The sequence below is a fragment of the Aplidium turbinatum genome, chromosome 13, assembly GCF_918807975.1.
Source record: "Aplidium turbinatum chromosome 13, kaAplTurb1.1, whole genome shotgun sequence".
Taxonomy (NCBI): domain Eukaryota; kingdom Metazoa; phylum Chordata; class Ascidiacea; order Aplousobranchia; family Polyclinidae; genus Aplidium; species Aplidium turbinatum.
Window position 1 is genome coordinate 7824650 of NC_137484.1, and position 144179 is coordinate 7968828.

The 144179-nt window shown below is 37.0% G+C and overlaps 7 protein-coding genes across 10 annotated transcripts in view; 4 read left to right on the forward strand and 3 right to left on the reverse strand.

Annotated features, from left to right (window-relative positions):
• The first annotated feature begins 12797 nt into the window (after positions 1-12797).
• On the forward strand, positions 12798-21672 carry LOC145781874 (cytochrome P450 2U1-like). Its single transcript, XM_082593554.1, has 9 exons — positions 12798-12975; positions 13161-13303; positions 13917-14019; positions 17040-17149; positions 17229-17353; positions 17887-18002; positions 18069-18213; positions 19036-19199; positions 20026-21672. Exons 1-9 carry the CDS (start codon positions 12913-12915, stop codon positions 20341-20343), a joined length of 1287 nt encoding a protein of 428 aa, XP_082449680.1. The 5' UTR covers positions 12798-12912; the 3' UTR covers positions 20344-21672.
• A 2156-nt stretch (positions 21673-23828) lies between these two features.
• LOC145782415 (cytochrome P450 2C15-like) lies at positions 23829-49350 on the reverse strand. Its single transcript, XM_082594200.1, has 9 exons — positions 49345-49350; positions 48797-48939; positions 48298-48400; positions 45291-45400; positions 45083-45207; positions 29872-29987; positions 29585-29729; positions 25662-25825; positions 23829-24146 (listed from the first exon to the last, which is right to left on the reverse strand). The coding sequence occupies exons 1-9, from the start codon at positions 49348-49350 to the stop codon at positions 23829-23831; spliced, it is 1230 nt and encodes a 409-aa protein (XP_082450326.1).
• A 4931-nt stretch (positions 49351-54281) lies between these two features.
• On the forward strand, positions 54282-63049 carry LOC145782419 (cytochrome P450 2U1-like). The gene is made up of 9 exons (XM_082594202.1): positions 54282-54524; positions 55213-55355; positions 57369-57471; positions 57944-58053; positions 58638-58762; positions 59246-59361; positions 60846-60990; positions 62156-62319; positions 62732-63049. The coding sequence occupies exons 1-9, from the start codon at positions 54282-54284 to the stop codon at positions 63047-63049; spliced, it is 1467 nt and encodes a 488-aa protein (XP_082450328.1).
• Positions 63050-84038: 20989 nt separating this feature from the next.
• On the forward strand, positions 84039-114862 carry LOC145781611 (plasma membrane calcium-transporting ATPase 1-like). 4 transcript variants are annotated; one of them, XM_082593285.1, is made up of 22 exons: positions 84039-84324; positions 84651-84845; positions 85286-85552; positions 86227-86352; positions 87458-87574; positions 92745-92975; positions 94266-94480; positions 95279-95366; positions 96249-96406; positions 96982-97116; positions 97460-97566; positions 98062-98296; positions 99515-99694; positions 102230-102424; positions 103014-103205; positions 105133-105346; positions 106005-106216; positions 106744-106896; positions 107364-107495; positions 109418-109489; positions 110024-110177; positions 111016-111168. In XM_082593285.1, the coding sequence occupies exons 1-22, from the start codon at positions 84123-84125 to the stop codon at positions 111027-111029; spliced, it is 3594 nt and encodes a 1197-aa protein (XP_082449411.1). In that variant the 5' UTR covers positions 84039-84122; the 3' UTR covers positions 111030-111168. The 4 variants fall into 4 exon arrangements, with proteins under 4 accessions (XP_082449411.1, XP_082449409.1, XP_082449412.1 ...); XM_082593283.1 differs by lacking the exon at positions 110024-110177 and having other exon boundaries at positions 111016-114862; XM_082593286.1 differs by lacking the exons at positions 109418-109489; positions 110024-110177 and adding an exon at positions 108100-108304 and having other exon boundaries at positions 111016-111131.
• Positions 114863-123490: 8628 nt separating this feature from the next.
• LOC145781805 (stAR-related lipid transfer protein 7, mitochondrial-like) lies at positions 123491-137804 on the forward strand. Its single transcript, XM_082593476.1, has 8 exons — positions 123491-123954; positions 125363-125433; positions 126744-126845; positions 127370-127530; positions 128035-128079; positions 135423-135460; positions 136440-136624; positions 136901-137804. Exons 1-8 carry the CDS (start codon positions 123569-123571, stop codon positions 137065-137067), a joined length of 1155 nt encoding a protein of 384 aa, XP_082449602.1. The 5' UTR covers positions 123491-123568; the 3' UTR covers positions 137068-137804.
• Positions 128910-133200, reverse strand: LOC145781804 (uncharacterized). The gene is made up of 5 exons (XM_082593475.1): positions 131638-133200; positions 130999-131118; positions 130396-130476; positions 129653-129911; positions 128910-129157 (listed from the first exon to the last, which is right to left on the reverse strand). The coding sequence occupies exons 1-5, from the start codon at positions 133191-133193 to the stop codon at positions 128981-128983; spliced, it is 2193 nt and encodes a 730-aa protein (XP_082449601.1). The 5' UTR covers positions 133194-133200; the 3' UTR covers positions 128910-128980.
• Positions 137805-140120: 2316 nt separating the features above from the next.
• The window catches only part of LOC145782479 (uncharacterized), a 9340-nt gene continuing 5281 nt past the window's right edge, over positions 140121-144179 (reverse strand). Inside the window, exons 6-9 of the mRNA XM_082594276.1 lie at positions 143502-143716; positions 142604-142829; positions 142334-142458; positions 140121-140419 (exon numbers count right to left, since the gene is read on the reverse strand). Coding sequence (XP_082450402.1) covers positions 140264-140419; positions 142334-142458; positions 142604-142829; positions 143502-143716 — 722 coding nt within the window. The 3' untranslated portion in view covers positions 140121-140263. The remainder of the gene's footprint in view (positions 140420-142333; positions 142459-142603; positions 142830-143501; positions 143717-144179) is intronic.

Genomic DNA, 144179 nt, shown 5'->3' on the forward strand with positions numbered 1-144179 from the left:
ATTGTACATGTTGAAGCAGTGTAACATAGCCTGACTTACTAAGAGAATCGCGAGAATGGTTTGTTCTTGATGAGAAACATCTAAAATAGCATCTTCTACAATGATCGAAAAATATTTGTAACTATATACCGCCTACGCATTTTATTCAAAAATTTGATTATTTTTAAGTTAATAAACTTTTATTTTAGTACCGTAGTAAAAATAGGCCCCCTCAAAAGTGATAAAACGAAAAACGACTTGTTTTTCCTTTACAATGTTATGCTAGGGAGGAAAGTTGCCCGACTTCCCCCCCCCTCTCGGAGCCCCTGACGGGAGCATCTGAACTTTAGGGAGTAAAAGAAAAGTGCCATCAAAGACCATATCATGGAGTGTTCTTTTTGCTCTGATCAAAAATTCTCTGCTGACTCATATAAAATTTTACACAAAGACAAATCCCAATTTGACACCAAAATTTAAGAAGCACTGTTAATCAAACGCCGCAATCCCAATTTAAACAAACAACTATTTTCTGGAGGCACGGATCTATTCTCTTCAACATTTACTTGATGTATTACGTTCCCTGTTGTGCAATTTTTTTTTGCAGTTAGGCCTATTTATGTAGTTGCCTTTTTCTGATGTAATTTTACCTTCAAGTAGTTGACCTTTATTATTATTATAAATTTCATTATATTACTATATAGTATATACTTATTATATTAAATCAAATATAGTTATTACTATCTGAATCCTTCAGGGTGTTTCACCTACACGTATCATCAGAAGGTTCTTATTCAAATAGAATCTAGACATAGATTCTATTTTAGCAAGAACCTTCTGATGATACGTGTAGGTGAAACAGGCTGTTAAGGATTCAGATACTAATAACTATATTTGATTTAATTCGCTCTGCTTTGCTTTTTTGCTTAGCATTGAGCACATTTTTAGTAAGTTATTAATAGTTTTTATTGTTTTATTTATTATATTATATTAGGCTATTTATTATTATAAATATTTTCAGATTCCTGATGAGGGCTTAAGTTAAACTGAAAATGTTCGACTGTTAAAACTGTTTTTAAATATGCAAAATGTATTGTTATAATGCTCAGCCCTATTGTATTGTTGTGTCTTATTCATACCTAACCTGCAAGCAAAATGTATAAATAGGGAACATACAAAAATTTCATTTTTGGTGGCCGTTTGGGAGAGGCTTGAGCACCTTAGCCCCATGTTGGGTGCGCTACAGCTTGTTACACTTGCAAGTGTTGATTGTAGACCAATTTTTACAAATTACAACCGACGAAATAAAACTTTTATTTTTTCTCTTTCTTTTTTAGGTTTGCTGGCTGTGCATTTTAAGATAGTGTTTTCCAAACACAGGGATATCTAGAGAAGGAGCTACGAAGGCTTTTATTACGTCTGACAATAGAAGGGCTTCCATTTATCTTAAATAATTTCTGTTTATCGTAAAATGACAATTGGCACTGTAATATCTGTGCATATAACATTTTTATTAGCACGAAGCCGTTCGCACAGTCATTCACTTACATGAGACAAACTGCTGGTCAGGTGACCTCAAGTTCAATGAATACACGTAAAAGGCATTCAACCGTAATAAAATAATAAAGCAGTGTTGCAGGGGTTGGCTACATATAGAACAGGCACATATAGTAATTTACAGTAATAAACTTTGTTATGACAACCTGCATTGCACTATTACAACCAGGTATGGATATTCAATGAATGCTTGTAATCACCTGTTAATTCAACTACCCGTATACTTGCTTTACACCTAGCCAACTGCAAAGGTTTTGTAAAAAAAAAACAGCTAACTGGTAACCTTGCAACTGTCGTTTCAAACAATTATTCTTTAAATATGTTCTACACAGGGATATCTATAACTACGGGATTGGAAACTATGTGGAACTCAAAACCATTTTATACACCAGTAGGGTCACTTTTCTTTGGGCGCTGCTTTGATAAATAATCACATAAATTGAATTCAAAGGGCAGCAAGTAGTAGGCTAAACGAACAACCAAAAGTGTAACAATCAATTCACCTGCTGTAAATTGTAAGGACCACGCTTGCCTGGTTTGTTTATTTGTTTGTATTCCATTAGTGCAGTCATGTTGTATTTTGTTTGGTGCTTAAAAAATTTCCAGAATGACTATTGGTTTAAGTTCTGATGACATCGTAAACGGATTGGTTTCGTACTGGATTGGTCTGTGAACAAGTTGACGATACAACAGCATGTTTCACTGATTGCTGAACACTCTTCATTTACTTCTGATCCGATTTGCAGAAACCAAAATGCTGAAGAACAACAGTAGGCGGTTTTTGGACTCGTTGCATTCATTCATTTTTTGGATTCATCGTTTTTTTTCTAGCAGCATAAATGTACTTTTATAATCAATTAAGTTTTAATGTGAGTGTACATTTTGTATTATTATTGTAAAATCAAATTTTGTATATCTTTTAGTCGGTATTTTATTTTGTTAATCTTTCTGTAGTCGTAGTAATGTGATGACCCTACTGATGTATAGTACTGGATACAGTTTCCAATCCCGTAGTTATAGATATCCCTGGTTCTACATAACACTTGCTAACTTTCTGGTGTAGCTGAGTGCACCAGCTGCACTACAAAACTTGCTGCAATTTTAAAAAGAACCGCATGTTTAACGCGGTAGCCTACCAACTACCGCCCTTCTAGTGTCATGAGAATCAGCAATCCCTCTAAGCCAGGGATGTCCAACCTGCGGCCCGCCTGAGATTTTTGTGCGGCCCGCTAATCATTTTCACTCCAAGTAGTGTTTTGAACTTGGAATCTTAGCCTAATTAAAATGTTCCAGTTAGTTTTTAGGGGCGTAGTAATAGTAGTAGTCTATGGGAGCAACAAGATTATATATAGCTTAAGTCCGGTTATATCTAAAGTCCGATGGCTCAGTAGAGCAGCCACTTTAAAAAGATTTCCAATATTGTTACCCGAAATAAAACAGTTCATGGAGAAAAAGAAACAAAATGTGAACTTGATAGAAAATGAAGAATGGTTGAATGATTTGTCTTCTTGGTTGACATCACAGAAATGCTAGCTGAGGTCAATTTGCATTTACAAGGGAAAGGTCAGTTGTGTACGCAGTTCAATGTTCGAGCGAATAAGTAGCTTTACTAGGAAATTATAACTTTTCATAACACAACTGAAAGCTGGCGCAATTGTATATTTTCGTAGTCTATCTGAAAGAGCTCAAGACTGTTCTGAAAACTATGAAAAGTATGCTAAGTTATATGAATTATTGGTTTGCTTGTAGAATTGAAGATTTGCTTGAAGAATTTTCAGTCAGATTTTCTGACTTTAAAAAAAATTGAAATTAAATTAAAATTATTCAGTGACCCAGTTTCATTTCAGTCTGATAAAGCGCCACCCGAATTCCAACTTGAACTGATTCAACTGCAAAGTCGAAAAAGTTTAAAAACTTTCCACAGAAAACACACTTTTTCTTAATTTTATAAAAAATTACATTCATGTACTGAATTTAATAAATTAGTTAGTTTGTCCAGAAAATTATTGTGCATGTGGAGCAGCAGTAGCGCACCCAGAAAAAAATTGAGGGGGGGTCTAATTCAGAAATGTCGGGCGAGTGATTTGCGACAATAGTGACAGTAGGCCAATGCCCATCCCTTTGATTAATATTTGAAGGCACTCACGGCCCACAACCCACCGGTACATCAGGATTCGTTCTCTCAATCAGATTAGAAGTTGGCCTAGTGAACCCCAAGCTATTAGAACCATCAACACTCTCATCCCTATGTCCACTCTCGCAATCTTCTATAGATCTCGACTTTTCGTCATGTAGGCCTATGACAAGATAAAATTAGCTTTCGTTGCCAACACAGATAAGTGCGAAACCAACAACTAGCACGAAAACAGTTTGAAACAAAACACTCATTTTGTAAACAGTAGGCTAAATTTGATGTGGACGTTTTTCCTATTTACAAAACATTCAAAATTAGTTCGTATTTTCAATTAAAGTCCCAGACGCCTTCGTATCTCTGCTCAAATGTCGTAGGCCTATACAGTTTTACATGTCCGTGTGATTCGGCATTGACGTATGACGGTATGGTACATCGGTATGTCCAGTTGTCCACCAGACATTTGACCACGAGAGTACGGGAACATCTGAACTTTAGGGAGTTAAACAAAGGAGTCATCAAAGACCATATCATGGAGTGTTCTTTTTGCACAGACAAAAATTCTCTGCTGACTCATTTTTAATTTTACGCAAAGGCAAATCCAAATTTGACACCAAAATTCAGGAAGCACTGTTATCGCTATACGCTACAACCCAAGTTTAAACAAATAATTATTTGCTGGAGGCGCGTCCATTTTCCTCAACATTTACTTGATGTATCACGTTCCCCGTGGTGCAAATTTTTTTGTAGTTATTTATGTAGTTGCCTTTTCCTAATGTAAATTTACCTTCAAGAAGTTAAAATTTATTGCATTTTTTAATTATTTTCAGATTCTTGATTAGGGCTTAAAATTAAGCCCAAAACGTTAGACTGTTAAAACTACAAAACGTTAGACTGTTAAATTTGTCGGCAGCCGTGGCCGAGTGGTTAGCGCGTTGGGCTCGCAGTCGAGAGCCTGCATGTTCGACTCCAGCCACCCGCACTTGCTGTTGTTTCTCTGGGCAAGAAACTTTACGATAATTGCCTCTACCCAGCGATCGATTTCGAGTAATGGGTAGTACCAAATTTAAGTCATAAGTAGAGTAGACAACCGGAAACAGACATTGCAGTCGGCTGCAGCGTGGGTCAGGTGTACGTCGGAAGGCGTACACCGATGCATAGCGCTCAAGTCTGCTTTTCCGCAATGCAGGATAAAGATAAACAAACAAACTACTGTAGCCTATTTGTAAATATGTAAAACATATGTTATAATGCTCGGCCCTGTTGTATTGTTGTGTCTTATTCATATCTAACCTGTAAGCAAAATAGGGAACATACAAAAACTTAATTTTTTGTGGCAAGTTTGGGGGGGCTTGATCCCCCTTAGCCCCATGCTGGGTGCGCTACTGTAGGAGCAGCACATATTGTTGCGAGCAGTTATTTTTATCTATGAAAAACATAAAAACTGCAGAAAGAAACAGACTGACCGACAAACACTTAGCAAACATCCTAAGAATCAAGACAACGTCCTTTAATGCAAATGTTGATAACATCTTAGCTGGAAAACAATTGTAGAAATAAATTTTTGTTTCTTTTAATGTGTGTGTTATTTTTTCCTATTTTCAAAGATGAAATTAATGGTTTTTAATTGTTACTTTATGTAACCTAGGCTACCCGTTTTTCTTGAAATTTAATAGGTTCTGCGGCCCATTGAATTATTTCAAGTGACAATGCGGCCTACCATAATAAAAGGTTGGACATCCCTGCTCTAAGCCTTCGTATCCCCTTCTTTAGATAGGCCTATCCCTGTCCAAACAGTATGTTTTATCGATGCATAGTTTCAACCTTTCGGTTTTGTCATCTTTTTCTTTTGTTGGTGCAAAATTTGTCTATTTACCTTATCGTTTTCTACATGTTCGCGCCAGCAATGAAAAATAAATTGAATTGAAAAAGAAATAGGTCTAGCCTACTTCAAAATAACATAAATTTAATCTGATTTCTACAGGTTGCTACAGGTCAAGATTCAAAGAAAATGAAGGGGTATACCAGCAAACATTTGTAGAATTGGCCCTTGATATAAGCAGGGCCTCCGAGAGAAATCATGACTGGTCGGAAAACAATACAAAAAGTGGGCCCTAAAAAAACATTTTTCAGCAAAAATACAAGTGACGAATTTGTATCATGCCTCGCATCATGTGTCTTAAACCGAACTTGGCTACTTTCCTCATCGCCTCATCGTGAAATTGAATTCCTTTAAAGTTTCGATTTTAAACAGCGTATATATTTATATGAAAAAACTGCTTTCAATCTAGCAAAATTGCCATTGTTGCTCAATATTTCTCTTGAAAGAATTGCAGTGAAGTTATATGATGTTCACATACACACTTCATACATGGTGCCTTTGGCCATGGCCGTTGGGAGGATAATTTAGGTCCCGTACCAAAACGATTCTGGCCCCAAATAAAGACACTTTCAAGAAAAATGCACCATATTCAAAGAATGCAGTAGTTTGTGCAAACTCTCTGGTGTTTGGGCAGTGTGGGCGTATTTGCTGATGAATTCTTGTCTGTTTGTTGTGTGGAATCCTGGAAGAATTGCTTTTGGGTCGGTGATAACGTCTCCTCCTTTAACAAGTTTGCGTCACTGCATCTGCGTTGGCTTCAGTCAGGTTGTGAATTGAAATTGTTATAGGTGGTAATTTTAGTATAACTTACCGTAGATAGAGGAAGAATTGGAAACACACAGACACAGTGCGGGCAATGAAAATAGCTCAAAAAGCATTCAATCCATTTTGAACCTTTTGCAATGCAAAGTTACGGATCACAGCATCAAATAATAAAGATTTTGAAAGGTCTAATTTGATGCACAACATGCATAAACTGTTCACTCGGTTTTGAGTCGTGGTGGAGCGTAAACAAATTTTACAAATTTCTGTGTGCTAAAACCGCGTTTTCAACCTGCAACCGTTGGAGGTAGGCCTACTGGTTTACGTAACAAATTTTCAGAGCAACAAAAATATTTGGAAAAGTGTTTCGAAAGTTGCAATCAATGATTTCCTTGAGCAGATATCATGAGCCTGAGGTGATGCGTTGCGGTTTGCAGTTCAAGTTTGCTGGGTAGCTTTCTTTCAAAAGTAGCCTACAAACTTATCCAAAATGTCATTGTTGTACAATTTGTTTAAATTTGTTCCACATGCTTGCAACTACACATCAGATATACAATGATATTTCCATAGGACTTCAAACTTATCGATATTTTTGAGTTTGTTGATACATTTGTGAATAAACTACCAACAGCTAGCGAATCATTTGCAACATAGCGTGCAGTAGAATAAATTTCGTTTGTAAGATTGACCTGGTGAAGCGGAGTTGTTGTAGCGTTCCGTCCCCAGAAAAATAAAATCTTTTTTTTAAATTCATAGTTCCCATAACAACTTAAGCTTGCGAGTAGTCAACTCTTTCCAGCTTTCTGTAACTTCAATTACATCTTCCTTTAACTTCATTAAATCCATCAGCTTATTGTCCATTCGTCGTCGTCGTGTAGGCCTCCTCTGGGGCCGAAAATATATTGCACAGTTCTTTATCGCTGCATAAATAGGTTAGTAGAGTGAATCTCGCTTAGACCTGTGATCTACATAATGCAGAGAAGCACAGGTTTGAAACTGCTCAGGTAGGCTGCTTGGAAATGGGATAACTTTCTTTAAAATTTCCCATCTGGCTTAGCTGCAATTGAAAATGACATAAGCTTATAGTCGATCAATTAGACTACTCAAAACTGATATAATATTTGGACAACACTGCACACCATGAAGTCCAACTCTAGTGCATTTAAGCAATGACATCCTTAAGCAGAAAATAGACAAGAAGGGTTTACTTCCTTCAATCTTGCTTGGACACTTTTCCAAATATGTTGGATTCATTATCATATGCCTGGCAAACGCAGTTTTTCATGTCAAGGTACAGTTGGTCAAGCAAACATAATACACGCTTAGCCAAAGCAGCACTAGTTTTCAAGTTAGAACAAGATAAAACGTTCAGTGATAGGCCTACAGAGATCAGCAGGCTTAACAGCAACAGATTTCACGCGCTGAAGCAGTTTAACATAGCCGGACTCAAAAGGAGAATGGTTTGTTCTTGATAAGAAACATCTAAAGTAGCATCTACAATGATCGAAAAATATTTGTAACTACGCATTTCATTCAAAAATTTGTGTATTTTTAAGTTGATAAATTTTTATTTTAGTGGTAAAAATGGGCCCCCCTCAAAAGTGACAAAACGAAAAACTACTCGTTTTTCCTTTACAATGTTATGCTAGGAGGGAAAGTAGCCCGACTTTCCCCCCCTCTCGGAGCCACTGGATATAAGAGAAGGGTCCACAGAGGATCCAAACTGATATGCATAAATCAACAAGTGAATAAAAAAATAACAGTAGGCTAACCTCTCAAGTAGGCTACCTGTAGCTTCACACAAAGTGAAATTTGCATGCCCTTTATTGACTCTTTTTTATTTCTTTAAAAATAATGTCTCAAAAGACATTATTGTCTAAAACATTAAAGAATGTCTAAAGACAAATGTCTAAAAAGACCTTATTAAAATGTAACTACAGACAGTGGCCAGTGTTTCGATCTTTCGATTTTGTATTATTATGATCTCGTATCGGATATATCTTGCATATTTTCCTTTCCTATTTTATTTTTTTGTTGATTGACATCTCCTAATGCGGCTATTCATCAGTAGTAAATGTAGGTTTCTTTTTGAGTTTATTTCTGTTTGAGTTTGGTTTATTCTGGTCTGTTTTTAGGTTCATCGAATTTATTTTAGGAAAATTAAGCTGGCAACACTGATACACGGAATGCAGCCTGCAGTTGCAGGTTGCAGAGATTTACATCAATTGGGCATTGCCCATTTGCCGGAAATTTTGCCCATGTTGTGTTCGGCATTACTAAAATATCAGTGCTCTCGACATATGATTTGATGTTGTAAACGTAAATTGTATTCGTCTTTTTTTTTCAATGTATTACAAACGACGTCTAACAACTTCTATTAGATTGTGTATTTATAAAAAGGCAAGTTCAGCTGTTCAGTTCAGTTGGTGTTATTTCTGACCATCACAGCAAAAACAATAGCAAAGGTCGAGAAAATGGTATAGATTGGCTGAACAATGTCATTTTGCGTTTTTCAGTACTGGAAGGGAAAATGTTTAAAAGTTACTTTTTGATCACTGAATAAGCTTAGTTATTTACCATGAGAGACTATGCCGTATGCACACTCAGGGCTCTGTTAAAAACAAACTAACATGGAATAGGAAAACTATTTAGGCTAGCTATTACAGCAGTTTTGGTTAGACGACTGTATTTTGTTTTGAACAATCAGCTGATTACTACTGTATGACAACCGATTAACATCGGCAGGAAATAATGTTTTATCACAGTACATGGTACTGAAATCTTGCTGAACTGTGTGGCATAAAACATTCATTGTACAGTAGATTTCGCCTATAGTGACATCTGAAGGGACCACGGAAAAAGTGTCACTATAAGCGAGGTCTCACTATAGACGAAGTCAAGGTAAAATGGCCGCAGATGACTACAGTAAAACTCGCATATAACGGACCGGGTACAACCTAGTTTGTACCCTGAACAGTTTGTACCCTCAGTTCGTACCCTGAAAAGATCGAGAGAAAAAATTAAAAAAAGCCAAAGTTGCTGATCGCAGTTTAATAGCACAAAGCCGAAGTTGCTGATCGGAGTTTCCGCAAACAACTCGAGGGTTAGCGGAAACTGCGGAAAAATATTTGCGGAAACTGCGATCAGCGAGGCTTAGGGTTAGAGCATAGATTGCTCTATGGTTAGAGTTAGGGTAAAGGTTAGCGGAAACTGCGAAAAAATGTTTGCGAAAACTGCGATCAGCGAGGGTTAGAGCGTAGATTACTCTAAGGTTAGGGTAAGGGTTAACGGAAACTGCGGAATGGCCCGTTTCGGTGAGTCCGATTCGGTGAGTCCGATTAGGTGAGTCCGATTCGGTGAGTCCGATTCGGTTAGTCCGATTCGGTGAGTCCGATCCCTTAACGGGGGATTTTTTCAATTTTTTTTTTAAATTATCGGGTACCATAGCCTAATTATCATTGCCGTTTTAGGGTTAGGGGTTTGGGTTAGGGGTTAGAAGTTAGTAACTCACCGAATCAGACTCACCGAATCAGACTCACCTAATCGGACTCACCGAATCGGACTCACCGAATAGTAGCAGACCCGCGGAAACTGCGGTTAGCAAAAACTACGGAAAAATGTTTGCAAAAACTGCGATCAGCGAGGGTTAGGGTTAGAGCTTAGATTACTCTAAGGTTAGGGTAAGGGTTAGCGGAAACTGCGGTTAGCGGAAACTACAGAAAAATGTTTGCAAAAACTGCGATCAGCGAGGGTTAGGGCATAGATTAGTCTATGGTTAGAGTTAGGGTTAGCAAAAAGTGCAGAAAAATGTTTGCGGAAACTGCGATCAGCAAGGGTTAGGGTGAGGGTTAGCGGAAACTGCGACCAGCGACTTCGGTTTTGTGCTATCTTTCTCTTGATCTTTTCAGGGGGGAAATTTTAAAATTGTTGCGAAAACTGCGATCAGCGACTTCTGCTTTTTTTAATTTCTTCTCTCGATCTTTTCAGGGTGCAAACTGTTCAGGGTACAAACTAGGTTGCATCCTAACGGACCAGTCGGGACCAGCAAAATTTGTCCGTTATATGCGATATCCGTTATGTACGAGGCAGGCCTCGAAATTCGTTTTTGTTGACGGCGGACAAATGTGTCCTGTCTGAGCAGCTATCTCGGCGGACAAATTAAGTCTCACCGCGTACACACCAGTTTTAGCGTCGATCGTCATGCTTAATCACTTTATCTTGATAATTCTTTGCCATTTGAGAACCATAGCTACGGTTTACAAGGCTTTTTAAAATTTCAGCGAAGTCACTCTGAAAGGCTTTCATCAGTCCAACGACATGCGCAAGAAGAGTCAAAGTGCCGTGTAGATGCTTAATACGCCGCATAACTGATTAACTTCTACCGAACGAGGCCGTGTGGCTTGTTGCGTCACAACGCTCTTTTCTTTAGGTGTATTTTTGCGTGTCATGTGAGTGAGCGAGCGAAAGTGAATTTTTTCTGGGCCTTTTCTTTCTAACTGTAATACCAAAACTTAACACATTTTTGCTGCATCTTGCTGTAATAACCTACTCGCATAATCTATTTGTGTATACCAACCTTGCCTTATCAATATCACTCGGAAATCAAAGCCAGACATTGTGAAGTAAGACTTGAACTAAGTTGCGTGTGATTAGTGTAGAAGTACCAGTGCTCCCATCGATTCTTAGCGAAGAATTCACGTTTGTTACGCTGATTCAATGTCACCAATCGTTGATGCAATGCAAAAATTGGAAGTTTTCCTGCTTCAATGGAAGCTAAGAGATACAGTATTCACATTTTCTAGATGCGCGATAGAATGCGCGAGAAATTATATTCTCGCAACAATTGTTCGTGCTATGCAATGACGATTTGTATCATTAGTTCCTTTGTTATTTCTCAGCGGACAAATATGACCGATCTAGATGGTACTTCCCGCGGACATCGCATGCTGTGACGGCGGACATGTCCGCGGTGTCCGCCGTGAATTTCGAGGCCGGGTACGAGGTATTTTACATTGTTTTTCTCAAAGGGACTGGAGAATTAGTCCATTGTATACGGTTATCCGTTATATACGTGTCCATTATATGCAAGTTCTACTGCACTTAAAATGTGGCATTATACAGTACATAAAAAGAAAGAAATAAGTGCGTCACCTCCACCTTGCAAGAACATGGGATGTATGACGCTCAATTGTAGCAACAACTCAGCAATGCTTCTATCGATCATGACTATTTAAAATTGCCTTAACACCTGCATACTAACACTGATTGGTTGCACCATTCCAGCAAACAAACAGCACCTTGTACTGTCATACTATTCATTATGTGACCAACAAACTTTTATTTTACAATATTTCAACATTGCCTAGCCTAGCAGCCACAGTCGGAATGGCCCGTTTCGGTGAGTCCGATTCGGTGAGTTCCCTATTCGGTAAGAGCCTTTTTCGGTGAGAGCCCTATTCGGTGATTTTTTTTAAAAATTATTGGGTACCGTAGCCTAATTATCATTGCCGTAATATGGTTAGGGGTTAGGAGTTAAGGGGTTGGGGGGTAAGGGGTAGGGTTTGGGGGTTAGGGTTGGGGGTTTAGAGTTGTGGGTTTAGGGTTGGGGGTTTAGAATTGGGGATTTAGGGTGGGGGTTTTAGGGGTTAAGGGTCATTTCAACGTTTAGCGACGTTAAAACGATGTAAAAGCGGCAATGATAATTAGGCTACGGTACCCGATAATTTTCAAAAAAAATTTAAGAAAAATCACCGAATAGGGCTCTCACCGAAAAGGCTCTCACCGATGGACTCACCGAATAGTAGCTGACCCAGCCATAGTAGCCACTTTGCCTACACTTTTATTACATCACAACTATGAAACCTGCTCATAAACCTTTTTTTATCATCTTGCTTGCGCATGGATAAAGTATTATTGCATCACAAACTAACGAGTGTCCTTATACGGAAATTTTTGAGCCCAAGGGACAGAAATGTGGTGTCACTGTAAGCAAAGTGTTCTTATACACGAAGTCACTATAGGGGAAGTCATTTTTATGCAAAACATATGGTTTGTAACCGGGACTTTGCAACAGTTGTCACTATAGGCGAAGTGTCACTATAGCCAAAGTCACTATAGGCGAATTCTACTGTAGTTAAGCTGTGTTTATTTAGTGCACGACACTAGAAGAACATCTGAAGCTCATCTTCTTTGAGGCGACCGATGAGGCCTGAAAAGGTTGAAACAGGCTGTATGGCTTGTTGTTTTAAGCTTGTTACGTGAGTTGCTAGTTTGTTGGTCAATGAAGTTCACATGAGACTTGGATTTTGGTTAAGCACTTTTTTGTGGTAGACCTTTATGCCTTGGACCTATTTTTTTTACTGCATTTGTGTTTTACATAAATATTTTTTGTGGGAATATAGGTGACTGCAGTAATTAAGCAAATATGGAAATTACAGCCATTGTTATTCTCAGTATTATTTTGTTGTTGTGGTATTATTGGTATCGAAGACCATCAGGACTACCCCCTGGACCTCGCGGCATTCCAGTTTTAGGATATGCTCTTTTTGTAGGAAAGAAACAAGAAAGAACTATATATCAACTAAGCAAGACGTATGGATCAGTCATGTCAATCCGCTTTGGAAGAAAGGATTGGATATTTTTAAATGATTTGGAATGTATTAATGAGGTAAATTTGTCACTGGGCGTTCTGCCGTCTAAACCATCATCTTGGTAATCATTCGACAACTTTTCTTTTGTTAAACCAAGTTTATGCAAATTAATGAATAGTGTTTCAATAGATAAAACCAATTAGCTTAGTCATATCTCGATTAGCTGAGTCTTTACCCAATACATGTTTTAATTGCTTTGCAGGCTTTAGTGAAGCAATCAAAAGCATTTTCTGGACGACATCCATCAGTGTTTGAGAAAGTATCACCTGGAAAGGGAATTGCTTTTCATGATTACGGCGAAGAATTTAAATTGCAAAGAAGATTTGGCAATGTCTCTCTTCGTGGGTGGGTTGGATACAGCAAGCGCTGAGTTTAAACATAGTAATTTTGTTTTGTAATGCATTAGGTTACTTTATTTGTTTTAGTCTGTCTCAGCATTGTAATTGCCACATGGCTCAACTTCTGCTCGGAAATGAATCAGTGACCTGCAGTAGGTTTCATAATGGTGTTGATTGTTTCAGGCACACAGTATGCCAGGCTTACTACAGACTCAAACTGGTAAGTCACACAAACCTTAGTGAAGCAGCGTCACAAAGGTTAACTTATCATATTCCGTGATATGTATTGTATACAACAAACAAAAAACTTAAACCTGCATATTGCTTTGTTGTATGAAAATGACATTGAATAATGATATATTGCTATATATATATGCATCTTTCTTTACACAAGACAAGATTACCGGAGGTTGTTAGCCCGAGAACACTTCCACATTATCAAACCTGTTCTGTCTGGGAAAAAAGTTGGGACCGCCTTGGTTTACAATACATGTAGCTGAATGTTTCGTCTTCATTATTGAGTTATCTTATAGTACATTTAACAAGCTTTATCTAGTGGGATAATTTTAAGCCTAATAAACATACATGACCATTGATTCTTTTCACAACTTTCTGTTAAGTCATGGATTTGGAAAGAAAAGCATGGAAGACTTCTGTGTACAAGAATTAGCATATCTTATTGAAGCAATTCGTTCTGAAAAGGAAAAACCTTTTGATATATCAGTAAGTAATGCTCTTCACTCATCATAGTCATGAACTTAAACACAGCAATTCTCCGGTTGTTTGTTTTATGCTGATGATTGATGAAAGAGTAAAAGTGTTCGAGACACATGTAATTATTGTTCACAGTGAAACTGTTGAAATTCCAATATTTGAAAAAAAGCATACCAATAATATTTTTTCTACTATATTCCATTATTATTTGAATAGTATTGCAGTACTAATTAATAATAATACAACATGATTAATTAATTATGCATAGAATTTTCCAAAATGGCCCGTTTCAGAGAATCCGATTCGGAGAGTTCGATTCGGAGAAATTTCGATTCGGAGACAGCTCTTTTCGGCAATTTTTTGAAAATCCAACGACGCCTTCTGTTTATTTAGAGAATTTTGTATTTTATTTCACAATATCGTTTCTTTTGCATTCCAACAAAAAAAAACAAATTGAGTTGAAATTTAGCGAAAAATAAAAAGCAAATTAAATTTATTTTTGAACTATTCAATTAAAATGTTTGCTCACGTAAAATTGACATGTATCCTGCGTCACCATCTGTATGCAAACTTAGAATATATTAGAATCTTCAACTATTAGAAAATTCCAGTCCCTAGTTTAACAAGTCACTACAAAAACGCCGGAGATGATTCAATCAATGTCAAATAACAGTTCATGGCATGTGTCCATTTGGAAATTATGGCTGATACCACATAGGAAGTCCCACATGAACTAAGGTGGAACATTACCATGCCCGTAGAAGCGAACAACAAGTTTCTTGATGCGGTCGTCAGCATCTCTATATATTTTCAACTTTCGTGGAGGACTGTGGCCGGCTATCATGCGAGCGTGCTCCATGTCTTTTGATTTTTGGATTGTTTTGAACGTCCGAAACCCAAAAGTGGCGTCGTAACGTTGCATTGCCCCAGGGACGCATTGTAAATATTTCTTCATATTTTGCATCAGGTTGAATAAGCGGGTCTGCTACTATTCGGTGAGTCCGATTCGGTGAGTTCCTAACCTCTTAACCCTAACCCTAAAACGGCAATGATGATTAGGCTACGGTACCCAATAATTAAAAAAAAAATTGAAAATATCCCCCGTTAAGGGATCGGACTCACCGAATCGGACTCAGTCGGAATGGCCCGTTTCGGTGAGTCCGATTCGGTGAGTTCCCTATTCGGTAAGAGCCTTTTTCGGTGAGAGCCCTATTCGGTGATTTTTTTTAAAAAATTAAACGAAACGGGCCATTCCGGGAATAAGCACCCAAAGATTTGTGCAGCCGGAAATTCTGTTCGAGCAGCTTGGTTCGCTGCCAATTCGAAATCAATAGAGATTGCTCCTGGCTGCAAAGCATATCGCACATTGTTTTACTAAATGCACGATGTTTGGTTTATTTAATTGGTTATTCATGTTATTGTCAATAACATAAATTTAGAGAAGGCATGAGTTGCTTCATCACGCTGAACAATGTCGTGTGTGTCCTTTGTGTTTCGTTATATATAGCCATCATGTAGAAAAATCTCACATAATGCGTTGCGTACTAATCGATTCCTCTGCCATGATAAAGTAACATCAACTGAAAGTCTAACGAAGGAATTCCAGGTCATGTAACGCCGAAACCCAGGTTTATTCTAAACTGCCACTTAGGTTTTAACTTACAGTAGTTGATTATGTCAAACCCTATTTGGCAACTGTCTTTTTGTTGACACTTTTTCGTTGAGGCTTTATCTCATTAACCTCTATTGTTTATCATGAAACGCTGTTGGAGCAAATCGGTATTGCAATTGATCGGCGAAATGACCATTGCATTTACAAGCGCGCCAGTTAGCAAAACAGTTTTTTTACATTGAATCAACCTGTTCAGACGTGAAATTAATGTAAGGATAAGCGATGGGCCAACTGAGTGATTCAACGTATTCAAACATTATTGAATCAATGTAAATATGAACTGTTAGGCTAATTGGGTTCTTTGAACAAATCGAATGGCTTAATTGTAAATGTTTTTCTCAGTTGTAACCTGTACCGAGTCAACAAAAGTTTCCTTTTGTACACGATTTCAACGTCTGGCGACGTTGAAACGATGTAAAAATGACAATTTTTGCTGGCCGGGAGTTAGGCTACCATACCGGAGTTGAGTTTGACCAATTAGGCAGTTGCAAACATACTGCTTTCGATGAAACCTATAGGCTACCACGTTTGGTTTGCCTTTCCATTACATTCAAAAGTTTTGTTGACATCAAAAATTCTTTGACTGTTTTGAGTTACAGCATCTTTTTGTGAAAAAGGTTGTTTTATAATGTAAAACAAATATTTTGAACAGTCTGTTCAAAATACTAACTTACAGGCTGAAGGCACTGAAAAGTAAACACTGGATGAGATATATTTGAAATATCATATAAAATCAACAAATAGCTTATTTAAAAAATGAATGACATGATGAATGACTTAAACATGACACGAAGAAGGTGGATGAAACAATATCGATTCAATAGCCCAGAATGTGTATGCTGCGAAACGGCTGCACGGCTAAAAATGTTTGGAGACTACTGCCATAGCTTATGCATACAGATGGCCTTGACAACAATCCAATTCCAATCCATCAATGCATTACAAACATCAACAACCCAATCATTCATTTCATTCATTTTTCTATTGTAAGCTAATTCCTTTCAATATACATATGCCGCTGTGATTTTACAATTCTCCGAAAAAGGCTGTCTCCGAATAGGGAATACTCCGAATCGGACTCTCCGAATAGTAGCAGACCCGAATTTTCAGCTTGCTTTAACGTAGCACTTGTAGACGCCCGACAAGCTGTATCGTATGTCAATCTTTTCAACCCTGAGTTAAAAAAGCAATTGCAGGATAGTTTTAATTTATTGTTTTGTGAAGCATTAATTTTGTACGACTACACATCGTTATTTTATACATGACTTGACTATAGTCCATGATTTACTAATACAAATTGGAGCACGGGTCGATTGTAGTCTTTTGTTATAACTTTATGTTGACATTTTGGTTTCAGAATGTCTTGCACAGCGCGATTTCCAACAACATATGCAGTATATTGCTTGGAAAAAGATTTGACTATGATGACGAAGAATTTATTCGGATACTATTTTCTTTGCTTCATGTGTAAGTTCAGTAACGTATGGCATGCTTATTGTTTATCAAGAAATCTTACGCGGAATGATAAATTTCTTCGTTTGCAAAGGTTTGATGATCCAAAAATCACCGCAGCTTATCGAATCACCACCTTGATACCTGAACTTCAATACATTCCACCTATTTCCACCTTCATCGATTACAGCATCGACCACAGCTTCCACGTTATCCAAAGTAAGCACCGATGTACAGTAGTATCGTAGTACAGTAAGTAGCAATTTGAAAAAGGAAATCATTTCCAGCATCATTTGCTCCCTTGCAATAAAAGAATAGATTTTTCTTCAATTTTTAAATTTTTTTCTACTTTATTGGTTAAATGTAGAAACTAAAGTATTACTAATCTCGTGTTCAACAAACTTTTTGAAGACTAAACTGCTTTCATCTTCAGTGAAATTAAATGAAAACTTGAAGGCATTTGAGTTCCATACTGTACATGTTCATTTTCATGTTGCTGTGATGTTTTTGCTCGCGGGTTGGGAATCCTGTGTGTTTCTGTTCGGCAAGTATAGCGCATCGGTCGGGCGAGAAGAAGTTTTTGAAAAGTTGTACTTTTTTTCACAAGGTTTGACTCCTCATTGGTAGGCCTATGGGCCGAATACGAATGAGATGTTCTGAAAAAAGATACTTATGCTAATGTGCATGGTGAACTAGCTGCTTAGTTTGAACGCATTCATTATTCTTAATTTTATTTCATGTAACAATTTCAGAATGGCTCAGAAAAATCATCAACGACCATGAAGAAACTTTCGACCAGGACAATCTGAGAGACTTCATTGACACTTATCTTGTAGAAATAAAAAATGGCCAAGATCCCTCATTTACGGTAATGTTCGTCTGTAAATAATATTGAGTCCAAGGTTTTCTTTTGCTTTGACTTTCTTTTTTTCAGAAAGGCCAGTTAATACAATACATCCACGACGTGTTTGTAGCTGGCACAGAAACATCAGCTAGCACTTTATCTTGGAGTTTATTATGTCTCCTGCATTATCCCCAAACCCAAGAAAAGCTTCGAAAGGAAATTTTTGATGTGATTGGTAAGTCAAGGATTTGATTTGATCGCTTGATGGTCATTTACAGCAGGTTGGGAGATACAGATTCTGTTGATTTGTTTAGTAGCACAACTACAATAATAACGAGTTTCACCAAGTAGGAACACCTTCAGGCCCACTCTTGCAAAACCTATCCTTCAGACGCTGAAAACTTTCATCAAAGCATACAATATCAACTGCACTTCCTTTGAAAACAATTGTACTTCGTTTGTGTAAAATTGTTGCGACTACGCTAGCACTTAGCACATAGCTGCGAACACATCTTAATGTGGTGTGTTCTGTCAAGAAGTCACAAAAAACACTTTACTCCTACACTCAGCCTATGTAAGCATGCATTGGATGAACTAAACTCTTTCGCTGATTATCACGAATCACGATATGCAGTCGCTTTTTCGCTACTTTTTATTACACGGCTATACCATGTCCAAGGGTAACTTGCAAATGCAACCAAGTCTTTAACTACGGATGTCGCTAGATAACTAAGAGTTTATAGAAAGTTGGTGAGACAATTTTGCACTACAGGCGTTTCGGTATTTTTGGAAGATGAAATAACCTAAGCTAAATCACCTACACATAGCGTGTGACTTATTTGCTTGCTGTGTGTAAATTATTTCATTCACTTGATGTCGATAAAAGGAAAGCTGTCGTCAAAGTGCGTTGTTGAAGCGCACACCCCGAGAACTGAACCGCAGGTATTTGATGTTACCACTTCTTTGTTCACTAAGGCATTTACAGAGTGATTAGAGGCGTTTGTATCCCATCCAACATAAAATCGATTGAGCAATCTGTTTTGTTCCATTCCCACAGGATCTTCAGGTAAAATTACCACTGCCAAGAAATCAGAAATGCCTTACACAAACGCATTCATGCAAGAAGTATTCAGATACAGAACGCTATCGCCACTGACAGTGCCTCACAAGACGAACGAAGAAGCTGAACTGAATGGTTTTATCATTCCCAAGGAATCACTGGTAAAGGTTGCCAAAAAAATTACATTTGGTAAATTTTGTTAGTGGAGAACTTATTAACATCCTTTTGCTTGAATACTATGATTCTATTTAAATCATGCATAAGTTATTGTATTTTTCAGTAAACTTTGTTACATTTTACAGGTGGTAGAAGTTTTGTACAAACTAGGAATTTTCGATATAGGCTACCGAACGTGATATTATCTGTTGGAAATATAACCAGGGTGCATTGAACAATAATCACTGAAAATTTCTTTTAAAATTTTAGCCCAAATGTTATTTTAATTGCACAGATCACAAAGAAACTAATGCTTCTGTAAATCTTAGTTCAAAGTTTACAAAACCGCACTTGTTAATGTTTGTTAGGTACTATTTATTATATATTATATTATACTTGACCCTTCAACCTAGCACAAGCCTGGATGACAAAACAGTCAGTTATAGAAATGGCTGTTTCAAAAAAACTATAACTTTCTCAAATATTGCTCTTAGCACAGAACACGTATTTTCCTGAAACGTATTTATGGTTTTGCAAAATGTTCTCGCGTGTTAAATGCCTAATACTCAACGGAATAAACCTGTTTCCATTTAGGCTGTAAGTTCTTTGAGAAGGTCTTTATTCAAATGGAATCTATAACGATAAAATAAAATATATCCATAATAAAAGATAACGAAAGGCTTGAACATACCGGGCTCAAAGTTGGGTGTACGATAAATCCCGGAAATTTATTTACTGTAAATGTGCTTGCATGTGCATTATAGCGTAAGAAAAATAACTGAAAGTTATGAACTTTATCGAGTTCAATTAGGAATACTTTCTTTTCTTTAGGTTATTCCCAACATCTGGGCTGTTCACAACGACACAGACTATTGGAAGGAACCGGATAAGTTTATACCGGAACGATTTTTGGATGAAGCTGGAAATTTTGTTCCATCTAGTCACGTGATTCCGTTTTCGTTGGGTCCACGTCATTGTCTGGGAGAGCAACTTGCTCGAATGGAATTGTTTGTATTTTTGGTGGGAATGGTTCAGAATTTTGAATTTGTCGCTGATCCGAAAGCGGAAGAGCTTCCGGATATTGAGAAAGGTGTAAGTGGATTTGCATTTGTTCCTGTGCGGTACGAGATTGTCGCAAAAGAACTATGATTGGCTAAGATGGAACGATCACAACATTATCCAGAAGATTGTATGGAAATGTTTTTCATCAGTTAATGGTGAAGTGTTTCTTGTAAACAACAAATAAGTGGTAAAGAAATATCGAAACTGAGTTGAAATTAAGCACCTCAAGCTATGAAGCTTGTAGGCTACGTACAGCCAATTTTGTGTGGCTTGTGTTCTGATGAGTCTCGTAAAACCCGTGATTGATTTGTGAACATCCTAACATGTCCACTTGTAAACAAGTAATGAAATTGAAAATGTTTTTCCGTCCCGGGATTTACTTTCTTTTCATCTAAAAAAATTCTTCCACTTTTTTATCTGCTAATTTTTTGACTTATGCATTTTATACAACAATCTTTCTAGCTTACGATTTATTCTGAAAATAACGAAATGGGAACAGCACTTTCTTGCTACATCAAGTTTTTTGGCCGTGTTTGGCTTTGAACGTTCAATCACATTTATTTATCACAAAAGTTTGTCTTATTCGAAGCACACCAGACCACCACAATTTGCGCTTTGGTTTGCAAAGCGCGTGCTACCTCATTCTTTGCATGCTACCTCATTATGTTATTGATCATTTGATTGGTTGTTTCAGCTTTCCGATGTAGTGCATTTAAATGACTAAACCGAATTGCTACTCACGAGGTTTAAATATTACCGACTTGTTCTCGAACAACTGTCCGGGCAACAGTCACATCAATTGATTACGGCACAAAATTCAAATTATTTCAATTAGAAACGTAATCAAACAGAAAATTCTACTCAACCTATTTTAAAAATTTGTATGTTTTGATGCGGTTCAAAAAAATTAATGATGGAATGATAAAGTGTCTTCCATCCCATCATCGAAATTTTTCATGTTTCATTCCGAAATCTGTCTTTCATTCCATCCCATTTTCTCACTACACGCTAATATTTCCCTTTATGCCTGAATCTGACGTCATCAATTAAGCGATTGCAGCCGATTTTTGTGGCAGTTATTTTTCAAGATGTAGCCTACAGTAAGCTTTTAGAAAAGTGTTACCTGCCTTTAAATTTGGGATGCTCACTGCCTTTGCGAGATTTCTTGTCAAAATTGAAGTCATTATAGTTGAAAATTCGGTCTCGATTTACACCTGATTTATACAGTGATGAACTTAGTAGAGTCAACAAATCATGTCATTGAAAATTATATTGTTTGTGTCTTATCGTCATAAAAAATACACTACGAAAATTGTAAACAATTTGTACATCTTCATTCTTCATGCACAAGCGAAGGAATCGTGGAGCAGATTATACAGAAATTAAATTCTTTTCGTTGCTCCACGTGTTAAATTCAGGTTGATAACTTAACCATTTCACTTTAGGTTTGCATTTTCTGACGACAACTTCAATCCAGTAGGCTTCTTCATTATCATTATGATTTTTTGAAGTTTTTGAGCATAAAAACGTTCTTCCAGTTTTTCGTTCTTGTAGCCTTCTAGTTTGTAAAGAGTAACATTTCAACCAAGAATTTTAAACCGGTGAAAACTTTTTGCATGTGAAATTCGGCATGCAGTCTTTTTCAAATATTTACTTCACTTTGCTGATGCGTACCTTCTCACCAGCTTGAAGTACCTGATCTCTTAGTGGTAGCCTAGTTGTTGTCTATAGCGACTCTTCCATCTCTCTATTGGCGTTCTTTGGCTTATGAATTTCTTAAGTGAAAGTCCGTATTTCTCACGTTTTTGTACAATATTGATTGCAATCGAAACTCACTTGGAGTTTGATCTTATAGGAAGTTTAAATACATAGGTCTTTGACAATTCTGGTGATGCAATAATTTGTTTTTTTTACAAAGTTTTGGTTAACCTTGATTGAGGGAATTTTTAGGCTATTCTCGGACATGGAAAGCTTCGAGAGTTTAATCCTTGCAGTTTTGCTTAGCCAACTTGTAGAAGCTTTTTAACCACTAACGCATTCCTGGTCACCGAGTTTGGCAGAGTAAAGTTTCCGATTGTTAAAGTGTTGGCGGGGAATTATTCCATCCACTAGGTTACGCTGAATGGAAAACAGTCCTTAGAATGGGTTGCTCAAGCACGCACCCCGACAATCAAACCCAACAGTCAAAAGTGATCTGGATCTTCAAGCTGAATAAATTATTATGGTTGCTTGGTTTTGAATCTTTATCTTCGGACTGACAAAGCCTTGGTAGGTTATTCCTGGTTGTTTTGTATACTTGTAGAGGCTTTGGGCGCAGGGCTGGTTACCGAGACTGCCAGAGTGAAGTTTTCGATTGCTGAAGTGTTGTTGCGGACGTAGCCTAGGATTGTCTGAACATCTGCCCAATATCTAGCTGTAAATGCTACAGCAACATCCCGAGTACCAGCTTGGTAGTGGGGATGATCTGAGAAATGATACCTTGTCCTTCTGCGATTATGAGTTTGTTGCAACGAAAGTAACGAACTTCCAGATTGAAAGTGTTGCAGCCAATCAATGCCTTGATTACAATTAGAACGAATTGAACTGATTCAGAACATGAAAACTAGGCCTAACCATAACTAAATTTACACCGTGACTCCCAAGAAAAGAATTCGTAGCGAACTGACTAAAATAACACACCACCCAATTGACTGACCAAAACCTATACCGATACAGACTTTTTGTTTAAAAATTTTTAACAGATTTTTAAGGGAAGCGCAGTGCTCCAAGCAATGCTGAAACGACGTAAAACTTCGTTGGATCGAACTCCAGTAAGTGGTACAAATTCTAAGACAACGCCCAAATTCTAGCGTTTCGAATTCCTAACAAACACAGATTTCACAACTGCAATTAAACACAAGGAAACGTAAGAAAAGCCGCAGGCGCTACACCGGGAAATTATTCCATCCACTAGTTGCCGCTGAATGGAGAGCAGTCTTGAATTGCGTGGCTCAAGCGCACACCCCGAGAGACGAATCAATGTCGCGTGATCTTGAGTCGGGCGCGTAACCACTGAGGTAACGGGGCGGACTATAAATTAGTTTAGGCCCTGCTGCAGTTTTGACAAAATTCTGTAGGCTAAGTCAGAAGTGTGTCCGTATGCTCAGCAAGTCGCATCAATTAACCTCCACATTAAATTGGAAAATTCAAGATTTGTCAATTCACATTAAACTTGATTTTGCCAATTTAGTGTGATATGTTTGACGTTTTTTGATGATTTTATGACACTACGCGTTCTTTTGGATCATTGGTAAAGTCACAAAGATTTTTTATGACTTGCTTTTATTTTGGTAGCTCATAGGCTAGAAGTCTTGATTTTTTCAAAACATATTTCAAAGAAGCAAAAGTGCAAATTTTGTTCTAGCGTTTTTGTTCTTACAATTATTGTTTTATTTTTTTAAAAACAAGCACAAAAAAAAGTCTCACATCCATACCGATATTAATCCAAAATTTGCCAAAAAAATAACCTAAAGTGTGTTCATTAACACAAGCGCTCACACCTGTTTGGAAATGATCTAATCGTGTTTTAGATATCATAGTTCTTTTGCAACAAGTTTGTACCGCTGAGGCACCAACACTACTCCGGTTATTCCTTTCTCAATATCCGGAAGCTCTTCCGCTTTAGGATCAGGAACAAACTCAAACTTTTGAACCATTCCAACCAAAAATACAAAGAATTCCATTCGAGCAAGTTGCTCTCCCAGACAATGACGTGGACCCAACGAAAACGGAATCACGTGACTAGATGGAACAAAATTTCCAGCTTCATCCAAAAATCGTACCGGTATGAACTTATCCGGTTCCTTCCAATAGTCTGTGTCGTTGTGAACAGCCCAAAGGTTTGTAATAACCTGAAAAAGATATGACAGCACAAACTTTTATAGATTTGATAATTAAGTAAAATCGCCAGCCAAGAGAAAAACATTCTGCTACAGTTAATTTCTGAGCACTGAGTTCTAGGTTACTTTCTTCTTTGTTTGAGCCTTTGACACCGTAGTTCGGTCTTTTTTCCATTTTAAATTGGTAATGTTTTTCCCCACTTCGCCTAGAAACAGTCCGTAGGGCGTAGGCTATCGAACTATTTATCCAAGACACGCAGGTTTCCAGATATTTAATTCTATACAGCTAAAACTGTAGCTAAAGAAATGAAGAACTTTAACGACAGCTTGTTTTAATTTTGCAACCTATTGCATCTATTAGGTGATAAATTTGTTGCCTGTGTGCTATACGATTAACGATATAAGTTACCGTAATTATTCAATTAAATTTTGTAAGGACTTAAGTAGGCTATTATGAGGCTGCACTTAATAATTTCTCGGTTAGAAATACGATTAGGTTTGGCTACTCAAAATTTTCAAAACACTTCATTGTGATAGTAGGCCAGGGGGCCGGAGGAGTAGGCCTAGGCCTAGTATAAACCATCCAAAGCTCCTCGCAAGTTCAAGTCATTTGTTTTTGCTTTGTGTTTGTCAATCAGTGAAAAATTAAACTCCTTGAAAAATTTAAAAAAAATTCAAGAAAAAAAAAAAAAAAACACAAAATGGCGTAGGCTACATTGGTCTAAAAAAACAAAACAAAAAAAACATAAAAATATAACTTATTGATGATCATTGCTATGTTGGTCGGCCGTGGTACGTTATCAAGCGAACAACAACAAATAGTGTTGATGGTCAACGTGGGGGATACAGCTCTTTATGAGTTAGGTTTACCTCCTTAACAAAGGCAAGGTAGTTATGATAAGTTTTTCATGTTTAGTGTTATGATAGGCTAAGTGTTAGTTAGTGTTATTTATGATATAGACCTAGTCGGCTGCATAGTCGAGTGAGTGGTGAGAGCCCTGGTGTGTCAATCGAAAGTGCACCAGTTTGACATCGCTCAAGAGCATGATTGTGGCTGTCTTTGGTAGGACACTCAAAGACATGCCTGAAGGTGGATACGAAAATTTGCTTCATTGCCTTTCTTTCCACTATGGTATCTAAATCTTTAACCTCCCTGCGCAAGCCTGGACACAACTTATAATGATAGGCTATGCGAAGTGCGAACACTAAGAGCATCCACTTTAAATCTTCAAACACCGAGATTTCACCTGAAAAAGTTTATCTTTAGTCGGAAACATCAGCCTCAAAAGCATGAGGAAATTTGGAAAATTTTCAAGGCATAAGCACTCCAGTTAACAAATCAATCATTTTCATTTCATTTTTTTTTCATTTTTATTCATTTTTTCTATGAATCAACGTCTGCAGACGATGAATCATAAAGATGTAAAATAGGTCTAGTTTGCTGTCTAAGAAAACCTATACAAATAAAATCGCACATCAAAATATCTGTAGCCTATGATTTTTCAAAGAGCTCTAACTTGTTTTTACCAATGTTCCTTTTGGAATGACATATTCCTTCAACTTAGCTTCTTCACTTGTTTTATGGACCACACCTAGAGGCACTAGCGTTCTGTATCTGAAGATTTCTTGCATGAATGCGTTTGTGTAAGGCATTTCTGATTTCTTGGCAGTTGTAACTTTACCAGACGGTCCTGTAGAAATATCAGAAAATGAGCTACCGTATTTGTATTTTACCTTTTTTATCAAAAAAATGAGTGAAAACATAAGCCTATGGGTAGGTCCGCTGAGAGAATAATTTGGGCCCAGTACCAATAAAATTTTCGGGTCCCGACTTAAGACACTTCCAAGATTAAAACACTAACTTATATCGAAAAAATATGAAGTGGTTTCTTTAAGTTCTCCAGCCCCCTGGAAAGACTCTGGGCCCTTAAAATTATCCCGGACCCGAGTTCAAAAGTTCCCTCTGGACCCTCTTGTTAACGCTACTGTCTACGGGTCTGTACAAGTTTTTCGAATGTATATCAATAATAACTATAAACAGATATTACTAATCAACGACACAACATTTAACGTTATAAAACAAAAGCAAAACAGCGAACGTTTTTGGCTATGCATAGAGCTTTTATCCAGGTTAAGAAAAAAGAAAGGAAAAACAACTGTACATGGTTAAAAAAAGTAACCTCTCCACCCAAAATGTATTTCAATAAATAAAATAGTGAGAATTGTTTTGTGGCCAAACAGATTTCCCTGAATTGTGACTGAAAAAAAGACATGGCTTTATAGATATCGTGTAGCCTACAAGCCTTCAGAACTGAAGGGTGACTTGCGAGTTTGCGGTGAAGTGAAGCACCACAATAAATTCTTTGCTATTTTTGAGTCACACTTGAAAGGAAGCTGAAATTTCCTTTCTGGTAAATACGCTTCACCTTCTCAAAACGTTAAGTTTTTGCAAGCCGTTGAATTGGAAAAAAAATTGTTATTTGGGAAATGCTCGCATAGCCTACTAAGCAAAAGTAATAGGCCCAGAGGCCCTGAATAGGCCTAAATACAAATTAAAACAATGCTGCTAACGTAGAGACTAACCTTACAGTGTAATACATGACAGTGTGCATAACAGTAATACATGACTAACCTGACAGTGTAAATAATGGTATTTACTGTAAATAGTTAACTATGTCAGTGCCGAAATTAGAGAAAATTCAGTTGATAATGGTCAATAATAATTCTCTATCACATGTTATAGCCTACTTTTTCTTTTGTGACTATGTGCCTTTGTAACAATTTTTAATACCTTGTCCTGTATTGCATTCTTACAATCTGCGCGTTTTTATCAGCTCAATTTATCAGTTAATTTACAAGTCATTCTTGAAGAACGATCAAATTTTTTCATCTTGCAAGCAGTGGCGGATTTAGAGCAAAATTTTAGAGGACACCAAAGAAGTAGGCTATAGAACAACCAAATGGCCGAAAATGGAAACCAAAAAAGTTTTCCCAAGCCGCAAATGGCTTGGGAAAACTTTTTGCGTTTTTATCAATAAAAGTGCCTATCTAAGTCAGTCATCAACACTAAGTCATCTAAGTCATCAACACCACAAGTGACAATCAGTTGTAAAGTGGAGGCAATGCCATAATGCCGCTTGTGGCAATTAAAAGCAATAACAAACGTGAAATGATAATTTAGGTATTTTCCACTAAAACTTTAGGCTATACAACAGTAATTGCTCCAAGTGAATGAAAAGGGGTAACTACCAAAATCCATTTCAATAAATCACCAACCTAGAGTGCCTGAAGCTCACTGGTGCATAGCCCAAAAAAATGCATTATAAAAAACATTCAAACGGTGAGGCCTAGGTGTACTTAGTACAAGTGAGTGGTACTCAGTAAGATATTGCGAATGAAAAAATAATTCAAATATGAACCAAGCGCTTGCAGCAATAAGAGTCTACTATTTCCATTTTGTAGAATAAGCGAAATCGGGCCTATGCCCTAACAGCAAACCAAATATTGTGAACTGACAATGATGCAATTGAGCAAAAGAACAATACGATTAAACTACTCATGCTGATAATGTTGCAAAAACGTCTCAAAACGTAATTGTAATTTGTAACAACGTATAAAAATGACATTAGATTTCCTCAAACAAGTAATTCGATCACAAACATGTTTTGAATCAAATACGTAATAAATTTAGCAGAGATGTGTTCAAGACCAGATCTAGCTTTACTGTCCAAAAGGTTGATGTATGGCATTCCATCCTATCTCTTTGCCTAAACTGCCATAAAATCTGGATTGCTACCATGCATTATGTTATTTAAACTTTAGTTAAAAAAAGTTTCTTTATTAGTTATTAGTATTTTATATAATGTCCAGTGTCTCTTGTACTATTATCAGCGGTTATTAGCGGTTAGTAGGTCTACTTGCCGAGACTAAACATCACGCATTGTTTTACGTTAGTAAAATGGAAATTTACAAGTTAAAGTATAGCATAAAAAGGAAATTTGCATACAGACATAAAAAAATAAATTGGAATTTTAGGGGGCGCCGCGGCGCCCCTGCGCCATAGGAAAATCCGCCCCTGCTTGCAAGACAAAAAAGATTGTCATAAAAAAACCACTCAATTGCACGAAGAAACATTGCAGTCAAACATAGAACTAAAGTAGGCTAGGCCTACACTTTTTAACTGCTATACTGACTTCGGCCTTCAGTTCTAAAAGCTTGTGTGCAGTGTTTAGGCCATATACTTTTTTAAGTAACGTCTTAAACCAGGCTTAAACCTATCATAATATCAAATTAAAGTTATGGAGGTAATTATTTTGTAAAGAATTGCGATTTCGTTTACAGTAGTTTATCTTTTGTTTCAAAAAAGAAAGAAAATCCGTTGATTTTTGTGGTTAACGCACGAGAGAAAATTAAACAGTTTTACTCCGAAGTCATAAAAAGATTTGATGAAAAGTTTAACAAATTTTTGTTTTGGAGTTTTTACTCTGACTCGAAATTACGCAAGGTGCAAAAAAACTAGTTAATCACCTAAGTCAGATTATGATGTAGGCCTAACAATTATTATGCAAAAAGTTAACAACTGTTTTTCTATTAGGAGGCCAAAAATAATTTGGGAGGTTTTCGCGGCTAATGTAGTTTAAAGACGCATTTACAACAACTCAAAAGAAATAATCTGTTTTAAATAACAGTGAGCCCTCCAGACAGGGATATCTATAACTACGGGATTGGAAACTGTATCCAGTACTATACATCAGTAGGGTCATCACATTACTACGACTACAGAAAGATTAACAAAATAAAATACCGACTAAAAGATATACAAAATTTGATTTTACAATAATAATACAAAATGTACACTCACATTAAAACTTAATTGATTATAAAAGTACATTTATGCTGCTAGAAAAAAAACGATGAATCCAAAAAATGAATGAATGCAACGAGTCCAAAAACCGCCTACTGTTGTTCTTCAGCATTTTGGTTTCTGCAAATCGGATCAGAAGTAAATGAAGAGTGTTCAGCAATCAGTGAAACATGCTGTTGTATCGTCAACTTGTTCACAGACCAATCCAGTACGAAACCAATCCGTTTACGATGTCATCAGAACTTAAACCAATAGTCATTCTGGAAATTTTTTAAGCACCAAACAAAATACAACATGACTGCACTAATGGAATACAAACAAATAAACAAACCAGGCAAGCGTGGTCCTTACAATTTACAGCAGGTGAATTGATTGTTACACTTTTGGTTGTTCGTTTAGCCTACTACTTGCTGCCCTTTGAATTCAATTTATGTGATTATTTATCAAAGCAGCGCCCAAAGAAAAGTGACCCTACTGGTGTATAAAATGGTTTTGAGTTCCACATAGTTTCCAATCCCGTAGTTATAGATATCCCTGCCTCCAGAAAAGAAATTGCGCTGAAGATGAAACGAATCATTTAACTCACCAATAACATCATAGATTTCTTTTCGTATTTTTGCTTGAGATTCAGGATAATGCAACAAACACAATAAACTCCAATACAAAGTAGTGGAGGTCGTTTCCGTGCCAGCAACAAACAGATCGTGGATGTATTGAATTAATTGACCTTTCTATAAAAAAGCATAGAAAGTTAAGTTGGCTAAACGAAAAGAGAGGGATCGTGTTGTTTGATTCTAAATAAATAAAATTGAATTGAATATGTTAGTGTTCTTTAATAATAATACTAGCTAATTACTAATAGGCTACTCTAACCGTAAAACTGCAGTCTTGTCCTTTGTTCTTTTCGGCGATGAACGAGTCAATGAAATCTCTCAAGTGTGTTTTGTCAAACGATTCTTCATGACTGTCCACAAAGCTCATAACCCATCCTGAAAAAGGTTTATGAAAGTACATAGCACCAGAGAGAAGAAACAAATTTGTTAGAAATTGTTAGAAACAAATTTGTTAAAAATTATCAAAAATTTTCTCTTGCCTCCACGCTACACTTGAAGCAAGCAGTTTTGTACATTGTTACTACAGTAGTGGGAGAGGATTGTTAGGAGCCCCAAACAGTTTCCGGTGGCGCTATTTTCCGCTGGCGCTAGAGAGCAGGATATTACGTATTTCCGGTCGGTTTCCGGTTTGATCAAAATTTTATAGGGGATTTTTTAAGGGGAATTTTGTTATGAATAATTATACAGTTTAAACTTGACATTTGAATTAACATATAAATTTAATTTCAAGATAATAATAACTCAAATTTATAATATTATGATGAATAGTTTTGTTAAAAATTATGATAATGTTTAGTTTAAAGTACCTTATCAATACTTAATTAATTCTGCTTGTGCTTTAATGTGACTTATTCTTAGCTTAGTTGTTGGTTTGTAGTTCAAACACACGTTTTAATTTTTTCACATTAAAACAATCTTTTTTTTTCATATAAACATAAGTCTTAAATGTTCCTAAAGTATATTGGAAAATCATAAAGGTTTAATATGCTATATCAACCTATACTGTACATATTAACATTTTCTTGCTGTGGATGTACGAACTCAACCTGCTTCCTGTTTAATGATATGTTCAGAATAGTCTAGCAAGCAGCTGGTGCAATGCACTCTTAGCCAGTTAACATTATCCAGTTTTTCTTGTGTTGTTAGATTGTCAGAGTATGTTAGTAAAGTTTAGATGTAATAATTTGTACTGAAATATGTTAGCAAAGTTTAATATTGAGTTGGATATGGAATAATTAAAGCTGAAACATAGCCCCAAGTTGATTTCAATTAGATGTTAAATCTGCTTGTAACCTTTTACAGAGCTTAATTACATTTTTTTTAAAAGCAAGGAAACAACCTATGTTTGCGCTTATTTAACGTTACAGGATACCTTTGTGTCATCGCTTCTGTTTCATGATGCTGCACATTGAATGCTTTAATCGCGTAATCGTTCTAATCTTTTAGGTGTTCATAATTGTCTACAATACAAGTCCTAAATATACCAAAATGTACTTGAAGGTCATAAAGGTTTATTAACGTTATTTATGCTTCTTGCTCAACCAACATAAAAATATCAATCTCACAAAATATTAACTAATGTAGTGTTGTTGATTTAAACTGCAGATCTTTTGGTTTTAGGCATATAGAGCATGACGATTTAAATAACATATGTCAACGTATGTTTGTTTTTCTTCTCGTACAATATGTCGTGCGGGCTGATCGCGTGTAAGTTAGCAAACTGTCTGTATGTATATGCTTTGTATGTGTTCTGTATGTGTCTGTATGTTTTGTTAATATGTAAGATTTAATTAAGTTTATTTTATTAAAGTTTTGTTAATTTTTGTCGGTTTGGGTGTAGCCATGTTTTTTCGTAAAGCTGTTTGCTTGCAGGAATAGAGTTTTCACTATTGATTCTGGTGGATAGGTCTATTGGCTCGATTCCAGATCTTCCAAATGCTGGGTTTTGTTCTTGGCTGGGTTTTGTTCTTGGTGAATCTGTTATTTCGGTAAATCAATGAGGTTGCACTGTTTTTTGGCTTGTATGGATTAGTTAATTTCGTTATACTTTGATTCCTTTAATCAGTGGCTTGCTTTTAGTTTATTGTAAAGTAAATGGTCAAAGGGGTGCTTAGTCGCTTATTAGTTAGTTATATATATTATAATCTATGTCTTGTTCAAAAGCTTGATAATAATGCATTTTGGCATCTCCATTTTGGTTAATCTTCGTTTCGGTTTATGTTGGTTTTGGTAAACCTTTATTTCTTTAGGTCTACGTTTCGCTAAAACAGTGGTTTTAGGTTATCATTGATAGTAATTTTGATAAATGTAACTAATCTGGAAATTATTTTTGTTGATATATAGTATCGCTTAAAGATTGTAAGAATAATGGCTTGGTTAAAACAATGTAACTTTAGGTTTATCATGCAGGAATAAATTTTACATTTTTATTTTAGATGATGCTAATACCAGCTAAACAATCAACATTTCTTTTATACAATGAGAACACCCAAATGAACAGCTATAGAACAAATTGTTGCAACATATACTTCTACAATCGGAGGACTGAAAAAAAAATTAACAAACCTAGCACAATCTACATCACAAATTTATAAGACAAGCATGAAAAAATACAAACCTGCAGAATGAGAGTTCAAATTTTGCAACACGTAATGACACCTGTTGATAAAAACACACAAACAAACCTCCAAACACAGATGTCAACGTTACAAATTATGCAACAGAAACTTGTGATATTTTGTTGTAGTTTCTTAAGGTTGTAAAAATAAAATTGCAATTTGTTGAAAATGTTTTTTAAGTTTGTAAAAGAAAACTTAAGTTTGTGACTTAACATAATTTTTCATGTGTATGTTTTCAGAGGTAAACTTTCAGATTACAATTTGTTAAAACTATTTTTTTATGTTCAGTTTGTAAGTTATGGAACTTATAAGTTTGTAGTTTGTTAAAACTATTCTTTAAGTTGTAAATTATGGAACTTAAACGTTTGTTAAAACTAATTTTCAGTTGTAAATTATGGAACATAAAGTTTGCACCTCGTTAGTTAATGTTTTTTTTTTTGATTTATCAATCATACAAACTGAAAGTTTGTAGTTTGTTAAAAATATTTTTGGTTGTTGGTTTGTGCAATTAAAAGTTCGTAGTTTGTTAAAAGTATTTTTCAGTTTAATAAAAGTTATGTTTGTGATAAATCTTTCGTGTGTATGTTGTTAGAATAAAACTTTTTAGTTTACAGTTTGTCAAAACTATTTTTTAGTTTGTAAAACAAAACTTAACTATTTTATTTTTATTTAAAATAATTTTTCGTGTGTATGTTGTTAGAATAAAACTTTTTAGTTTTCGATTTGTCAAAACTACTTTTTAGTTTGTAAAACAAAACTTAACTATTTTTTTTTATTTAAAATAATTTTTCGTATGTATGTTATTAGAATAAAACTTTCTGATTTATTAAAATTATTTTTTCAGTTTTGTAAGTTGCAGAACTAACATTTTTAATTTCTTAAAAAATTTTTTTCGTGCTGATGTTTTAAAAAGTTTTAGTTTACAGTTTGTTGAAATAATTTTGTTTTTAGTTTTAAATTATGGAACTTAAAAGTTTGTAGTTTGTTAAAAGTATTTTTTTTTTAGTTTTTTGGTTTTTGCAATGAACACTTTATGATTTATTAAAATTATTTTTTTCAGTTTTGTAAGTTACAGAACTAACATTTTCAATTTCTTATAATTTTTATCGTGTCAATGTTTTTAGAGCAAAAACTTTTAGTTTACAGTTTGTTGAAATAATTTTTTATTTTTCTCAAGTATAATAAATCTGCTTATTTATTCTTTTTTTTTTTAAAGATGAGGTATTTCCAGCAACTATAAGCTTACTTCCAGCAACCTTAAGCGTATTTTCAGCAACTTAAAGCCCACTTATGATTTGCAAACTCTTATATTATTTTTATAATCTTTATCTAATAATCATAAAACACTTTGGATGTGTCACATGAGACGTTTAAATGACAACACTGTTTACTTAGGGTTTCACCTCCATTCGGTTCTGAAGGTTTTATTTGGATCCATGATCGATCCCACGCTTACATTTGTAAAAAGGTTTAGTATCTTGTTTATACTATGGTCACAAGTATTTTTTTTTCACATTTTCAACCCCTGTTATTTTTGTTAAACACACGCATGGTTTTCTTTGTAGATGCTAAAAATTTTATACTGGTAGTTTTATGAAGCATATTACTTAAAGTGATTTATATTGTCTACCTGCTACAACTGAAATTTAATTTCACATTCATTCTTAGCGATTTAGAGATCACTTATGTATATTCTTCCTATTCCATAAGTACAATTCATCTCTAAAGATAATGATTACCTATAACTTACTATTTTGAAGTAACAACACAATATTTTTTGAATCGTGGTAAATTGTATTGCATAAATCAGTTTTAATGCTGTTTTATTAAAAACGTATTATTGGTAGGCTACATATGCGTTGCATTTTGCAAACTCCAGAACCACTGTACAAGATTGTTTAAGAAACAGAGGAAGTCACGAAGTTGCATTGTTTTGATGAAATGCTTTGACGGGTAAAAATTTTGTAGTATTGACGTAAATTTACCATTCAAGGGTTGGTAGTTTATAACACAAAATTCACTTTATTTATAGCTCAAGATTCACTTTAGTTTCCTTGTTGACTTGCACAAGTAACTAATCAATGTTGTTTTATGAACTTTCATAACAGGTTGCTGTTTCGTTAGGGTTCTTCAGTTTTATATAGCTCAGTGCTTAAACTGTTTTGTAATTATATCTAACCTAATATGTAACCTCTAACAGATATACTAAACTGTTTTATCACATTGAAAGATGTTTTCTAGTAACCCATTGTTTTGCACGTTCTGTATGCCTCTAACTTTATGTAATGATTTTTCCACATCTACTTATAACCTAATTTCAGTGAGGTAGGGTATGTTTAAACCAACAACTTTCTATGAGTATTAATCCACAACTAAATTTTTTCACTTCAACTCATTGCTGAGTGAAAGCACACAAGCAGGTCTTGGAAACGAAAACTATTTTATACCTGTCCTGATACATTGTCTTGTATTGCATCCAAACTACAAAATTTATGTGTTACACTGATTGATTTGTATAAAAACGAACCCATATTGCCTTAAGTCCTATCAAATTCGCCTAACGAAGTGTATCATACAACTTAATCACTTCCCTTAATTGGATGACACCCTCTAAACTGCTAACACCTCCGGTTTGAATAGCTTAGGCTCCTGCTATAGCACATAATTTAATGATCACGAGTTTTCACAGTCGAAGTATGGCTTAAACGTCTTTGTGTTATCATAGTCAAAACATTTTTAAATAACATTGCAAGAAACTGTTTTATGTTGTTTAAAACAGACCTTAGGTGGGTCATGTGTGCTGAGTACTAAGTTAAGGTGTTGATCTTAAGAACCAAATGAATGAACTAGCGTCCGCATGGGGTCGAATCCCACATATAGTATTTTGATTTTGGGTTATTTTTTAACGCATAATTCGATTTATTTTGTTTCTTAACATCACTTCAGTTGCTTGTACACACGGTTGTATTTTTTCTCAGTCATAACAAGATTCCTTTTTTACATAAAAACATAGAAATCTAAAAATTTCCAATAAGTCACCTTTTGTTTGCTTAGATTTCAACATAAATAGATGAAAAATCTCTTTGCCTTTGATCTATTTTACTACTTTCTGACAAACAATCAGGTTTTGGCAACACTTTTGCAACAACTTATTAGGTTTTTACGTGTGTTCTAGCTACAATCTACTTATCATGAGTTTACTTATAATAAAAATGGCGCATAAAAATAAAGAAACTCAACTTAGAATGGTGTAACCTTCGTGATTTGCGATAAGTTTGTGCCTACAAAATGTCAATTTTGAAACTAAACCAATGTTAAACAAATATTACGATAAAATTTTACTTGTTTGTATACAGCAATACCAAAAGTAGTAATTATTTCCAACCATATAACACCACCCATTCGTTTAGAATCGACATAACACCATATTTTGACAAGTCTGAACACGATTTATATGAAATTAGCGGTTTATTTTAAATCGATCACAATATCGTTTCAAATTGATTTTGTGGCAATTAAGGTTTTATTTTAGTTTTCGGTAAATGTTTATTTATTTACATGATGTAAAGGTACGATTTTTTTTTCATTTCACTGTGTTATTGCTTGGTAAATTTTTGTTAATATCTCAGCCTTTTGTGTAACTTTAAGTGTTTTGTATGATCTAAACAAAAATCAAGCAATATGATACATTTCATGGTAACTTTTGAACAGGTCTAAACCGGTTTTGATGAAAATATGCTTGAAAACACATGATGATGCTTTATTAAATGACCCACGTATATCAACCACGAACCAAACCAGTTGCAATAATTTTGTTTCACAACATCAAAAAACTTTGTGTTCGTAGATTTTAATAATTGTTTGGTCTGTAATCGACTTTACCGGTTTGTTTACCACCAACTTATGTTTAATCATAAGAAAGTTACTTGAACACTCTACTTGTTACATGGTACCATAGCATTTACGCGTGATGATTACTTTTAACAACTGCAAACCAATAACACCAATTTATTCTACAGATCCATTAAGTAAAGATTTGTTTATCATTATCCGGAACTATTTCTATTGTCTTTTCACCATTTACCATCGAATTAGTTCCTCAGACTTTCTTTTGTCGTATGTTGTGTAATGTTTAATTCTTAAAAATATGTTATTTGAACAATTTTCCGCTTTTATGCTTATCCTCATCTCAAATAGATTGCTTGTGAGGACTGCATATTTTAATTGTTTCCATATTTTAGTAAAAATTTCCATGTTTCATTTAACTCTTTTATCTTGTTCCTACATCTAAATTTATTGTTTGGTTCCTCTTGAACTGTCTTTTGCTCACATGTTCCTGGTGTTTCATCTTTATTACCTTATCTCACTTAGAATACACTGGTTTGTGGTTAGTCTATATAATACTGACGTATACACTTTGTACTAGCTTTTACTTCCAAACAGTAGATTCATCCTCTTTATCTTCACTTAATCTTACAGTACAACTGCTTTAATTTCTTCCAAACACCTCTTCTTTGGTATTTCTCTGATCATATTGGATCAAAACTTAATAAGTTTACCAACTAGTTTTTCTGTCTTTACATATCCATCGTATTTTACCACCACTCGTATGTTTTTTCACAGATATTAATCCAAAGGTAAAGATTTAATTTTGTGTAACATTTTCAAAATAACCTCAAACGATTATTTAAGACATGTATAAAATATCATAAAATTATTTTTCAACCTAAAACAAGAAAAAAAAATGTATATCTATGCTGTTTGTGGTGATGTACTTGTATTTAATATGATTAGGTTATGCTAACTGTAAGCTATCAAACAAATTCTAAGACAATGTAAAACTTTCACCAATGCGCATTTGTCAAGAAAAACTAGAATATACTATATAGAAAAATACTTTATATATTATATATAATTTTATAGATATAATATGGTATATATATATAATAAGAATATAATAGAAAGATATAATTTTATAGGATAATCTAGTTATAATATGTTTTTCTGCAAATACGCTTTGGTGAAAGTTTTACATTGTCTTAGAATTTGTTTGATAGCTTACAGTTAGCATAACCTAATCATATTAAATACAAGTACATCACCACAAACATCTCGAGTAAGTGTTGTGGAAGAAGCACCACTTTGGTAGACAATCAGTGTGGAAAAGTGTGTACAGATGTGTGACTTATCTAAAAGAAAAAACTTTTTTTCTCAAGCGAAAGATAGATTGTTATTGTGTAACAAACAGTGATCATCAAAACTGAGTGATTTAACAATTTTGCATCTGTGTTTAGTGAAAAGTATTGCATAGATATACATTTTTTTTCTTGTTTTAGGTTGAAAAATAATTTTATGATATTTTATACATGTCTTAAATAATCGTTTGAGGTTATTTTGAAAATGTTACACAAAATTAAATCTTTACCTTTGGATTAATATCTGTGAAAAAACATACGAGTGGTGGTAAAATACGATGGATATGTAAAGACAGAAAAACTAGTTGGTAAACTTATTAAGTTTTGATCCAATATGATCAGAGAAATACCAAAGAAGAGGTGTTTGGAAGAAATTAAAGCAGTTGTACTGTAAGATTAAGTGAAGATAAAGAGGATGAATCTACTGTTTGGAAGTAAAAGCTAGTACAAAGTGTATACGTCAGTATTATATAGACTAACCACAAACCAGTGTATTCTAAGTGAGATAAGGTAATAAAGATGAAACACCAGGAACATGTGAGCAAAAGACAGTTCAAGAGGAACCAAACAATAAATTTAGATGTAGGAACAAGATAAAAGAGTTAAATGAAACATGGAAATTTTTACTAAAATATGGAAACAATTAAAATATGCAGTCCTCACAAGCAATCTATTTGAGATGAGGATAAGCATAAAAGCGGAAAATTGTTCAAATAACATATTTTTAAGAATTAAACATTACACAACATACGACAAAAGAAAGTCTGAGGAACTAATTCGATGGTAAATGGTGAAAAGACAATAGAAATAGTTCCGGATAATGATAAACAAATCTTTACTTAATGGATCTGTAGAATAAATTGGTGTTATTGGTTTGCAGTTGTTAAAAGTAATCATCACGCGTAAATGCTATGGTACCATGTAACAAGTAGAGTGTTCAAGTAACTTTCTTATGATTAAACATAAGTTGGTGGTAAACAAACCGGTAAAGTCGATTACAGACCAAACAATTATTAAAATCTACGAACACAAAGTTTTTTGATGTTGTGAAACAAAATTATTGCAACTGGTTTGGTTCGTGGTTGATATACGTGGGTCATTTAATAAAGCATCATCATGTGTTTTCAAGCATATTTTCATCAAAACCGGTTTAGACCTGTTCAAAAGTTACCATGAAATGTATCATATTGCTTGATTTTTGTTTAGATCATACAAAACACTTAAAGTTACACAAAAGGCTGAGATATTAACAAAAATTTACCAAGCAATAACACAGTGAAATGAAAAAAAAATCGTACCTTTACATCATGTAAATAAATAAACATTTACCGAAAACTAAAATAAAACCTTAATTGCCACAAAATCAATTTGAAACGATATTGTGATCGATTTAAAATAAACCGCTAATTTCATATAAATCGTGTTCAGACTTGTCAAAATATGGTGTTATGTCGATTCTAAACGAATGGGTGGTGTTATATGGTTGGAAATAATTACTACTTTTGGTATTGCTGTATACAAACAAGTAAAATTTTATCGTAATATTTGTTTAACATTGGTTTAGTTTCAAAATTGACATTTTGTAGGCACAAACTTATCGCAAATCACGAAGGTTACACCATTCTAAGTTGAGTTTCTTTATTTTTATGCGCCATTTTTATTATAAGTAAACTCATGATAAGTAGATTGTAGCTAGAACACACGTAAAAACCTAATAAGTTGTTGCAAAAGTGTTGCCAAAACCTGATTGTTTGTCAGAAAGTAGTAAAATAGATCAAAGGCAAAGAGATTTTTCATCTATTTATGTTGAAATCTAAGCAAACAAAAGGTGACTTATTGGAAATTTTTAGATTTCTATGTTTTTATGTAAAAAAGGAATCTTGTTATGACTGAGAAAAAATACAACCGTGTGTACAAGCAACTGAAGTGATGTTAAGAAACAAAATAAATCGAATTATGCGTTAAAAAATAACCCAAAATCAAAATACTATATGTGGGATTCGACCCCATGCGGACGCTAGTTCATTCATTTGGTTCTTAAGATCAACACCTTAACTTAGTACTCAGCACACATGACCCACCTAAGGTCTGTTTTAAACAACATAAAACAGTTTCTTGCAATGTTATTTAAAAATGTTTTGACTATGATAACACAAAGACGTTTAAGCCATACTTCGACTGTGAAAACTCGTGATCATTAAATTATGTGCTATAGCAGGAGCCTAAGCTATTCAAACCGGAGGTGTTAGCAGTTTAGAGGGTGTCATCCAATTAAGGGAAGTGATTAAGTTGTATGATACACTTCGTTAGGCGAATTTGATAGGACTTAAGGCAATATGGGTTCGTTTTTATACAAATCAATCAGTGTAACACATAAATTTTGTAGTTTGGATGCAATACAAGACAATGTATCAAGACAGGTATAAAATAGTTTTCGTTTCCAAGACCTGCTTGTGTGCTTTCACTCAGCAATGAGTTGAAGTGAAAAAATTTAGTTGTGGATTAATACTCATAGAAAGTTGTTGGTTTAAACATACCCTACCTCACTGAAATTAGGTTATAAGTAGATGTGGAAAAATCATTACATAAAGTTAGAGGCATACAGAACGTGCAAAACAATGGGTTACTAGAAAACATCTTTCAATGTGATAAAACAGTTTAGTATATCTGTTAGAGGTTACATATTAGGTTAGATATAATTACAAAACAGTTTAAGCACTGAGCTATATAAAACTGAAGAACCCTAACGAAACAGCAACCTGTTATGAAAGTTCATAAAACAACATTGATTAGTTACTTGTGCAAGTCAACAAGGAAACTAAAGTGAATCTTGAGCTATAAATAAAGTGAATTTTGTGTTATAAACTACCAACCCTTGAATGGTAAATTTACGTCAATACTACAAAATTTTTACCCGTCAAAGCATTTCATCAAAACAATGCAACTTCGTGACTTCCTCTGTTTCTTAAACAATCTTGTACAGTGGTTCTGGAGTTTGCAAAATGCAACGCATATGTAGCCTACCAATAATACGTTTTTAATAAAACAGCATTAAAACTGATTTATGCAATACAATTTACCACGATTCAAAAAATATTGTGTTGTTACTTCAAAATAGTAAGTTATAGGTAATCATTATCTTTAGAGATGAATTGTACTTATGGAATAGGAAGAATATACATAAGTGATCTCTAAATCGCTAAGAATGAATGTGAAATTAAATTTCAGTTGTAGCAGGTAGACAATATAAATCACTTTAAGTAATATGCTTCATAAAACTACCAGTATAAAATTTTTAGCATCTACAAAGAAAACCATGCGTGTGTTTAACAAAAATAACAGGGGTTGAAAATGTGAAAAAAAAATACTTGTGACCATAGTATAAACAAGATACTAAACCTTTTTACAAATGTAAGCGTGGGATCGATCATGGATCCAAATAAAACCTTCAGAACCGAATGGAGGTGAAACCCTAAGTAAACAGTGTTGTCATTTAAACGTCTCATGTGACACATCCAAAGTGTTTTATGATTATTAGATAAAGATTATAAAAATAATATAAGAGTTTGCAAATCATAAGTGGGCTTTAAGTTGCTGAAAATATGCTTAAGGTTGCTGGAAGTAAGCTTATAGTTGCTGGAAATACCTCATCTTTAAAAAAAAAAAGAATAAATAAGCAGATTTATTATACTTGAGAAAAATAAAAAATTATTTCAACAAACTGTAAACTAAAAGTTTTTGCTCTAAAAACATTGACACGATAAAAATTATAAGAAATTGAAAATGTTAGTTCTGTAACTTACAAAACTGAAAAAAATAATTTTAATAAATCATAAAGTGTTCATTGCAAAAACCAAAAAACTAAAAAAAAAATACTTTTAACAAACTACAAACTTTTAAGTTCCATAATTTAAAACTAAAAACAAAATTATTTCAACAAACTGTAAACTAAAACTTTTTAAAACATCAGCACGAAAAAAATTTTTTAAGAAATTAAAAATGTTAGTTCTGCAACTTACAAAACTGAAAAAATAATTTTAATAAATCAGAAAGTTTTATTCTAATAACATACATACGAAAAATTATTTTAAATAAAAAAAAATAGTTAAGTTTTGTTTTACAAACTAAAAAGTAGTTTTGACAAATCGAAAACTAAAAAGTTTTATTCTAACAACATACACACGAAAAATTATTTTAAATAAAAATAAAATAGTTAAGTTTTGTTTTACAAACTAAAAAATAGTTTTGACAAACTGTAAACTAAAAAGTTTTATTCTAACAACATACACACGAAAGATTTATCACAAACATAACTTTTATTAAACTGAAAAATACTTTTAACAAACTACGAACTTTTAATTGCACAAACCAACAACCAAAAATATTTTTAACAAACTACAAACTTTCAGTTTGTATGATTGATAAATCAAAAAAAAAAACATTAACTAACGAGGTGCAAACTTTATGTTCCATAATTTACAACTGAAAATTAGTTTTAACAAACGTTTAAGTTCCATAATTTACAACTTAAAGAATAGTTTTAACAAACTACAAACTTATAAGTTCCATAACTTACAAACTGAACATAAAAAAATAGTTTTAACAAATTGTAATCTGAAAGTTTACCTCTGAAAACATACACATGAAAAATTATGTTAAGTCACAAACTTAAGTTTTCTTTTACAAACTTAAAAAACATTTTCAACAAATTGCAATTTTATTTTTACAACCTTAAGAAACTACAACAAAATATCACAAGTTTCTGTTGCATAATTTGTAACGTTGACATCTGTGTTTGGAGGTTTGTTTGTGTGTTTTTATCAACAGGTGTCATTACGTGTTGCAAAATTTGAACTCTCATTCTGCAGGTTTGTATTTTTTCATGCTTGTCTTATAAATTTGTGATGTAGATTGTGCTAGGTTTGTTAATTTTTTTTTCAGTCCTCCGATTGTAGAAGTATATGTTGCAACAATTTGTTCTATAGCTGTTCATTTGGGTGTTCTCATTGTATAAAAGAAATGTTGATTGTTTAGCTGGTATTAGCATCATCTAAAATAAAAATGTAAAATTTATTCCTGCATGATAAACCTAAAGTTACATTGTTTTAACCAAGCCATTATTCTTACAATCTTTAAGCGATACTATATATCAACAAAAATAATTTCCAGATTAGTTACATTTATCAAAATTACTATCAATGATAACCTAAAACCACTGTTTTAGCGAAACGTAGACCTAAAGAAATAAAGGTTTACCAAAACCAACATAAACCGAAACGAAGATTAACCAAAATGGAGATGCCAAAATGCATTATTATTAAGCTTTTGAACAAGACATAGATTATAATATATATAACTAACTAATAAGCGACTAAGCACCCCTTTGACCATTTACTTTACAATAAACTAAAAGCAAGCCACTGATTAAAGGAATCAAAGTATAACGAAATTAACTAATCCATACAAGCCAAAAAACAGTGCAACCTCATTGATTTACCGAAATAACAGATTCACCAAGAACAAAACCCAGCCAAGAACAAAACCCAGCATTTGGAAGATCTGGAATCGAGCCAATAGACCTATCCACCAGAATCAATAGTGAAAACTCTATTCCTGCAAGCAAACAGCTTTACGAAAAAACATGGCTACACCCAAACCGACAAAAATTAACAAAACTTTAATAAAATAAACTTAATTAAATCTTACATATTAACAAAACATACAGACACATACAGAACACATACAAAGCATATACATACAGACAGTTTGCTAACTTACACGCGATCAGCCCGCACGACATATTGTACGAGAAGAAAAACAAACATACGTTGACATATGTTATTTAAATCGTCATGCTCTATATGCCTAAAACCAAAAGATCTGCAGTTTAAATCAACAACACTACATTAGTTAATATTTTGTGAGATTGATATTTTTATGTTGGTTGAGCAAGAAGCATAAATAACGTTAATAAACCTTTATGACCTTCAAGTACATTTTGGTATATTTAGGACTTGTATTGTAGACAATTATGAACACCTAAAAGATTAGAACGATTACGCGATTAAAGCATTCAATGTGCAGCATCATGAAACAGAAGCGATGACACAAAGGTATCCTGTAACGTTAAATAAGCGCAAACATAGGTTGTTTCCTTGCTTTTAAAAAAAATGTAATTAAGCTCTGTAAAAGGTTACAAGCAGATTTAACATCTAATTGAAATCAACTTGGGGCTATGTTTCAGCTTTAATTATTCCATATCCAACTCAATATTAAACTTTGCTAACATATTTCAGTACAAATTATTACATCTAAACTTTACTAACATACTCTGACAATCTAACAACACAAGAAAAACTGGATAATGTTAACTGGCTAAGAGTGCATTGCACCAGCTGCTTGCTAGACTATTCTGAACATATCATTAAACAGGAAGCAGGTTGAGTTCGTACATCCACAGCAAGAAAATGTTAATATGTACAGTATAGGTTGATATAGCATATTAAACCTTTATGATTTTCCAATATACTTTAGGAACATTTAAGACTTATGTTTATATGAAAAAAAAAGATTGTTTTAATGTGAAAAAATTAAAACGTGTGTTTGAACTACAAATTAACAACTAAGCTAAGAATAAGTCACATTAAAGCACAAGCAGAATTAGTTAAGTATTGATAAGGTACTTTAAACTAAACATTATCATAATTTTTAACAAAACTATTCATCATAATATTATAAATTTGAGTTATTATTATCTTGAAATTAAATTTATATGTTAATTCAAATGTCAAGTTTAAACTGTATAATTATTCATAACAAAATTCCCCTTAAAAAATCCCCTATAAAATTTTGATCAAACCGGAAACCGACCGGAAATACGTAATATCCTGCTCTCTAGCGCCAGCGGAAAATAGCGCCACCGGAAACTGTTTGGGGCTCCTAACAATCCTCTCCCACTACTTACTACCAATTGAATGATCCGGTTTGACTTTATTACTGCTTCAGTAAATTAGGTTTCATGCTGCACAACAAATCGATTGACCACTTTTTTAACGTTGCGGTATTTATTAACACATCTTAATTACCTTGCGCGTAATGGATGAGTCGATTCGTGAGAGAAGAAAGTGATTCAAAAATTTGAAATTATGAGGATCGAATGTTTGAAATTTCAGGCTTTTACGTTTAAAAATTTTCAGGCTTTTATAAAAATTATAAAAACTAACTTTATTGTTTATCTTTACTTATTATTTATCTTATTATTATTTATCTTATTATTATTTATCTTTACCCGTTCGGGTACGGATCTAACTAGATCTAGACCAGACAAAGTGGCTGTCTGCTGGGTTTAGTAACTAAAAGAGTTTTTGTTCTTATTAACTTATTTCACGAATGACATTTTTCTGACTTATTGATGTAATTCAGTTGAAAATTCACTTAGTCAAAAAACAAAACTACCTAACTTCTAAGTAGCTAAGTAAAGTTTTCAAAAAATACGATTTTTTATAAACTTATTTGAAAAAGAAACTGCGCTATATTCTCTCTGAGTTTACTAATCTAACACCACAAAAAAAAACAATGTGCTTTTCATTGGTCAAACTAATATCCTTTTTTGCAAATTTTTAACGATTAATTATTGCACAAGCTGCATGCTACTTACTTTGGATAGCTTTGTATTGTTTTTCTGTGGTGTCATTAATGATTGTGGATATAGGGGGCACGTTTTGAAGTTCTGGAAGCAAGCGAGAGATCCGAATGGCAGCAGTTCTTTTGGGGTCATCAAACCTACGCAAACAGACTGAAAACATAAATCATTGCAAGGTACATAAAAGTTTTTGCAATATAACTCTTTCTTTGCTTTGACTTACATGTGGAGTAAAGAGTGTAAGATGGAAGTGAATTCTTCATCAGCATAGTCAAACCTTTTTCCAAGCAGCATGCTGCTTATATTGTTAGATACCGCACTATGCAAAAGGTTCTAAAACAAAAATGACACAGTAAATGCTTATTACACATAGCCGTATAGGAGATGGAGGACAAGCGAGCGGTTGCTCCCCCGTTGGAAAAAAACGTCGCAAATTTGGGAATAGCTTGTCCAATTGTTTGAGCAAATTAATCTTACCATGATGTTTCGACATCTTACCACTTTAGAAGCTTTGCACAATTGTTATAACTTATGAGATACATTAACATTTTCCAATGATGTAAAATGTATTATCATCAATCTTGGAACTTTTGCATGTGGTATTGCAATCTCGGCAGAACGATAAGTTTCTGTTTAACATTTGCAAAAAGTAAATGTAAAAGAGTAGCTTACGATTAGCGAGCAGAGGTAAGCTTAGGCTACTATTGATATTTACTAGCATATAGGTTGCATTTCTTCACGGGTAAGATTTAAAAGACTGCTGGGTATACCGGTAACCTACTAACCTTATAAGGTTTTTTGCTTTTTTCTCAATATGTTACGAGCGTAATTATTAGTAAAAATCGTTTGGGCAAAAATGTCTAGTTATTTGGACAAATCAATTCTTACTATAAGTCTTCATTATTCTACCAGTTTAGGGACTTTATAGAACTTATTTGTTTATGGTGTTGCATGTTGTAGGCAATTGCAATACAGTGAATACATTAACATTTTTCTTTAAATGTAAAATGCAGCATCATAGGTTTTGGAATACAATTTGGGAAGAATGTTAAGTTTCGATTGAGTATCTGCAGAATGCAAAAGTAAAATAATGCAAGCTTATTACAAATATTCATTAACATAAACATATAGCCTACACCACATTTATCCATCGGTAAAATTTTGAAACACTGCTGGTGCTGGGTACTGGTAACCTTATGAGTATTTTTTTAGTTTTTTTCTATATTCTGCTGATGTAGTTATTTGTAAAAATATTTGGGAAAAAATGTCCAGTTATTGGACAAATCAATCTTACCATGAGTTTTCAACATCTTACCAGTTTAGGAACTTCATATATTTGTTGTAGTGTCATAGTTTATACGAAACACATTAACAATTTACCATAAATGTGAAATGTGCCATCATCAACGGACATGTCCTTTTTGTATGTTTGCACGTAGGCTGTAGGCATGGCCTGTGGGTGTAGGCCTCCATGCTCACAATAGTTAAATTAAATACTACAAAGAAAGCTTACCATTTATAGATATGGCCAAACAAGTTAAGTATTTTTCATAAATTTTAAAATTCAACAGTTGTGAGGCTGCATATACACAACTTTTGTGAGCATTTGGTTCCCATAAACAACTGTAGGCCTGTCGAAAGTGAAAAAAGTATAATCAATGAAAACAATTTTGAAATTTTCCAGAGTTTGATTTTATGTTTTTGTGGGCTACATTTGAATTGTTTTCTATAAGGAAGTTTTTTGTACGAACTGCTGTTTGTTTTTGCCAGTCCTAAGGTTTATATGCTTAGTTATTTACCATTCATTACACAGTATTATAGCAGCAATTGGAACATGTTGCTGTTGAAACGGCCCAATCGTTTGCGGACTGGAGTGGGCCATTTCAACAGCAACATGTTCCAATGGGGCCTCGCCGATTCACCATCTTGTGCGTGTGGCTCAGATTCTCAGACTGCACACCACATTATCTACCATTGTCCTGTAACTTATATCGACCCCAGAACAGATATGTGGACCTCACAACGCTTGATAAAAACACAATTCTTTAGCAGCTGCGCCTGGATGTAACAACGTGATCTGTGGCGGCCTCAAACGCAAGAAGAAGAAGAAGATAGCAGCAACGATCAAATATAGGCAAGTGTATTGTTGTTTTGTCATCCAATTCGTGCAGTTGATATATCAGGCAATGTAGACAGTGCTGTTGGTGATGTGGTCTGTATTTTGTGGCAAAGATTGAGTTTGTAACTATGAGTCATTTTTGTTCAGTGCTTGCGATTTCAGTAGATGCTTCGTTGTGAAGTTAGAGTATCTTGGTAACGATGTTACTGAAAGAACATGGATTATAATAGGTAGGTAATCGGCCGCCTTTACTTCAGCGACTACGCCCACCCAATTTATTACACCCTGGGTAGAGGTGAGCGGTGTCTTTCAACAACCAGCTGAAGCCGGGAGTCGAACCAGGATTGCATAATTGGAAAGCCAACGCCTTATCCGTTGCGCCATCCCACCGATAAATTGTAATATGACATCAATATTTATAGAAGTAGTTTTGTTCAAAGATGCAAGTTTGATGCGTATAGCATGATAAACTTTCAAGTTCTAAAAGTTGAACGTCTTGTTGTTTGTGTTTTCGTACACTGCCAAGTTGATGACTGCGGAATATAGACTACACTACCTCAAAATTGCAATGTTGCTTTCTTGACTATATTTTTGCAAAGGCATAACTTGGGCAAATTTTGTTTGCCCTCTCAAAACATTTTACTCTCCTACGGCCATGCTTGGTAATTTGTTTATTTTTAATGAAACCAAAATAGGACTCATGATGATTTAACCAAATGAGTAGCCTATAACCGGAAAAAAGAGAATAAGCGATAAACCAGCAGGCAGAATTGCATTCAAGCAAGGGCTGACGGTGCTGCAGCCCCAGGCTCCCAAAACATTAAATTAGCGATATAAGATTTCCAACAGTGCGTTTTAGTCAGGGACCTTACTTCAGTAGTGAGTTTCTAGATTTTAGCCAACAGTGACGTGTTAGCACTTCAGTGACAGATTAGTACTGAAACTATTTAGTTTCAATAAGCTTTGATGAACTAGAAACTTAGTTTTTAGTGCGCTCTAGACCTTCAATTGATATTTTGCCTTGCAATTTGTTTCGTGTTGTTGCATGATTGCTATTAGTTTGAAACACTACATAACCAGTTTAACGATTGTAAATTAGAATATCCATCACCGATATGTCAAAAGGTTCTTCATTTTGAGATCTAATTCCTTCAAAAAAATGCGACAGTTCTTCTAAACAGAAGTCTTCCATGCCTTTCTTTCCAAGCCCAAAACTAAACATTAAATTGATAAAAAAGTTAAATTTTAAACTAGCCTGAACTTTCTACCAATGCTACTTATAAAGTTATTGGTAACGTTGTATAAACCTGTGTGCACAGGTGGGCATTTGCTACTTTGAAACTAACGCGCTACCGCTGCAAAATGCCAAAAGAGCGGTAGTATCGCTACCCGTCGATGAAAAGTAACGCGCTACCGCTACTCGGGCAAAAAGTAGCGTGCGCTATTGCTACTTCTACGCTATCGCGCTTCTGTCCACCCCTGATTGTGTGTAATAGGCTGTGGCCTACATTGCACGATTATTTTAGACTCGTTAAAATGGGAACATAAAATTTTTATTGCAAAGCAACAATAATTTATGTCACGCTTTATATTTTCTAAGTCTCTCATACCCACGGAGTGTCATAAGACCAAATTTTCTTTGTGTTTTCCATGTATCACCATAGTCTTCAAGAATTATTCCTTTTGCAGGCGATGCCTTATCAAAGATTGATGTGCTTCTTCCAGAAAACTTTGTTGATTGCTTCACCAAAGCCTTATACCAAAACAATGAGAACCATAAAATGGTAGCCTATATGCCGTTGCAAAAACAATACTTATTTGTATTAAGATAGTAAAAACTCATCATTAGGGTAGGCTGCATAGTGCATAATTTGATTGATCAAAGTCCAAAAATTAAATTTATTTCATAAATGTAGAGCAAGGTGGGATTAAATTTAGTTACCCAGAAAGTCACTTTATCTGGTCCAGATCTGATAAAGATCTAGTCAGATCCGTACCCGATCGGGCTAAGATCTGGACCAGATAAAGTGGTTGTCTCTTTGTTCAATTCTGATTTCGTCACAAATTTCCTTTGTCATGAATTTGTTGATCACATTTCCTCAAATGAGGAAATTTCCTTACAATTGAACTCAGAGCTCTGCTCGCAATCACCACTGACCGCCATTAAGATAACCGTAAAGCAATGGCATTTAAATATGTTTCAATGCACGTCTAAGATTGTTTACTACAGTTCAACAAGGTACGCCAGTTTATTGTAAAATATATAAATCAACATGTCAGGCCTACAGCGAGTTTTTGGAAATCAAACTCAAGCCGTCGCCGAAATGTTACATAACAATAAAATCCTGTTGAAAATATAAGCAAGAAAACTCAAAATATCAAAAAAGAGGATATTTGAGCATTTTTGAGTGTCCTCGGAGGACCATTCATTGAAAAAAGAGGATAGACATGTAGCCCTACTACTGAACGAAATGGTTACCGAAACCAGAGAGCATCTCTTCTGACAGTCACCTATCAGACAGTAAATCAGTCGTTTATTACAATGATTCCACGTCTAGAGACCTTTTCTCAAAACGCTAGGTGACTTTTGCTCTAGTCTACATACTGTAAATTTCGCGATTAGCTTTCATGCTCGAGTGATTATATTTGGTCGTTTGTGGTGATAGTCCACAAGAACAAGAATGGTTGCTTTGATTATATCAGACCAGTTTGAAAACAATCAAACAAAAGCAACAGTTGCAAAGGCGCAGTTTAAGCAGATGTTGTAAATTACTTTTCCGATAATGACATTTAGCGTTTTCGTCTGAAAGCAGCAACCTGTAAGCTTTATAGCCTAGAACAAACTGGGACTCTGTATGCCTTTCTATTCGGCTCTGCAAGCTTACCTTTTTAGGTAATGGACGGAATTGTGATTGGAGAGTTTACCCAGATAGCTCAGTTAAGCACTTGACTTTGTGAAAGAAGAAACTTTAAGGTGAAGCAATGCTGGTCTGACTCTGTCCGACAACAACAAAAACTCTCAACCACAATTACATGAAAATGTGTAGGCCTACCAGAAGCCTAATTGATTGCATTCAATTACAATTACCATGGAAGAGGTGATAATGAAAAGTATTTTCGTCACTTAAAAAATAGATCAAAGGTCTGTGAGCAGTTACACCATGAAACTTAAATGCCATGGCAAGGTATCTACACCAGAAAAAGTGCTTTTGAAGATTTAGCTTATGTTTCTCAGCAGTCGAGTGTAGCAAGAATTGACAGCCATTGACACGTGTTTCACCCATGAGGATGGGCTCATCAGTATCGCAGCACTAATTCATGCCACACAGTTTTCAACTGCTGCTTTTGTCAGGCAATTGAATCTAGAGTAGGCTACTGAGGTACTGCTGACGGCAGGAAGATCGCTCCTTCTCGACTTTACAAAGGTAAGGATTCAATCGTTTTTCGACTGACAAAAGCAGCGGTTGAGAACTATGTGCAGTGCCGGTCTTTGGGGTGTGCAAACCGTACGATCGCACAGCATAGCATTTTTTCACACATAAGCTAGGTGGGCAATTGCCCACCTAGTCCCTTCGCTTGCCCTCCTAGCCCTTTCGTTGCCCCCCTAGTTTAAAACTAGGTGGGCAATTTTTAGGACTTAATTTTTGTTTAAATTTGGTCTTAGTTTTATCTTAAAACAGCAAATTTGTAGTTTTTCTACTTTCTTATGGAACACTTCACTTCTGTGATCTATAAGCGCTACCGAACGTGGGAATTCGTTATATTTCATTGTAGTTATTTTTATATATTTATGCTATAGCAACATAGGGTGGCATCACTAGATGCCTACATCATTTCTTAGGAACGAAACTTGCCTGCCAACGCAACTACTTCGTGATTCTCACAGCTTTTACCATTAATAACTCCTAGACCCAGGAAGCTGACTTGAGAGTGTAACCCTACCCCTATGTCATCAAAGTAGTCCTTTCCAGTTTTGATAAAAGTGATTCGGCAATTGCTTAACGAAAAATAAGGAATATGTTTGGGTACGATGGGAATCGTCATATTTTTGTATTTTTAACTGGCTAGGGCTAAAATTAAATACAGTTTCCCTTTAAGTAGATTTCGTTTTGTAACTCTGTTCATTTTCTTCTTTCTGGCTTAAAACAACTGATTTTTCTAGTTCTTTCCAGGTAGCCTATGTGTAATGATTAAGGCCATTTTTATTTTGACCTAAAAAAAAGTTTTTGACTATATTTTTATCAAATTTTGATTTTACTTTGACCTAACGAAATTGCTTATTTGTAGAGGCCACAGTTTTTCCTTGAATTGATAGCCTACCAGTTAGGCTACCGTACCCAAAAATAATATTATGTCGATTTCAGACCCAAACGTGATCAATAAAAGGGGCTTGTTCAATAAAAGTTTGCCTTGATTGCGATGCTTGTTGTCGCTCCAATCCAGCTTGATGGAGTTTACTTTTCCTGTGGCTTTCAACAAAATAGTTTTTATCGCACTTCACTATAAACTCGCAAAAATTCCACCTTATATCATCCCAGGGAGTTGCATTAAATTCATCAGGAAAATCTCGACAAATCTGTCTAGCTTTTCCTGAAGACGATTTAGCTTGCTTAGGCATTTTTGCATTACAGAATGTCAGTAGGTTATTCCCAAAATCCAAACTGTTGATCTTCCAAAGGACTACGTTTGTGAAGAGGACGTGTTTTATAAGAATAATTTAATACGTAACAATGGACAATTTGCGATAAAAGTTATCCAAGTGGGCATTGTGACATATTTCCTGCTTTTATGGGTTAATATGGTTTAATTGTGCCGCAGTTCATGATTTACAATGCTTCTACAAGGATTTTGAACAAGAAAAGTGATAGGACAAGCTGCATATAACAAGTTCTGCACTATTTTTTATTTCAAAAAAAAATTGTTATTAGGCACAACAGTTGGAAGAAAACTTTGCAGCTTTCTTCGATTGAACTTTTTAGATTATAAAAGTGACCAAGAAGCGTTTTTGATACTCTTCACATTGTGAAGTATTTTATTTCTTTGGCAGTTAAAGAATGAACAGCTAAATGGAAAGCTTCAGCATACATCTAGAACTTATGAGCCTACCTTTGACCTTACTTATAATATCGTTAATGTTCCATTCAAGCAGATTATCAATTTGTGTTGTGAGTAGGCTACGGTACCTTAAATTTTGTGCGAGATTTTAAAAGTCTGAATTACCGAAGTTCGTTTCCTGATTTTCATCAAAATGAAATACCAGTTCTTTAGAATCATCTAATTCTGCAAAGATTCAACTCACTACAATATCTTAGCAGATGTGTATCATAGTTATTTCTTTTTACTTTAGTACAAGAGACCTCTGCAACTAAATGTTGCTAGATTAAATTTTATTAGGCTACATTATTATTTATAAAATATTGTGGGCGGAGATGAATATAGGAATCAATTGTAGGTCTCAAAAGTTTAGCCTAAGTATAATATGTCTTTTTATCTAAAATTTTCCTGAGAAATCTACATTTTTACATGTTTTTCGCTTGGAAAAAAATGCCCTTTTTCCCATCATTTACGCGCAAAAATGCCCTTTTTAAATAATTTGCGAACTAAAAGTGCCCTTTTTTGAAAATGTGCCCACCTAGTCTCAATTTGTGAAAAGATGCTATGTCGCACAGGGCCCACAAATTAGGGGGCCCGCAATTCACTCAGAAAATGCCAAAGAAAACATGATCTTCTCCTTTTGTATGCCACCGGACAGCACCATTTTACACTAGTATTCATACCCAAATTTTTGTTGAACATGCTTTCAGAATGCACCAAATTCAAAGTAATTTTTCAAAATTTTCTCACCGGCACTGCTATGTGGCACGAATTGAGCCCGGCCTAATGGGTGAAACACTTGTCTACCGCTGTCAATTCTTGCTACACTCGACTGCCGAGAAACACATGTTTTTGGGAAAGGTCTTGATGGCTAGTGTGAAGGCTACACCGGTATGATTAGCAAAACACAATGCTCGCTGTTCCATAGTGAGTGGTCGGGTGGTGCTGTCGCCAGGAAGATCGCCCCTTTTTAACTTTGAAGACAATTTCAGGTAGGCTACACATATCTTGGCAATGTGTTCATAGTACAGATGCTTAATGTTAAGGCACTGGTAATCGTCTTCTGTTCCTCCCTGCGGTGGAGGGGGTCACGGCTGTTTAGAAGTCCACTCATTAAAGGTTGTTTAATGTTTGTTTGGTTGCTTAAAAATGAAGAAAGCTGCTACAGAAGCCCAATAATCAATAGCTTAAATCATTCAAGGCTGTATTTGTTCAATTTTGTTGCTCCCCAAACCCCCGACTGAGGGCCCACGCGTATTTAGTTCGTGCAGCGTTTTTCGGCTTGTAATTTTACATGTTGGCCTAACACTTATGTAATTTTGTTTCCATTATTGCAATTTCTTTTCACTCGCTTAACCACATTTTATTCACCTAACCGGCGATGTTAAGCACGCATATAGTTTCAGAAATGGATTGAGGGCGTAAAAAGTTTTTATGTTCCACAAAAAACTAACAAAATAATCTAGTACTCCGAAGTAAACACTGCTCAGTCAAATTGCCTCATTAATTAACAATAAATTGGTAAATTTGTATTAATGGTGATAGGCTATAAAGTGAAACGTGTTGTGAAAACAGGCTTACTAGGCTATCGTGCAGACATTTGCAACCGGCGGGCCGCAGTGGTTTTCCCAAAGGTTTTTTCAAATCCGCTACTGCATTGTCGGCATATTTTCTATTTTTTCTAAAATCTTAGAGTTGTTTACTTTTCGCTGAAATGGTGAATAAGAATCTCTTGAAAGAGTTTGTGGCCATAACCTATAGGCCTACCGCTTTTTTGTCATATTTTTAAGAGCCGTTACTAAAAATGATAAGGGCTCACTAATGGATTTCGGAGGGGGGGGGGGAAATAGTGCTCACACGGCCCTGCTTAGAGTACTCTGAATTTATTTTATTCAAATGTGACTTGAGTACTTTTTGTTCTCACCTCTTCAATTGTAATTGTTTTAACTCTGGTGTAGACTGTTATCTGTTTAATAATTATAACTAAAGGTATCAGTTACAATGGAAGTCATAAATATACTGTGCCTGATTATTATTTTCCTGTTATTGTATTACTGGTATTACCGACCTTACAAACTTCCACCCGGACCACGTGGCATTCCCATCCTTGGGTACATTCCTTTCGTAGGAGAGCAACAGCAGAAAACTGCATACAAACTCAGTAAGAAATACGGTCCAGTCATGACAATTCGCTTAGGAAAAGAAGATTTGATATTTTTGAATGATTTTGACTCACTATACCAGGTAAGTGTTTGTTAATGTTTACACTACATTTATAAGTGCACTATAATATTCCTAAACTGATGATGCAGATGCAAAGAATTCGTATGCAAAGATGTTTAAACGACTCTTCACTTACATTATGCCATGCTAGGATCTACCAAAAAAAAAGCAAAGTCGTTAGTTGGTCAGACTCTTTTTGAACTTATTTTAGTTCTTCAAAAGAAAGTGACTTGACAACCTACTATGGTGGTGTTATAAATCTTTCTTCTGCTCATATGTAGGTTATAACTACATCTATGCCTGTAATTGTGCCATGCGATAAGTCCGCAAAATAAAATGCGGCTTATTCACTGTCCCTTCTGATGTCGTCGCAGTGTGAACTGTTGTGAAGAGATCAAAAAAAACCATCGCAAAGAAGTGCACTGCAACAAATGTGGACTCGACAATGATAACATCAAAAAGTCTTCATTAATTTTGACAGCTTTCGATCGTATTATATTTCAGTTGTTTATTTCTAACGTTCAAACATAATAAAATTTGCTTGATATTCAAATCAGATTTTTTTAAGTTTTGCTTCTCTTATTGATTTTTCCAACGCAGCCTTCCTTTGTTTTGAATCTTACCACAACTTTTAAAGTTTGTGCTTTTTGAGCGTTTAATCATCTTTTCTATATATGCCTATATGTTGTTGTTTTATTTTTCATGCCAGGCTTTCGTGAAGCAATCTAAAAAATTTTCTGGAAAACCGCCTAATAGCATTAGAGAAAAAAATTCAGACAAAGGAATTATTTTCCATGATTACGACGCACACTGGAGATCCCAAAGAAAGTTCGGAATTATAACCCTTCGTGGGTACGTTAGCTTCAAATTAGATTGCTTATGTTAATTAAATTACTAGCCTACTTGATAGTGTAGCAATCAACATGAAAACACATAGCCTAGACTCTAGAGCCTAATATAGTGTACCGGTAAACAAATAGCTCCTTTAGCGACATTTCAGTTTATTTCCATGTAAAGTCCAAAACTTAATCGTAAATTAGGCAAAAGGCACATTTCACTCTGCTTGTTCCGATTCAAGTGCTCCAGAGCACGTTCGTCCGATTGAGTTTTTTTCTGCCAAGACCAGCAAGTACAACTCTTCTTTATTACAAGTTTAATGTCGTTTCTAGCACTAGAGCAAACGTTCACCTGATGAAAATGGAAGTAAAAGCAAAGACATACAAGTTAATTTATTGCTGCACTGACGTTTCGGAAACCATGACAATGCGCATCCTCAGAGCGAATAACATAAAAAATTTACGACGTTAGATAACGTAAAACTTTCAACATTAAACATCTAAACCAATGGTTCCCAAAGTGGGCGCCAACGTCCCCCTGGGGCGTTTGCGATCACGAAGAGGGCGCTGGCTATAAACTAGGTGATTGAGGGGCGCTGAGAGTAAATCGAGGCAGTTCACACATACCAACAACACGAACAGTAGATTACACTAAATTTTTATCTGCTTCTAAGATTTTCTGTTTTAGTACCAAATCATTAAAAATACTTCATCAGGTCTTTGTGTGGTTCCAAGCTTTTTTACTTCGATACCAAACCGTTTCAAATTTCGCCAGATTTCCGATCTGGCTTTTCGCCAGATTCGGCCTGTAAAGTCTGCAAATTGAGTCAAATAGTCTATATCTAACCACACAGTGATAAAATTATTGGTCTATTGCAGGGGTGTTCAAACTTTTCCCCAGGTGGGCCAGATTTAATCATGCGGAAGTGCCTGCGGGCCAACAACCCCTGACAGTCTTGTTTTGGATAAAAAAAAATGCATTTATAGTAATATTGTATTATTTAGTGTCATTTTCATGCAACAAAGCGATATGCATGTTTTGTATGAATAGCCTATTATGGGATATGATAAATTAGGCTGTATAAGATTTGCTTTTCGATTAGAACACAGCTGTGTTAGCGTAAAGGATGAAACTGACGTCTTGATTTCTATACCTAGGTCAAGTCTGGTTCGAGGTTAGTGGCCGACAAGAGTAAAATATCACGTAGTTGGCATTCGTTCAGTTTTGTTCTCAAGCAGTTCTTGTTCAAGTTCATCCCCGAGAACGTCTCCTCACACAAATATGTTGAACCGAACAAGTTCAACATTTTCTTTGCAATCTTTTGTATTTCTGGAAATTTATTTTTATCCAGCTGCTGGTAAAAAGGCACTAGAGAAAGATGTTGCTGTTGGCTTCGGCCTCGCAGAGAAGCTCAACTAGCTGTAGGTGAGCTGGAGCTTCATCAAGGTTCAAGAAGAAAGAAGTAAATTGCAATAAACCACTTACATTTGGGGCAAAGTCTCGAAAGCCGTTGTTGGAATTGCTAGCAAGAAAATGAATTAATGTTCGTCTATAGACTCTATACCCACTCATTACGATTCTCTCCAGGCAATAATAGTTTATTTAGCAATTACGACGCAACAATGATTCTAACTTTTCTCGCCTGGCTTTTGCCTGTGGGAAAATACTGTCTTCATTAATTTAAAAAAATGCAAGTTGAATTTACACGAATTCTGTGTGCCTGCGGCCAAAAATAACACATTATGCAACAGCATGCGTGGGCTATACAAAAACGCATCGCGGACCGGACTTAGGACATCCCTGGCCTATTCCATTTTATCTGTTTTCCACTCTAAAAGTTACTAGCTCTTCTGGGAGCAAATTTTCACTAATGTGAACATTAAAAGATAACCGACCAGCTATGTTCATTCATGCATTCACACACTCACTTTTACACATCCACGTATTCATACATTCACGCATTCACACATTCATTCACTTACAAACTCATTCACTCCTGCATTCCCTAATTTATAAATTTACATATAGCTACGGATTTGGAAAGAAGAGCATGGAAGACTTCTGTCTGGAAGAGCTGTCATACTTTCTTGAAGCGATTCGTTCTCAAAAGGGGAAATCGTTTGATATATCAGTAAGCTACCTAATATTTGTACTATAAATAGTATTAACACCACAAAAGAATGCTCAATGCTAAGCGCAATGCTAAACAGAGCCAGTTCGAGTAAATTGAATCACTATCACAGCAACATTTACAATTACAACCTGTTCATCCTTTTCGGGATCGTCAAGAGATGGGTGTTATTAATCGCCAAGTAAAGTAATGTCCTTATTAGTTGTTATTTGATATTGACTTTAGTGTGAACTGCTTTTAGGCCAAAAGTTGTGAGTGTGCCAAGTTAACGATTTTTTTCAAAATTGTAAAAGCAGCTCTATCACTGAGATACATGATGTAAACAACACAACTCTCACCAGGAAAGATGACACAATCAAAGAAGTACATAGCTTCTATCTCTCCCTATGGGGTACGGAAGTTAAAATTTTGCAAATTTTTTAACAAAATTGTTTAAAAATCACTGACTTGCGTAAAACTTTAATTTTTTTAGAGCATCTTGCACAAAGCTGTATCTAACAATATATGCAGTATATTACTTGGAAGAAGGTTTGAATATGACGATGAAAAGTTCAATCAAATTCTTCGTCTAATCCTTTCTATGTAAGTGGTTTAGTTTATATGGCTTCCTCTCATCATTACTTTTTTAATTTGTATAGGTAGTAGTACTTAGACTAGTTAGTAGTAATTATTAATTACTGCTTATTTTTGGATTTTCATTCTATCATTCATTAACCATATCTTACCAATAAATTTTGGAATTGAACAAAAAAACGTTGATCCTTGCCGAGTCGTTACCGTAATATCGCCAGGTTCTAAATATAAAAATATCAAGCATCTTCTTTGATTTTCGTTTAGAAAGTTTTTGCGCCATTAGAATTTTGTAAAAATGTCTAGTCAGAAATTACGAAGGGCAATTGGTTGGGTACAAACAGCCTTTGGAAGGTTTAAGCGAATAAAATTATTTGAATTTTTTAACAACGTTTTCTTTTTGAGGATTTATCCTAAAATACCTCTTTTAAAAGAGAAACAAATAGCCTACAGTAGGCTAAGTCCATTCTTCAACTTGCTAAAAGCAAATTTTAAAATACGTTTTGTTTAAACATTCTTGTTAGGCTACTATGCAAACTCTGAGTATTATTATTATCTTACGATTAGACTAATATGTTTATAATTTGCTTTCAAAGATTTGAAAATTCAATAACAACGAGAATATTGAGGGTTGCCACTTTGGTTCCTGAACTTCAAAACTTTCTACCATTTTCTACCTGTGGTCGTTATTTTTTTGAAAAGATTTTTTCCGTCATTCAAGGTAAAGATTTTGATATAGGACAACTGATAATGTGTTGAAAAAACTAAAAACAATTCTTCACAAGAAAAAACAGGTTTATAATTTTTTGTGACGATCAAATTCATATAGGCTATCGTCTTCAAAATGTTTGCTTTTTCGTCACCCGACAATTGATCGAACAACATTTTCTAAATCCTTAAATTTCAGTTTCCACTGCTTTAAACTTACAGAAGATTACTATTCAAAGCAATGGGAAAAGCGGACGATCGCGATTTGTGGAAGCAATTGGCAACCTGCGTCTCGAAAATAGCACATGCTGATGAAGCCAGTACGCGACTCTCCAGCATTCCCTTCTTCTTGCTCATGAGAGCATTTCTTTGTTTGCAATTGAAAGAAAATTACCCCAGGCTGATATTATATATAGCCTACACACGCTATGATTTTGTATCGAAATAAAAGATGTTTTAACAAACTCGCCATAACTTATCTCTATTATTATTATAGATTGGATCAAGGACATTGTTGATGATCACGAAGAAACATTTGACGAGAACAATTTGAGAGATTTCATAGATACTTACATAGCAGAAATTAAAAAAGGTGAAGATATTGGGTTCAAGGTAAAACAAAACCTTGAATTAAAAAGTTTATATCAGTATGAAATTTTTGCTTTTTGCTTCTTATTCTTGACACTTATTTAAATGCGAAGTCTTGTTCAGATTGCTTTCGGAATGTCTCCTGAAACTCTTGCCTTGCACCAACATCATCGAATGAAAGTATTCGCAAATCTAATAACTTTAATTACAATTTAAAACACCAGAAATAACTTAGATTCGCCTTTTTCCGGATAAACTTATTCCGTTAAAAATCTCATAAAATTACGGTCCTTAAACAGCAATCTACCTACCCTACCTACTAAGCCCACCAAAACCCAAATTCGCTCAAACCCTATTTGCAAAAATGCCAAGTTTCTAATATTCAGTGCTTGCACAGGATATCATTTGACGATCTGTCTTTCGACAAACTAGCTTTCGAAAAAATGTTCCTTCCATTAACTTTTGTTCAATCAGCTGTGGTTCAAGCAAATGTTGCTTTACCAAATGTTGTAACCTACCATTGCAGATCTTTCCGAATCTAAAATTTAACAATCCCTCAACATCTATATTCTTCATATTTAAAAAAATCCCAAATCCATGATTCTCTAAAATCTTAACTAGCTTTCTTGTTCCTCTGAACGGACCATATTCTCAAATTCACAATCAAACAACCAACTTTTCATCCATCGCATTTTGTATTCGTTGAATGAACTGCTGTTTGACATACTTAATTTATCTAATTGTCGTTCCAGCTGCTGTCAGATCAATATATAAACAACCCAATGACATCTTCTTCTTCATCGTGTGTCACACCGCCGTAGCCCAGAGCATCACGCAAGCTATTGCTCTATCGTTGAACTCGGCTAAACCCTGTGCAGAACACCTTGCTTTTAAGACAGGGCATTCAAGAAGATGTTGCATTGTTTGTTCCTGTCCACGTTTACGACTTGTGCCTCCCAAAGAATATCCCCAGTGTTGCATCAACGTCTCACATCTTCATACCAGTTCTTAAGCGGTTGAGGCATCGCCAATACTTCCAAGAGCACGCTTTCCGGAATGAAGGTCTTCTGTTGGAGAAAGCTCCATATTGGCCAGTGTCAGCCCGGCTACCAGCTCCTCCTTCCACAGTTGGACCCGCACATTGGCAGCGATCTCATCTTGACCCAGTGGGACCACCGAAGCAACGAAACTTTTTCTTGGTTTCAATCGCTTGCGTGCTGGGGTTTGGCCATATAAGTTAGTGGTTGTCTCAAATCCATGTCCTGACAAGATCCTTTTTTTTTCCCGCTGGTCACGCTTCTTCTGATATTGGGAGGAGCAATTCCAGACAGAATGTGTAGCGACGTGATGTTAGTTGGAACACAATGAAATGAAAATTAATTGTTTGTTCTAAGGATGGTAGTTTTATCACACAAGAAATGCTGTGTTTCTATCTATCTCATTGTTGTCATTTCTTCGCTTTTTCGTCTTCGATTTGCATCGACAGTAATAGCGGTTTACACTTGTAGAGAGGGCAGTTGGTCCAATACGTATACGATTTGTTCATGGCTGGAACGGAAACTACATCAAGTACATTATATTGGTGCTTATTGTGTTTTCTGCATTATCCTGAATCTCAAACGAAGCTTCGAAAAGAAATCTTTGACGTTATAGGTAAGCTGTTAAAATAGGTTTTGTGAACAGCTGAGTCACTTCATTGTTATGAGGATAAGTTCACTCTGTGAAGGATTGCCTTCACTCCGTCAACCTAATCTTATTTCTAATTGTTACTTTCTAAACTTTGCCAATACACTTTACTGTGCAGAATACAAAACAATTAACAGCTTTGGCATATTTTTTATTTAAACCTGTTGTTTTAAATTTATGACTCTGTAGCGCTATGGGTCTATGCTTTGATGCTCCTGATTGAAGTTTTCCTGGCAACACCGAAGAACTACCAGAGAGTAGTCAATCTGCAGTCTCATCATCAAAGTCACGCAGAAATTCTGCTGTGTTTGGTAGACAGAGGATGGCACAATCCTTGATGATATGGTCTGTGGAACATTCCTTGACACCACACTTGCTATAAGAGAAAGGATCCATTCCTGACTTGGTTAAAAAAGAAATTCCCGACACTCGCGCTGAGACGATTTTAACTCATCTACGTCTGTCTTGATAGAAACAGGAGTCACAGAAGGTGTCGGCTTCAAGGAAAAGAGAATGGACCGTGTTTCATGCCACCCTTGCCCATGTTAAAGCTAGCAAGAATTAAACTTGTATATCTGCAGCGCAGAAGCAATAAACGAGCCACCACTGTGTTTTGTACCATTTTGAAATTCATCTTTGATTTCGGGTAGCTTACCAACACATTCTTTACGGGTCTTTCGAAATATTGCAAAGATAGATTTATAAGTTACCGTACACGGCGTACAGTAGGCTAGTAATCAAACACGCACTTTCTGCGTTTGAAGTGGTAGACTATCATTCACATCCATCCAAGCCCTGTAACCATTCATTGATCTATGTTGCTATAAAGGGCCATAACATTTGCATGTTGTCTTCAAGATCGATATTACAAAACAATGCTATTAAATCACTTTATGGAACCCAAAATTAATAAATGAATGTGGTTATCTTATTTTTTGGTAAAACTATGAAATACGGCGATCTACAGTAGGCCACAGTAAAGCATAGCCTAAGCCTAACTATCAATTATGCGGATATCGCTATACCGACACACCGTCTGCCTACATTTATCTGGATTTCAAATTGTTTTATTTTCTTCAGTACAATTAATCTTAGGAATCAGCAGCTACGAACAAACTTCTATTTTTTGCAGGAACATCTGGCAAGGTAAGCTATACAAAAAAAGAAAATATGCCGTACACAAATGCGTTCATTCAAGAAATACTGAGATACAAGACATTAACACCACTGGGTTCGATTCATAAAACAACTGAACAAGCGGAGCTCTGTGGTTATATTATTCCGAAGGGAACAAAGGTAAAAATTAGCGTATAGTCTACGTCTGCAGATATAATTCAACTAAATAACAACTGTGGTTTCCATTCAAAAGATAAATTAAGATTACGTTCTGTATTGATTAATTGAATCTTTATCCTCGGAATGGGAAAGCTTCTTGCAAAGCTTAATCCTGGCAGTTTCGCATCCTACTTGTAGAGGCTTTGAATCACTGACACAGGCCCGGTCACCGAGATTGACAGAGTGAAGTTTCCGATTGTTGAAGTTTTGTTGCCTGGAATTATTCCATTTATTAGGTGCTGCTGAATGGAGAGCAATTCTTAACGTGCGTTGCTCAAGCGCACACCGTTCATAGGCTGTATTAAAACGTGCTGTTTATTTTTACTGATAAATATATTTTGCTTTGGCGTGATGTAATAGACATCTGTTGTAGGTTGTTCCAAACATTTGGGCTGTTCACAACGACACAGAATATTGGAAGGAACCAGATAAGTTTATACCGGAACGATTTCTGGACGAGGCAAGAAATTTTGTTTCATCTAGTCACGTGATTCCATTTTCGTTGGGTCCGCGACATTGTCTGGGGGAGCAACTTGCTCGAATGGAGATTTTTATGTTTTTGGTTCAAATGGTTCAGAAATTTGAGTTTGTCGCTGATCCCGATGCAGAAAAACTTCCAGACTTTGAAACCAGCTCAAGCGGAATACTTTACCTTCCACTGCCATACAAGATTGTGGCAAAAGAACTATGACGAATGACATTATCTATCGGACCTTATAAAACAACAACACTCTGACTCCGATACCACTCTTCATCGTGCATAACTACGGAACTGTGTTCCGAAAGCTGGTGCAAAATGCCACTATACCACAGCGAAACCGCAGCATCAGGTTAAAAAAAGTCGCTTATTCTGGCCTATCTATATTTGTGAATCATCATCATCATCATAATCCATCGTCGGTTTGTTCCCCACTAGTGGGGGTGGCCGATTGTTTCCGCGCAGCAATTGTTTTAATCCCTTTTCTCCATTTCACCCTGTCCCTTGCATCTTCCTCCTTCAGTCCGACTTTTTTAAATTCATCCTTCACTTGTTGTTTCCACGTTCTTCTTGGACGACCGCGTTTCCTCTTCCCATCCACCTTTAGATCTAGTGCCTTTCTAAGAAAACTTCCTTCCTCCCTCCTTATCACATGTCCATACCATCTTACTCCATTTGCCCTTGCCAGTTGGTCTATGGTCTCTCTCATCTCTAGCATATCCAACAATTCTTCAGTCCTTTTTTCCCTTCTCGTTTTCACCCCACACATTGCTCTCACCATTGACCTTTCCGTTCTTCTCAGGATTGCCAGTTCACTCTCTCTCAATATCCATGTCTCGCTACCATATAGCATTGCAGGCCGCACACAGCTCCGATATACTTTCCCTTTCATCCTTAGTGAGAATTTTCTGCCATACAACATTTCCCCACATTCCCTGAACTTTGCCCAGCCCAATCTTGCCCTTGTTGTCACCGCTGCTTCACATCCACCACTTCCATTTATCCGATCACCCAGATAACAGAAGTCTGTCACTGTTTCGATGCCATGGCAGAACTCATCATCATGGCCTTCCACTTCATTCCTTCCTTTACTGCATTTCCCACAAACAAAACACTTCGCCAATCTTGTTGCGGCTCTCTTGACATTAGCACATCTTGCATGTACCCACTTTCCACATTCCTTGCATTGCATTGAATTTCTCATCACTCTCTTGCCACATATTCCACAGGGATCTACTTTGCTCTCAACAACTGTTCCTTCTGCTCCACTCACCATCACTTTTGTTTTTTCAAGATTCACCTTCATACCCTTGGTTTCAAATGCTTCTTTCCATTTCTCAAACTTTCTCTCCAGTCCCTCCATACTATTACTTGTCAAGACCAGGTCGTCTGCATACAAAATTTCACTCAATAAGCCCTCCCTCACTCCTTCAGTTACAACGTCAACCACAATAGCAAATATCAGAGGTGACAAAACTGATCCTTGGTGTACACCAACCTTCACAAAAAACTCGTTTGAATAATTTGATCCAACTCTCACTTTTGTTCTTGCATCCTCATACATAGACATCACAGCTCTCACTAATACCTCCGGTATACCTCTTTTCCTCATTGCCCACTTCATCACTTTCCTTGGTACTCTGTCAAATGCCTTTTCTAAGTCGACGAAACACATATATAGTTTTCTCTGCTTCTCTCGGTATTCCTCCTGCATTCTTCTCAATATAAACAGAGCATCCACTGTACCTTTTCCTGGCATGAATCCAAACTGCATATCATTTAATTTCACCAATGTTCTCAACCTCTTTTCTAGTATTCGCTCCACAATTTTCATTCCATGCTCTAGTAGTTTTACACCTCTATATGCACTGCAACTTCTCACATCCCCTTTTCTCTTGAACAATGGAACAAGAGTACTATGCTTCCACTCCTCCGGCATTCCCTCTCCATCTAATACCCTTTGGCTAAGTTGTAGCATTACTTCAATTCCCAACTCTCCACTTGCTTTTATCATCTCTACGCTCACTTCTGATGGACCGGCTGCTTTACGCAGTTTCATTTGCCCCATTGCCTCCACCACTTCATCACGAGTAACCTTTCCCACTGGACCCTCCACCAGATCAACCTCTGTCATATGATCCCATACATTCTCCTTATTCATAACATTTTCCATGTGTTCCTTCCACACTTCTCCTCTGCTTTCCGGGCTGAAATGCAACTTCCCATCTCCACTCCTTATACATCTTCCCCCTACAATATCATTCCCATCCTTTTTCATTTGCTTTATGAGTCTGAATACTTTGTTTTGGCTTTCCCCCATTTTATTAAGTTCCTCCTCAGCACCATTCTTCATAGCTCTTGCAACAACCCTCTTTGCCTTCTTTTTCATACTCTTATACTTCTTTTTATTCTCTTCTGACCCATTTTTGCGCCACTGCTTGTATGCATCTCTTTTCTGTGAAATCGCATGCTTCACCTCTTCATCCCACCACCATGTGTCTCCACGATCCCTCCTCACTTTCTTTTTCCCACATACTTCATCACATGCTGCTAGGACACCTTTCTGAAATGAAGCCCACAAGTCCTGCGCACTCATGTTTACCAGCTCTTTTGCTCTTTTCATAAACTTAATTCTCGTTTCTTTTTCCTCCAGTTTCCACACATTTCTTACAAAAACTCGTTCTTTCTTCACAATTTTCTTCACTTTTTTCATATTTAAGTCTCCTACTACTAGTCTATGCTGCAACTCCCACGGAATTACTTTCACATTCTTCAACACCGCTTGCTGAATGGAGAGCAGTCTTGAAATGCGTTGCTCAAACACACACCCTGAGAGTCGAACCAACGCCGCGTGATCTTGAATCGGGCGCTTAACCAACTGAACACACAGGGCTGTTCATTGGTTAACGATCGAGAATGTCGCTGTGGGTTTTTATCGAGAACCAATCACTTTTTCACCAACTCACAGCAGCCAAAGGCTATGTTGTGAAAGTATTGGTTAGCCCGCTTGTTAACTATCTTATGCGCCAACGTCGCGCGGATTCGGTGGACCAAGTACAGGATGCTGTGCGAGTTGTCACATTTTAGTTTAGTCCAGTTCTTGCTTATGCTTATGTAAACAAAAATAGGCTACAAGCAACCAGTGATGTTTCTGGAAATTAAATTTTAAGAAAACAAAAGCAAATTTTGGCGAAGCAAATAATATTTCACCTTATATTGCAATGTAACCAACTAGTTAGGCTAAGGCCTACTTCTAATTGTTTGTTAAGGGAACGTTCAAATATTACGTAACGCCTTCGAGGGGGGGGGGTTTATGCAAAGCGTTACGTTGGCGTCACATCGGGGGAGGAGGGGTTCAAGCAAAACGTTACGTAACGCTTTCGAGTACGGAATGGTAGTTTTTTGTGCTGAATTCGTAGTGAAAAAGCGTTACATGAGGGAGGGGGGGGATTGAAAAAAGCGTTACGTTGGCGTTACATGGGGGAGGGGGGGGGTCAAAAATTCGGAAAAAAAGCGTTACGTAATATTTGAACGTTCCCTAAAATAAATTGTAGCCTGCTACTTTAACAGTCGTTCTATCGTGCAAGAACCTTCTCTCAAAGGAATGTCAAGTTCGAAAACACGCTTCTAGGCTATAGGATGCTGCAAAAATATAGTTGTGTTTTGGCTTTTCCTGTGATTGGCTATATAGTAGGCCTACTGTAGCCTATATGATATCACTAATTTGAAACGTCATCATAACACACTTTTAGTTTCCTACAGTAGCCTACAACAAACGATTTTAATGATAACCTTGGTGACTATTGATGCATTATTCTGATAATGACGTTACACTTTGGAACGCCATACCTATGCACTTCGCAAATTTTCAATTAAGACGTCATGAAAGTCATCTTCAAATTTTGGCCACATTTCTCCTCCGAGTTCCTCGTCTCGTAATAAAGACCCGGGATGGAAGTGGTCTAATCTTTGAATCCCAGGATTTGCCAAAACCGAACCGAGTAGCCTAGTTGGAGAGCCCTTTGAATGACGATCTTAACCACAGATTCTTAACAAACTCTCGCCAAAACCGTGTTACGGTTTCTTGGATAACACAGTTTGCGACATTTATTTTTACAAGAGGGTTACTGTCTTCTGTCAGGTAAATTGTTCCAGCAACAAGATGACAGGGATATCTAAAGAAGGGGATACGAAGGCTTTTATTACGTCTGACAATAGAAGGGCTTTTGTTTATCTTAAATAATCTGTGTTTATCGTAAAATGACAATTGGCACCGATAGTAGTTTAATAAATCTTGTTATGATAACTTGCATTGCGCTATTAGCATCAGGCCTGGATGCTCACTGCATGCTCATGGTTACTTGTTAATTCAACTACCCATATCAGGCCTCGAAATTTGTACTTTTTTCCGGCGGTCAAGCGTGTCCTACCGGAATGGCCCTTTCAGCGGACATTTAATGTCTCAACCGGACATATTTTTGCATGTAGATTTTGCACAAAATCACACCACAGTAGGCTATTGTGTAGTCGTGTTTGTAATTTTATTAGGTGGTGCTAAACCTGGGCTTTCCGCAGCTTCGTCAGTGATTTCCTCTATTTATTCTTCTATACGTATATTTTTCTTCGTTATACTGCAATTGAATAATTCGTTGCATTTCTATAAGCTGTTTGTTGCTATACTCAATTTATCTGCACCTTATTCGTAAAATACAGCAGCTTCACCAGAAATTGTATTTCTATCTAATGGTGTGAGACAAATGTGTCTAACACCCTCCCTTCTGTGCAGAAATTCTATTTCTATCAGTATCAGCATGAATAAGGTCGCCACATTCGCCTAAGCACGTGCGGAACCCAGCTGAGACTTGCTTCTCTGTGACATTTCTTTTTAACAAACGATCAATGTAACGCAATAATCCTCATTGTTAAAATTAGAATACATATCCTGCCGAAAGTTCAGACAACTTTATTTCAAGGAAACATTGCAAAGCGTTGAAATGATGTAAAAATGGCTACTTTTGCCATCAGCTGGCTAACCACGCCACTCGAATGTGATCTTTGAAGCAATTGCCTGTACGGTACTATAATTGTTTCAGCTCCGTATTTGTTTGCGTTAAAGTTAAACAAACAATTTTTTAACAATTCAAATTTAAAATATATTTTTGCTGCATTAGCTCTATTTTTGTCAAGAATTTTGCGGCGGTCATTTATGACCGACCAATGAGTCCGCTTCGGCAGACATTCGAGGTCATTCCGGAGGTCATGTCCGCCATGACCGCCGGATATTTCGAGGCCTGCATATATATAGTTGCTTTACATCTAGCCTACTGCAAAGGCTTTGTTAAAAAAAACAGCTTACTGGTAACTTTTCAATTGTCTTTGTAAACAAGTATTCTTTAAATATGCTCTATGTAACATTTGCTAATCGTCTTCTGTAGCTCATTGTAGCCTACCAGCTGCACTACAAAACTTTCTACGATTTTAAAAAGAACCACATGTTTAAAGCACTACAAACTACCGCCCTGGTAGTGCATTGAGAATAAGGCAATCGCTGCGAGCAGTAGCGTAGCCAGGAATTTTGAAAGGAGGGGGTTTTGACCACCCAACGGCGGGGGGTTTGGGGGGCCTCTCCCAAAAAATTTTGAAAAATTACTTTGAATTTGGTGCATTCTGAGAGCATTTTCAACAAAAATGTGGGTACGAATATTCCTGTAAAATGGTTCAGTTCAGTTCAGTTGTTTTTTATTTCTGACCATCATATCAAAACAATACACGTCAGCATAGCAAAGGTCGAGAAAAAGGTAGAAGCGACAAAACGCGAACGTTAAAACGTGCTTGAGACCGAAGTAAGTTATTGAGTTGAAAGAAATTTGGCACGGTCGCAACACCTTCAGAAAAATTTAAGATATAAAGGGAAAATAAAAAAAGAAAATGTTACGAAAACAACATATATTTAAGCTATAGCTTTATTAGCCCACATAGCTTTAGCTGATATATTTAAGATTTGTATGGACAGTTGCTATGAAGATCGGCCATGGTGCGTTTTCAAGAGTGCTGATGGTCATAAGGGGAACACGTCTTGATGCGTTTAGCTCATAGCAAAGAAGAGCAAGGCAGGCAAAGTAGCATAGCAAAGCAAAGCAAAAGGATAAGATCATGTTTTCTTCGGCATTTTTCGGAAAAAAAAGCTAAGTCTCTGTGTTTTCTTGTTGCTAATTCCTGGCTGAGATGTTTGAATGTTTGGTATTGGCAAAACTCGCTGTTTTAATGCAATTTTGTTTAAAATTAGGCAATTTTTTTTAGACTGAAAGCATCATTCTCAATATCGTGACGCCACACGCCTGCCTAAGGGGGGGTTGTAACCCCCAAAACCCTCTCCTTGGCTACGCCACTGGCTGCGAGCCTTCATATCCCCTTCTCTAGATATCCCTGCAAGATGATAATAGAATGAGCCTATCTACGTAGCCTAAATCTCTGAAACCAACTTTCATCCCCATTGCAAGCTATCTCAGGACGGCTAGTTTTTGCATGTTGAAACCTGAGTAGAAACATAGGCCAACAATAATGTAGAACTCAAAAGAAATAAGTTATAGCCTAGGCTACTGCTCAGTAGCTTAACTAAATGATATTTCTAAATATGGTCACCTAGTCCTGGACTATATAGGCTACTACACAGGCCATGTCGGCAGCAGTGGCCGAGTGGTTAGCGCGTTGGGCTCGCAGTCGAGAGCCTGCATGTTCGACTCCAGCCACCCGCACTGCTTGGCAAGAAATTTTACGATATTTGCCTCTACCCAGTGATCGATTTCGAGTAATGGGTACGTAGTAGTACGGTACCAAATTTAAGTCATAAGTAGAGTAGACAACCGGAAACAGACATTGCAGTCGGCTGCAGCGTGGGTCAGGTGTACGTCGTAAGGCGCACACCGATGCATAGCGCTCAAGTCCGCTTTCCCGCAATGCAGGATAAAGATGATAAAACAAACAAAACAAAAAAACAAAACAATGCCAACGTGTAGTTTAAAACTTGGCTGGAGGCCAATCTGTTGATATCCAAAATTCCACGTATAAGTGGATAGTTTGATTAGTGGTTGATAAATATTGACTATGCGTATATTTTGTATGATTTTTAGATGCACTTTTTGCTGTTACGACATTACAAATAAAATAGACCAGATTTGGCACTTGTGCTGGAAATCCAAAAATGTCTGGCAACACTGGTAATGGGGAAAGATTTGTCATTTTTCAAGTTTCAATCCCAAAGTATCGTAGAAAATTAGAGTTTTGCAGTGATTTAAGATTTAATGATCACACTTTTGCAATTTGAATTCTCAAAACTATCATTTCAAAAGGATTTCAAGTAAATTTAGCTTTGAATTGAAAGTCAAAATTACTTTGGCATCCAGCCTATCATATTTTGCACCCGTTGAGACAAAATGCAGTACCGTAGGCTATGCTGCGATCTCAGATGCACCCCAACAGCCAACTGGAAGCAGCAAAGGGACTGTGGAACATGTATTTATCGATTTAAATCCTGTGATCATTACAACATATGCTAAACATAGCATAGGTCTAGAAAAAGTTAGAAGCAACATAACTAGCAAAAGTAGAATACGAATGTCCTGATAGCTCAGTTGGTGAGCGCGTGACTTTGTAAACAAAGAAGGTTCAAGATCAAGCGGCGTTGGTTCAAGTCTCGGGGTGTGCATTTGAGTTATGCACGTTAAGGACTGCTCTCCATTCAGCAGCACCTAATAGATGGAATTATTTCCCGGCAACAAGACTTCAACAATCGGAAGCTTCACTTTGTCAATCTCAGTAACCGGCCCTGCATCAAGAGCCTTTACATTTTACAAGTATTCGAAACTACCAGGAATCCCATGAAGGCTTTGTCAGCCCAAGGATAAAGATTCAAAACCAACCTTACTGATAATGTTTCTAAGATTAAAACTGATTATTTGTAATGTTTGACATGGTTGCAACAGCTTGATGTGGCTAGTCTCCATAGACTAGGTTAGGATTGTTAGCGGTATGGTACTTGATTTTAAGCAACCATAGCTTAATCTGAGACATGGCCATTCCGAATGTTGCGACATGATAAAAAGTATAAAACTCATCAGTAATGGTATTATGCTATATGTCATAGGCATAGAGTTTTAGAAATTACTGTGGGTGCAGCTTTATCAGAATATCACATGCATAAACATCAAATAACAGCGAATGACAACTAACGAAAGAATTAAAAACAGCGAAACAAACTGACATAGGCTACAAAAATTCAACCACAAAACGTATTTTTTCGAACTGATGTTTTTGCAATAAATTCTGCAATCAGCTTTTCTCTGTCAAGACGATCAACCTTTTCTTTGTGTACGTTAAGCACACACATGTGATTTAGCCTGGTTTGGGTCATTGTTTGTCTTGATCCGTCTGAGTGTGCTGAACGAACATTCGGCCTCACAAAACGTGCATGGTAATGTCAAGTACAATCGTATGAGGATTGCCATATTCAGAAACATGATGGATAAAGTGTCGTCTTCATGAAGTTTAACGACATTGTTGCGTTCTTCCAATGGCAATTGTGTTGCCTCAACACTGTAGTCTGTACAGTTATTAATGGACCCTAAACCTCAGGCGTTGTTGTAACATGCTGCATAGGAAACGAACTACATTGGTGTGAATTTGAAACAAATATAATTTTGAATAATAAAATAAAACTAAAAAAAAGAATTGAAATGCCGATAAGAGCAGAGGGTGCACCGCACCCCTGCACTCCTCCTACTCTACGCCTATCGTATGCTATATGTATAAATACCATACATTGTATAGTTATAAGCCTAATAGCCTGGTTTGCAAGTGTTCATTATACAGTAATTTTCGGCCTATTTTTTCTTTTGTTGAGAAGGATTGGGCTTGTAATGTTTAACTTCAGCTGGTGGTTAAAATTAAAATCGTCCTTGTTGCACTGGCAAGTGTTCATTGTAATTGTAGCCTATTTTGTAGTACTGTATTTTCACAAATTTTTTTTATCTTTTTTATCTCTTTTCTAGGTTTGGTGGCTGTGCAAATTAAAAACGGTGACATCCAAACACTGTTATTGCCTATTTCAAACCTTTTGGTTTTGCCATCTTTCCCTTTTGTTGGTGCCAAATTCGTGTGTTTACTTTGCTGTTCTCTACATGTTTGCGCCAGCAATGAAAAATAAATTGAATTGAATAAGATAATGCAAATAAAAAGGGTGTATGAAAAGTAGCCTACTGTAATTGTAACAATTTTTTATCTTAGGCTTTGGTCGAGAGTCTTTAAATGAAACATGTTTGGTTTCCATAGAGCCTTCATCAGAAAATCTACATGTGTGTAATGAAAATTATTAGTAGAAGAGCATCAAATACAAGACTGAATATAGATGTTGCAAAAAACATACAAAACTGTTTACGGTAATCAGGCCTGGAAAAAATAGGGAAAAATAGGAAATTTGCCGGTTTGCGGGAAATTTTTACCATAAGAATCACGTTACTAACGTCTTTTATTCACCGTCACTGTAATTTGCTTAACGTTAACATTCCCAGTCATGGTAATTTCCTGACACATTGCAGTTCCGACACTGATTCGTATCACTGTGTATTTACAAATTCCAATTTGTACCTCAGAGCTGAACGTGTTCTTAGCAAAATTGCACAAATATATTGCAGTAGTCCGCCCGAAAGCGTCGTAAAAAGCATAGGAAGTGTCATTAAAAAAATTCAAAATGTTTGCGGAGGTACAAAAACATGCACAAATAAAAAATAATAATAAAGACATTAGCAACGAGCTGTTCATTCACTAGAATGGGCCACACATAAGCAAGTGTAACAGCATCCTGAAACAGGCTTTTAATCTACATTTCAAAGGAAAACCATGGCATTTTAGTATATACTAATGACGTTCGCTCGAAAATGTACAAAGTGTCTGCTGTGGTAGATAGACCAAACAACAAGAAATCGTCACTATCTTTTATGTCCCGGTTAGTGAATTTGTAGTGATTTTGCATGGGCAAAACTTGTTTGGCAGTTTCTTTAATTTACAAAAACAGCTGTTTTAGCGTCGTTATTTTGATTTTGTTGTCAAATTAATTATTGCGTTTCATTATTCTTCATGTAGCGGACTGGTTGTTTTGTAGGTTACAGTTCTAGTAATTTTCGCAATGTCTTGTGTTCTCAGTCAGCGAAACTTGTTGTGCATTCAGTCGTCTGGCCGTTTTTTGTGCTATATGCCTATATCGCTTTTCGTAATTGGTTATGCTATTTGTGCACATTGCACATACTATTAACCCGTCTGAGCATGAAGTGTTGTTATTGTCAACTTGTCAAGTACGTATCAAGCGGCTCGTGATGTTGTATTGTTTCGATGATGATGGCTATCCCTCGTTTTCGAGGATGATGTAACGCATGTTTCTCTTGGCTGTGGCAAGACATGACCATACTAGTAGAGATGACCGGCCATGTCACATTTTGAAGCCTTAAAATACCGGGCCGACAGTTTCGTAACAGTTCGGCAGACAAAACACATTACTTTTGCCTTAAGAGTATGTAGACATGAATCGCAGGTTTGTAGACGTTGACTCAATGTAAGGGGTTGTAAATTGTGAGCTGAAATATTGCGCAGCTGGACACTTTGCTTGATGGGAGTAAACCATGAAGTGAAATCATTACGCAGATAGTCACAGCATAGGCAAGTCTAACAGCTAGAGTGAAAAGGAAAACAATATACAATATGTGCAGTTAGTTTTCATGTGATATTCTCAAGCAACATAGCACACTAGCACAGAAAAGCAGGGTCTGCTATTCGGTGAGTCCGATTTGGTGAGTTCCTAACCTCTAACCCCTAACCCTAAAACGGCAATAATAATTAGGCTACGGTACCCGATAATTAAAAAAAAATTAAAAAAAATCCCCCGTTAAGGGATTGAACTTACCGAATCGGACTCACAGAAACGGGCCATTCCGTGGCGAAAGGCTATGCAGTAGCCTATGTTTTAAAAAAGTATCTTTTCTCCGGTGTAAAGTTTACATGTGACACACCTGTGGCTGGGGCAACCACTTTGCACCGAAAATTGTTGTTAATATTTATTATAATAAATATCAAAAGATTATAAATGAGTCAAAAAGAAAGGATGACATTGTAGCATTTAAGCAAAGGCAAAAGTAGTTTAAGACTCTATTGTAGTTATGGGATGTCTTTTTTTCCGTCACCATGATCAGTTGATCACTATCGTCTTTCTAGTCCCCCCCCCCCCACTTCATTGAATGACACATAAGTTATATCATTATTTTCGCACGTCCTTACACTATTTCTGTTGTAAAAAAAAATTCTGTGCTATTTGTTGTTGTTTATTATGAGGTGTTTGTTCACTTACAAATTATTAATTTGCACCATTCATTATGTAGTTTGGTAATACAATATATATGTCTAAATGTAAGGTCAGGCACCTGTTAAATGCATTAAAAACGCCTAACAAGTCTGAAAAATATCTGCTTTGTTGTACCTCATGCCAGTAAGAGCAGTTTCTTTGTTAGCTAACATTTTAAGTATTTTTCTATCGGCCCGTTGTAAAAAGGCCTTTATATGTGACATAGCCGGCCATATTCTACTAGGTGGCCATGGGCAAGATCATAATTCTAAAACTTTGTCAGGAGAAGAACAGTTTTGTTATATATACTATTGGTTCCCAAGTTGTATGATGTTACCACTCTATTAAAAATACAGTACCGGTATATAATATTTTCAGTATGAAGTGTTGGCTTTGTATGCCCTGGTACACCAAGGAAGACAATCTTGCAGTTTGGAAGAGTATGTATATAATATATCCTTATAATTGGGTCTAAAAAAGTTTCATTTTCTGAATGTGGAAACACCATGTTTAAAGAGATCTTTGTTAAATCTCTACAATCTGAAATAGCACATCCAAATTTGTGTTCATCATCATTTCATTGGTTTTGATAAATCTGCTTAGGTTTAAGTTACATGCTTATTATATTGACATTGAAACACATTTTCATTTAGAAACGCTCATGTTGTAATTCATTTAACTAACAACAAGAGTCATCACCACTGCACAGCTGTGTTGAGATTGCTAACTTTGATTGAAGCGTAAACACTAATTATTTTATATTACAAATTTCGATTGTTTACTGCATATTATCAGCAAGTTAAGATCTCACTAGTGCTAGAAACGATAATTGTCCTGATGAACACCCAAACTTTTCAGTATTCATCTTTAACTTGTTCGATTTTTTTTTACGTTTGCTTGCTTTTTGTTCAGATTTGCCATGTGGACATGCACATTCAAAACCCATGGCCTTGGAGGAAATGTGTTTTGCTTTCATGCATAATTTATTTAAGCTTGGTGTTCTTATGTTTGAAGATTTATTATATATTCTTGCAAGGTTTCGTTTTCCTAATATTGATAAGTTGTGTCCTGAATGTAAATCGCTACTAGTAGTACTAAGCAATTGTGTTTGTTTACATTGGAAATATCCTTTCTAATGTACCGTGTTTTGGCTGTTTTGTGCGTCCAGGTGCAGCATTAGCAGATATTTACAAATCATAAACAGTTGGTTTCTTTCATGATTTTTGTTTTAACTGTATTTTTAGTATAGCTAACTGCTCTAGGCTGCTGCTGAGTCGGAGTCTGCCTCGCTTTCTGACCTAGTCTTGTTCTGAAACGATCCCTGTTCCATACCTAGAAAGCTAAAAATTTCATGCTAAAAATTTCAGGCCCTTTATCAGAACTGACGATGCACTAACAAGTGCGAAATATATTTTCTGTTACATCTACTGACTACTGATCCCTGTCACCTTAGCAATTGAGGTTTTAGCTTATTTTTAGTATAGGTGTGTTGATGCTGTGCTAGACTTAAAGCCTTATTCTTTGTTGTTTTAAGAGGATTTTTAGTCATATTGAAAAGTTTGCAATTTGCATAGCTTTGCATAGTTTACTTAAAAACACTTGTAAGTGTAAGCGTACTACTTCTAACCAGGATGATTACTATATTCTTTGTGATGGTTAGAAAATTCTTGTTTCCTTGTGTAGAGTCCACATTTGTTTAGTTATCCTAGGCTTAAAGCGTTGCTTATAAATGAAAAATTGTTGACAATAACACATATTACTTAAATGCAATCTGCAGCCACTTTGAGGTTAGTGCTCACACAATCTTTAAAAGGAAACTCGAATAGCGTTTGTGAATTATAACAGTTATTAATACTTAAGTTTCCAAACAACTTCGGAATGGCCCGTTTCGGTGAGTCCGATTCCTATTCGATGATTTTTTCAATTTTTTTTTTTAAATTATCGGGTACCGTAGCCTAATTATCATTGCCGTGTTAGGGTTAGAGGTTAGGAACTCACCGAATAGTAGCAGACCCTCCAAACTTACCTGATATTTGCAAAGTTTGTTTCAGTAATTTGTTTGTTTAAATGACGGGCATAATATTTACAATTATATTCCAAAGTGACTTTTTGCAGATGCATCCCAGCTAAAAATAATGTCTGTTTTATGTTGATTCAACGTTTACAAAGCTCGAGTCAATGTGAAAAGACAAGTTCTCTGGAAGAGATATTGTTTATAATTATCCAACATACACCTGTTGTTATGGCTACATTTCTACGTTGATTGTACTGATTTTTTTTCCAATTGATTTTGTCTAGTATTTTTGTTCATCGCAGTTGTTTGCTTTTCTGTTATTCTCTTCATGATGATTGAAAGCGCATACTTTAATTGAAGTTATGGTACTGTAGTTGCAAGTTCAGTAGAACTCGCCCATGGGGGCACTTGAAGGGACCTTCGAAAAATATGTCGCTATGGCGAAATACCACTATAATCGAATTCTACTGCATATTATGGTTGTAAATTGTTGCTTTATGCAGGTATTCAATGTCTGCTTTGTGTCCTGCGTGCACGCTGCATTAGAAGTTTTACAGACGAAATCATGTGACTGTGCTATATATAACTCAGTTGCTTTTTGCAAGCTTCCTGCGTTTAGTTTGAGTTGTTTGCTGTCAGCACAGTTTCATTTCAACGTTTACTTACGTCAATCAAGTTGCTAAATGAGCACGTGCTTCTTGTGACAGGGTATTGCAAAATGTATTCAACTTATTTTCAACTTATTTCAATTATTTCAACTTGGCTGTAGCATGATAAACCCTGGTCGAATAGTGCTGCTTAAACATCAGTTATTCAAAGCTATTTTCAGTTATTTGCAGTGGCACTTATGGCGTGCATTGTATGTTTCAAACTAGTTTCTATCTGAATGTGCCAAAGAACAATGACATTTGCTATTTCTATACTTATACTGTTATGTGAGCATTCTTTGAGTAACTATCACATGTTGTAATAGTAAATGTTTGAATTTTTTGTTTGGGTAGAGAAAATAAGCGGCTAGCACAAAGCAATACAGTAGTGAACCTTGGGGATAAGTTGGGGTATGCTGAATCATCCAAAGTCATCTTATTTTCAATCATTCCTCCAAATCTTCTCATCTGAGGTCTCAGGATTGTTGACGTTTCTCAGCAGTCGAGTGTAGCAAGCGTTGACAGCGACAGACACGTGCTTTATGTTCGAGAGTAGAATATTGTCTTGTGCAGAGGTCAAGTAAATCACTTTTTTCTACACAGTGTTGCTCAACATCCTTTATTTTCGCTACTTCGGTTATGTATGACTACCATGATAGTTACAACTGACGTTATAAACTTGTAGATGTACCGAGAAGCTTTGCACAGATCGGCAATTGTTTTGAGATTGTAATTACGTGTAGGCAGAAGTCTTTCGTCATCATCATTTTAGTGAGTGGGTTTCTTTTATTTGTTGCATTTGCTGACTAAGTTGCTGTTGTGTAAAGATCATTCGAAAACGTTTAATTTGTTTGGGCGATCAGCTTGACTTCGTTTTATTCAAGGGGTCTTACTTGGTTGTTTTTAAAGCATTATCATAACATTTATACAACTCCCGTATTTCCTATTCTAAAAACACTGAAACACTGTCCATCTTTTTAAATCCTTCCACTACCCAGACAGCAGATCAACGTCTGCAGATGTTGAATCAATGTAAAAAACAATTGATTTGCTGTTTTGGTATATGAGGTTATTTTTTACAATCTAATAACGTTGAATCAACATAAAAATAAAAGCTTTTGTTTTGCTTGAGATGTCCAGTATCAAATTACTGTGTCCCAACATGTTTATTGACGTCATACATGCGCCCAATAAAGAAATTGAGGTTTACCAACAAAAGTAAGATTTCTAATGTTGGCATTATGTTTCCGGTTGTATGGTACCGAAGCGTGGCCTTTACAATTTTCTTCTGTGTCGTCAGTCAAGTTATTATCTGAGTTTCTTTATGAGGTAGTGTCTGGGAGAAAGTTGCTCGATCTACAGTAAAAGCAAAGAAATGGATAAGCGAATGTGTCAAATTGAAATCGTAAGCATTTTGTGTTCTTTGCATGTGATAGTGAATATCATCTCAGGCAACAAAATCCATCATTTTGTACGTTGATTTAACGTCTAGAGACGTTGATAGGAATACAGTCCTCATCGTAATTTAGTGGAAAGAACTCATCATAATATCAATGAGAAGATATTGTGCAGCTCAGAGGTGGGTCAACAATGAAGTTAACGTGTACAGTATATTAAACGAGTCTTTTGTGTGGTGACTCAGTTAATGGTTTGAAAGCAAAACATTCTGCTGTATCTAACTTTTTTCTTGGTAACGGTTTAACCATGGTTTGAAGTATGTTTGAATGTGCCAAACACAGCAAAGAACTTCACTTTATCTGGCTGTTTGCAGTTTAATACTCTTTAAAAATACACAAATTTAATTATATTTTGTGTATTATTTACGTCAAGGACGGGTGATGTTGTAGACCTCAAAATGTAAATGCAACAGTGACAGATTTAATGTGTCAGTGGTTCGTGGTTTATGCTTTACTCTTTGTCAGTTGGAACTTGCAATGACTGGTGGTCAGCTACACTGTTGTATTTTAATTTAGACCTTTATCTTTGTTGAATATTGCCTGTTGTTTTTGTAACATCTCTGAATAATCTTCGTTGTGAACATGTGATGTCGGCTTGATAACATTTTGTGCCTGCATGAGCCGAAAATAAGCAGCACCTTTGAAAGATTGCGTAACCCTTCTGTTATCTCCAACCATATGCTATTTCTCTAGCAAAGGAAATGGTAATTGATGTTTCCACTTTATTACGCTGATAACGTTTACGGTCTTTTAAAATGTCTCTGCCTGTAATTTATTTGCTTCTGTTTTTTTTATTCGCATGCATTAATTTAATTTGACCTTGTCTGAATAGCAGTGCTACGGAATTGGAAGCATGTCGTATTTCTGCAATACCAAATGGCATAATTCAAAGCACAATGGTCATCAAGGACTTGTTAGTCTGACTGGGACTTTTAAACCGAAGACTTCAGAAACGGTACCGATTGTCTTCCTTGCATAACCCAGTGAGATTAAGTTGGGTAATAATGTGATGACATCGTGAACCTGATGTAAAATTAGACATGAGCCATGTCGCTAAAAACTTTAGCTGTTGAAAAGGAGCGATCTTCCTGGCGTCAGCACTACCTGACTACTCACTATAGAACAGCGAGCATTGTGTTTCGCTAACCTACCTGACTAGTGACTACATAGTGGTGCGGTACTGATGAGCCCAGCCTCATGGGCGAAACACGTGTCTATCGCTGAGTTCCTGCTACACTCGACTGCCGAGAAACAAAACTTTAGCTGTTGTAGAGCGACAATAAATAAAATCCATAACATTAAATGCATGACGATACAGAGAATTCAGCGCAGTTGGGAATCTCGCCGACTTTCTTGTTGTCGCGTTGTTCTTCTCAATTGTTGAATATATTGGTCTTGAAGTTGACTAGATATGTTTTTTTATTTTCTTCTAAGGCCGCACGTCGAGGAAGATGTTAGTTTCATGTAAGCTTAGTTTTTCGCACACTCTTTCTAATCACTTGATCCAGGCAATTGATTTACAAGGGACAATAGCACAGCAAAGTATCTTGGTAGAGTATAGATATAAATTGTCCATATATTTGTTGGATGTTCAACGGCATATATTTGTTTCGTGTGGATCGATTATGCTGGTTGCAATAGCGAGTGTGTAGTAATTGCGATTACAGCTAGATAGAACTTTACCCTAATAATATGCTGCATTGTCTACAGCGGATAGGTCTGATCATTATTGCTTCTACTAATGAAAATGGTGCAATCAACTGTAAGTAACCGCGGTTGCTTTGTGTCCAGTGCTGTAGTATTTTTAAATATCCGTTTCTTTTGCCTTGATTCAACGTCTGCACACGTTGAAACAATCTAAAAGAGACCGATTGTGGCAGCTTGACAGGTGTTCACACTTGCATTCATTACTAGGTCACTGCTTGGTGTTATTCTCGGTTTACTGAAAATCATGTAAAGGCCGCCATAACAAGAACAGCTGTTCTTATCTTTGAGTTTGCTCGTCCAGAAACGATCTGACAAAGTCGTTATTTTTGCATCGATTCTCCATTCAAGCATCTTTTATCAGAATGGGCTGACACCAGATGCTTTGATGAATTGTTTTTCCGTCGATTTGCAAACGTCTGCAAACGATGAATCAATGTAAAAGTGGTGGATTTTGCTGTCTGGGTTGAAGTGAAGTGATAAGCGAATGTTGAAGTAATATGGCCACTAATGTAGCCACGTATAGCTAAGGTTACTTTCGTCGTGTGGCAATGCAGAGAGTTTAAAAAACCAAAACATAACACCATTTTGGTGGGGAGTTACTTTGTCTGCGTAAATATATTAGTGCCAAGACAAAAAAGTTCAAAGCTAAATTTGGGATGAATTGAAGCAACTTCAAAATCTCGATATTTACAGAAATTTAATAATAACACTACGTTCGTTTTTTGGCATTATTGTTAAATGTTATTATTTAACTTTATTAACAGGGACCGAATTCGAAGTCTGTAATGCTTTCAAGGGTACAATGCTGGGAAGTATGCTTTGCTTGAAATCAAAACCTAGCCAACAAAATATTTCACCTTTTACACCATTTCAACGTCTGGCGATGTTAAAATTATGTAAAAAAAACAACTTTTACAAGGTGAAATTGCATAATCTTTGCTTTCAACGTGATTGCAATCGCTTTAGTCTATGTTAGTATTACTTAATTAAAAGTTTAATTTAAAGTTTTTCTGTCTTGTAATACGGAAGCCAGATAGCAATGGTACTGGAAATATCTTTATGCAGTGGATGATAGTCATAAACAGACATAACTCAGTAACAACACTACATTTAACATTATAAAAAAAAATAAGCGAACGTTTTCGGCTAGTCATACAGCCTTTTTCAAGTCAATAAGAGAAATATTTTAAAAGAAATACTAAATATCACAGCAAAAATATGGTCAAATTTAATATTTAGATTTAACCATATTTAATAATGTTTAGATTTCACCATATTTTTGATTGTGATACTGTATAAATCTTTATTATTTCTTTTAAAATATTACTCTTAAAGGCTTGAAAAGTACTGTATGACTAGCCGAAAACGCTCGCTTATTGTTTTTTTGTTTTTGTTTTTATAATGTTAAATGTAGTGTTGTTTCTGAGTTATGTCTGTTTGTGGTTTAAAAAAGTTACTTCCCTACCCAAATTGTATGATGATAGTCATGCCATTATAAGTAATTTATATAACAATGAACTGATCCAAGTCATTGTGATTGAACGAAATTGTCAAGATTGCTACATGCATTTTAATATACGTGACAATGCATGGCATATGTTCCCAGACGACAAATTCCGTCATTTTTACATTAAATCAATGATTTTGTTATCTGGGGTGTGAATATCCGCTCCAACAGAAAACGTGAGTTTCACCACAAAAATGTAAGTTGTATAGAATAAAAGAAAATTGTCGGATTTAACGACGTTATAATTAGACGTTATAATTGTGAAGAAACAACAACATTTCGTTGGTCTAGGGCTCAACAAGGGTGTCGTATAATGATTAACGTAACTAGTAACTGCATGTTTTTTACAGCGCCTGGACAGCTTCTTGAACTCTTGCGATGAGTCAAAATTTGCAATTTGTGTCCATTGTTCATGTAAAGCAAAATCTGCCAAGTTTTACTTCTTTTCTAATTAGTTGGTTGTAGAGATCCCAGACCGTAGGTGTCTAATGCTACATTGATTCAACGTCTAAAAACGTTGAAAACGTAAAAACAATTTTGCTGACTGCGTCCTCAATCACCAACGGTTTGAGATCTTCCGCAAAGTGTCCCTAAACACAGACCACATTATGCCGCAAGCGCCAGTATTCCACTGCTATACGGTGCTTCATGTGCCATTCTGGGATAACTTGCTCATGATAGGCGGAATATGCTTGTTTACAATGACCCTTAGGTTTGATTTTGAAACTGGCAACCAATCCATAAACACAATATTATTCTGGTCTAATGTTTTTATCGGAATGCTTCATAATTCATATATTTAAGGCGTTTGTTTTTTAACTGTTTGTGTTCTTTTGCATAAGTTCACCGTTGAATCACACCGTGTTTATGTTCTTATTTGTCTTGCCTCTATACAATTAGTAGAGTATTGAGTTATAAAGGCGTGGCTTTCGAAACGAGTATTTAATTTTTAACGTCGTTTTATCACTTTGATCGTTTGTCACACGGCGGTCTTTTTATCGATTTATTTATGTATAGTGCGTTCGTTACTCATGTAAACTATGCAATCGCCATGGAATAGAGATAATTCGTTAAGTTAAGTAGTGATGATACTGCTATGTTTGCTGCTTGCTCTTGTAGTATACGCTATACAGTATAGTTTTTTCCTTAGAGGTAGCTGTTTTAGTTTTGATTTTGTTTTTAGTTATTGCAATCGACCATTTTTGCTTCGCCAAGTTATGCTGATGATATAGCTTTTACTGAATAGGAAAAACCTGTTGTTTTCACATTGATTCACACGTTGAATCGAGAAGAAAAGTAGCTGCAAGAGAAGTTGTGAGTTTTTGTCATCAGTAAATCTACCTAGCTTTAAAATAAGCAACTTCGAGCATCTGCTACTGCTGATGTTTAGCATCTGCTAACTACTGATATGATGGGAATGGCCCGTTTCGGTGAGTCCGATTCGGTGAGTCCGATCTCTTAACGGGGGATTTTTCAATTTTTTTAAAAAATTATCGGGTACCGTAGCCTAATTATCATTGCCGTTTTAGGGTTAGGGGTTTGGGGTTGGGGTTAGAGGTTAGGAACTCACCGAATCGGACTCACCGAATAGTAGCAGACCCGATATGATCATAGTTTAGCTTTGGTGTACAGATTGCGTTTTTTTTGCATGTCTTTCAGAAGAATAACTTGGAAAGGTCTCGTTGCCGTGGGGAAAACTTGTTCTGAGTGCTTCTTTTTTTGACACAGCTAATGGTTAATACAAACACTGTCAAGTCGATCTCACCGGATCATTAGCTTTCTGAATAGGATATTTCTGTCTTTATTTGACATTTTTCAAAAGCTTCAATTGGAGTTGTGCACGAAATTAAAGTTTTGAACCGAAATATTGATCTTGAACTTTCCCCCAAATTGCCATTGATTTTAGCTTGCCTGTCAAAGATTGTATTGGGATATGTCAAGTTTCCACTATTGATTTTTGGACAGCTTGACAGCGTCCAGGTTACGTTTTGAATGGACAAGTAATCTTGGCTTTTCTTAGCAAGACAAATGCATTCTGTGCGAGTTTATCTGAAAAAGTAGTAATGTCAAGTTTACTAAGACATGTTACAGACATATTTTTGCAGGCAAATATCCTGCATTCTCCAATATAAGGAGTAATCTTTTTTTTTCACGAGTTTGCTCTTGAAGAGCAGATTGTGGATGATGATATCTCGCGGTGTAGACTGTTAAAATATCGTTGATTGGAGATAGTAAATGGACAGATCACATAGATCTTTGCCTTCTCTTCTCCCCGACTTAAATAACGATGATGAGCAATGATGGAGCATGTATTCAGTTCAGAACTTCTGAGTGTGGAAATTCAGAAACATTACCAAATATATCTGTATACACTGAAATATGGCTAACGTAAGGTACTTCAGCATTGCAAAAATTTCAGTTATTCATTACAAATATACTTTTGAACCCAGTTTTACCTGAGTATATACTATTGATTGCAGATCCTTCCAAATACTCAAATGTTTTCTTAGACCTAAAATATAGTTTTCAAAGGCTTGATTTTAAGTTAGTTGCTTTTTCCTATACACCATGGCTGCTCAAGCCGGCAATGACGTACAAAATCACAGCCAGAGATTGAACTCTTACCCGTATGGGCGTAGCTTTGATATCAGCTTGGATGAGTTGAAGAAATTGATGGAATGTAGAGGTGGGGAAGGCATTGAAAGGATTCATGAAAAGTACGGAAATGTTGAAGGTTTATGCCGGAAACTGGCCACGGATCCGAATAACGGTAAGAATTAGGCTAACATATGTACAAAAGCAATTGTTGTTGTCATAATGGGTCGCGGATCATGTTTGGCGCCCACCAGATGACACCAGCAACGAGTCTCACTAAAAAACTTAAGTTGAAAGAGGCGATGGAATAGAATCGGCCATCACCGAGCCGGATTTGATTCTATGATTGATTTTCATTCTTTACATTCTTGTTTATTTTTCGTTCGATAAAGAACTCTGCAGCACCTTGCAGACTGCTGGCTTCGATACTGTTCAACTCGTGTTGGACCTTTAGCATTGTCAAGACTTTAATACGCTATCCAAAGTGTAAATTATTTTTAGGATTAAAAAGCAGTCCTGATGAGCTTGATACGCGGAGAAGAGCATTCGGGAGGAATTTGATACCGCCGAAAAAGCCAAAAACCTTTCTGCAGTTAGTATGGGAGGCCCTCCAAGATGTTACTTTAATTATACTTGAGATTGCTGCTGTTGTTTCATTAGCTCTGTCGTTTTATCAAGCTCCTGAGGGAAGTTCAGGTTAGTGACTGAATGCTTGAGCGCATGTGTACGCAGTTGGCAGCTGTCTGACATTAAATTTGTCTAATTTTATTGCACTGCGCTACATTTTCTTTAAAGAATAATTTTTCATCATGCAACATTTCTTTGCTCATTTTCCCTTCGATTTTCAAGTTACCAAAACCTCAAGCCAGGCAAACTTTGCATATGGTATAATGTACTCCACATGTAATTTTACGTTTTTTACTAACCTATTAATTGGAGTAAGCTATTGTGTGCAATATATTTAACAAACATTATCGTCATCATACATTGTTTGCCTAAAGTTTAGATTTGTGAAACATCCCAATCCCTCAATAGAAAAACAATTCGAAATCTCTGTTGATTTGATTGCCGGCTCCCTGATTACGAAAATAAGCATCAATGTTAAAAGTACGAACGATCCTGTTATGGTTTAACAGATGAGTGTCTTCCTGAATCATTGAGAGCAAGTGGAGGTGAAGGGGGCGAGGGAGCTGCTGGGTGGATTGAAGGGGCCGCTATACTGATATCCGTCATAGTTGTCGTAGTTGTGACTGCTGTGAACGACTACACCAAAGAGAGACAGTTCAGAGGACTTCAAAGCAAGATTGAGCAAGAGCAAAAGTTTGCTACCATTCGAGATGGGCGAATTCTTGAAATCCCTGTCGCAGATATTGTTGTTGGGGATGTCTGCCAAGTAAGATATGGTGAGTCACCCAAGTCTTTTTCATGATTTGCAGCTGCTACTGTATACATTACCATACTGCAAGTACTGTCTTTGGGAATTTTTTTCTAAATGCCAGTCTTCAGAACGTGTCTAATGTCTATTTTATGCTATTCTGTGTTTGTCTCCATTCTATGTGTCGATTTACCCAATGTGTTATTTGAATGTATTGAGGTGTGCTACTGGTTTTCTACACTAGCAGTTCACTGTGGTTTGATACGCGTTTTGTGTCTGATTGTCATTAAACCCATTCAATAAAATCCGTTTATTTTACATTGATTCAACGTCTTCAGACGTTATTTTAAGTCAATTTAAAAAGAACAAATTTTGCCAGCCCTATCCCACGTTGACCGCATGCTGTCAATCACCAAAAAAGTTTTTTTTTCATCACGTTTATGAAAACTTATTGAATTAAATTAAATTTTCTTTTCCACCATTAGAAAGTACGACACAGCTTCATTGAATCAATTTTGCCCTAAAACTGCGCAATCGATATTTGGCATTTTAAGGAAGCTTAGTATTGAGTGAGGTGTGACTCGTTCCCACTGCCTGGGCAATACTGTACATGCGTGCTCGCTTATTTAAATTATCACTGTATTCTCATATTCAAATTAGCTGCACTGTATACGTGTTAAATGAGAAAAATACCTGTTTCAGGTGATTTACTGCCAACTGATGGGGTTATTATTCAAAGCAACGATTTAAAAATCGACGAGAGTTCTCTCACCGGGGAGTCTGACCACGTCAAGAAGGGCGCCCACACCGACCCTATAATGCTGGCAGGTAGGAACGGCTAAAAATCTCCATCGAAATACATTTATCTTTTTATACATTGAAGTGGTAGAGCCGAACAGATGAAGTCGTTGCAAAATCATTGGTTGCTTGAAAGCACTGGACGTTATAGTCATTTGCTTTTACGAACATTGAGCAATGTCAATTGTCAATGGCAAAGACCGTTTTAAGTTGTTACTTATAACCAAACGCTCACCTCTACCATGAGTATATTAAATTGGGTGGGCATAGCTACTGAAGGAAAAGTGGCTGAGAGAAAGGTTCTGGCCATCCTACTTTCGTTGGAGCCGAAGACTTAGTGTGATGAGCACTTTTTCTTCTCATTCCCCAAAGCTAAGTTACTGAGTATGGGACCACGTACAAGTGAACAAACCGGTTTGCATGGCTTTCGTAATGTTTCTGAAATATGTTACATTTTTCTTGACACGTTCCTTATTTGAAAATGGGACAACTCATATCCAAGGTAGGCAGCCTATTTGTTTTACGTGATACGGTAAAACGGTTGAAGCCAGTTTTATACTTCTGAGGTCGTAAAATAGTAGATGATGTTCTCAAACAATCGACTTTTTTGTTTATTCATTAATAATTGCACTGGGCAAATGGTTGTAAACCAAAGTAGTGAGTTCACAAACGTATTAATGGGGCGTGTTTGTCAAAGTAATTTTACTGCGGCCTCTAACAGCTTTTCACATTTACTGAAACTTTATTGTCATGTGAATGATTCCACCATACTTGACAAATTATGAATGATGTAGTCATCATCATCATCATCATAATCCATCGTCGGTTTGTTCCCCACTAGTGGGGGTGGCCTAGTGGTCAACTGGTCATTTTAGTCAATTCCCATACTGCATTCTCACTTGTGTATAGCTTTTTTCTTTGATTTCGAGTTAGTTTTACTGGCGCTATGCTTGGTCTTTTTCGTTCAAAGCAAGCCACCAAAGAAGAGTGGCACATTGGCCGCAATTTCTGTTTACAATGCTTTGATTGAGACGAATATAGAAGAGACCTGCCGCAATCAGGTAGAAAAAATTATTATTATTTGTCATCAACGTCGCATTTTTTTAAAGCTGAGTAATCCATGAATCTTATTCAGGAACCCATGTAATGGAAGGGAGTGGTAAAATGCTTGTCACGGCTGTTGGGGTCAATTCACAGACAGGAATCATCTTCCAGTTGCTTGGCGCATCCGAAGAACACGCCAAGACGTCTGGTATGTTGGCTACGCTAGAGTTTCCAAGTTTACATCAAACTACCATAATTTCATAAAAAACGCGTAAAAGGCTTGAACTATTGGAACTTAAAGTAAAGGAGTGCGCACACTACATGCATGTCATGATATTTTGAAACTTCAAAGTAAACCTTTCATGCATTAAAAAAAGACTGCTAAACAGAGATCCCAGCATAGAAAATACTATTGGTGCCACACTTGAGGTCTACGTACAATTGTAACTCAAAGAATAGTTATATTATTGCATAACAAATTTTGATGTCTGTTGTCTAAGCTCACTTTTATTCTGCTTTTCATTCTACCACGGCTACGTATCTCATTTTTTTAGGGTATGCTTATGAAGAGTTTAATCTTTCATTACGTTCGGTTATGTGCATTTTCTTCATTCTGATTTGAACATTTACTATAGGTTTGCACACTAATGGAATTGTCCTACATACTCGGTCATTCAAGTTCTTGCCTCATTATGAATCATCAACCTTTTATAGCGTGGTTATGTTTGATAGACCTTTGCTGGGAATCACATATAAAATTACACACCTCAATCTGCTTTGAGTTTTTGTAGCGTGAAGTAGATTTTTCAACCATTGGTCACAGAGTGTTTATTAAGCCCACAAAGCTGTTTGTGTTATGTGGCCTGCGTGATATAACTCCTTTTTTTTTGTGTTTACGTTTTGTTTATTTGCCAATTGGCACTGGTTTTCTTCGGCAACCATTTGTTTTGTAACCGGCGTTTATGAAAGGAAAAATCACTCTTCCCAGTTGACAGAACGTTGCCATTTTTACGTCGTTTCAACGTCACCAGTTCCAAATTCAGTTTATATATTTGTTTTTATAAAGCTTTGGTAGAGAGTTTGCTTTGTTGAACCATAGAGAATCTTTATTTGTTTTTGTTGGCCAGGAAAAAAACTGCACAGAAACTACAGCCACAAATGGCAAATAGTTCATACAACAAGGATGGCAGCGAAAGACCAAAAGATCACCAAAGTCAGTTGCCACCCAAAGTCCCAAACATAAAAATAGATAACGCCAAAAAATAAGTCCAATTTAACGTTCCCTTTTGTCCCAACCTCCTCTGGAAAGCTTGCTTTACATTTGCTACAAATTCGAAGTTCACGTTCAGTTTATACTTAGGGACAAAATTTTTTCTATCAAACCACAAAACTGGCAAGACATCGTTGTGTACGATGTTGGAAGATTTTTTTTGGTATCAGAATTTTACTGAAAGTTCCGAGAATAGCTCGTTTGATGCAACTGCCAATAATAGTTTGGCTGGCTATGCAGGTTAATAACGGATACATTGTTTCCGTCAGCTCAATAGAAACATTTGTGGTATACCACACGTATGTAGTCTAAATGGCTAATGCATTACATATAGAGCAGTTTTGCTTGTTGCACAGTGGTGGTGTTTACCTGTGATGCCTTTTCATCATTGAGTCGAAAAATCGAAACGCTTGAAGAAAGCCTTTTTTCATTTTATTGCATCAAAAAGATTAGGCTCAAGTTCCACCGGTGCCAGCTGTTGGTACAAAAACTATAACCACAAGGTCAACGTTGCCTTCTGTTGTCACACTTAGTCACTTATAACGATTCATCAAGCCATTCATATCCCAGCTCACGATGTCCTTTTTACATCGCTTCAGTGCCGCCACATGTAAAATCACGACAATCTTTGTTTGCTGGGCGAGAGCTATTTTTAGTGTGAACGCAATATCAATATTGTCCAGTTGCACTGTTCCAGTCTGGAGTGATGAGTTGTAGCGTGGTTTATTATTAACCAGGCCACACTGCTTCCATGTTGTCAAAAAGTCTGAGATGCTTCGCTTTTTTTAGCCAGAGCGAACTCGCCATGAAGCTGCCACTCATACCCACGGAATTCGGCATAGTTGCTGTTTCATTGTCCAAATGAAAAGCAGCTGAATGATTGATCACCATTGACTTAAATCACGTGCTGGTACAGTCGCACAATTGTCAAGAAGCCCTGGTCGACATTTAATCTGACCGTTGTTGATGACAGCATTTTGTGTAAGCTCTATTGTTTACATACAATGATTGAAAGTAATCTGCTCCAGTAAAACACTTTGTCAAGTGAAACAAGTTGTTTTTACAAAAGACTTTACAACAGCGTGTTGGTGTAATAATACATTATTAATCAACAACTATTTGCGCTTTCATTGCACGCCGACGCCAACATAACCATCTGCTCCAGTAACCATCTGCTCCATAACCATCTGCTCCAGTAAAACACTTTGTCAAGTGAAACAAGTTGTTTTTACAAAAGACTTTACAACAGCGTGTTGGTGTAATAATACATTATTAATCAACAACTATTTGCGCTTTCATTGCACGCCGACGCCAACATAACCATCTTACTTCCGCGTTTGAAACTTTTTTGGCGCGAGGTTTAATAAACTACATTTAAAATCTTTCAATATTGTGTCGAAAGGATGTCTTCTGCCAATGAAACACTAACAAACTGTAGCCAAGGTGTCGATATGCCAACTGGAGATTGTGAAGGGAAACTTACCGGTAACATTGCGCGTGGTCTCACCCGGTCGCGAAATTTTTTTTCCCACGAGATTTCTGTCTCATTGATTTTAGTCACACTAGAAGTAAGATTTTCCGAAAGTGTTTTGAGAGATTGGTTGATTCAGATTGCGAAATAACTATTTGCTAATGAAATTCTGCAATGATAATAAAATATAAGCTATCCCTAACCCTACTTTTTTTGAAAAGCTCAATTGTGCACAGCAAAAATTAGTATAAAGAAAAAAAAAGTTTGACTTCGACGGGCGTCGAACCCTCGTTCTCACGATCACTAGGCAGGGTATGAAGCCACTGAGCCAACCGTGCCAACGAGAAAATTCACACGGTTTTAATACTGTACAAACTTTTACCAAAATATGTAAATGAGACAGAAATCTCGTGGGAAAAAATTTTTCGCCACCCGGTCAGCAAATCCGTTCGTTTTTGCATTGGATTAACTAAAAAATGAAGTGATTTCTCGTCTGGGGAATTCAACGACCGTGGTCCTTTTTTATGTGTCTTATGTTTTAACTGTGATTCGTTTGTGTCTAATTATACTAACTCACTCTTGGCGCATCAATATTAATGTGGTTTCAGTTTCCCATCACATCCAGTAAATCAGCCCTTTTTTGACATTGCTTCTGCGTTGATAGACGTTGAATCAATGTAGAGCATATACACTAATTAGCTGACTGGCATTTGGCCGGCCAAGCTTGTGTACAAAATTCTGAAGGTCTCCATTTGAGTTTTCAAACAGCGCCACAGTTTCTGAAGACTTTGTTCTTTGTATGTTGTTGCCTGCAGTACCGCAAACTGATATCAGAGTGATTCCTCTTGACATTTTCCCTCCAAACTGCCCTTTGCATCCATAATTTATGTCGCATGGAACGCTTTTGTTAATGTTTTCTTTTATTGTCGAATTACTGAGAACGAGGATGTATGTTTTCAACTTTTTAAACAAGTGCTATAAATTCTCGACTTGCACCGGATATATGCTCAATGAGTGGTCGTCGTTTGTTATGAAATAAGCATCTTTGCGCACTGCGACCTTCACTGTTATGATGAACTAACGAATTAAACATAATGTGTTTGGGTGCCGTTTAGGCATTTCCAGCAAATGTTACTTTGACGTTCCGTGAGAAAGGCATAATCTAACTTTCTGGGCTCATCCATTCACTACATTGTTTGTATTGTTGTTACTAATGTAATGTCATAGTTCTTTATGCACTCTGAGTGGCTGGCACTCCATCTCCGTGAATGTACTTCCATTTTTAACCAAACTTATTTCAGGATGTTCGACGAGTTTTAGCTCCGATATCCTATTATTACTGTCGTGCAATATTAAAAATTGGAAATGCTTGTTGATAGTATGGTATGCTTTGAAGTTTTATTGCTTGAATGCTTGCTATGAACAGTCAAAGCATCACAAGTAGGTTAACTTTAAATTAATATAGGCCAGCCAGTTTTTGCCAGCATTTCTTGAACCTTTTGCGACGAAGTTGCATTTTTACTCCCTTCTCGTTATTTTTGGATAAACAGCTTGAACAAAATCACCGTTGCAGAAAATCTTCTTGTTTAACTCTAACATAAACATTTGTCGGTTTAAAAAAAACATTTAAAGTTTTTGCTCTGCCAGGCCCACCTGAGCTTGAGTTTTCCTGATTTTAAGTTTTTCAGTGCAACTCATGTGCAGTTAGACGTAAATGTTTACCATAATTCTTCTGTCCTGCGACATGCCAGGAAGGTTGGCACGGCGGTTATTCTGTTCACTTACGATGATCTAAAATCTTCAACCAGCAAGCCCGTGTCGATCAAAAAGTTTTTGGTTTTTATTTTCCTTTGAAGATCAACTTAGTGAAATAAATTGTAGTTGGTTAAGCCAACCTTGGTTAAGCGGGCATTTTCTTCCACGAGCAAATATGATATGAATGATTAACATTGACGACATACAAACTTTGAAGCAATAAAATAATTTTGATAAATAAAGTGATTTGCGTTCTTCTGGTGACTATAGGCTACTAGGTTACCTTCTGATGTTAAGGATGATAGCCTACCTATACCTAGCTTTTGTTACCGACGTTTCGTCGGTCAGCACGACTGACTTTATCAAGGGGGTTAAACAACCTGTTCAGTAACAAATGGCACAAAACAAAAACATCCTGACAAAATAAATAAAGTAGCAAGGATCAGAGTTAAAAAACGCAACAAGATTACCGCTCAGTTTAATCGATAACGCAGTGATGCCTAAAAAAATGATTTTGTATAACTTTTAAGTCACTTGGTTGTAATTTAACGTAATCTCTCACGAGCTTGCTACTGATCTGATTTCCAATTGTCAACTGCTTTAGTCCAATAAAAGTTTATAGAAGAACGAATAGTACATGTAAATGAAAACATTATGATCAAAGTAACTTTCACCCTGTTTCACCCATCGAGGGGTCTTCACAAGGTTAATTATTTTTGTCAACAAACGATAGAGTGTGTCATTAATCATCCTACCTCTGAGAAATCTTGCTCTGAAGCTGAGTGGCTATTACAGCGTAGTGCGTATCCTCCTGTGATAACCATTACTTGTGCTTGGTGGTGCAACATCCTTTGTTACAACATGACCATCATCTCTGTTCAGAGTCAACCATAAGCAATAAGAAAGGAGACCGAGAAGCCAATCACGATCACGGAGGAGCAGAAAACATTCCTCTTACTGAGCTTGTAGATGAGAGAGATACGACCGAGGTTGATGGGGACCGTGAATCCACTGATGGGGGTGAACAGATCAAGAAGAAAAAGTCTCGACGAAAGGAACAGTCGGTCCTCCAAGCGAAGCTCACCAAACTCGCCGTACAAATAGGATATGCAGGTATGAAACAAAAGCCACAAACTGTAAGAAAAAAAACTTTAAAAAATAGACAGTCACGTTGATAGGGGAGTTCAGGGGTACTTTCAGGTCCTATCCCGATAGATTTTAGGGACCCGTAACCTTGCTAAAGGGCTCGCAGAAAACTTTAAGAAACCACTTCATATTCTTTGGATGTGGTGCGTTGTTTAGAAGTGTCTTGATTTGAGAGCCGAGGATATAATTGGTACCGAGCCAAAATTATCCTTTCAACGGCCTTGGAACACCGAATTTGTGTGTTCAATTAGCACAACATTGAAAATCATCTCGGTCTGCACACCTAGTCACCTATAGAATAATTTCTTGTGTTCTGTTGGTGACTGCAAACTGGGCTACTACCACAAGATGTTTAAAATAATAACCAGCTTTATTTCCGCCTAATCTGCAGTTGTCAGAAGAACACAAGATATTATTTTATAAGCTATTTAAATGACTGGTGAATGGTCTGATTTTGTATTTAGTCTGCTCTGCACAACATTGAAAACCATGCAAGTCACACTCGCTGACAAGTGACAAGGTTGAGCGTATGAGTACAAGCAATGAAGCAACGGTTAAGTTATTATACAGTTTCGAGAACACATCCTTCAGTAACCGAAAATGAGACTTCGGAGATTTGCTATGTGATCTCCGCAGCGACGTGACGTTAACAGTTTAAGACTGACTTTATTTATGCGATCTCAACATTTTAGGGATTGGATGCACCAACAACCGATCTTTTAATCGACCGATCAACTAATCGTATGATTAATTGATCGGGATTCGGTTTGCACAAAGTTCATGTCTTTTCTGTCTTTATCATTTCGTTTTATTTTGTCGGCCCCGTTTGATCAATTGGTTAAGCTTTTGATTTATGAACAGATAAACAACAAAATCAAGCGATGCTGATTCGACTCTCGTCGTGTGTGCTTGAACAACGTTCTTCAGCAGCAGCCCTCCAATCTTTGCATTGCAGATGAAATAATTAGCAGACAGCACCTTTGGGTTAGGGTTAATGAATGGGTTTGTCGATAAAAAATGAACTTAACCCAACAAACTTTAGTCTCCAGTTAAATGTAAAGAGTGGAGTTGACACTTCACAGCAACCGCGATCACGGACTGATGCACATTCTCTCCTTTTTTTTTATTGATTTGGTGTCTGCGATGGTTGAATTAATGAAAAAGGACGGTTTTTGCTAGCTGGAGTTTCACTCATACATTGCACACTATATATACGAGGGCCAAGTCCACTTGTTAAAAAAGTTCTTATTGTTTCAGGATTTGCTGTCGCTCTACTAACCGTCATCATTTTGATCGTGGTCTTCTGCGTCGAGCTATTCGCCGTTTTCGGATACCCTTGGAAAAGTCAATGCACATCCTTATACATTCAATACTTTGTCAAGTTCTTGATCACAGGAGTAACTGTTCTCGTTGTAGCCGTACCTGAGGGGCTTCCTTTGGCTGTAACGATTTCCTTGGCTTTTTCAGTGAAGGTAACGTTTTTTTTCTGTACCATACAATTCTAATCGTCAATTACTCTATTAACCCACGGAATCGTGGATTTGTGGTCTACTTTTGCACTCACAGATACAATAGTACAACTACTTCCTTTTTTGTATATATGACTGACATTCCATTGTCAACGACTGCTCACCAATTAGAAAAAATGTAATGTCACTGCAGAGATAAACGCCTTGACACTACCTCTGATGCTTGCTACATATGTCAACGCATAAATTTTGCGTTTTTTTTTCATGTTCTTGATTGAATATCTTTGGTGGTAACAATTGATTCTGCTCTGGTGCAGCATGGCCTTGAAAATGCAGCCATAGCAGTTGTTGTGTGTTGCTGTATTTACGAATGACATATTAAAAAGACGGATATATCTCATGATGTTGATGCAATTCTCTTACATATGTAGTTGTATCACTCCATTGTTCTATTCTTCTTTCAATTGCTGCTTTAAATTTTCATTTTTGCATTTTTACATCGGATTTGCGTATGCGTGTCACCGGTTGACCAATGTAGAAATAGAGCCGCATGCAACGTCCCCACCAGCAAATCCGATCCTTTTACATTGATTTAACGTTTGCAGACGTTAAATTAACTACTTTGCTAGGTAAAAAGAATTACTTTGCTAGCTGCCAATCAATGTCGCGTTAATTCTAACAATTTATGATCTTGATCATGTCTACCCTATTGTCTTACATGACTCGAACATCTTCAAAAGCTGAAAAAAAAGAAAAGTAGCCAGAACTGTGGGATAAGCTGTTTTTTTTTTTTTTTACCAGAAAATGATGAAAGACAACAATCTAGTCCGCCATCTTGACGCCTGTGAGACCATGGGAAACGCAACAGCAATCTGCTCTGATAAAACAGGTACTGTTTGATGCCAAGCTAACAAAGTTTGACCTTTCAACATTGATTCTACTTCTCTTACGTTACATCTACTGACATGAATCAATGTGAAAAGAACAGATTTTCGAGTTGGGTGTTCGCCATTAAGTGTTCTGATGCGTGCTGTGAACTTAGGTCTAGGTTCGATTCCTTGTCGGTATTAAAAGCAGCGGTAGGGAGATACTAAACGTCTGTCTGCGTTGTTTTGCATTGTTTTTTTTATAGGTGAGAGATAAGTTCACTTTTGAAAAATTACAACTTGACAGGTCAATTGCCTTCGGAAAACCTGAATTAAGTTACTTCTCATATCACAACATAGGCGCATTTGCATTTTTACGACGGCTGGCGACGTTAAGACTATGTGGAAACACTCAAATTTTGTTAAGTTGGTAGTTATATTAAACAAGTTTGCATTTGTCAAGACACATGCGCGCTTTCGTTGCCCTGTACAAAACAGTCGTTGTTGCGTTTAAAAACTGTTTTATTTTGCGCAACGTCTCCTCTGGAAAGCAAAATGACAATACAGAGATTGAAAGTGTCAAACGGTGGGATTCAAGAAATCTTTTGTGTCGGTCACACACGCATACTCTCGAAAAGCATGACCATCCAGCGGCTTCTATGTTTGACCAAGTGAAGCTGTGATTTTCGGCGTCAGCACGTTTTGCTTTTTTGGAGTAAAACTGATGAACCAGAAGCAAGGACGTAAGTTTTTCCCCAATTAATGGCCTGCGTCGTCTCAAAATATAATTTGAACCTCTCGAGCTTCACTAAACTCTCACAGGAATAAACAAATGCAAACGAACGAGAACTTTTCAGTCAACTTAAGCAACGTGGTTGTGCCTGGCTTGACGTTCTCATTTGCAGGAACGCTGACGACGAATAGAATGACGGTCGTACAATGCTATACCGCCGGGCGTCATTACCACGAGGGCCTGCCTAAAGCTGAAAACCTCCCCCAGCATATCGTGCAGACCTTAATAACTGGGATTGCAGTCAACAGCGCCTACACATCCAAGATATTAGTGAGTTTACGTATCCTGCACTGAACATAAAACCATCTGCATTAGCATGTTTCGATTGTGTCTGCCACCAGTGTTTATGAACTTGTCAGTGTCGGTATTACACAAATTTGTTCCATTATATGTCGAATCAATACCTGATAATTTTCAACCATATAAGAAACAAGTCTTGGACTCTTATTTTGTCCAACACTTAATCCATTCCAGCCGAAAAAAGTTGCCATTTTTGTGGCCTTCTAACGTCGCTAGATGTAAAGAAGTCAACTTGCTGACTGGTATCTACAGCAGTTGGCGCTTGAATCGCTATTTTCACATCGTTTGCATGCGAGATGTTGTTGAAATCCTCTACTGATAGACGATGCTTTGACCAATCTCGAATAATGCTTGTTGCTTACAATAGGCCCAATGCGACACATCCACAGACATTTCGTTCATTGAAGATAACCGTACTTACCCAGGTAGCAAATCAGTCGTTTTTTACATTGATTCAACGTTTGCAGACGTTGAATCAATGTAAAACACGACCGATTTGCTGTCTGGGATATCGAAACAATCATTTCATAGTGATTATGTTGCAGCCGTCGGAAAAAGAAGGCGGACAACCGGCACAAGTTGGAAACAAAACGGAATGCGCTCTGCTTGGCTTTGTACTGGAACTTGGAAGGGAGTATGACAGCATTCGTAAAGAAATCTCAGAAGACAAGTTATTCAAGGTATTTATACATACGTTACAGCATCTTCTGATTATGTTTTTGTGCCAGAAGCCGGCTTTTCCTAAGCGGGTGATCTTAGAGCATAGGATCATATCCACCTCTGCAGTATCTTGCGTCTTATCGATGTTGAAATGTAAAAAGGCCAGTTTTTGTTGGATGGATTGTGGTCGAAAGGCTGCAAATTCTATTCTGTTGTCGGTGGTTTTGAAAAATAAAGAAGTTTGAAACAGATTTTTAAGTCATTCCCTTAAGAATTCGTTAACGAGTCATTCCCACAGCAGTAACTGAAACAGCATCCTCATTGCAGTTCTGTAAAACTATATTTTCTGCTTTTGGCTTTCAGGTCTACACTTTTAACTCTGTGAGAAAGTCCATGAGCACAGTTATTCAAAACGAAGATGGTAGTTTCAGACTCTACACGAAAGGTGCTTCTGAAATTGTCCTCAAAAAGTGAGTTGAAGAACAACACTGAAATATTGCTGCGTAACCGTCACATTAACGTCGTCTGTCGTTTGTTTTACGTGAAAAAAGAACGCAACATTTAGCTACTGATTTGCAGAAGCTTATATTAGTAATGGATGTGATTGTCGCATAACGCGCTCCGTACAAATATTACAATGGCTTTGAAAGTGGAATTTTCCAGGAATTGTCTCCTGCAGACGTTGAATCAACGTAAAAAACGGTTGATTTGCTGTCTGGGTTACTTGGCGTGAGTGGCTGAGCAAACCGAGCCGCCGGGTCATCGCATCAACGTTGAAACGATGCAAAGATCTATAACGTTACCGATCACAGTGAAACCGTTTAGTGCTAAAAACTTCGTTTTCATCACTTTCCCTTAACAGAATATACCACTGCAGCAACTACCAAAGCAATAGAATCAACTTTTTCGTTCTGCTTTGTGACGTTCCCGTTCAAAATCGCCCTGTTCCATCCCTTTTCGCGCAGGTGCACCACTATCTTGAATATCAACGGCGAGGTGACAAAGTTTTCAGTGGCTGATCGCAATCAGATCGTACGCGATGTGATCGAGAACATGGCGAGCAATGGCCTGCGAACGATCGCACTCGGCTACAAGGACTTCCCCGCTGGTTCACCGCCGGAATGGGAGCAGGAAAACACAGTCGTTTCGAACTTGACGTGCATTGCCATCACTGGTATCGAAGATCCTGTTCGGCCGGAGGTATTTGTTTTTTATGTTATTTTTACGTTTTTGGACGTAATTGAACTTGACATAACGCCGTCCGTAGAAGCTATTTGGTCGACTTCGTCACAGTTTTAAATATCACTGGTTTGGTAAATTACACTGGTCTACAAAAAAATAATTTTTTTTTGCTCCATGAACTTTGAAGACTGATTTAGAGTAATTTTGGGGTGCTGAATCCGAATCTGACCTCAGATTTATCCTATCACGTCAGGTTTGTGAAATATGATAACAACAAATTGCTACTTTCGTCAAAAGTGGAAGATTTGGCGTTGCGTTTACCACCAACATATGCAGTGCTGTAACGAAAGGTTAGTGTTAGACAGGCCAAAACAGCCTAAATATGGTTACTGAACAAGCATTGTCATAGGCTTGCTTAAATCTTTGTGGTTTCATGCAAAACATTGACGGGGGGAGGGGGTCAGTTACACTTATAGCCTCCCTTTTAGCTTGTTATTACTGCCTTGTTAATAATGTTGCTTAGAAAACAAATTGGTATCAAAATTATAATTGGTAGGTGTATTTCAGCTACTTATGCACCACATGGCCTGGATTTCTGAATCTTGCACAATGTGTATGTGCAATAAACGCAACGTCAAATCTTCCACTTTTGACAAAAGTAACAATATGCTGTTATCATATCTCACAAACCTGATGTGATAGCATAAATCTGAGGTCATATTCGGATTCAGCACCCCAAAATTACTCTAAATCAGTTTTCAAAGTTCACAGAGCAAAAATCGTGTAGACCAGTGTTATCAGCAAAGTTGTGAACTTCAAGAAAACAAAGATTTTATCTTGCAATGTGTCCGCCACGACTTCGTAACCACTAAGCTCCTGCTCCTTCGACTCTCACTAATACCAACAAGGTGGATTTTTCCTTCAGATCGAACATTATGCACATTGCTCGTATTCTCATTGATTGGTAGGGTGCAATGGTCAACTAAAACGCTCCATCCCTCTTATTAAAGCTTTGTCATACAAGCCGCTTCACTTCATATACGCTTTAGTTGGCCACAACAACATCTGCAGACGTTGAATCAATGTAAAAATTGACTGATTTGCTATCTGAGATATGACGCATAGTCTTCAGCAATGTATGCTCTCATCGATCTAACAAAGAACAGATTCTCTTTGTTTGCATCAATTCAACGTATAACGACGGTGCTTCGGCAATGCATGGTGTTCTTTCTACAGGTGCCAGACGCCATCAAAAAGTGTCAGCGGGCTGGCATCACGGTGCGAATGGTGACGGGCGACAACGTCAACACGGCCCGATCCATCGCGACAAAGTGCGGAATTATCACGCCACAGAAGGATGTCTTGGTGCTGGAAGGGAAGGAATTCAACAGGCGGATCAGAAACAAGAAGGGAGAGGTGAGATTACAAAAGACAAAGTCACTTCGTGATTTTGTTTTGTTCATATTTAGCGGCGTGACTAACCCGAACGTGTCTATCGTTGAACAATGCGTTCAATACACTCACTGAATAGTATAGCTTTGGTAAAGAGATAATTTTTCAATACCATAGAGATAATTATTATTGGTAGCAACTTAATAGGAATGAATCGCAAATTTCAAAAACAATACATAAAATAAAAGATAACTACATAAATTCGAACGTTTTCGGCAAAACTTTCTGCCCTCATCAGGAAAATAACTTAATTCATCTAAACAAGACAAATATTCGCGAAGTGTTAATAGTAAATGACTGAAATTACCATCTGCACTGAGCTACGTATAAATACAACTGAAGAATAGTAGGCAACTCAGTCTTGTCCAGTCAAAACCCACAATGTGAACATATTATCCGAAGATATACTGTCGATTTTGTGTTGATGGTGTATACTGACGGGTGACTTACATCTACTGACTGAGAGATAGGGACATCCCACTCGTTAGCCCAACTGGAAAATTCGTTCATTTTACATTGATTTAACGGCTGCAGTCGTTAAATCAATGCTAAGCAAACCGATTTGCTGGCTGCGAACTAATGAACTGTTTTATTTGAAATCGTCTGCGGCTTTAAATAGACTACGTTTTGCGGGCTTTGAACTTCAAATCGATATTTCACGCGACACTTGCTAAAGTGGAGAAAGCATTTCCAACCGTTGCATGATATAAATTTGCAGCCAATTATCGCAGACCTTTTTTTATCCTGCAGCAGAAAAATACCTGCACAACACCACGCAAACATCGATCAAACCAGATCATTTGCTGTTATTTCTACCTCAAAAGACGTTTAAAAGATGAAAACCACAACAGTGACTCGGCAAATACTCAACGATTTTACAACAGGCGTCGATTTCTTTATATACTGTAGTTGCAGCTTTCAAAACAATTATTGCGTTCGTCATTGATTCAACATCCGCTGACGTTGAATTAACGTAAGGACTGGTTTGCTAGCTGGGAATTGACTCGTTGTTTATCTTCGTCTTTTCCTGACATCATAGTTTCAAAAAGAAAACGTCATGCACGTCATAGAACGTCACACGCCGAGTTCTAATTCGGAAATTGGACGAGGTCAACCGTTTAACCTCTTTCTCCGTCATATGTCTAACTTGGGAATTGGATAGTTCAAATATATTTTTCTAATACAAACCCAGGCAGCAAATTAATCATTTTTTACATTGATTCAACGTTTGCAAACTGAATGTACTGTCTGGGAATTCTCGTGGCGTGAGTTTGTATAGACACAACGCATTGTAGCCTACTTATGGCAATATCGCTTGTTCTGTTTTCGCTTTCTTTTTATCTGCTTTTAATACCAAGGAAGCTTAAATTGAGATCATTGCCATGATAGCAAGTTTTAGTGGCATGGATAAAACTGCCGTTTGTCTAAAGTACTTTTCATAGGTATTGCTAAAAAAATCTCCGCCTCAACAAAAAATATGCCGCCAAAAGAGGAGGTAGTGTATTTCAAATACAGTGATTGCTTTTATTTAGCTCAGAGGTGACGAACCTGCGGCCCGCGGGCCGCATGCGGCCCGTCAAACAATTTGACAATCGCTCATGCATTAAAGACAAAAGACATTTCAAAGCTGTTTTATGCGTTCACTGGTACACCTTTCCTTTTCTATTTTCTTGCCCTAAACACTAACTTTTAGGGCTTAAAGTTAGAAAATAAGAAAGCTATAAGGTAAAGTTGTGAAAACACTATTCACCAACTTCACCTTGTATTTTTGGTCGATTTCAATTTATGACGTCATGGGATTTTGACAAGCGCTTGGTCTAGACTTGTATACCGGCTTCGAAAATTAAACGGCTGTCGTCATTATCAATGCAAGTACTGTTGCTCTATCCTTTTTGCTCAAGTTGATTTGTTTTTATTTTTTTACTGTTGTATGTTTCGATTTTTCGTAAGATAATTTCAACTGTGTGGGTTTTATTACTTTCATCTAGGCCCGGATTTAGGGGGGGAAGAGGGTGCAGGTGCCCCGGTCCCCCCTTTTGAAGGGCCCCCGACGTGGAAAAAATGTGATTTTGTGTTATTTTTTTCTCTTTCATGCTTTAATAAAGCTTCTGCAAAATGCTGTGCAGTGCTGGATTAATGCTACTGTATACGTAGAGGTGGTTTTTCGCACCATCGGCGCAAAAAATTTTTGCACGGGGGCCTCCGTTTGTCGTTCATCTGCCGTTTGTTACTTTTCATGAATAATATTTTGAGTCGCTTCTAAAAGATTCATAGTAGGTTACGATTAAAAGGTAATGTGGCCCGATAACTCATGTGTAATGGACAAAGTGGCCCGCGATCGCAAAAAGGTTCGTCACCCCTGATTTAGCTGGTGCTCTATCCAACCAACAGCTACATTAATGCTCATTGCTCATTGATTTATTATCTGACAAAAAAAATTGCAATTTTACAATAAAATTACCGCATTTATCATCGCTTTAACGTTACTCATATGTTCAGATTGAACAGAGCAAGTTGGACGCGGTCTGGCCTCGTCTTCGGGTTTTGGCCCGGTCCTCTCCGACCGACAAGCATACACTGGTCAAAGGCATCATCGACAGCACTGTCAGTATTCACAGGGAGGTGGTGGCAGTCACTGGGGATGGGACTAATGATGGACCTGCGCTCAAGAAAGCTGACGTTGGGTTTGCTATGGTAGGTAGGGACATAACGTTACGGGATGCGCAGCTGCTCTGCTTTTTTGACAACATTAGAAGGGTCAATTGCCAACTTGACGATTTTTTTACGCCCTGGCTACTAGCTTGCTTTCAACGAAAAACCTTAAATACTTTAAAACGAACTGATATTGTTTGTTTCTCACTACGGACGCTGGTTTTGTCAATGAAATAAGTCTCTATCGAAATTGTTTGTATTTTCCCATTGGTTGAGGTATGTTTAATTGTTTATTCTTGGAAACGGGAAAGTATTTTCTGCAATGTAATCGCAACTTTTCTGAAGTGATTTCCTGTTTTGTGCCTGATAAAGTTAAAAAATTTATTCCTCAGCATACACAAGTCAGTTTCATGAACTTTGCACCGGCTCATAACGTGTTAAAAAGGACTTTAGTTAATGCTTTTTTGTTTTAAACAAGTGAATATATTGACAAAACGTTATGATAAGAAAATGCGAGAAATCGATTTTGTGCAGAAATTTGAAAAAATCATGTCAGCCAATAATTTTCACGATGATTGATATAAAAACGACGCCCATTTCGCTTTCATTGTTATATTTCATTTGCAACCAGGGCATCGCTGGTACTGACGTCGCAAAGGAAGCGTCGGATATCATTCTGACCGATGACAATTTCACCTCGATCGTGAAAGCAGTGATGTGGGGTCGCAACGTCTACGATAGCATATCCAAGTTCCTGCAGTTTCAACTCACAGTCAATGTCGTTGCTGTTATTGTAGCTTTTGTTGGAGCGTGTGCCATAAAGGTAGGTTCCCAGACAGTAAATCAACCGTATGTTTACATTGATTCAACGTCTGTTGTTTTGGTCATAACTTGGCGATTGGAGGCAAAAACCACCAAGGATTTGGGTTGCTATGGTAATCCTAACTCCGAGATCTTGAAGCATTTGCAAGAGGAATGTCAAAAACCTTGAAAATTTGTATGGAGTTCTTAAATCCATCAAACCTACATATGTTGAGGTCAAACGTGCTTGTAAAGCTCTTGGGTGTTTACCAATAGAATCAGAAATCGTTATAACGATGATAGCCCTGTCCGATGAATGTACAATTGCTCATGCATTGTGTAATTTGTACGTAGAAAATAGAGATGTTTCTTACGTTTTGAATGCTGTGGAGAAAGGATTCTACTGTACGTATGAGAAGCTGGTTGCAAAAATTGGTAAAAACTTCGAATAAAGTTTATTGGTTCAACCCAGTAATGAATTGATGCAGTCATATCTGATGTATGACTGACTTGCTTTGAAGTGATGAGCTTGATTATCATCAACATCAGCGATAGACATAAAGTAAACTGCTTCAGAGTCACTAGCAATTTCATGACTTATCTGCTCAAAGACTAAATGAAAATTTATTTTTGTTCATAGTTTGCATTTCTAGTCTTCTGTACTTTTGGTTAGAATTTCTAGAGATTTTAGTCGCCTCAATATTGCTGTCGGTTGCAGTATAGAGTCGAGAACTTTTAAATGCAGTTGTTCATGTCAGTTGTCACATTGCGCGTGTCGATGACATTTCAAGCTGAGACAAATGATCTACTGAGGCTTAGTATAATAAAAATAACAAATTTCTTTGTGACCGTGTCAAACTCTGGACAGCCATACAAAGTTGACTCTATTGAACTTGATCCACGCATCAACGCAGCTATTCTGATCAGTTTTTACGCCATTGTTCAACGTTTGCCAACGCTTGTTTAACGTTAAGATCCATCGGGTCAGGGTGTTGCGGCTGTAACCGAGATAATTTTAAGCCTTTCAGCTGCTCCAGCTTAACATACGCGTTTAATAAAATCTATTAGATCCTTTGGGAATCTCCAAGTTTGCTTCTGATTCTTGCGGCGGTGGACAAAAGTGACCTTTAATCCTGGCAATCAAATGTTTTTTGTCTATCAGTATAAAGCGCCTATTAACGTTTATTTAACATCGACATTTTGTCTGCCCATTTAGCAAAATTCTTCAAAAATGACGGATTTTGCTATCTGGGTGGTAATCATATTTCGGCATTGTGGAGAATCGTTGAGTAAAAGATAGAATAGAGAATAGTGGGATTGCGTCATCTTTTTGTGACTTGTTATACGCTTCATATCAGAGTTCATACGCATTCACTAATAAGTTAACATCAGTGAGAAGCACATACGGCCAGTTATCATGAAACGTGGGGTCGGCAACATACGGCTCGCCAAGCAAAACTACCTGCCCCAGGTTTTGAATTAATGACAATGACCATAAGCCCCAACGTGTGTCATTAAATCGGTTGCTATATGGATTATGGAACCTACTATAATAGTACAAGAACCACGCTTATCTCTTTTTTCGGAGATTTATGTTATTGAGATTTATGGTTTTTTGCAATATGAAATTTGGTGTTATTCCTGACAAAGTTAAAACCTTTCAACACTGTATTTAATTAATCAGTTGCGCGGATACCTCTAACGCAGCTTAGCTTTGGCAGCTTTGCGTGCTTGCAGCGATTTTAAACCACCGACACATACCTGGGTACTCAGGTTTTCAGTGTGAAGTTTGTAATGTACTACGTGTGCAACAAGTATAACCCTTTAGTGACTGAGATTATTATTGGTCATTCTTTTATATAACGTACGGATTGAAGCGTTGCGTTACACCGTTAACGTTTTTTCAGTGCTTATTCAACGTAAATTAACGTTTAAACCTCCTTTTTCAGGACAGCCCTTTAAAAGCGGTCCAATTGTTGTGGGTTAACCTAATCATGGACACCCTCGCCTCACTTGCCCTGGCCACAGAGCAGCCCACCGATGCTCTTCTACTGCGCAAGCCCTATGGTCGAAACAAGGCTCTCATATCAAAGACCATGATGAAGAACATCTTGGGCCACGCTGTGTACCAGCTCATAGTCATCTTTATTCTGTTGTTTGCTGGTGAGTGGGTGTTTGGGGTACGAGTTTCTGAGCAAATGTTAAGCACTTCTGTTGACACGCGAAGAAAATAGCTTGTCAATGTTAATTTTTTCGGACTTACAGATTTTCAAGCAATAAGAATGCTAGCTGCGATTTTTAATTCACCAAACTCAAAACAATCTGTTTTTTAAACTTTCGATGTGAAATGTACAATGTGCAGTTGTGCACTTAACGTTTGTATTTTATGGTATTTCTGATCATTCAATTCTTTTGCCTATTGACAATTTATTCTTGTTTTTATGATCGGGAAATGTGATTATCAGCTGTCACAAGACGATTAGATGCAGTTATTGTAATCTGGAAAAACAATGAACTGACTAAATAGCAATAACTCTTTTATCTTTGTACCATTTTACATCCCGCTTAGGCTTTCCAGAATGTTCGTTAAAGCAACCCTACAACGATTTGCAAAGAAAACGCCTTCTCTTTTTTGGTGACGTTTTCCGCACTACACCGAAGGGCTACTAGAGAGCATCCAATCTTAGGTATCCTGCAAGACACGCAGGCGTTCTGCTCTGTAGGATAAACTAAGATGGTCTGCGGTTTGTTTCCAACAATTAGCGACTTGGTAGGTTTTGTCGAAATGACGACACCTGTCCCATCTATTTGCTGCTTTCAGGAGAGAAACTTTTCGACATTGACGACGGGCGACAGCTCTCCCTTCATTCTGCACCCACGCAGCACTTCACGATCTTGTTCAACACTTTCGTTTTGATGCAAATCTTCAACGAGATTAATGCACGAAAGATCCACGGAGAAAGGGACGTCTTCAGTGGTGTCTTCACGAATCCTATCTTCTGCGGCATTTTGTTTGGCACTCTCGTTTTGCAGGTTAGAGTCAGACACGGTCTTCAGACTAGGATGAGCTGTATTTATTATCTAGCTGTGAGAAAATTTGCAGCTTAAACTATTGACTTTCATATTTTATGTATCAATTATAACTGCCGCTTGTTGCCTTGCTTGGATGATTAGTTTTGCCGCCATTTCAGCTTTTCTTTGATACTGCGCTACTTTGTTTGTATCGTCTTCAACACTTCATAGAAACACCACGGTTTCTTGCCGAGCAAAATATGATGACCTAGCCTTGCAGCGTGTTTTTAAATGGAGAAATTGTTTAAATTTAGAAAACTCCAATAAATATAAACTCAGCCGACCTGATGATATGTTATATCAAGTAATGTCGTTTTAAAGTTTTAGTGAATTACATTTAAAAAAAGTAAAGTGCCCTGAATTCCTGGAAGAAATTATGTGACCCATGTGTGACCCATTAGTGTCAGATAGCAGAACATCACGATTACTCCCCCTGTTAACAAGTTATCGTCTGATCTAATCTTACTGAGAGGTTGTGTTTCAACAAGGTGCTCATTGTCGAGTTCGGAGGGACAGCCTTCACCACCACCCACCTCACAATCGACCAGTGGCTCTGGTGCATATTTCTTGGGATGTTTGAGCTCGTCTGGGGACAAGTTGTGTCTAGTATACCCAACAAACAATTGCCTAAATTCCTTGCAGTAAGTGGCTCCGCGATTTCTTTTTAACTAAAGTTCGACTCTCAATGTTGTACGACTAAAAAACAGTTTGATTTTTGCTGTCAAATGTGTGTTATTGATACACGGTTGTTCGGTGCATTTTTGTACTGTCTGAGATTTTAAAATTTTAACTTGCTAATGTTTATCGCTTTTACCCAAAAGAGCTTTTACCCAAACAAGTTTAAAGTAGAAGAGGGTGTTCATTCTGCTACTATTCGGTGAGTCCCAATCGGTGAGTTCCTAACCTCTAACCCTAAAACGGCAATGGTAATTACTTAATTAGGCTACGGTACCCGATAATTTAAAACAAAAAATTGAAAAAATCACCGAATAGGGATCGGACTCACCGAAACAGGCCATTCCGCATATTGGCTACCAACAGACGTTTTTTTGAAAAATGACGGTTTGTCTATTTCGACTAAGTTCAATAATTCAACTTCATTCATCAGATCGGAAAAACTCCAGAGACAACCGCCAATGTTGTCGGAGAGGCGGAAGATGAAGTTCCAGATCTTGGGGATCAGACTCTTCGTCGCGGCCAGATCCTTTGGTTCCGCGGACTCAACAGGATCCAACAGCAGGTAAGGAAGAAAGATCGTTTGTAGTCGATGTGGTAGAATCCGCCTCAACGCCAAGCAATGGTGCCGCTACTTTTGTGGAAAAGTCGTCTTATCGAAGCTGGTCGGCTATGTATGTAACTTAATTTTGGGTTAGTATACATACATGTATAGAAACATGTAGTTTGTCCACAGTTACCCTTCAAAGACATTTTGTGTTTTCAGGTCTCCTGTTACTAGCTTAGGCCAGTAGTCTTCAGCCACTGCGTAGATACTACTTTGTTAGTCCTTTAGCACAACCAAATATTCAAGTGTGAGGTAGAAGTTTGTAAGACAAAGCCAGATGATTTACAAGCACTAATTGTACAGATCGGTTGCAGGTGTAATGATAAGACGAGTTGGTTCGACCAGTGCTGATCCTTTATAAGGTTGACAGCCATTGAAACAGTGCACTGCCATAGCCCTGACAGCAAATCAGCCGATCTTTACATTGTTTCATCGTCTGCAGACGTTGAAAAAGGCTGATTTGCTGTCTGGGAAGCTTTGAGTCTAAGCCTTTTACAACAGTGCCAGGCATATTGCAACCAGCAGCGAAGGCCGCTTCTTACAATTCTATCCATCAACACAGATACAATCCAAAGAAGATGCAAACGTCCACCGCCGCTCCTTGATGGACGCAAGTGATGAGGAGAAGCGAGCCATTGCTTCTGCACTCATGCGCCACTCTATCCACCATCCTTTTCAAACTTCACCAATCGAAAACATGGTCGCTCTAACAGAAGATACGATGCTTGACAACTGAGTTATCCTATGAGTTTATTTATGTGTTTCAGGTATGACTAAATGACGTTGTGTTGGTCAGGTCAGAAGGAGAGTTTCAGTTACTTGCTCTTACGTCGCTAGGCGTTGAAACAATGTAACAATAGCGACTTTGCCAGCTGGATTTGTATGTCGAGCGCAATGACTGGGTTCATCAAATACAATCTTTAAAGCAACTTTTAGCGTAACTGGTTGTGGTTACCAACTATAGAGAGAAGAAAGCTCCCAAATTAGTCGTTTTTTACATTGATTCAACGTTTGCTGACGTTTGACTGGGATAGGCTGAGACAAACATGTGAAAGGTGCACGCACAGTTACAGCATTAATCTATCGAGATACGTCAACCCAAAAGACTGGTTTCAATGCTTGGCTGTTGTAAAAGCTGCAGTAACAGTGAAGGAAGATTTATCAAGTTCAAGCATTTGTTGCTTATCGTAGTCGTGGTTATTCACGGTTCCATTATTTGTAAAGAATATACAAAGAATTAAGGTTTTTCGCCCTTGCAGCAAAGCGGTCTTTTTCATTGACCAGACAATGAGAAATTAGCTTGTTGCTTCCTGTCTGAAGTGATTTTTATGCTTGTTTACAGACAAGTTGTACAGTACAGGCTTAAGCATAAAGGGATGTCAGTAAAATAAGTTCAATAACTGCTTGAGATCTAAAGTTAAATTTGCTTTTTGTCATTCTCCAACGTAATATTTAGGCTTCAGGCAAGTGGTTTTTCTTATTTCTCTTCCCTTTTTTCTAGTGGAAGTATAACCAATACAGTATATGCTACCATTTAGTTCACCCATTAATGATAAAAAATATAGACATGGCAAAAAAATTAAACTTTGAGATGTTTTAGATCTTTTCGTTCTTTTCATAGTTTCTCTCATTTGTATTGTTTGCTGATCATATGACTTACCGGAGCTGAAACTCTCTGAAGTAGTCAATTTATGTTATTAACGAAACGTGAAAACTGCATACATTTTAAAACTTACCACACGTGCAAATATATTTAATGTAAATGCTCTTCGTAGTTCTTATTCTATTCAGCAGTGCCAAATTTATTCCTTGTTCACTACTGATCATCCTTCTTTTTATCTTCATGGTCTCTTGCTCCGGCTCTCTCCTCCTGGACACAGATCAGCGTGATTGAGGCTTTCAAGCATCCAAACTCTCATATGCAACCATCCTCGTCGGCTTATCACTCCGACGTAATTAAAATCGGCATCTTGTTGCTATTTTGAGTGGTTTTATCTTGTGCTGTTCGAGTTTGTGTGCCCTTTAACAAGTTGTTTTCGTGCTCGTGACGTAATGAGTTTTTATTGGATACTAATTGACATGTCACACTTCCGTCGTGGTTGCTAAAACAACTGCTAACTCAAGTGCTTTGGAAGGCGGTTTGCTGTGTGCTCATGACGTGATGGCTTGGATTTCATACATTTGTTAGTTGCCTGTTTGTTATGTTTCACCATTTTTTACTTCTTTTCGAGAAATTGCACTGAATTGAGAGCGTGGACGAGCATCGTCATCGCAAATTTGTCTTTCGTTAATTTTTTTCCGCACGAATTTTCTTCACCTATTTGTTCGTCTTCGGTAATATCAAAGCAACTTAAAAATACAGAGGTTTGGACTTTAGCGTGAACTATGTTGAAATTTTGAAAAATGGTGAAAAAACAAACTTTTTCCTTCTTTTTAATCTTCGTTTTCTTTTACTTCAAAATCTTTCTTCTCTTCTTCATACTCAGCAATATGCCGATCATCAGATGCAGCCTACGTCACCAGGTTGGCATCTGAGCATGCCCACAACTAATTTTGATCCCTATCTCACCCCAGTACCGAGTCCAGAACGTTCTCGAACCAACTCACCAGTTACATGTAAAGAAGAGATTCCCTTCATAGGTAAAGGTAGCAGAGTTTGCTCACTATCAGTCAAGAAATGTTTTTTTTACATTGATTAAACATTTTCAAACGTCGGATCAATGTGAAAAAGGCTAATTTTCTGACTGAATGACTGCGTGTGTTTCGCTATTTAAGTCTCTTTTTCTTATTCTTTTTATCAAAATGCTCTGTGCTCTGTCTTTGAATGTATGTATGTTTGAGAAATTCAGTTGGTTGTTTCTTGTACTGTGAGAGTGGGTTGCCCCGTACTGAGTTTTGTGAGGCGCTGTGTTATTAATGTCATCACACTTCTGCTGATACAACACCTTTAAAAATGTGCAGGGGAACCACAACGTCTATCGTTGAGTTACCAGCCTTGTCTATGCTTTGACTCAAGAAAACAATCGCTATTTGTTCTTGTAGTTTTTCTCACCACTGGGCAATGCATTCATGGCCGCACACCAAATCATAGCGAAACAACTATTTTTTTTTACTGGATTAAGTCTTTTCGATAAAAAGGCTAAATCTAAAAAACTTAAACAATAAAAAGCTTCAACAGTGTTAGTTTGGTTAATTTTATTGGCAAGCGAGCATGTCGACGAGTTATAATGCTCTAAAAAAACCTTACCTGTGTGATGTATCGATAACTTCTATAAAAAAAAAAAAATGGGCATTTTGTTGCTGTCCATCAATATAGCTATAGGATATACCAAGAAAGCATCATTTTAAAAGCACTCTGAAAAGAAATCGTGAAAGTCGCATGCTAATCAACTATATCGCGATCTACTACCGGGAGCCATGAAGCCCAGTTGGCTTCAATTATTATCGATTTATAACTGATACCGTGATTTTTCCGCAGATTCGGGTTGTTAATGCCTTCCGCAGCTCTTTGTACGAGACCCGTCATTTTCACAAGCAAAGTATGAATTCGCTCAATTCCATCCATGACTTTTTTCCTTTTCAACAACATCATTACGACGAAGAAGATGATGAAGAATTGTCTCGACGTCTCACTCAGGTGGAGCTCGAACTTTCAATGGATCCGAAAAAAGATGAGGAAAAAATTATACCTGATATTTCGTCTTCAAGTTCACACACGCCTGACCACTAGGTTATTTTGCACTGAAAAATTGCGACAGAACCGAATTACTTGTCTTGCGTGCCGAGGCGTTATTGTTACGAAATTTAACCTTGCTTAAATGCAACGCCGGCTTTTCAGCAGGGGAAGAGTTTCCGTGTTTGCAGGCTACTTTTTTTGAGAAAAAATTTCCAGATTTTTGTCGTTGCTTATATTTGTGGCGTCTCGACTAATGCTTACTTCACAAAAACTTATTTATCATTGTTTTGTTTAGTGAACGATCCTTAACGTGGAATTTATATGAAAGCCTGAGCTCCTTGCTGATTTCATATATAAGCTCCAGAATATGTTTTCTCCGTTCTTTAGTTGACTTAAGTTTGTTGGATTGAGTCGTATCTTACGCTAGGAGCCTAAGAAGTTGCTTTTCGTAAAAGAATTTGTCTGGTTTTTGTTTTGTCCATGTCATTCTTCATTTTACCCTTCGTGCTCATCCGTAGTGTTAATGTATGGTTGAAATTGAAACTCACCTCACTTACTTTCATCTTACGTCACGTTGGGAGGTAGGTTTGTCACTACTTAAAGAGATTGTCAGTTTCTCCGTGAGATTGCAACTTCAGTCGGAGCAGAGATTTTAGTTGCGTGATGCAGTAACTTATACCCACACAGAAGAATCTGTCATTTTTTACATTGATTCAACGTCTGCAGATGTTAAATCAATGAAAAAGGACAGATCTTGCTGGTGAGATGTTACGTACGCTGATGAACACAGGCCTCCGGGAGATAGTTGAACTGATCGGGAAACTTGAACAATTCATGATTTTGCATGGACAAACTTTAATTTACACTTTTCATAATTTTCACATGGTAGTGAACTTTTAGACTTTTTCCCCGAACTTTTTCGCCTTTTATAATAACACATGAGGCTGCTGAGGCACCTCTTGTAAATTCACACAAAATAGGTTTGATTGTTAGTAACGCTAGCAGTGTCGTGACTTCGGGCTATTGCCGTTCTTAGCTTTTTGAGGTGGCACATAACCAAATTCTACCCTTACGTTGACGTAGAAAATGCTATCCTGTCTTGTCGGATAGGTTTGTATGATGTAGCTTAGCGAAGAAGTATTCTGTATTTCTTGCGTTTTAAAATCAATATCTGCAATGCCACACTTTAACAAGGAAGCAGGTGTAGAGTAGACCTTTATTCATGTTGTCACCATTGATATTGTACGTAACATAAGTGTAGACAGTAACGGAATTTAGACTTCGACAATTTATAGCAAAATGGAAAACTCTTAACGCATTAAAATATTTTTTTTGCTAATTTGGTAGGCTATGATTTCTTTTAAGTAGTAAAATTGGGCCATATCAAAAGTTAAAAATACGAAAAAATACTCGCTTTTTCTTAAGAGAGTTATTCTGGGAGAGTAGTTGCACCGCACCCCCCTCCCGGAGCCCCTGATTGAATACCGAGGCTACGTTAGATATCCAGTTGCGTCGTTTCAACGGAGTTTTACGTAGAAAAGGTTATGTTTAGACTCTAGAGTGTACAGCTATTTATCTTCCCTTGTAAGTATTCTGCCTTGCCACGAGATTTACGTTCAAACTCTTCACTACCAATTCCCACACAGGAAAAGCATTTCTGCTCTTTTTGTTAAATCAATAAAACCGCTAATTTGCAAGCTTTTGGTACCTATTAAATTTTGACTGTGGGAATTGCCATAGTTTTGTTGGCTGGACAATGAAAACGTAAATTAGACGCAACGCAGCGTAATATCAACGTTATGTAACGACGTATTGCAGTGAAGCCTTTTTATTCGTTTGTTACCACAAAATGTGAAAATAGTCGAACTGCAGATAGCGTAGTTCTTCGCATTGTCTTGTTAGCTTTTGTTGGAACAAACTGTTGTTCTGTTGTGAAGTTAATTTTTGTGGAAGCTACTTTCAATAGTAGACAAGTAACTTATAACTTCACTGTCGATCTTAAAGGTTTGCAATGACTGCGACCTGGATTCATTGTTTGTCTTATTTTCTCTTCGTTGTTTCCTACCCAGAAAATCTTTTTTTACATTAGTTCGATGTTTGCAGACGTTGAATCAATGTAAAAAAGGCTACTGGGTAGAAGTGCATGATTTCCACACTGTCTGATTTAAGTTAGAACTCTCCACGCCAATTTGACTTCACAATCACGTCCCATCATTTGAGAAAAGGATAAGTAAAAAGGTCCCGCCAAAACAAAAGCCTTCTTTTTACATTGATAGGTTTATAAACGTCGAATCAGTGTAAAAAAAACAACCTTTTGTTGCGTAGTTTTGTGTGTTGAAATGGCAACCCTTTCTGAAGTCTATGGTTTTGTTCCAGTTTATGTTTTGCGACGGCGTAAGCTCCTTTGTTACAACGAGCAAATGAAGGGGACATTTTTACCGCCTATCTAACATTTAAAAACCAACGTTTGCTTTTTTGAGTTGCTAGATTTAAACCGCGGTGTGATGGCGTAACGGATAAGGCGTTGGCTTTCCAATTATGCAAACATGGTTCGACTCCCGGCTTCAGCTGGTTGTTGAAAACACCGCTCACCTCTATCTAGGGTCTAATAAATTGGGTGGGCATAATTGCTGCAGGAAAGGCGGCCGAGAGAAAGGAACTGGTCACCCTACTCTCCTTAGTGCCAAAGGTTTAGTACAATGAGAACCTTATATTCTCAAACCCGACACTTGAATCAAGTATGGGACCACCTTTACCTTTTTAGATTTGAATCCATGCTTTCAAACAACAGGACCAGGCTAACTTATGTTTCTTGGCAAAACTGTTACTTTTTGATTTACAACGTCTCAATTAATGCGAAATGTGGTATTCTTCGACATTTTCCTGCAATCAATATCTTCAATATATTGTCTGCGGGTTAGATTTCGGATAAACTTGTTTCGACCATGTGTTGTGTGTTTGAGTCATGTGCGATATTACCTTTTTGAACGTTTCCAACTCTATTTTAGCATGCTCATTTTCCAGATTACAGTTTGGCAGCACTGCAGCAGTTTTCTCAAGGCAATATTCCCAGACAAAAAATCAGTCGTTTTTGACATTGATTCAATGTCTGATATTGAATCTGATTCAATATCAATGTCTGATATTGAATCAATGTTAAAAACGACTGATTTTTTGTCTACGTTAACATCTCGAACCAACATAAAGAGGCATTTTTGCATTGCATTTTTGTAGGTAATTTCGATTCTACGCAAAATTCTTTGTGAAGGATTTTTTTTTGAACAGCCCGAGTTTTAACAATTAAACAATCCAGGTACCCACCTATTGCCCTTTTATTGTAAGAAATACCGGTAAGTTAACCCTTTCTGCTACAAGCTGTGCGCATCAGAGTGTAGTTAGCCGATATTGTCACTTTTGCGTCGTTTTAATGTCTAGCAACGATTCGAAAACAACAAACTTCAACTGAATGTGTGGTTTCGTTGTGTCATTCTTTGTTCCAATCCGTCTTCTCGTTTCTATTTGTTACTTATTATGTGCGTCCTTTTTTGAATATATGTGTATCACACCAGCAACGAAAAACCTAAACTCAACCCCAGTTTGTTATTTTAAAATGTGGTTATACGAATAAAATACTTTTTTTTAAATCCGATTGAGACAAATAGGTTCACTTTCTGTTGAAACTTTCCCAGCCAATAAATCAATATTTCACACGTCTGAATGTAAAAGAGGGCTGACTTGATTGTTGGGTTGTCATGGATTTGGTGACTATCTTTTAACTTCGGTTTGTTTATATTCTATACACGTTAGGATGTTTCATTTTTTCACGATTTTTGAAATCAAAAATGCTTGGGGTCTAATCAGATCGGATTTTGGCCACAAACAGCCGATCCAAAATATTTTTTCGATCGGACGATTTTTAAAGAGTGCGCGACCCCCCCAAAGTTTGAAAATTTGAAGCGTGGGAAAATTTGCAAAAAATATGCGATATCTCGGAACGGAAAGTGATAGGAAGACGTGTAAGGTGTCAACTTGTTCGGAATGGCCAACTTCCTATCTGCGTTTAATACATTTTGCTACCCTATCTGCAACGAAAAAAAGTTAATTGCAAAAAACTGTTTTTTTCATATTTTTGATGTTTTGTTGTACAGAACCAAAACCCTTGGAACCAGTAACTACAGTGATTACAAGTTATAGAGAGCAACAAACATGTGCTATGGCATAGGGTACAAGTGTGCATCGAATTTTACACAATAATGGACTTCCTTTCACGATTGGCTTGGAATACCGTCATCTCCTATCGCACAGTATCTCTCACATGTAAACGTTTCAGCATAAGCTACCAACAAAACAGTTGACATTGACGTGGCTGTGCAAATCAAGAGTCATACACCATGTGAACGCGAAGAAAATCATAAATTCAACAGTATGTACAATACTTGCGGGCTAGAGGTACTCAAACGCAGCTCCAGGAACAGGGATCCCCAATCATGACCAGTGAAAGCAAAACAAATAAGTAACATCATGTAGAACGAAAAATCGGGCATGTTACCCAAGAATAAAAATTACTGCCGGCATGTAACACTTAATGATTATTCTTCAGCATTGCTTAAATACGACCTCAGTCTAACATCAACTTTGCTTTGTTGATCAGATGTCAATAATCTTCTTTCGTTGTAGCAATTCTTTGAGCTTCTCTATTTCCCTCTCATTTGATCTATTGTGGTTGTTGACGCTCTTCCAGAACTGCCTGTTCCCAAACAAAACACAGGGTGCTTGCTTGCTTTGAACAGTGAAGAAATGCTTCCGGTTCGATTGTCTTTGTTGCAGCATGTTTTCGATGCTTACCTCACTAGGTAGTGAAGTAAGATCTGTCAGTACATTTTTAGAGAAAGGTGGATTGTCTGAATATATGCTTATGGCAACATTTTGTGGAGAGAGCCAATTTTTGCATGATCCAGATAGTAGCGCCATACTACAGTCACGAGTGTGGAATAAATTGCTTCAAAAGCTTGCAGGAGATCTTTCTGGAACAAAGTCAGGAAATCAGGATCAAGAATTAAGCCTCGTGTCTCATCTTCCGAAGACTCACTGCTGGAAACGGTTATATCAGGTGTAATCATATCTGCAGGTCTTCGCCTTAGCCTCTCCTGTGCTACCAGGCTGGAAGTTTCTGAGCAGTTGAATAAGAGCAAGATGGTTCATCTTCACTTGGTAACTTTTGCTGGTAAGAACTCTGATGACTCAATCTATTTTTTACCCTTAAAATAAGAGATCTGTCGCGAGATGCAGTAATAAACATCTTTCTAGCAGAACTTTGATCTTGCAAAAACTCAACCTCCTCTTCTGGGATACGGTGCATCCATTGACAGCTACAAGAAAGTCTGCCGTTGTAAAACTTCACCTGTGATGGAATGGCACATTTACACTTGCAGATATCAAACAGCTCATAGAATATACCTTCTGTCGCTCCCGTCTGTGGCTGTTTTCTTTTCTTGATTGCCTTAAATTTGTTTATGAGCAGTTTTAACCTGGTCTCAAATCGAATGATGCTTATCACCGGAAGGCTGGCACTAACCCAAACATGAACTATATCATTTATCAACTGTTCCTTGACATCAGCAAAACATGGAGGCTTCTTAAAGAACTTGGGGTTCGTTTCACTGCATTGCTTGCATAAAAAAATGTAGTGGTGAAGAACGCTTATGTTTGTGGGTAATACATTCCCTGGCAGCTTTTCAAATTTCTGCAATGTCTCACTGGCGTCAAGTCTTGTTTCTGGCATAATAGCAATTGAACTAACTACTTCTGGGTACAAATAGCCAATACTTAAATCTTAACAGCTGCAATGACAATCCGTGGTAAATTATACCAGCAGATGGCGAATGACATCGACTCAACCTGCAACGGGAGCTTCTCAAAACAACCCTATACATTACAACTAACAAATCTTCTTACTACAAACTCGAACAAGAATGTAGTTCTGAAAACTTAAAAAGCACAGTATAATATTCTACAAGTCGTCCACCTGCATTGTTAGGTCATAGCACATTCAACAAAACCTGTTGTTCGTAAAAAATGTCATTTGTCATCACTGCAGTTACTGGAAGGGTTTTGCTTCTGTAGAACTGGGAAGAAAACATCAAAAATATGAAAAAAACAGTTTTTCGCAATTAACTTTTTTCCGTTGCAGATAGGGTAGTAAAATGTATTAAGCGCAGATAGGAAGTTGGCCATTCCGAACAGGTTAACACCTTGCCCGTCTTCCTATCTCCTTCCGTTACCGAGATATCGCATATTTCATGCAAATTTTCCCACGCTTCAAATTTTCAAACTTTGGGGGGGTCGCGCACCCTCTAAAAGTCGTCCGATCGAAAAAATATTTTGGATCGGCTATATGTGGCCAAAACCCGATCTGATTAGACCCCAAGCATTTTCAATTTCAAAAATCGTGAAAAAATGAAACATCCTAATACACGTTATACTTTTGAAATGGCAAGATTTGAATATTAAAACAACATCTAAAAGCATGGTGTTTAGCGCAACAGCGTTGCATAAATAATCTTTTAAAAATTGGAAAGATTTTAGTTCAACAACAAATCAAACCTTTAAAGGCAAATGAAATTTTCAAACTGAAATTAAGCATTAAAATGCGTAAACAGAACATTCAAGAATAGCCTACATTTCAAAAAAATTACCGAAAAAAAAATTGTTTTCACTGGCAAGGCCCAATGTCCAATTTTTCATTTATTTTTAATTTTTTCAAAGTGACCAAAAAGTGGTAACACTGCTCGAGAGTACGTCACTATCGACAGCAATAACAAAAGCCACCTTACCACATCTGATGTTTTAACATCAAATCTGATGTTTTGAGCAAACTGCCTGGTGTTTTGATGTTGAAATCTGATGTTTTGATGTACATACACACATAGCCTGGCGGTGGGATGGCGCAGCGGATAAGGCGCTCGCTTTCCAATCACGCAATCCTGGTTCGACTCCCGGCTTATGCTGGTTGTTGACAAACACCGCTCACCTCTACCCAGGGTGTAATAAATTGGGTGGGCGTAATTGCTGAAGTAAAGGCGGCCGAGAGAAAGGAACTGGCCACCCTACTCTCGTTAGTGCCGATGGCTTAGTATAATGAGAACCTTATCTTCTCATTCCCCAATGCTTGGATTCAAGTATGGGACTCACCTTTTTTTTTTTACACACATAGCCTAGACCTACAGATAAATCGCCAGCAGTAACAACTATTGCTCTATCAGCTGATTGCTAGTCTATAGTGACGTAGACTGTACAGTCGCACGCTTCGCTGCTCACGCCCATTCCCGTTTTGAAAGCTCTGACAAAGCACGCGTGGAATGCTAATCAGACCGCAACGGGGCAAAATTTTATTGAAAACCGTTTTATGGTAGGCCTAGCATGTTAAACACAAAGAACATGTAGGGGAGAGTGGGGTTGGTTGAATCATTTTAGGGTTTTATTCCGCTTGTGGGCGCCACAGACTACAGATCATGGTAAAAATTGGTCTGCTGATACTTGGACATACACTCTACTAGATGAAAACGGTTTCATGTAGATACTACAAAGCAGTTAAAATTGATGCAAATTTCAAAAAAGGTACTACTTTTTGAGACAACGGGGTTGGTTGAATCACATGGTGGGGTTAGTTGAATCATTCATAAAATCATTTTAAAAAATTCCTTGTTGTGTTGTATAACATAACACATTATTTCGAATAACTACAAACTAACTTAATGGCAAAATATTTATAGCATTCCACAAAAACAAGCAAAACAGTTTAACATATTTTGTGCAGATAAATAGCCCATCTGTACAGAGCTCATGAGCCAACTGCGATACATTTCACCAAAGCTTCTCTGTCAACACTGTTATTGTAATTTTCTCCACATTGGTTGCATAGCCATGCTCTTCCATCTGCAGTAGCTGCTGAACCTCTTTTTTCTTTTGATTGAATCTTGCTCTTCTTTTGAGGCTTCTCAGCACTCCTATGCTCAGTTGCTTCTTTTTCTGGCGTGCCCGTCAGTATCGCACACTTGAGGCGTTTTCTTCCTCCATTTCTTTTACCTGTTTTGACAGGAGCCTTGGGGAACGCACGCATCATTTCAGGGCTGAATGGCATTGAATTAATTCCAGGACTTGTCAATGCGAGTCTTTTCCGACGTGAACGAGAGGTTGAAGGTGTATTGACCGGTTCCTCATCGCTTATGGTGGCCAACAGGCCTTGCACCTCAGAAATTGAGCTTTCGTTCGAGGCTGGTGCCTCATCAGCAACGCCAATGTTCTGTGACATCACAGGCGTTTGAATATGATCACATTGGTTAGTGTTAGTGGATTCATTTGGCAGATTATTTGACACATCTCTGATTAATGATTTCATCAGGTTAAAATATAACGGGGTTGGCTGAATCACGTGATGCAACCAACCTCACCAAGATATCACAGAAAATAAGAGTAAAAGCTTTTTACACTGAGTTTGAACTTGGCCGTCATTACTGATTTCTTAACACTTAGCTAACTGGCTACAAAAATAACTTCCACCTTCTCATCTGCACACTATCTAACTAACGCTAAACGAAAAATACTAACAACACTGAAATGTTACAAACAGCTATAAAATATGGGGGTACTCAAAAACACCAACTAAACATCAACTTCGAAACTCGTGCGTTCCAGCATGCTGAAATGATGGCCATGCCTTGCAAAAAAAGTCATCTGATTCGGTTCAATGATTTTAGTCTCAGCGCAGTCGACCGTGATTCAACCAACCCCCGATTCAACCAACCCCACTCTCCCCTACAATCGCCAAGTCAGGTTTTTCCTTTAGTATCCCTTTAAAACAATATTCAAAATTTTTTTCGAAACGAAAACGAATTAAAAAAACACCAATTTGCTAATATGGTCACAACGATAAACCATAATCTCTTCGTGGGAAATTTGTAACATAAATTTTCCGGATCCGTTCGTCTGTATGCAATGACCGAAAGAAACACTCTTCTGAAAACATCTATTCAAGAATTGTATTTCTGTAAAAATAGCCTCAAGGCTGTCGAAGAATGGGAAAAACACCGTACCCACTAAAACTTTTCACTACAATACAAATTACTGAGATAAAGACGGAAATTTCGTCTAGTTGGTAAAGCACAAGCAAAACCGTTTTAATATGCGACCAACTTTTCAAGCAACAATTTTAAGAATGAGAGAATAGATTGCAATATTCCAAACGCACGTAACCATCTTCTGTGACGTAATAATGATAAGCATTATGAAGCTATTCAAGCACCTGTTAAGTTTGGCTTACACCAATAACACCATATCTCATAATTCAAGATTTAACGATGATGTAATGTTTCACAGGTGTGACAAAGGTGATGCAATCTTTGCTTATTTTTTAGTAATATTCCATTATGTCAAACGTAATTTTTAGGTTCGGCTCTGGGTGTGCGCTTGAGCAACGCATTTCACAACTAGCCTACTCTTCTGCCTCTTCACCTAATGGATGGAATAATTTCCCGGAAACAACCCTTCAACAACAATTGGAAAACTTCATTCTGTCAATCTCGGTAACCGGTCCTGCATCAAAAGCTTCTACAAGTATGCGAAACTACCAGTAATAACCTATCAAAGGATTTATTAGTCCTAGGATAAAGATTCAAAACTAAATCAAAGCAACCAACTTTAAATTGAAAACGAAAAGTAACGGGAGTGAGACTGAAAGAAATGTAACGTCTCTCTGCTAGATTGAAAAAAGTAGCGCGCTACTGCTTACCTTCGCCTATATGCTAAACATAACAGAAAGGTAGAAGCGAAATCTTTAACTTTGAAAAACTTGGAGTGTGGTGCTGCACTTTAAAAGTCAGGACGGTGGATGGTCATATATTTTTATTTATTTATTCTGACGTTAACTCAGTGGCTAAGCGCCTGACTCTAAATCACGCGGCGCTAGTTCGGCTCTAGGGGTGTGCGTTTGAGCAACGCATTTCAGGACTGCTTTCCATTCAGGTAGTAGATGGAACAATTCACGATAACAACAATCGCAAATTTTACTCTGCCAATTTCATTAACCGACCTTGCGTAAAAACCGACTACAAATATTCAAAACTACCAGAAAGGACCTCTCAAAGGGTTCGGGGATAAAGATTCAAAACGTACCAACGTTCATAAAAAGAAGTTTTTTTCATCTTAGTGGAAATCACTGCATTGTGGAAATTCATTTAGTTAGGTCTGGCAACACTGGCTTGAATTGTACGCATGTATTTTGTGCTTAAGGTTGCCAGATTGGGCGTTTTTATGCCCAATTGGGCTACTTTTGATTTTTCCAGGCGCCAAAAATTCGCATTGGGCACGCTTTTTTGGCTGGCGTCCAATTGGGCTACTTTTTTTTTTAAATACAAGTTAAATTTTTATGTAAAAATTGTATCATGTTTAGGATTTTTACCTGATTCGCAGTCATTTCATTGAGGAGCAGCGTTTTTGGAGGCCTTGATCAGGCAGAGTTACCAATTTGGTATAAAGATGCCAATTTTCAAAAGTGTGAATGTTTAAGCTTTAATATCTGACAACCCTGACAAACTAAGTGATCCAAGTTTTCATAAGAATGCAGTCGACATCAATTCAGTTTGTTCTTTTTTCTGACCATCACAACGAAAAACAACAAATGTTAAACATAAGAAGAAGAAAAAGGTAAAAGCGACAAAACACGGGCACTATAACGTGCATGATGCCAAAGCAGGACAATCAGCTTAATATATGGCATGGTCGCAACACCTTAATAAAGTTTTTACAAATTTAAAAAAGTGAGAAAAAAAGGCCAGTGAATTCTTTTTTAACAATTTATATGGATAAAAAAAACAAGACAAAAAAAATTTGCTATGTTGATCGACTTTGGTGGGTTATCAAAACTGTTGATGGTCTTTAGGGGAACACTCTTGATGCGTTAGCTCATCACGAAAAGCAATTAAACCATTTTTTTGTATTTAGGTACTTGTTTGTTGTTATTTTAACAAACAGTTGAGTGAATGCATGGTTGCCAATCTGTCTGAAAGGTGTGAAGAACTGGAAAAACACTTATAATTTGGGACTGATGATCAATCGCTTTGGAAGAATTTTGTATAATAGCCTATGGCTATATGTTTGCTTGGGCTCCATTTTAAAACCTCAAAAATTTGGGCTACTTTTTGCATGGGCTTGGGCTCTTTTTTATATTAACTTCTGGCAACCCTATTTGTGCTGTCAGTTGTTGTTGTTTCCAACGTTATGTACGAATAGGCCACAGTACAACATAAAATTTTATCTTTTAATTTTGAGGCGTTTTTCTTTTTAGATGTAGAAAACTAGACATGCCATACAATAGCGTATAAAAAGCATATTGTGTACTGGAGTATGCTAGAACACGGTCAAAATAAGAACAACATATGAGATGTTACATCGTCGGCAGCAGTGGCCGAGTGGTTAGCGCGTCGGGCTCGCAGTCGAGAGCCTGCATGTTCGACTCCAGCTACCCGCACTAACGCACTTGCTGTTGTTTCTCTGGGCAAGAAACTTTGCGATAATAATTGCCTCTACCCAGTGATCGATTTCGAGTAATGGGTACAGTACCAAATTTAAGTTATAAGTAGAGTAGACAACCGGAAACAGACATTGCCGTCGGCTGCAGCGTGGGTCAGGTGTACGTCGGAAGGCGTACACCGATGCATAGCGCTCAAGTCCGCTTTCCCGCAATGCAGGATAAAGATAATAAAACAAACAAAAAAAACAAAGTGCTTAGGCCTATTCATCTTTCAATTATATAATATACAATAATAAAGACAATAACTATATTGAAGTTAATAGTTGGCATCAACAGTGATACACACACAAAAGTAAACAGCTACAGCATGTACCCTGAGAAATTTTCAATTCACACCTAAGTTGTGATGAGAGTTGATTTCATGATCAAGGGATGTAAGGTAATCATAGCTTCAGCCTTTCTCGCATTCAAAGTCAAAATGGTTGTATTTGCCTTGTTTGCTTTTCTTGTGTTTGACGCTGCCGCAGGTCACCGTGTTACCAGTATATCCAGGCACAGCAGCCAATGAATTGTGTGTTCATCAAGCGTTGTTAGGTCTATATATCTATCCTGGGGTTGGTATGTGGGACAGTGGGGGATAATAATAATGTGGCATGCAGTCTGATAATCTGAGCCACATGCATTAAGCTAGCTTTTGTGTGAAACAATACATCAACTAACTAATTTTTTTCTAAATTACCAAACAGGTTATAAAAGTTGTGAGTGCAAAAGATATTGTATTGTGAAATATCAAATTATGTGAAATATTTGCATAGTCTGCTCAGCATCATGTACTTGGGCAGGTTTATGATGACGAGACAATTCTCACGATTATCAAACCGGCAATGCAAAGGATTTACGAACTGGACTGGCAGAATCAAGCAAACATTTGTCTTCACTTTGCCTAAACCATCTTCCTCTGTCAAAACACATTACTGTCGAAGGCTATACGATGCCTTGAGCAAGTATTGTATAACTCCTTTTGAACAACGATTCAAAAATGCTCATAAAACGTATTCATTTTATCGCCGTTTATACGATGATTTTGGACATAAAAAACTTATAACAACAGTTATAAGAAATATACATCCAAGTCGGCCAGTTTGCACTTTTGCAGCTGCAGCATGTACTTTCCCATGGGAAGATAATGGGTTTAGTGATTTGGAAATACAAGAGTGAGTGGTTATTAACAAAGTCAATTTTTTTCGGCTGAGTTGGTCACATACATAAATTCTACAAATTATAAAAATAACATTTTTGATAAAGTTGCTTCTCCTAAAACAGGGGTCACCGACCTTTTTTGCATGCGGGTCACTTTAGCACTAAGGAGAGCTGTGGCGGGCCGCACTAATAAAATTTTAGGTAGGTTAACTCTTATGCTAGAAAAGAATGCATTTCGTACCCAGTATCCAGCGTTACATGTTGTTAAATTTATCTTAGAATACCGCAGCAACAAAATTAGTCGAACAACGCTGCTGCCAGGCCATGCTCCTTTGACAACACTTTTGACTTTTGACTTCTTTAACAATGTCTAATAAACGAGGCCACTTGTTTTGCGCACTTATAGCGAGGCGAGCGGTTTCATCAGAATATTCATCGCCAAGCAAGAATGGTGTCGTCATTTCTCTTCACAAAAGATATCTTGCAACTTTGCAATTAACAGTTTCAGTAAACAAAGAAATGTTTGACACATCGCAATACAGGCAACACTAGTGACCTGCAAACATATCAGTGAAAAACAGGCTCCAATAACAGGGAGAAAGAAACCTGGCACCATAAAACAAATTACAAACGCTTGTGGAAATCACCGAAAAAACGTTTCTATCGTAACTCATGAATAGTGTTCCCTCTAAAAAGCAATGAGTTGGTTTTTCATCCTTTTTGTGAGAGTCTTTAAAAACGTCTTTCTTTGATTATTAGACAACTGTCACTTGCGATGCTTATCAGCATGGCAAAACATTTTGCAGTAGTAAGCTAAATATTTTCTTGTACAACCAGAAAAAGTTTTTAAATTTATTATAATATTTTGCCAATTTGTGATACATTGAGGTGGCACACCGACCTATTTTGCCAACAAAAACTTGCATAAAGGAAACACTGCTCATGAAACACAATAGCAGTAAAACGCACACTAGTGTTTACATGACATTTACTAACTTAAAATAAGCAACCCTATGCTGACAGACAATTTCGAAATTCGAAAACAGACGTTTTAATCAACCACTGGGACAGTGTGGTTGGACATCGCATTGGAATAACTTTAAGCGACCCCCACCTAGAATTACAATCTAATTAGTCGGTCGATGGAATCGTAAGCAAAGCGAAAATATCCCTCCCGGAAAGTATTTTTTGCCTTCATGTTTTTTAACTCCTCAAGAAAAGTATTTTTGGTTTTACTTGTGCGCTGATACCTTCCGCGGGCCACACATGACAGCATGGCGGGCTGCCAGTTGGTGACCCCTGTCCTAAAGCAATTGAATTTCTGTTTGTATATACTGTCGACTCTATTGAATCCTAACTTGAAAATTTGCAAATGTTAAACATATGCTGATAATATTTACTGACGTTGTTGTACTTTTACAGATACATTGATGAATTGACAATGCTTGAGAAGATGGTTTCTCATAATGGAAGCAAGTTGTCTTCTGAAATAGGTTTGATACTTTCTTTGCTTTAAATATTTCGCAAATTGAACAAGGCTGCTTTAATTCAATAACACGATATGTTCTTTTGGTATAAACAAAGCTGAACTATCACAAGGTGATTATCTGCAGTTATTACAACATTTCATCAATCAGACACGACTAACTTCTTCAATCTTCAAGGAGCTAGATCAGGTATTGACTACCTGTGTAGCATGCAAAGACACTAGACCATGTTGCTGTAAACCAACTAAACATGCAAAATGAAATTCAACTTCAAAACAAAGAAGTTTAAATGTTATGCAATATCCATGAACAAGAAACTTCAATATAAGCAGAAAGTGACCTGTATGAGTCATGAAGAATCAAAGTCTACACACACCACTGCACCGTTTACAATCACTATAAAACCAATTTAAATTGGCCAAACAAACAATTATTATTTTTTTTTGATAGCAGGAGAGTAAATGTCATCATTTCGATTCATTATAATATATACACATACATGAGGAATTTGATTGATAAACCAACTTTCTGAAAAAAATCGTATTTTGAACATACCGAGAACACTACTTTGTACTCACACTGTAAAATTAAAGTTATATACAACAAAACTCATATATTAATTAGTTAATACTATTGTTTTGATTTAAAAATTACAATTTAAGGTTTAGTCCAGGGTTACTCAACTAGTGTTAACAAAGGTCCAGTTTGACAAGTTGAACATTTTTAGCGATCCGGTAAGTTATTTTATACGCAACCACGAAAGTCAAACTATCAGTACGGTACCAGTACCAAATCATTGTTTTTAGGCAAAATGTAACTCGACTTGGATGTTTGACAAAATGTTGTCCAGGGTTTCGCCCCCCAGCTACTAGGTTAATCACAGAAAAAAATTGCTTCCTTTCAGTAGAAATCTGTTTAAACATGCCCTGAAACATAGTAATGACTTTATTCTTCCAAAAGCTCAAGGTCCACCATCAATACCCAGAAGGTCCGGATTCGGACCGCGATTTGCCAGTTGAGTAGCCCTGGTTTAGTCAATGACATTGTAAATAATTACTTTTCGCTTCTATCAAAAATTCCTTTGATTAAAAAAATGTGTTTTGACTATTGCAATGAAAGTAGGCTACCCATAATATAAAATAGGCAATTATTGTAGGCTACAGTAAAATAACTTAAATTCTGATTTCTTTTTATCTGCACTGTGAACCATGTATATTGTATCATATATGTACCATGTACTAAATATGTCAACGTTTTCACTAGTCTGCAGTAACAGTTCTATTTTCTAAAGTAAACTTCTTTAACATGTCTGTTAGATCATAAAAACCTACCAACTGATTGGGAAACAGTTTTGGATGAACCAAATACCAAAATTTGGAAGATGCCATTCAAGGACACAGGGTTCATGCAATACAAAGGTATACGGTGGGATACTTAGCAGACTACAATCCCCATGTTTGTCACTTAATGACACAGTTTTGTCTATGTACAGTAAAACTCGCATAGATGTATAATTGTATATACGTATTTCATATTAAAATTGTGGTCCGGGTGGTTTTCTAATATTCTTAATGCACTTGCAACGAATCTGTTATTTTACATAACAATTCAGGCCCAAACTTTTGCATAGTCTCGTGCCTAGTTATCTTCACACTTACCTTGCATATATATTTTATCAGTTGTTGTTTTGTATGACGCTATAAGTCCAAGCAGTTTTCATTGGACTTATTTTATCAGGTAATGATGTTAGAGAATTTTTATTAACTGGCATTTGGGGAAGAGAAGGCCCGACTGTATTCTTTTCACATGATTTGACAAACTGCTTAGTTTTCAAGCTCTTAACAATCGAGCGACCGGATGCATTGAGACGCCTCGTGACATGTTATGTATATTAAAGTAACAAATACATAACAAAGTCCTTTTACAAGCTATGTTTATGCAGTGTATGGCAGATTTCACGATATCTCCGCCAAGCAATTTTTTACTGTCCAAGTCGATCTTGATTACAGAAGAAAATGGGACAATCTTGTCATAGATATAAATGTTGTTGATGAAAACAGGGCTTCCGGCGAGCAAGTACTGCGTTGGATTTCTTACTTTCCCGTACGTATTAATGCGTTGGATTTCTTACTTTCCCGTACGTATTAATTTGTAATTTTCAGGTAACTTCTTCTCTTGCTGAATATTTTAGGATAATTGCTGTCATGTCAATGCGTTGCAGGGTTTTAATTTCTTGACATCGGTAGGTTTACTTGGTTGACTCACGTCTTTCAGCGCCATCTGTTCGAAGCACGTCCTAATGGCGTGATCCCTATATCATGACACCGACTGGTGAAATAACTTGCGTCATTTAGAAATTTAAGTGCGCTGCACTAGCACTGCAAACGGGACCTCTGAGCAGCACAGTCCTAACAACAAATACATGAAACAACCAGGTTTCATATCTCGCGGCCGTGAGGTCTTGCAGCATTCGTGCTCACGGCGTCCACACTTGCGGCATCAGGTCGTGTACACTGTACAGCTATTCGAAGAACAAAGGGAACAGATGAAAGAAGATTGTTAGTGGTACTTGTACGTGGCTGTTTACACGTGTCCCTTGTTTTGCAGTACCCGTTCAAAGCCAGAGAATACGTCTACATCAGAAGAGCGAAAGTAAGCAGACAATTTTATTGTAATGTTAATTTGTTGTTATTCAAATGCATTGGTCTGTCCTCTGTTTATTACAATTGATGGACACTTGGCTTCTTGCAAGAATTTTCATGTTTTTGCTCTATAAGGCTGCTTGTTACATGTTGCAAGGAACACTGATTGAAATCACTGTCCTAATGCATACAAAAGGACGACAAAAAAGGAAATATTTTGACAATATTAAGCAAATTACGGGAATAAAAAGCGTGCCGGAAGCACTAATAAAAACAAGACAGAACAAAATGGAGGCAGTTCATAAGGGAGATCACAGCTGATCAAACATTATGATCAATCTGTTGAAAAAGGAGGATGCATACATGCTGCAATGAAATCTGTACTAACCTAACCCCTAAAGCACCACAACAGTTTAACAGACTTCATTCTATTGCTCCAATTGAAACCCTTGGCCAAAAAAGGTAATATACTGTACAGTGTACAGTACACACATGTACAATTGTACATGAAAATGAAGTTTGACACATTTCCGTGAGATTTCTCAATTTATGGCACTTCACTTAATACATCGATTTTCTTCATGATGTTAGTATGTCATTTACGACTATATCAAAATGTGGGAGCAATCAGGCGTAGACTACCAGCAGCAAACATGTAAAGTTATGCCGTTTGCAATGCTTTTCAAGCATCCCGTATTCTACAAATGAAGCTGTTTTGTGTATCTTTCTGGGTGGTTCACTTTAGGAGTACTGCATCTGCAGCATCAAATTATTTAATACCTTAAACTGGTTCATAGCCTCAGTTGAAAAAGTACTCATCTTAATCAAAGTAATCGATTGTAGCATGCCAGCAAGTTGATTTTATGTTTATTGCACTTTATTAGTTGACAAATGACACATCCCAACCCATCTCAAATAAATTCTTCCTGCTTGTATATTTTCCCGTTGTTACGCACATACCGAGTCCTAACTTTTATTCTGTTTTTGACTGCGCCAAGTTCTTTAGCGCATGTGCACTTAGCCCGGCATGCTGGCTTCCTTCTTGGACAAGTTTTTCTACGCTTTGCGCAGCATTTTCTTCTACATGCCTGTGTAAAACGCAAACCGCATTTACCGGTTCGTATAAACATAAAGAAAAAAACTTCGTCTAAACTGTTAATGTTAAAAATTATCTTCACATTACGAATCCACAAAGTGCTACCAATATCCAATAAATGCAGGATAATCTGTTTAAGAATGAAAACTCATTGATGATATACATTATATCTGTGGAACAATTATTTTAAAAGCAAAATCTTACAAGTATTTTAGAATCAGTTTGAACAGTAAAAATTACGTTCTATTGAAAAGTTTTTGTCGCAAAACTGCAAACTTGCATTGTTTGATATATATAATTAGAATAGCCTACCTTTTCTTTCTACTGCAAGATTACACGTTGTATTTGTTTATAAACTACACAGCGTTAAAAGAAACTTTCTGAGCAGTCCATGAATGTAGTTCTTCCTACCTACTATGATTGCCACAATTTAGTCACACTGTTCTGCTTATTCTGATATACTCCTTAACTAATACGAAATTCTCACTTTTTTGCATTTTCTTTTACAACCTCTAGCTGTAGTCCTGCAAGCCCTATATGGAACTCTACATCCCGGCGGAAGAGCCCTACATCCTGTATCAGCTCTGCATCCTCTTGAAGGGGCCGTACATCCCCTTGGAGGGGCTCTACATCTCCGAGGAGCTCTGCATCGAGGTGGAGCCCTGCATCTGGGTGGAGCTCTGCATCTGGGAGGTGCCCTGCAAGCTCTTTGTGCTACTCTGCACGCAACATTCCTTTGACAAGGTCTAAAAGAAACAGTATATATTGCAAAATTTAGAAATCAAAATCACACTAAGCTCAATACTTTTTTTTTTCGGTTTCATACCTTTTCGATGCGGAGTGAGTTTTCACTCTTTTAGACTGGTTGTGTGAGAAAAGTAACATCTTGAACTTTATTCAGCGAGTTCTGGTGAAACCAACTTTAACACCAATTTTGATCTACTTTTGGTGACGAGGATTATGTTAGACAGGAGTCGGCGTGATTCAGTCTTGTTTGTCCTTATTTATGTGATTATATGGTTAAACTGCAGAAATAACTGCGGGAATTGTGAGTTCACAGTGGAAATGAGGTGAAGACAGCTTTCAATAAATAGCTTACACGAAGAAATAACCTGAGAAGGATTCTAGCAAATTTAAAGGTTAATAATGAGAATGGTGAGCACTATTCAGATATAGATCCTTTACATACCAGACCTCTGAACAACTTACGGCGTTGAGAAGGAAGCTTACCTCACGCTTCCACACAGAATCGACTTCACCGCGCACCCTCTGCCTTTCCTCAAGACAGCAACTGTTTCTTTTTTGATTAACCTAAATAACAGACCTTCGGTTACAATTCAGCTCAACCGTCTCGTAGTGCAGAGATAAATCCACACTGAAAATTAAATCTGTTCTTATCCCGGAGATCAATGGACACACAAGCACTTCGCCGAAAGAGAGCAGTGTCTGACGAATAAGAGCCCCCATAAGACCTGTCTTGACGGACTAAACACCTGGAACCAACTGCAGAGACTGTGTCGACCTACAGTAAATGTGCAGCTGGCCAAGTGCTTGCTTGTAGCTCTCACGCAACTACAATCAACTTGAACAATTATTTCACAAGCGACTGGTTTCCGTCCAAGCCGGACCACTTCAATATTTACAGTAGGGTAATGTTTCGACTAATCAAAAGTTCAATCCCTAGACTCCTATCCTCCTTTCAAGAGCATTGGCATTGTCCTTCAGTAACTTACATGACGGTACATGGCATCAAAATTAGTTTTGCGCTATCTCAATCCAGCCCCTTAAAAATCAGGTTATTTTGTGACGTAACTTTCGTGTCTTCGTGTATACCTTTTTCCACTGAAATCATATTGTCCGCATCTCTTCCTCAGTACTCCCATGTCACACATCCACTTAAGAACGTAAGTGAGCAAATCGTCGTTTCGCATGTTGTACCGAATTTGTATGTACCTTGTCAATACAAACTAACTTTACTGTTAGCAACAACAAAGAAAGACAATTTTTACATCTCCGTTAATCACTCTGCAAAGGTAGGTTTGGGCACATGTCAATGTCACTAAGCACCAAAAGCTTCCTCAAAAACGATATCACTCTCGTCATGTGATATCGATTGTGATATCACGATATCACAATCGTCATGTGATATCGATTGTGATATCACGATATCACAATCGTCATGATTTGTAGACGGTGTACTTACGTTTTGGTTATTTGACGTTTGAACGTTGAATAATAAACTTTTTATTAAGAAAAACTTTCTCCCGATGAAGAATATCTCATTTAGATCTTGAACAAGTCATGACCCGCCATGCATGACCTCAAAACAGTTAGAACTACGTTATAACTCGTCAGTAGACTGAATATCTACACTTCCAAATCCCGTGTTATTTAGTGCTTTATGGCTATTTCTGCAAAACTAACTACATTCAGGTTATAAAGTTACAACATATATTTGATAGGCTAATGTACTTGGAAATAGCGTCTTTTCCTGTTAAGGAAAAAGGCTTCAGATCTCGTATGGCTGTCTTCACCATGGCAATGTAAGTTGGGACGCGCCCACTTGGTACTGGTGCTCCGGGAAAAGCAGTGACTCCCAAATCGTCGAATTCTTCATCCACTATCTGTTGATTGAGCTCTGCTGGCCACTTGCAGTCAGATGAACAACAGGACTGTTTTTTCTTCACTTGGACTTTTTTGAAGCATGACTTCGCTGGTGGACATTTTCCGCCGCAACTGGGAATTGGAGCTACCGGAACCTCTTCTTTTTTTGACTTTCTTTTTTTTCCAACATCGTTTTTCACGAGGCGTTTTCCTGGCTGTTTGTTTAGTTTCTTCATGAAAGTGTCATTAACTTTGCTTGACGGACTTTTTACCTTCTTATTACATAGTTTTTTTCTTGATTGTGGTTTACTTTTTGTTTGTCTGTTTTGCATTGTATTGAAACGTCTTGACAAAGGGAGCATCGTTTCATTTGACGATTGGTTCTTGCTTATATTCCAACTCGTTCCCTGGCTATTGGGTTTCCCAAACCCGTGTAATGTTACACTATACCAGGCGTTAACATTCCCGTTATGGTTTGTAGGAAAGAAAATGTCAGCAGAATCGTTCTTAGCTGTCATCCGACTGAACAAATTTCCTTCGCCTGCGCTAACGTTTGGCATTGAGCTATCGGATTTGTGTCTTCTTGCTTTGCAGACTCCGTTTTTCTTCGGACAAATTTGCCGTTGCTTTATTGAGCTTTCAGAATTAATTTTCTTTGTTTTAAAATTTTGCTTGGAGATTTCCTCTTTAATGTATTCCAATAACATATCCATGCATTTACTGCAGCAATTACAACACTTTGAGCTCGAGGAGATTTCTTTTTCCTTTCGCTTTTTCTTCAACACATACCTCAACAGTGACTTACTTTTCCTACACCTTTTCTTCCTTCTATAATATGGCCACTGTTCGCGTGTATACCGGGTTTTATGGCGGTGGCTTGAGTTTGGTACGCTTACTTCTAAAGGGTGATTTGTGTTTTTCGAATTTTTCTTTTTGTTATACTTCTTACTGGCGCATGCTTTTCTTACTTTTGATTTTCTTATCCTGTACTTTTCGCGAACTTTTTTGCATGATCTTGAGCTTACTTCCAAGCTTCCAGAAGATTGTTTCAGTTTATTTCTATCTTGCTCGTTCGCAGAACAGTCTTTGTTTCGACTTGTGACATCTGCTGCCTCTTCCTTTTTACGTTTTTCTATGCACTGTTTGCAACTGCACTGACTCTGTGCTGATTGCAATGTAACCCGAGAGTCGGATAAAAATCTGTCTTTAGAGAAAGCAAGAGAATTAAACTTACATTCTGCAGACCGCCTATCTGTATTTTTTCCTGAGTACCGTATGCCTGACCTGGTTTTACTCGGCTCCTTTATGAAACTACCTACGTAGAATTTCACTTTCTTTTTTTTCGAGCTTTTTCTTTTAGTTTTGCGTTTTCGTTTTTTCACACGTTTTTTGTTTCGCATGCTGTTCCCTTGCCTACTTCTCATCCTGATACCTAAGCTGCCGGCCAATCCTATTTTAGAACAAGTAATTCAATAATTCCATTTATGCGTCACAATTGCAATTGTGATGTAACACGCTATGACTAACCAGACTGGCAAAAAATGCGTCAAACTGCAGTCGTGAAAAAATGGCAAGTGGCGATTATCAAGACCCGTTTTGCACAATGGCTTTTCATCCCCGCTATGTTGATTTTATATTCGCTTTGCCAGTGTAATGTACGAGAGGTTCAGATTTATGCATCTGAAAGATTTACGTTCGATTCCAAGTCAAATCACACAAAACGTTAGAAATCACTACGTTTTTTCTTGCTCTGAGCTTTAAGGACAAAACAAGAAATATGTGCAGTGTCGACATCGTAAATGCTGTATATCACAAAAATCAAACGCGAAATCGCTAAAATCTTCTAGCTATTACAGTACAATGGGACATTTGAATAAAGCCATTTATAAAAAATTGCTGGAGAAAACATCATGTTAAAAATTATTTAATCAAATAGTCTAATTAAGGGGTCACCAACCTTTTTTGCATGCGGGCCTTAGGGCCTTTTTTGCATTTGGCACTTAGGAGAGCTGTGGCGGGCCGCACTAACAAAATTTTAGGTAGGTTGACTTTTATGCTAGAAAAAAACGCATTTCGTACCCAGTATCCAGCGTTACATGTTGTTAATATTTATCTACGAATACCGCAGCAACAAAATTAGTCGAACAACGCTGCTGCCAGGCCAAGCTCCTTTAACAACACTTTTGACTTCTTTGACATTGCTTAATAAACGAGGCCACTTGTTTTGCGCACTTAGATAGCAAGGCGAGCGGTTTCATCAGAATATTCATCGCCAAGCAAGAGTGGTGTTGTTACTTCTCTTCACAAAAGATATCTTGCAACTAACAGTTTCAGTAAACATGGAAAAGTTTGACACATTGCAATAAAGGCAACAATAGTGACCTGCAAACATATCAGCGAAAAATAGGCTCCAATAACAGGGAGAAAGAAACCTGGCACCATGAAACAAACGCTTGAGAAAATCACCGAAAAAACGTTTCTATCGTAACTCATGAACAGTGCTCTCTCTAAAAAAGCAATGAGTTGGTTTTTCATCCTTTTTGTGAGAGTCTATAAAACCGTCTTTCCTTGATTACTAGACAAATGTCACTTGCGGTGCTTATTAGCATGGCAAGAATTGTTAACATCATTTTGCAGTACCAAGCTAAATATTTTCATAATACCAGAAAAAGTCTTTAAATTTATATATAACATTTTTCCAATTTATTATAAATTGAGTTGGCACACCGAACTATTCTGCCAACAAAAACTTACATAAAGGAAAACTGCTCGTGAAACCCAATAACGGTGAAACGCACACTGGTGTTTACAGGACATTTATAAACTTGAAATAAGCAACCCTATGCTCACAAACATTTTCGAAATTCGAAATCAATCACTGGGACAATGTGGCTGGAATCGCATTGGAATAACTTTAAACGACCCCCACCAAGAACTACAATCTGATTGGTCGGTCTGTGGAATCGTATGCAAAGCGAAAATATGCTTCCCTGAAAGTATTTTTTGCCTTCACGCTGTTTAACTCCTCAAGAAAAGCATTTTTGGTTATACTTGTGCCTTGTGCGCTGATACCTTTCGCGGGCCGTTCATAACAGCGTGGCGGGCCGCCAGTTGGTGACCCCTGGTCTAATTGATTAACTGTTGCAATTTTAAAAATTGAATTGATGTATGAGATATAAAAAATCACAGTATACTAAGTATAAGAAATCCGAAACTGTACAGTATATCAAAGCTCTGTCAAAGCCTACTATTGCTTTTTATTTTCCAGTAATGCTTATTTAATAAAGTAAAAAATGTAATTACAAAAGCACATTGTTTTATTGTGAATGTACGTCGCAGCTTGCTTTATTCGATCTAAGGATGTGCATTACCGTGTTGTACGACAAGTGAACAAATCAAAAAGCAGTGTGGATTTTCTGCTTAAACTTTTTCATCAAACAAACACTGCTAGAAAAGTAGATTATGGGCATTCAAACGTTTTCATATACTTACGTTGGTTTGGCCTGAAATATCCAAATACAATGATGTTTTATGAAGACATCCTGCAGTTACCCCTCTACTATCCTGCTTATGAAAGAACAAGTAGGTTCGATAATGCGTAGTTTGCGCATTGTTACTTCGGATTGTTATTAATCTTGTTTGTTTTTTTACAGATATTTTCCAACGAAAACGTCATGGTGCTGCTGGCAAGGTATTTTTGAGATTTTGATTTCACTAAGATATATGCTAAAGACAGCCAACTACGTCGAAACAGGCTGTACTGTGTACACTGAGCAGACGCTTCGTCTTCCCCCGAGGTAGAACATTTTCATCCAATCCATTTTTTCAAATACAATCTTTGATCATTAAGGAAAAATTACCCCTTTCCTTAACAATGTACTAGTTTTCCCCTCCTTCAGGCAGTTTTTAACTTGTCCTCAGAGATATCTTGTTCTTATTTTTATATTATTTTAAAGATCTCCTGATCTCATTGGCAGCGGGGCCAAGTTATCCTTTAAACAAGCGCGGATTTATGGGGGCCCGCTCCCCCCTCCGAATTTTTGTGAGGAATTGTTAAAATTGTACGTTTCCGCATCAAATGGTTTGATGAGCACTTCTAAACAGCTGATATTAGTCCCAGGGCGAGCCGAGGGGGAATGGTTGAAGTTATCCATCGACCAGACTCCGTTATTTTCTTTCCTACAACTTCAAATACATTTTAATAGCAACATTTGTTGGAGCTGACTCAGCTGAAACCAACGCTGAACCAAACGACGTCAGTTGAAACAATCTGAAGCCTTGAATGGCTGTTTTATAATTTTTAGTCTTCATTATAATTTCAATCAATTACCGTATATGCCTGCAAACATACAAATATCTAATTGGTCATGCATACAGGGTTTAAACCAGGTCTCAAGTTTACTTTGCATGCTTAGCAAAATTTGTTTGTTAAACATTCACAATTGATGAAAAGGGCTGTTTTAATGTCTATTTTATAGCATATCGTTTTTGTCGTAGTATCATTGTTCATAGGCTTACCTGTTTTATCTTTTTCTTTCTTTTTAATTGATTTTCAAATTTTCTGCCCCCCCCCCCCCCGAAAATAACTCCGAGATCCGCGCATGCCTCTAAACCCCCGTGGGTGGCGATCTTTATTGTACTTACATTCACGGTTGTACCATGTTGTTCAGATCAGTTGACCATCCTCAATGCAAAACTTCTCCGGATCATGTGCGTGTGCCTCTCTATATCTCCGACATGGTGATCAAGCCTCACAAATCAATGGATGAGCCTGGTTTGGATTACCTACTAACCTACTGCGATAACCCGCAAACACAAATTCCTTCACGTCTCTCCTCGTGGGTTGTCTCTGCTGGTGAGTTTCGTGTATTGTCTGAATCATCTGGTGCTGTGATAGAGACCTGTTGAGCTTTGCAATCAGCTTTATAAAATAAATCGTGTCTGTAGCTAGTGAGAGTAAGACCTTCTTTCAGCCTGAATTTAATCCGAAAATCCAGGTAAATGGCTGAGTAGATGTACCATTGTACCTGTTGTTGTCTGCTGTTTGAACTTCATTAAGTGACACGTCGACTGTAAGCATCTGAAGTTACTTTTCAACATTTCAATTAATCAACAAAATTCTTTACTTTAGGAATCCCTGATTACGTGGAGAAATTACACAAAGCTTCTCTTGGTGTCAGTCCAACCATGACAACCAAGACAGAACCAGCAGCCACCGACATACCTCAAGCCGATTCTCGTTACGAAATCCCCAATTTCGAGTTGCCATCCAGAAGGAGAACAGCGGAAGCTTACTGAGGCAACTCGGCATCATCTCGTTAGCCGCAACGAAGCGAGGGTCTTTAGCAAAATATAAATCAAGACACACACCACTGTGCCTGGTTACTGTTCATATCGTTGGTGGAAAACAAAACATGTGCGGAATTATTCGACATTTAAATCGTCTTATGCGGGAAAGACTTCGTTTTTATACAGATATACAGTAGCCTACCTATACTATTCAAAGATTTCTATTTTAGATTGGTAACCTAACACTTTTCATTAATTGTGCTTCTAATATTATTGGTAGTAACTAAAGTTTAGGTTGTGACCCTCATTTACTTTTCCTTGACTCTTTTTTGTTCCAAGCCGTCTATTGGTTCACGGACAGTCAAATCTACAAGTTGATTTTCATATCGATGTCACGTTGATTGTGTCTGAAGGTTTTCATTAAGTGAAATTTAATGACAGTCCTGTTTAATATTGTTTAGGAAGGAAAACTTAAACAGGTCAGGGTATCATAGCTGATCAACGTCATGTCTGGGACCCCACAACTGGCATCATGTAAAGTTTAGAATGAGCTTGCTCATTGCAAATCAGAGATCCAACCGAGGATGTGTGATAAGATGTTAAATCTGCAAACTATCTGCGTGAAATTTTTTTTGTGGTTTTGTTCCTGTTTGAGCTGTGCTGGGAATCGTCCTCGAGTGTTTACGATGATGAAATTATCTTGTGTGACATTTTTATTGTTTGGTAATAAAATAAGTGATGTGTCGTTTTTAGCATGCAGCAAGTCAGTTACGGTAAGCAAATAAACTAATCGTAAGGTGATTTAACGCATTGTTTTTCTTTCATAATTCAAGGAAGGTTGCCTTGTGGAAGTCCAATAACATATTACGTTTTCTACCAGCGGACCTTTCTAAATCAAATTTTTTTGCAAATAATTTGAAACGGTAAAAATATCAAGTGTCAAAACGAAGTATTTTGTGAAAAATATAAGTTACTCGTAAGTCTGGATGAGGCGTTTAAGTTGCTGTGATTTCACCATAAAACCAAATTGTTATATTTTATAACAAAATTTTGACAAGATTATGTGTCTTAGAAGGCTATTAAAAAAGCTGTCACAGTAGGTTAGGTTAAATTGTTTCCTGCCGTTTTTTCAAATTTTGTCTGCTGTTACTGCTTGTAGACCAATTTTCTTTTAAAATCATAGTTTTCACTTTCCAAGATGATAAAATTAGTTACCGTAGTTTTATAAAATCACCAGCAGCCTTGACAGCGCAAAATCTGCGAAAGTCTTATTTTGTAAAAATTTCAATGCTTTTAGTTGACTGAATTGTTACCAAGCGCGAAAAGATTTAATAACCCATGTAGAAGATAGCTTATCAAACAGTAAATCCAAAACAATGTGGCAAATCAGACTACATTTTCAGGTAGGCATGATTGTGTTAGGTCTCTATAGCCTATGCTGACTAGCATGTGTTACAGTCGAATGACTGAGAATGAAAATGCGAGTTTACATTTTTAATTGTCGTTATTTAGCTACTGTGTCGAGAAACGAACTGCAAATAAGCTTGATATGTTATTGTCATTTTTCTATGAGTTAAGTGGTCAAGTTATGCCATACAAGCGCTGCAACCAGTGGATGTCATTTCACCCATGCGAATTCAGATTGATATCTCGGGGTGAATATGAACTCAGTGATGGGCATTATCGGCGGGCAGCCACTTTAACAAGTCGAAATTCTGCCACTGAAATTGACTAGAATGCAACCGCCAACCAATCATAAGCTAACGGTTTAAGTGACGTAAAAAATGGCGAAAAGAAGATCATAGAAAGCAAATTAAGTGATGGATTTTTTGTCAGCTGGTTGGCTTAGGGGTTAGGGCTAGAAAGTAGTCATTTCATTGACGCGTGTTCGATTCTCACCACTGCTATTGCTCTTTTTCTTCTGTAATTACCAAATAAAGTTCAAAACAAGCATTAACTCTCTGGGTGAGTGCTAGAAGGGTCACAATTGGACGGTAGCCTCTTATAACACGTTCTGATTGGTTGGCGGTTGCATTGTAGTCAATTTCAGTGGCAGAATTTCGACTTGTTAAAGTGGCTACCTTATCGGCGATAAATTTTTATCGCCTATCGTTATCGCTCAATTATTTTTTCAGTTATCGCCGATAAATTTTATTTTGGATCAACACACAAGTGGAAAGACCATGAAAAGTAATATTTTTACTAGCCACCTTGTTAATGAAACTAAAATTGAATACAGATTCAATCTAAATACAGTATTACCTTTCTCATTTACCTATGCGACATAGCCTACCTCAATCAAATATTTTTATTCCCACTAATACAGTGCCTATATTGTAGGAATTCTTATCTCAACAACTCAGCGTTCTGCCATTGCTTTAATGATAGTGTTCTAAAAGAAAACAAAAAAAATTATCAGTAAATTATGTTATTGTTCTGTAAGCGGCAGTGTAACTCAATTGATAAAAGCATCCAACTGGTATCTGAAAGTATAATTATAAGCACGGCCGTTACCTCAGTGGTTTGATTCTGGATCAAGAGGTTGAAGATTTGATACCCACTGCCGCTGTTGCGATTCTATTTATGCATAACTTACAAAAAGTTTTGTCCCTTTACAGTAGGCTATATTATGTTCAAATTTTCGTCATGTTGATGAAAACAGTTCGTGCTGCATGGGATGGAGCAGCGCTAATCAAGAAAAAAAAATTATCGTTATCGGACATTATCGGCGATAATTTTATCGTTATCGCTTAACTTTTTTTGATTTATTGTTTATCGTTATCGCTTTAGGCATTTTTCGATTAGGCCTATCGTTATCGCTTAACTGAAAAATGAGTTATCGCGCCCAACACTGAATATGGTAGGCTGTGCGGTGCGAATAACCATAATCACAATCATTCCTTACGTTAAAAATCTTAGTGTTGTAGCCTAATTGTAAAACCATCGTTTTCGATTAGGAAAAAGTCAGTTAACCTAGCTTACACGTAAGTAGCCTGTTCTGCTGTAATATTTATTTAAAGCTTCCGTATTTAATTTTATGTTGAAACATTAGTAGGCTAATGCTAGTTAGGATACTTTATAAACATAGACAATGAGCTCTGACGGCAAAGGCACGAAAAGTTTCAATAAACGACTCAAAATGAAATAATAATCGCTATATCATAGAATAGATGAACACAGCGCAATTCAGTTTGTGATATAAATATTAAGTGCATTGTAAAGCGTCTCTGTTGCATCGGCTCTCGCTACAGCAACAACGGCACACACTGCCACGTTTTCCCGGTGCACATTGCTGTCGATTGTTGCTCTTCCAATTGTTCTGACAGGCACTCCTTTGTTTGCATTGCTTTGTAATAGATACCTGTAATCGAAAAAACAATAGGCTAAACCATAGGTCCAGAAAAAGCAAAGCATTGCTTCATCAAACATAACGGTTACAGCAGGCTATAACCAGGGTTGCCATCGACATGGACCCCAAAAGAAGAACAACCAAAAAATTCAATTTTCATACAAAATGAAACAAACGTTTTTGAATTAATTTATGCATCGACCCCACTCCAAATTTAGCATTAAAAAAATTGATGACTAGAGGAAACAGCTTCACCTAGTTGTGATTAGAAGCATCAACCGAGATGGAGAAAGGCTCTACACCAAGTTTAGACAACATCATTTTTTGAGCGTATGGAGCAAGAATTCCAGTAATGATGCTTGCAGACTTTGTCCTGGTTGATGCAAACTTAGGCTGCTGTTTGAAGCAAACAAACTGTTTTCGTGCTAGTTGTTGTTTTCGCCTTTATTTGTGTTGGCAAACGGAAAGCTAATTCTATTTTGTCATACGTGACGAAAAGTCGAGATTTATAGAAGATTGCGAGAATGGACGTAGGGATGAGGATGCTGATTGTACTGGTAACATGGGATGCACTAGGCCAACTTCTAATCTGATGGAGAGAACAAATCCTGATGTATCAGCATAGGCTTGTCCATGGGACATTTTTTTCTGTCCCATCCCATCCCATAGCAATTCATGCCTGTCCCGTCTCATCCCATCCCATCCCATGGGAATCCCGTCAAAATACAATTCAATAAATGTTATTAAATTTATGGAAATTTATATAAATGTTATTAAATATACGAAAATCAACCAGGATACGCCACTGCTTATGTCTACAACCTCCAAAACCTCGAACTGTCTGTCAGACTGCAGCACCTTACACCAGGCCACATGGCTTTCAGACTTGAGTGTTGTATGATTGTGAAGTAAACTATGAAAGCAATTCAAGCATAACATATCGTATTAATTTTAAAGTTTTGCAAGAAGAATTTCTGACAATCTGTCTAAAATATTTTTAAATAAAAATGCCTAGCTACTGTCCCATGGGAAATGCAATTCGTGCTGTCCCATCCCATCCCATGGGACATTTCCCATGGACAAGCCTGTGTATCAGCAACCGAAGAATTGTGGGCCGTGAGTGCCTTTAAATATTAAAGGGGTGGGAATAGGCTTATTGTCGCAATTCACTCGGCCCACATTTCTGAATTAGTCCCCCCCCTAATTTTTTTTCTGGGTGCGCTACTGCTTTTTGGTTAGTCCTTGTGGCGTCAGCCGCAATTTAATTTAAAACTAAGCGACACCAGGGATTGCCTATATTTACAACATAGCACTAAAGATGAAGACAGCACAGTTTTCGAAACATTTGCTGAACATGAGTTTAGTATCTACATTTTGGGCTCTTTATTTTTAGATTAGTTTATAACTAGGCTTTCCAACCATTTTGCTCTAACATTGGGCGTCGTTTCCAATCCTTATGAAATTTGGTTAAACCTCACTCCGATTCAGAAGTTGCTAAATTTATAAACTTTACCTTTTTTCCAGGACTATGGATTTTTTTCTTTTATTTAATTTCACTTAAGTTGTGCTCGAAACTAAATTGGCGACGATCACAAAAACTGACCAGAACGAAAACTTCTATTTTAGGTGAAGTATTAGAGCGCAATACAGAAAACAAGAAACAATATTTTGAAAAAACATGCAAACAAAATTTTATTGTCCATCGTTTTGCATCAATTCGGAGTCGGCCTTTTTTTAACGACTTCTACTCCAAACACGCCAAACTCATACTGACTCCTCGATTCCGACTCCACATCCCTGTGCTTTGTCACCTGTGACTATGTAGGTTAAGTGACTTCTTATTCTCCAGAACACACAAAAACATATTTTTGTTTGCAATGTTTTTCTGAGAAGAATCTTTTCAAACAAAGGTATCCGATTGTTTACCTCAGTAGACGATATTTGTCGGACTTCACTTTGGCAAATTTCTCCAGCCAAGCATCTCTGTCTACGTCCGTATTGTCGACACGCCCTTTCAGATTTTGACCCTCGGCATGTATAACAGGTTACTCCTGTAATACCAAGCAGCAAAAATTAGCTGCGACAACTATTTAGCTTGCACACATCATTGACAAAAGGATGCTTTAGGCTTGTGAAGAACGTGAAAAAAGGAAGGTGCTTGAGAAACAGCATAGGAACAATTATGAATCCACTTACTGCCTTCGCCATCTAGCCAGCCGGGTGGTGGATTGACGATTATTTTTGGTTCACTTGATCCAAAAATACATCCCGTTTTGTCGTATCCGAAATCTAGAGTAAATTGCAAGTTGTCTACTTCCATGGGCGAATAGTTGTATGTTTTATTGAGAAAAAGTTTTGGTTGTATCAAGTGTCGGCTTCCTTTGGCTAACACATTGAAATTGTTTCCATTCTTGTCTGCAACCTGAAAAAATATTGATAAAAAAAATTCAACCTGAAAAAAGATTAAAAATATTGACCGGCTCGTTGGCTTCGTAGTTAATGCGTCCGCCTCTCAATTGATAGGCATGGGTTCGATACCATGTGGGGTCATACTAAAGACTTTTTAAAAATGGTACTGAATGTAATTCCTGCTTGGCACTGAGCAATGGAATGGATTCGGGCATTCGGGTAATAATGTACTCAGTTGCGCCTCTATACGGCTGCATTAACACTGTCTGCTTTGTAAAGCGCTGAGGAGCAACGCATTCTGCCATGGACACTGGACAGGCTACAGCGTTATATAACAACAAACATTATTATTAGGCCTATAAGTTTTTGTTTTTTTTATATCAGCCAAAAGTAAACCTATAACAGTATTCCTGCTATTAAAATAACCTTCTTTAAATCAGCTTTAACTTATAATTTAAATACTTGCCAAGAATATTTTAGTGAATATTTCAAAAGAAGAAGACTTCAATTTTGCTGTTGTTGATTTAATGCTAAAACATAGTTTCATCCCCGGTTTCATCTAATAAAACAAACTAAAAGCGGCAAGATGCGGTTGGTTGTGGGAATGTTCATCCGCCGACTGAGAAAGCTATTCTGGCCGTCAAATCCTGGCAGTTCCGTAGTAGGAGAGTAGCAATGAATCTACCTGAAAACTGCTGACTTTGCATGGCATGGCTATGCCAATTTCTCTCATGGGTTCTTGGTCCGCTCCTCTCTTCTTTCTTGGCTTTCCTCCCTCCTGAACCGGAGGAGTGTCGGTCTCTTGCAACTGAGCAAACGCTAAAGGGTCAAAGAAGATGTTTCCTCTTTCTTGTCTTCTCGGAGGCATTCTTGAAGGGATTGATGAAAGTTGAGGGGCAGCTTAAAAGAAAAGAATCGTTTTCTATTTGAATAAGTTTAATTGAAGAGGATCAAACAAATGGAAATCGATTTTTAGCTGTATAAGATTGCTTTAACTCATGGGACGATAATTTTACTGGTATTTATTATGTATTTTTGTGTGCTGTTCTTCATCAATCAAAGCGAAAATATATTTAAAAACTGACTAAATCACAAATGAGCTTCAAGTGTGAAAAAGCCAAACGAAACTGCTAGGCTGCTATTAATAAAAAAAAAAGCAAAAGCAAATTTTTTTCAATGTAATCAGTGTGACTATGCAAGATATTATAGAGCGTCTTTCTTAAAAAACACATAGTAGGCCTAACCAAAAACGCGCAACTGTTGACAAGGCACAATTAATGATGTTCTTAGATGTGAATTAAAGAAAGGCTTTCTGTGCTTTTAGTCACGAAATGCTAATCTTCACAGCATCAGACTCGATAAG

Excerpts from the sequence above, each read along its gene's own strand:
- LOC145781611 (XM_082593283.1), top strand. The coding sequence starts at position 84,123 with ATGGCTGCTCAAGCCGGCAATGACGTACAAAATCACAGCCAGAGATTG. Across the intron at positions 87,575-92,744 it reads AGAACACGCCAAGACGTCTG|AGTCAACCATAAGCAATAAG; the intron begins GTATGTTGGCTA and ends ATCTCTGTTCAG. Across the intron at positions 94,481-95,278 it reads CCTTGGCTTTTTCAGTGAAG|AAAATGATGAAAGACAACAA; the intron begins GTAACGTTTTTT and ends TTTTTTTACCAG.
- LOC145781804 (XM_082593475.1), bottom strand. The coding sequence starts at position 133,193 with ATGAGAAGTAGGCAAGGGAACAGCATGCGAAACAAAAAACGTGTGAAA. Across the intron at positions 130,477-130,998 it reads TATGATTTCAGTGGAAAAAG|GTTAATCAAAAAAGAAACAG; the intron begins GTATACACGAAG and ends TCTGTTATTTAG. Across the intron at positions 129,158-129,652 it reads GTAAAAGAAAATGCAAAAAA|GCATGTAGAAGAAAATGCTG; the intron begins GTGAGAATTTCG and ends CGTTTTACACAG.
- LOC145781805 (XM_082593476.1), top strand. The coding sequence starts at position 123,569 with ATGTACTTGGGCAGGTTTATGATGACGAGACAATTCTCACGATTATCA. Across the intron at positions 126,846-127,369 it reads AGGGTTCATGCAATACAAAG|TGTATGGCAGATTTCACGAT; the intron begins GTATACGGTGGG and ends ATGTTTATGCAG. Across the intron at positions 135,461-136,439 it reads GTCATGGTGCTGCTGGCAAG|ATCAGTTGACCATCCTCAAT; the intron begins GTATTTTTGAGA and ends CATGTTGTTCAG.
- LOC145782419 (XM_082594202.1), top strand. The coding sequence starts at position 54,282 with ATGGAAGTCATAAATATACTGTGCCTGATTATTATTTTCCTGTTATTG. Across the intron at positions 54,525-55,212 it reads ATTTTGACTCACTATACCAG|GCTTTCGTGAAGCAATCTAA; the intron begins GTAAGTGTTTGT and ends TTTTCATGCCAG. Across the intron at positions 59,362-60,845 it reads GTGAAGATATTGGGTTCAAG|AGAGGGCAGTTGGTCCAATA; the intron begins GTAAAACAAAAC and ends TTACACTTGTAG.
- LOC145781874 (XM_082593554.1), top strand. The coding sequence starts at position 12,913 with ATGTCAATCCGCTTTGGAAGAAAGGATTGGATATTTTTAAATGATTTG. Across the intron at positions 13,304-13,916 it reads GGCAATGTCTCTCTTCGTGG|TCATGGATTTGGAAAGAAAA; the intron begins GTGGGTTGGATA and ends CTTTCTGTTAAG. Across the intron at positions 17,150-17,228 it reads CTATTTTCTTTGCTTCATGT|GTTTGATGATCCAAAAATCA; the intron begins GTAAGTTCAGTA and ends TCGTTTGCAAAG.
- LOC145782415 (XM_082594200.1), bottom strand. Across the intron at positions 45,208-45,290 it reads TTACACTCTTTACTCCACAT|GTTTGATGACCCCAAAAGAA; the intron begins GTAAGTCAAAGC and ends CTGTTTGCGTAG. Across the intron at positions 25,826-29,584 it reads AGAAATCTATGATGTTATTG|GACCGTCTGGTAAAGTTACA; the intron begins GTGAGTTAAATG and ends ATATTTCTACAG.